General features: G+C 41.7%; 1 protein-coding gene across 2 annotated transcripts; it reads left to right on the top strand.

Moving 5' to 3' along the window:
- Positions 1-19071: 19071 nt before the first annotated feature.
- On the top strand, positions 19072-83627 carry Smad4 (SMAD family member 4). Of its 2 annotated transcripts, XR_009375201.1 has the most exons (13): positions 19072-19144; positions 37861-38236; positions 39950-40124; positions 40720-40749; positions 55844-56056; positions 60024-60143; positions 60236-60352; positions 61728-61778; positions 67317-67500; positions 68390-68558; positions 80399-80537; positions 81004-81116; positions 81890-81995. XR_009375201.1 is itself a non-coding variant. In XM_059245969.1 (12 exons), exons 2-12 carry the CDS (start codon positions 37988-37990, stop codon positions 82099-82101), a joined length of 1659 nt encoding a protein of 552 aa, XP_059101952.1. In that variant the 5' UTR covers positions 19072-19144; positions 37861-37987; the 3' UTR covers positions 82102-83627. The 2 variants fall into 2 exon arrangements, 1 of the variants encoding a protein (XP_059101952.1); XM_059245969.1 differs by lacking the exon at positions 81004-81116 and having other exon boundaries at positions 81890-83627.
- The last annotated feature ends 22112 nt before the right edge of the window (positions 83628-105739 follow it).

Here is a 105739-nt window from a genome sequence, read left to right as displayed (position 1 = left end):
TCTCTTTCATCTATATCTTCAAATAATAAGAATCCAGTTTTTAGTATATTAAAAATGGAAATTTTGTCTATAAATGTTTTCTTCCTTTTACTTCGTGCTCTGTTTACTTGTATGGCTTCCTACCTTTCTTTATCTTCTAGACACTACAAATATTTTAGTACTTTGTTCATTAGATCTTTGATTTTGTTCTTATTTATTGGTTTTTCTCTAACCTCATCTTTATTATTTACTTTCTAATTTTTTCTTCCAGGTTTTTGTGCTGAATATCTTATCATTTGATTTTTAATATTTCTTGTTAAGTAAATAAAACTATAAAAGAAATATGAGACGATAAATCTTACAATACTACTTTAAACACACAGAGTTTTCATGGTAAGATTGCTTTCTTATGGTAATTCATTGATTACCATCACCACCACCATCACCACCAACAAAGTCTTGTTATGTAGTCGACTGACTTCAACCTTTGGATGCTCCAGCCTCAGCTCTCTGAGAGTTGAGATTACACCTGTGTACCACCATGGCCAACCACAATTTCTTCAATTCCTTCCTTCCTCTCTTTCTCTTTCCCCCAGTGCTGGGGATTGAACTTATGGTCTCACACACATGCTAAGCAAGTACTCTACCACTGAGCTATGTCCTCAGCTCACAACTTATTTCAAAACTAAATAGTAGGACTATAAAGATGGCTCAGCACAGTTTTTTTGTTAAGAGAATTTACTGCTCCTGCAGGGAACTTGCTTCCCAGCCCCCAGTGGGGCTATTCACAACCGCCTGTAACTCCAGCTCTAGAGGATCTGACAGTCTCTTCTGGCCTCCACAGGCAGCCATATTCATATGTGCATGCGCGCGCGTGCGCGCACACACACACACACACACACACACACACACACATGAATAAAAAGAAAACCTAAAAAAAAAATTCTTTACATTCCTAAACTTCAAGGAAATTTAAGCTATCCTTTTTTATTGGTTTTTAAATTTTTTGCATTGTGGTCAGTGAATATAGACTATATGATATACATACTTTGAAATTTATTGAGGTAAATGACTAAATGTGACTGGCTGAGCATTGTGGTTGGTCCATGTGTTCTTTGTTTGTTTGTTTGTTTATTTGTTTGTTTTGAGACAGGGTTTCTCTGTGTAGCCTTGGCTGTTCTGGAACTCTCTCTGTAGACCAGGCTGGCCTCAGACTCGCAGAGATCTGCCTGCCTCTGCCTCCCGAGTGCTGGGATTAACGCCACCACTGCCTGGAGGTCCATGTGTTCTTTCTTGTGTGCTTGTTTGCTTGTTTTTGAGCCTCTTATGTTCCAGCTCACTATCAGACTGAAATTAGTTATTCTTATCTATATTTAAAAAGACTGTTGGGTGACATGTATCTGTAATCCTAGCTCTTGGGGGGACTGAGGCAGAATGGTTGAGTTTAAAGCCAGCCTCTGCTACATAATGAGGCTACATCTTGAAAAATGTCTACACAATCCCACACCAAATTGTTTGCCTATTAGATTCTGTGTAACTGCCACACTCGATTGTGCCAACAGAGCTACTAGTTTACCAGTTTTCCAAGAGATTAAACTAATGACAATCCACTCTTCCACCCACCGCTGGTGTCTATTTCAGAGCTATATTATTATTAAGCGATAGTTTGCATTCTCTAAACCTTTTGGACCAATGTTGTATAATCAGGTTTTCTCTATCAGGTGTTTTCTATGTCGCGCTCCGTTCTAAATAATGCTGAAATGCATTCCCTGGGGTCCCTTAGGTCTGCATTTACCCCGAGTACTCCTTTCTTTTCTCAGTGCTGTGGCAAATTATCTGACAAAAGCAAATTATCTGAAGAAAGGCTTTATGTGGCTCATATAGTTCAGGACAGCCAGAGAGAAGAGGCGGTGTGAGCGGCTCACTGCGCAGGTGCGCCCGAGGGCCGCTGGCATTGTGTCTGTAATCCGGAAGCACGGAGACAGGCACTGGTGCTCACCCCTGTAGATGTAATTGTTTTATTAAATAAGAAACACAGAGCCAAATACAGAGTTAAAAGCCCAAGAGGTCAGAGCAGTAGCTGAGAGCTGAGACTAAAACCGCCTTTCTTACCCTTCACTGCCGCTGCCGTCCTTCCCCTCAGAAAGAGACCTACTTCCTGTGCATCTGTCTTTTTATTGACTTTCTGTTCTGCCTTCTCATTGGTTGTAAACCCAACCACATTACCTCCTCGTCACTGCCTGTCTATACAGACCTCCAGGTCTTCTAAGGTTGGTATTGAGATTAAAGGCGTGTGTCTCCATGCTGGCTATGTCCTTGAACACACAGAGATCTGCCTGTCATGTGATCGGGATTAAAGGTGTATGCCACCACCACCTGGCTTCTGCTATGGCTTGCTATTAGCTCTGACCCCCAGGCAACTTTATTTATTAACATACGAATAAAATCACATTTCAGTACAAATAAAATATCACCATACACCCCCTTTCTCCTTCCTTTTTATTCAGATTGGGGACTATGGCCCATAGGATGGCACCACCCATATTCAGGGTGGGGTTCCCTCCGACTCAGTTAACCTCTCTGGAGACAGCCTCCCAGAGAAGCCCCGAGGTGTGTCTCTTAGCTGATTCCAGATCCAGTCAAGCTGACTCTGAAGATTCACCTTCACAACCTGCTTGTCAATCTTCCGTCTCCTAACGTCCAAGCAATGACTCATGGGGCACGTTTGGAAGTAGTGCTGTGCTATAGAGTGGCAAGTGCCGGGGTGCCACAAGGTCCAGTTTTATAAAGTTGCAACAGGTGGCCTTAGCAGTCTCCAATCATGTCACCTCACCCTACCCAACTTCTTCTCTCACATCCATGTTATTCACTGCGACATATTTATCTGGTAGCATCAGGCCCAGCACCTGGCGGCACTCAGTACATATTTGCTCAATAAATGAATGTACTCAGAGAACACTCGGTCAGTCCCAGTGGTGTGTGAGTGTGTGTGTGTGTGTGTGTGTGTGTGTGTGTGTGTGTGTGTGTAATCCCAGCTGCTTGGGAGGCTGTGGCAGGAGGATCATAAGAGTTCAAGGCCTATGTAGGCAACAAAGGAGACATCTTCTCAAAACAAACAAACAAACAAACAAACAAACAAACAAACAAACAAACAAACCAAGGGCATGAAGCTTCAGTAGGAAAAGGGAAACCCTTTCAGAGTTGTTATTTCGGGTACACTTACTGCATTCCAAGCCTCTCCAAAGACCGTCTCTCCGGTTTCATTTGAAGATTCCCAGCTTTCTTGCCTTGCCCTGGGTTGACCTTATGACTGTTTTGTGAACACACTGAGCTTCCTTCTGCTTCAGGATCTTTATGGCTAGTCTTCTCATATTTGCACATCGCTCACTTCTTGTTTTAGTATTACTATTATTTGCTGGGTTTTTGTTTCGTTTTGTTTTGAGACAAGGTCTCACTATATAGCCTTGCCTAGCCTGGAACTTGATGTAGCTTAAAGTTTTTCTGTATCCCAGCCTGCCAGCCGTCGGGACAAATCTCTCCCACTCACATCCCCCAAGTAAACACACAGAAGCTTCTATTAACTATAACTGCATGGCCATGGCTCAAGCTCTTATATCTTAAATTTTCTATTAATTATAACTGCATGGCCATGGCTCAAGCTCTTATATCTTAAATTCGGCCCATTTCTGTTAATCTATATGTCGCCACGTCTTCTGTGGCTTTACCTGTGTGCCATTACATGTTGCTCCTTGGGTGGCTGTCTCTCTCTTTGAATTTCCTGTCTGCCTCTAAGCTGCCTTGCCATAGGCCAAATGGCTTTATTAATCAACCAATCAGAGCAACACAAATTCACGGCATACAGGAAGACATTCTCCCATCATACAGGCCAAACTAGCCTTGAACTCCCATAGATCTGCCTCTCTATGTCCACTAAGTGCTGGGAATAAAGGCGTGCACCACCATGCCCAATTCATAGCTAACTTATTAACATCACTCAGGTCCCTGCTCAAATGCCAGCTCCTCAGAGAACTTCCTGATGGTCTCATGTAAAACTGTACTTGACCTCTCCCAGTCTCAATATACACAGTGATCTTTCGAAGAAAAAAAAAAATTAGCAGCTTAATTAAATGCCCTGTCAGCTATGTGTTTATCATGTGTATCACCCACTAAAATGTAAGTTCTTTAAGGGCAAGGAATTTGCCTTGTATACCATGTTCCCATCCAGGGCAGTGCCTGACAAATGGTGGACTCTGGGTAAATTGTGATTGGATTAAGCTTTCATTTAATTCTCGGGAGAAAAGATTAAACAGTGTTACAATATTACTTGTGTGGATGATTTATCTGAGGTTCCGGATATGTCTAGAAACTTGCCCAGGAGCAAAGAGCTATATAGAGCCAGGATTTTTAATGCCATGTCCATTTGAAAGATCATTTATAACCCAGAGATGTTGTGCTACTGTCTCCTAATTAAGTAGAATGTAAACACACAAGACAGTAACAGTCATGGGCAGAGGAGTGGCTTGTGGCTGCTGGATGAGGTCAGTGGAGATGGAGTCATTGGGAGGAGGCAGGTCGGGCCTTGTGGACAAATGATGTTTGGAAAGATGGGGAAGGGAGGGAGGGAGGCACACTCTCTCATCCCAGACCCTCGTAGGCTAGAGACTCCAATGGGTTCTTGGCCTTGGCTGGAGAATCCTGTTTGAATTTTCCCTTCCCAGGACAGCCGTGAGGAAGGAACGTTTTCCAAAGAGCTTTAGTGGACTGTGGTGTAGTCTTGACCACATTCTAACTAACTGGTAGAGCTTTGGACAAGTTCAAGCAAGTTCAAATGAACTTCACAATTCTCGGGCAATGCTACTTGGCTGACTGCTGAGCCAGGAGGGCCAGGCCTCAGAGAAGAATTTGCCTCGAGCATCTTTTTTCTAAAAAAAAAAGGGGGGGGGGTATGTGTGTTGTATGTACGTTTTCATGAGTCGGGGCACATGTGTCACAGTGATTGCAGAGACAGTACAATTGCAGGGGTCTCACCTTCTATCCTGTTTAAGACAGGGTCTCTTTATCACTTTATAGTTAGGCTAAATGGCCCATGAGCTTCCCTGGAGATTCTCCCATCTCACTGTAGGAGTGCTGGGATTACAGAGGGGTATTACTGTGTCTAGCATTACACGGTACTTATGCTCAAGTGATTTATCCACTAAGCTATCCCCGCAGACCCCAAGGGCATCTTTTTAAAAGAGGATCAATGATACTGTTGAACCGGATAGGAGTTGACTGGGAACCAGCCTAAAAAGGCTGCCGCAGGAGGGTGTCTGGAGATGTCCTCTTACTTCTTTGTTGAAGATGTGTACCCTGCCCTCAAAGCTGCCTAGATGGTGAGAGCAGTAGCAACCAGAGGCAAGAAAGTAAAGGGGTCATTCCCAGGCAGCAGCTGGATGAAACTTGTTGGGGGTACCAGGGAAACCAAAGTCAGTCACAGAAAAGACGGAGAAGAGATAAAGGCAGACAGTCAACGGCCAGCACTTGCAAAGATAAAGGGACCGGAAAATCTCAGGGTGGTGGTGGTTATGTCCAGGAGGCCTCAGGGAGGTGAGGGTTCTGCAGGTCACCCCTTTGAAGGAGGCTGAGTCCGAGACCCATTCATCTTCCCTCCAAATCTTTCATGAGGAGTTGAAGGCACCATCTGCTCAAATGCGCTTAACATCCTCCTCTCCAGCACCTGTCTGCTGAGCCAAATTCCCACCTCTTCGAGTGACATTACATTAACCCGGGACCTTTAACAACAGTAACCGATTTGGGTCCTATGTAAAACTGATGATTTTCCTCAAGTACATGTTCCAAGAATAATGTTTGGAAAATAGGCTGGGAAGATGGTTAAGCCGATAAGGACGTGTACTGCTCTTGGAGAGGACCCAAGTTAGAATCCCAGCACCCATGTCAGGGTTCATAACCACCTGCAACTCTAGCTCCAGTGGTATTTAGTGCCTCCCACACATGTTCTCACATGCACACACACCCATACAGTTAATTAAAAATGAAAATGTTAACTACAAAAAGAATTTGGCATTGTTTAGGTAGTACAGTTACCCCCTCAAGATGGAAAGCTAAAAATATACAACACAAATATTAATTAGAAGAGACTTTGATCACAAAAATGATGCCACAGTATCACTGCCAACTCTTGTTTTATTTTTTCCCTGCTTTTGATAAACTTGTCATTTCTGGCACTCCTTTCCTGCAATATCCTCTCCTGTGCCTGTGACATTGAGACTTAGATGCCAAGTGTACCTGTTGGACTTAACACTGTTTAGATTTAAGGCTGATTTTGGCATCTCCTGGGGAAACGGACTTGATGAAGAGGAACTGTTTCAGTGATTAATGGTCACCCTATCCAGCTCTGAATTCTAAAATGAAGCAGCCAGTAGGTACATTCTTCATGTTCTATGAATAAAAGCACGGTTGAAAAACAACCAGCTCGATTTACCAGACAGCTTTTGGAGTGGATAGATTGATGACTGTGGATGACTTCCTAGATCTTTTCATGTTTCTTTCCCTTCTGCTGTTCCCCTAATGAAGTTTGTGTTTGAATCCCTGAAGGATCTGAGTAATCCAGTATGGGACTTTTGCTTCTTGTCTACATGATCCAGGGGCTAGCAGTACCAACTTCAATAGAGTTTGCTAGGAAGGTCTTCATCCAGCTGGGCCTCAGTCACTGACTCACGCCCTTCCTAAGATTCTCAAACTGTGTGGGCTTAGGCTAAAAGTGCAGAAATGTTTCTTAAGACCCCTTCCAATTCCTCGAAGGCTCTGGCTTCAGGCTACAGCCATTAGTAGTGAAGAGTAGCACCCCTCAAAACACACACACACACACACACACACACACACACACACACACACACACTGTAGAAGGCTGGGGCTATAGAGGGTTCAGATCATAGGTCTAGGGTTGGGGGTGTATGTAGAACTGTGATACTGTGGGTGTTCAGTATATATTGAAGTCCTGAGTCCAATCCTGAGCAACACACACACACACACACACACACACACACACACACCACAAAATAAAATCTGTTCAATTATTTAATCTCTATTCCATAATATCCTCTGAGAAAAAAAAGGGGGCATGTCTGCTACCCTCCTTGATCTGGAAGTACAGGAGCCTTTTCTTTGGTCTTTGTGTTTCACGATATTGGTATTTTTGAAAAAAGAATCAGTCAGAATGTCCCTCAATAAGGGGACAAGTTATTTTAACTTTTTTTTTTTTTTTTTTACAGTACTGAAGATTGAACTGAGGAGGCCTTTGTCCAGATAGGTTTGTCTTTGAGGTGGGGCTATGTAGCCCTGGCTGACCTAGAACTTGCTATATAGACCAAGCTGAGTTCAGACTCAATATGTAGATGGGGCTAGCCTCAAATTCACACTAACACTCCTGTCTCTGTCTCCCAAGTGCTGTGATTACAAGTGAGTGCCACTGGGCCAGGCCCTAGCCTTTATTTTTCATTTTGATATAATTAATGTCTTGATATGCTGCTCAATAAATCTATGATAGGCTTATATTAGACTTATTCTGTAGCCAAAGGCGGCCTCAAATCTGTGGTCTTCCTGCCTCAGCTTCGCAAGTAGCTGGGATTAGAAGCCTGTACCTCCAGGCCTGGCCTACCTCTTAACTCTTGTTCAGCCTCATCACTTGCCAATGGACTACAGTGCTCGCTTCATGTCTATCAAGTGACAGCATGGTATGGCGCAGGTGTGGGTAGTTGAACAAGGAGCCAACCCTGACTAGGCCCTTGTTAGTCAGTCCAGTCAAGAGCCTTACCTGAATTCCAGCTCTCGGGGGTTTTTAGCACAGCTCTGTGAGATGGATTTCAGAAGGAATTGCGACAGACTCCTTTGTCTGAGTTCTTGAGGCTAGTCTGGAATAAAATTCCAGCTTGGATCCAGGCCAGCTGGCCTCCAAAGATGATTTGCTTAGTCAGTACTCTTGCAGTGCTTGCTTAAAATGTCATGTTCAGATAAGACTTATGTAACACAGAATTCACCACTTTAACCCGTTTAGAGTATTCAATTCAGTGTCTTAGTATATCTGCAATGTTGTACAATCATCAGCATTATCTAATTCTAGAACATTTCTATCATCTCCGCAAGAGACCCTATGCTTCTCGACTCCCTCTCTCCCATTACCTGATGACCACTAGCCTATTAACCGACTTCAGTATCTGGATTTGTACAGTCATATGATGGAGTATACTGAACAGTGAAAAGGACCTGATTGTTCATTCACATACCTAGTAATACTTTGGATCTCAAAACATGTTGAGTGAAAAAAAATCCAGATATAAAAGGCTGCATGCATAAGATTCTACCTATGTGAACTTCTAGAAAAACCCATAACTTATCAAAAGGGCCCGAGGGTAAGGATGGCATGAGGGACCTTTTGGAGGGATTTGGTGTTTTAAAACTTGATTGTGGTGGGGGCAGCTGTATGACACATACATTTACAGAAATGCATTAAATTGTCTACTGAAAAAAGATTTCAATATCTAAATTATATTTTAATAAAACTATAAAAAGTCAAACATATGTGGCCCCAGGAGTTTAGTTCACGAACACACCTTTTTTCATGTTCTGCTCCAAATCCATTTTCCTAGGTGCATCTCCTATCTTTCCCCTCTCTTTGCTCAAACAAATACTGTGGGGCACTTCTGTATTCAGGCTGGTATTAGGACCTGAGAAAGTGGAGCCTCACAGGCTTTGCAGTTTGGTCTGTCTGCGGCAGGGGGAATACCAGTGTGGTCCTAGAGACTCAGCAAAGCACAGGATTGAGATGAGTCCCAGAGAGTCTAGGTTCCAACCATGTTGAATTTCAAGTTTGAATCAAGTTTAAATCTAAGTTTTCAACCACACTTACATAGTTTCAAAAGAAATTAAACAGTGAAAGATGTCCTCCCAGCCATCAGCTTACATCGGCTCTGCTCTTACCCGGTGTGGTACCACCATAGTGTGGTAAACTTATCATTTCTCCTCCTTTAAAGCATAACTGCCAGCATAATATTCTCATTATCACCACCGCTTCAGTGAGTATCACACCTCTGGGACATAGAGCCTGACATTTTCCGTTGTATGGATGTACCATAATTTATTCACATCGTTTCTTTTTGATAAACATTAGTATCTATTTACCATAACAAATAATCCACTGTGTAATCTTTTATAAATAGTTTTCTGTCTGTTTTCACATGGGCAAGTATATGTCACTACATATTGATCTTTAAAAACCATTCCACATAAACATGCCAACAAATTTCATGTTTCTAAGTCTGTTCCCTTTGCTTTGAAACCCCGCCCCCTTTCCTGCCAGCCAATGACTACTTCACAAAACTCAGCTGAAGAATGGATTTTTCTGAAGTCTTCTTTCTAGACTTCTCTCCCGTCCCTCCTCTCAGTATTCCACTCCTACACCTTCAGAATCATCCCAGCATTCCATGGTCACCACAAGACTGGGAGCTGGCAGGGCGGTGGTGGCGCATGCCTTTAATCCCAGCACTCGGGAGGCAGAGGTAGGCAGATGTCTGTGAGTTCGAGGCCAGCCTGGTCTACAAAGTGAGTTCCAGGAAAGGCGCAAAGCTACACAGAGAAACCCTGTCTCAAAAAACAAAAACAAAAACAAACAAACAAACAAACAAAAGACTGGGAGCTGTTCCAGAAGGCTGGTTGGGAGATTCATCTCTGAATCTCTCAATATTTGACACACAATGGGCACCAAGTATGATATTCAATGCACTAGTGAAGGGACTGGGGCCCCCAACTCAATGCTGTGCTGACATCTCTGCCCGTCAGTGCCGACAGTGGCCCTCCTGGGAATTTGGAGGGTTGCTGCCAGACAAAGATGGATTGTGGGTTTTTCCCATCCCCTCCTAATTCCTTCCTTCCTTCCTGCGCTACCTCTTTCCCCCGCTTGGGATTCCGAGCGCAGCTGCCTATGAAGTTCCTGCTGGATCCAGCTTGGGCAGCGGCTGTTACAGACTTTTATAAAGAAACAGTAAAGATGGAACCTTCACTCCACCCATTGCTCAGTTTCTTGTCTCCTCTCAAATTAAAAAAAGAACAAACGGCTTGGTGTTCAAATGCGTATCCAAGTCACCCTCAGAAATCACTTCCTGGACATGAAGCCAAAGATTACTAAAACGCTTGCCGTTTAGGCTAATTGCTGTTAAATCGCCAAAGGGTTCTGGGGGTTCTTTTTTAAAAAAGACTTCGGGTTAAAGGGTTAGGCACGGTAGTTCAGGCTCACCCTCCCCGCACGTGTGAGGGTGAGACAGGACGATCTTAAGCTCAGTGCTAGCCTGGGCTACATGAATGACCCTGTCTCAAAAATAAAATAAAATAAAATAAAATTGGGCTAACATTAAAACATGTCAGTGATGTGCTTGAAGCTGGCAGTTGTTTAGGCTGTTTCCAGGGCAGATTTCCCTTCGGTTCCCTTCCCTGCCGGGTGGCATTACTGGGGCTCTGTCTCAGCCCTCACGGAGGGCCTGGAGGTCTGTAGTCCTCTCTCCTGGGAAAGCCGCTGCTCCTAGGAGGTGGAGGACCCCTTAAGTGACCGCAGAAATAGAACACTTTGGAGCCTCAGTCTGCACAGATCAGAGGCCAGTGGGAATAGAGATGGCCCACTCAGGAGAGCCCTGCAAAGTGCTGGCTGAGCTCCCCGTGAGCGCTTTGGGACAGTGGTCTTCAAAATTACTTCCTTGCTTGACTCATAAAAGAAATTTGAGAAACTGTGTTTCTTATACTTTTAAAGGTCATATCTAAAGTGTTTCATCATAACTTTAAATGATGGTAAGCTTTATTATTTCTGTCATATTATAAGTATTGGCATTTTAAAATAAGATTGTTACATCATTCCTTAAGTAGATCCAGGGGAAATCTACATATCATAACGCATCTCTCATCCATCAAAAAATACATGAACAAGCTTTTCTTTAAAAGAAATTGTATATCACTCTTTAGTCTCTGATCTTGAATTTCCATTACACTTTTTTTCTGAGCATTTTAATGTAATATTTTAGGCAGGAAAATCTTTCATTGATCCACCTATAATATTCCTCTATAATTTAAAAAAGAAAATCTTTATAAAATGGAGTCTCAGAGTCTCTTAAGGTTAAGAAACCCATCATTTTGTTGTTGTTTCTTTCTTGAGACAGGGTCTCAAGAACTTGTGTAGATCAGGTTGGCCTGATCTACCACCTGCCTCTGCCTTCCAAGTGCTGGGATCAAAGGCGTGCACCTCCACGCCCAGCAAGAAACCTATCTTGGTTGTATTGCAGCAACTTACGGAAGGAAGTTTTGGGGGGTGGGTTACAGTTCCAGAGAGAGTGTTCCTAATGGTGGGGTAGGCATGGCAGCAAGTGCCAGAGCAGGAAGCTGAGAGATCACATCTTTAACCACACAGGAAGCGGAGTGAACTGGAACTGGGATGAGGCTAAAAACTCTCAAAGCTTGCCCACTGTGATGTACTTCCTCCAGCAAGGCTGTACCAGCTAAAACACTGTCACAAGACAGCACCACCAACCCCAGGCTGCTTCTCCAAATATATCAGTCTTGGGGGGACATTCATCATTCATTCACCACTAGTATCTAGGTAAAATACTGCTTAAAAACAAAACAACAGAGTCTCTCTGTGTAATCTGGAACTAGCTTTGTAGCTCAAGATGGCCTTCAACGTACAATACTCTCGAGTCAGCCTCCCCAAGTCTAGGATTACAGGCATTTGTTACCATGCATGGTGAACAAATTTTGACATACTCTTAAAAGTCAAGTGTAGAGTTGCCGGAGAGATTGCTTAGTGAGTCAGGACACCTGTCACCAAGCCCCAGATCCTGAGCTGTCTTTGACCTCTATACTCACGCAGTGGTAGGAGCATGCATGTCCCTGAAACAAGCATGACACTTGGGAACATTAGCAAGTTCCACAGCTAAGTCTCCGCCATGATGAAGGAGCTTCTCCTCTAGTGTGCAGGGATGACAGACAACATCCAACAAACAAGGTAAATGCTACGAGAAGAGAGAGAGCCTGGGGACAGCAGGGCTAAGGTTAGGGATACAGGCCAGTGATAAGGTGATCACCTCGCATTTGCAAAGCCTTGGGTCTGACCCCCAGCTTGCCAGAAAAAAAAAAAAAAAGGAAAAGAATGGGCTGTGATTTTTAGAAAGGTCATGGTGGGCCCCACTGAAAAGGTGACTTTTGACGAAGGAGGTAAGGAGTTAGAAACATAGGTCTCTGGGGGAAATGTGTACCAGGCAGAGGACACAGCCTGTTCGGAGGGAACAAGTGTGGCCTCTTCTACCAGGCAGGTCGGAGCGTACTGCTGCTGGATGAATGAAAGGTGAGAGATGGAGACAATGATCGGGGGTGGCCGTGTTAATCTCAGGGAACTCCGTTAGAAGGAAGTAGTAGATTTTTACTTTGAACCAGCTGAGGCGTATTAATGGAGAAATAAGTTGAGGTTTTGTTATTTATTTTGGTACTGAGCATCAAACTTACGGCCTGTGTATGGTATGGTAGGCAAGCGCTTCGCCACAGAGCTGAGCTCATAAAAGCAGCTCCTACTCTCTTTGTGAATGTCTCACTATTTGGCTCCGGCTGGATTTACGCTCTCGAGCCTCCTGATGGGTGGGATTATGGGGGGCAGGGTGCCACTATGTGTGGCCGGCAGGGATGTATGCCAAGAAGGGGAAAGAGCAGACCAGAGACTACTTCAGGTATGAGGTCACGGTGTGAGGGAGAACCGTGTTCACCCTGTGACAGGACGTTTGAGATGTGGCAGATAACTGCAATTTGGAACTCAGATAAAAGAGTGAGCCGGTGACAGAAATTTGACACTTGGCATCATAGGATGACATCATACAGCTGCAATGGTATTGAAAGTCAAGAGACTGGATGAGATCACTGAGAAAATAAGTAGAGATTAAAAAAAAAAATGATGACATTTAAGGAGTGAGCCTGGGGCCACTCCGTGCAAGGCTGAATCGTTTGAGAGAAGAGGTAGAATAAGCAAAATGACAGACAGGAAAAGAGGGACCAGAGAGACCAATAGGTTGGAAAAACAAAAACAAACAAACAACCCAAAACAGGTCTCCCAACACAGTGATTAGCTGCGTCAGCTGTCCTAAGAAAGGTATGTCAAGATGGGACTTCACCATTGGATTTGGGCCAAATGAAGCTCATTACTAACCTTGCCAAAAGTCGTTTTGGTAAGGAGTAAAGCATGATGGGATGAGCTGAAGGGGGAGGGTGGGAGACTGCTACTTCAGCTGACAAACGAAAATAAGGCACATCTATGACTTACTTCACGGGTGCAGCCTTGTGTGTGTGTTTGTGTTTGCAGATGTATGTGGATATAGCTGAGCGTGCACATTTGTGAACATGTATTTGGAGGCCAGAGGTCCATCTTGGTAACTTTCCTCATTTTTGGAGAAAGGGTCTCTCATTGAGACTGGGGCTCAACAATTAGGCTGGTTTGACTGCTCAGTGAGCCCTAGGGGTATTTTTGTCTGCCCCTTCCAGTGATGGATTGCAAGGAGATACAACCATGGCTGGCTTTTTATGTGGGTGCTGGGTTCTCAGGCGTCTCCCCAGCCCATGTGTGTTAGTCTTAGCACATTATATTAGTTGTTCTTGGACTTTATAGGAACAGTATTATATTCTATGTATGCCACTGCAAATGGGAGAACTAGGAACATACTATCATTATGTGGAATACTCTGGTAGGAGTTATGTTGCAAATGAAGCAGAGAAATGGTAGTTGATAGTACAAATGGGGTAAAGAGGAGGCTTTGTAGGAGCAGGAAAATAATGGCTGCCTGTAGGCATATGGAATGACCAGTAGAGAAGGAAACACTGATAATACAGGAGAGAGGGAATGGTCTGAGCGAAGGTGATGGAAGACATGGATTAGGTAAGAAGGGACTGGGACCCGCCATCTTCAGTGAAGAGCTAGCTTCAGCTAGTATGTACGGCAGCTTCCTCTGAACTTACACATTTCCTCTAGGAGGGAGGAGGACGCTCACAAGACTCAGATGGTAAAATAAAGGGCACATGTCTGGGAGAGTAGAAACTTGGAAATTTTTTTATTTGTTTTTTAAAAAATTAAAATATAATTACATCATTTCCCCCTTCTCTTTTCTCCTTCCAACCATTCCCACATGCCCTTTCTCGTTCCCTCTTGATTCATGGCATCTTTTTCATTATTATATATATAAGCTCAAATAATTAAGAATAACTTGGTCAGTCCATTTAGTGTTACTTGAATGTTGTGATTTCAGGGCTGACCACTTGGTACTGGATAACCAATTAAGAGACTCATCCCTGGGGAAGACTACTTCCTTGCTTTCAACATTCATTAGTTCCCTGTAGTTCTTTCTTCAGGGGTGGGGTCCAGTGAGATGTTCCCCTTCCATGTGAGCATGTTTATTGGTGGTGTGCTTGTCCAGGTCTTGTTTAGGCAGCCATATTTTTGAGTATCATTGGTGAAGCTTCCCTGCCATTTCTAGGGTAGGTAATCTCACAGCAGACTTTCTGGTCCTCTGGCTCTTGCAATCTTTCTGCCCCATCTTTCCCGATGTTCCCTGAGCCTTAGGTTCAGGAGTTGTGTTGTAGATATGTCAAATGGGGCTAGTATTCTATGATCACTTGTTTTCTGCATTTTGACTGGTTGTGGTTGTCTGTAATGGTCTTTGTCTGTTGCAAAGAAAAGGTTTTTGTTTGTTTGTTTTTGATGAGGGGTGGGAGCTACACTTACTTTTGGGTAGAAGAATAAATATTTAGAATGTGGGTAGGGGTTATGCTGGTTTGGTAAAGTGTTGGTAGAGGTTTTCCTCTAAGATCTATGATCTCACTGGCCCTGGGTAACTGGCTGGGTTTCCAGTACCAGGAATGATTTCCCTCCTGTTGATCAGGCTTTAGGGACAATTAGACAGCTATTACTTACATCCAAGACACGAATACCACTATTGCACTCTTATGGTTATTGTGCCATGATGGTTGATGTTGTGGTTCATAGGAGTCACAGCTGGGTAGAACTATTGGTTGCTTCCTACACTTGGAAGCTCACACAGAATCTTCTGGTACTATGAAAGCTAGACCTCAGGGAAGATGCTTTCAGATCAGATCCAGTTCAGATCCTCTGGGTTTGTGCCTGAAGTGTGTGATATCTTCTGTTCAGGAGACTAGCTCTGACCTGTCCAAGGGTTCTTGGGGGGGTGGGGAGAGGAAGGAGGAAGTACTAGATAGAAATATAGATAGAGACAATGAGAAAGACAGAGACACAGGACAGCTACGGGAGGGCCTTGGGTCAATACCCAGTCACCTTGAGCTTTATTGTAATGGGCTTTTTATACACTATCAAGGGGAGAGGCAAAATACCTCCCCCTTTCAAGATCAAAGCATGACGTACAGCCAAGTGTAGACCTTTCAAAATATCCGGTAACCACATCCCTGGCTAAATCATCCTATTATGCAGCCCTGCTGGGTAAAGCAAGCTCAGATTCTCCGACCTTGAGTAAGGCCTTACTAGGGAGCCTCTGTGGGCCCCCACACTTCTGCAATAAGGACTTACCTTCAACCTCTGGGAGGTAACCAAGGGCAGCAGCAATAGCCTATATTGTTTTGGGAGTCTCTTGGATCAACAACTTGAGAGAAGGTTTCACATGCCTCGCATTAAGAGTTTTTGTTAGTTCAAGATTCTTGGTGGTGGTGGGGGGAGCACTGTCAACTCAAATGGGGGAACTTCACTAAATTATATATGTACACACATAAGCTTCCATGTATATTTATGTTTAGATAAAAATTAATGATCCCTTGTGGCTTCTTCAGACACCCTTAGCGCTATTTTACTCTCCTTCCTTCCTTTCTTTCTGTATTGACCTTCTTCCTGATTGGAATATTCTAGAAGGCCCCTTCCCAGCTCTATGGAAGGTGACTGAAAGTACTGGAGGAGGCGACTCTGACCAGTTGAGCTGCAGAGGGGAAGTTTTGGGGAGTTGTTGAGCTGCCTGCAAGCCATGCAGAGTTCAGGGGTTGTAGCTTTTGTGAGTCATCACCGGTGTTGGGGGTGGACTTTTCCAGAAGCAGTAGCTGTATGAGTCATCCCTGCTCCTGTAAGTAACCTCTCATTCATACTTTAGTTAGTAACCAATACAAATTCATCGGTTCACCATGTTGGATTGTGTGCAATAGTTACTTTGGCCATTCCTGGGTTCCCTTTCGGAGTGAGTAGATACGTATGTCAGGAAAAGCCAGGCCCATGGAAATCGAATTGTTGTAATGAGGAGCAAGGTAGAGGCAGTGCTGGTATGGAGATAAGGGTAGATGTGATATCACACTGTTTCAATGTCCTCAATGGAGTAGAAAGCAAGGTTATTCCTTGAAGAGGAAGATGTATAGGTTGGAAGACAGAAGAGTATAAAATCTAGAAAGAATGAAGGGGGGAGGTAGGAACCTGAGACTCACAATGATAAGATGAAAATAAGTACAGTATTTTTCTATAGTTGTATTCAGATGCTTGGGTCCTGATGTCCAGTATGGACAGCCAGCTTGAATCAGGATTGTGCTTTTGCTGTACTCAACAAAAGAGGGAGAAAAACAAGGGGCTGAGGGTCTGGGCAAGAGTGATTATAATGGCGGCCAGAAGCTAGAGCTAGGCAAGGGTTTGAGAGGGCAGAGGCAAGAGTTGAAGAATCCTTAAGAGCTTGGAGTGGTCCACAGAGTGAGTGATTTGAGGCAAGAGCTGAAGAATCCTTAAGAGCTTGGAGTGGTCCACAGAGTGAGTGATTTGGAAACAGGAGGTAGTGATCTGAGTGTCATCTGTTTGAAACTATGAAGGTGTAGCGTTTGATAAGATTCCCATAAGTAACACCACAGAATGCGTGGTTGAGTTAGGGCAAAGGTCAAGGAACCAAGAGGCTGGGGTGTAGGGAGCCTTGCTTTGTAGAGGACCTAGTGAGCTGAGCCTGAACTCAGGAGCAGAAGTAAGTGTGTACTGCTTCAGCCTTCTAAACTTGTGGTAACATATTAGACAGCCATAGTTACCTGACACAAAAGTTTGATGGTAGCAATGATATTCCTTAACATACTTCTTTCAGAAGCATATTCCCAAGGATTCACGGATTGATCTACAACCAATCAGTTTTAATGATCTGCCAGCTGGCAGATCTTCCTTCCATCTTTCAATTGTATTCTTTGGGAGTTTCATACATGTTTACACTGTATATAGAACATATCCACCCACAGCCTTCCCTACAGTAGCTCCTGAACTCCCCCAACCCTCATATCCCTCTCCCAACTTCATCTCTTCCTCTTCTTTTTATAACCTACAGAGTCCAATTTATGTCGCACCCTTCAATTTTGATGACAACAAAGTATTTGATTTGCAAGGAATTTAATATCGATTCACTTAAGTAATATATTTTCTCATCACAGACACCAATTTTTGAATCCCTTTGGATTCAAATCCCAAGTCACTTTGGCTTGCCCTGGGGGTTTTACATATCGGGTCACCTTCAGAGTGGGAGAAAACTTTGACTTCTCTTTTGTAAGGTGTGAAGGCAGTTTTGAAAGGAAATACTGCCCTCAACTGCCTTGTCAAGATGAGGAACTTTAGAAAACAGTACACATGGCAAGGCAGGATCTGGAAATGAATTCTCTGAATGGTCCTGAAAAGCCTTCTTACACCTCAGGTGTAAGTGAAGACCGGTTTCAGATGGCAGCCTCGGGGCTTTCTTGTTGAAGAGGTTTAGACCAGGCTGGGACGGTACAGACCTTGGAAGGGAGGGGAGGGGCGTACAGTGTGAACCGCAGGGTGTGTGTAGGTAGACCTTCCAGGCTGGCAATCCCGATGCCCCTGCCTCTGCCTCCCAAGTGCTAGGATTACATGCATGTGTTATGAATCAAAGCCAGGGTGCATATGGTAGGCCTGTGTTCCAGCCAGTGAGTACAGAATTCATAAAATTAGAAAAGAAAGTAATTACAAACTTAAAACCAAGAGACGGGCCTTTGGCTACCAAATGGCCACTCTTTTGAGTTTTGAGGTGTGATGCTGGGACGGAATTTACACAAAGACACCAAATTTTGAACTGTCCCTTTAGGCTGCCCTGAAGGTTTTAGATATCCAGCCACTTAGGTGATGGGAGAGAATTTTGACTTTGTTTTGTAAGGTGTGAAGTTCTAAAACGGAGCTAGCTGTACGTCCCAGCTTGCACAACCTACTCATCAGCAGGTGGACAGTAGGTCTTGAAGGTCGCCTCCAACTCGAAATTCCGCCTCTTTTCCCACTGCTCACTTTGGCAACACTGGCCCCGGCCCCGGCCATGTGTGATTCCTGGACTGTCCTGGGCGCCTCCAAGTTTAACCTTTTGTCGATTCCGGGCCGGTGGGATGAAAGGGACAGACGCGTCCCCCCCATCCCCACCTCCAAAGTGAACGAACACCTGCAGCAGTTAGTGCGGCTGTGTCCACCAGGGTCTTCGAAAGCCCAACCCAACCCGGCAGCCCTGCCCCTCGCTCATCCCGAGCTGTCCCACGCTGCTCGGATACTCTTTAAAAACAGTCCCCGCGCAACAGCAACTCCCCCGCCACGGACGCCGCCGGGCGCACTCAGCCTGGGCCGGCCCTGCGGGGACTATAGGGCAGCGCGCAGACCGCTGCTGCCCGCGGGCGCCTGCGCACTGGGACCCTCCCTGATCTGGGCGGGAGGCGGGGGCAGCCGGGAGAAAGGAGCGCTGCGGGGGGGAAAAGGGCCAAACCCTGAAATTACCCGGATGTGGTCTCCGCGCGCGCATGCTCAGTGTCCTTCCGACAAGTTGGCAGCAACAACACGGCCCTGGTCGTCGTCGCCGCTGCGGTAACGGAGCGGCTCGGGTGGCGGAGCCCGTGTTTGCGCCCGCCCGCCGTCCTCGGGAGGCCCTTCCCGCGTCGCGCTCGGCTCCGCGGCCGTCCCCGGGGCGGGAGCGCGTGACGGGAGCCGGCGCCCGCGAGCGAAGGCCCCCCGTGGCGGGGCGGCTCCGGAGCTCCAGCGGCCCGGCCCGCGCGGTCCGCGGCGCGGCGGGGAGAAGGGCCGCCTGGGCCGGACGCCGCGGGCGGGACCCGGGAAGCGACGGCGCGGCGCGGAGCCCAGGTAACGCGCGGTCCTCCCCTGCCCGGGCCTCGGCGCCCGCGCTTCTTCCCCGCCCCGGGGCGGGCTCCCGCGGCGGCCGGCGCGAGCGCGGGCCCGGCGAGGCTCGGGTGGGTCGCCCCCGCGGGCCCCAGCTCCGCGTGCTCGCCCGTGGGTCCCGGGGCCCCAACTCCGCTCGCAGTTAGGCGCGCCGTTCCCGGGAACTCGAGCGCCGTTCGCGCCGCCGCTCTTTGTTGTTCGGGAGGAGTTTGGCCGCGGCCCGGGCCGTCGCGTCGGGCCGCCGGGAGTGCGTTGTGTCCCGGGTGCCCCGGGTCCGTCCGTCCTCGTGCCTTCCCCCCCAGCAAGTGTTTGTTTTCTCTTTGTCCCCACTTTCTCTTCCTGGTTGTGTCCTTTCAGTTTACGTTTGTAGCTTTGATTTGTTTACTTTTTGGGTATTGTGGGTGATGGCGGCATGCGGGAAACATTCTTAGCGCCTAACTGCACCAACTCCCTCCCCTAATAAAACGTGTCTCCTAATAAAAGGCGTAGTTTATTTTATTGTTAGGGCTACATGCACAGAGCGTGAAATTGGTGGAGGGTGGAGGGCGTTGGCTTCAGCACCCCAAACTGCTGTTATGATTTCTCAAGCCAGATTTTCAAAGACATGGGCGTGTTTAGTTAACTTGAAAGGTTCCTTTGCGAGTTGGGAGGCTTTAAAAAGCCCCGTTGATTGATAGCTCCGCCCCACTGCCCCCACGAAAGCCCGAGTAAACTTTACATTTTTAAAAGTTTTTTTTTCAGGTAATTCATTTTAAAATTACTTTTTTAATGCCATCAGATTTTGATAATTTAAGGTGGATTTGTCACTTACTTAGAAATAAAGTAACAAGATAAAAGAACGAGTTATTTAAAGCATCCTGAATTCGTGTTCTGCAGGCTTGTAATCTCGGTTAATTTTTTAACAATCTTTGACTTTTGCCAGATTTAGCATCCTTTTCCTCGCAGTAGCAGCTTGATTATTTGAACGTTTTAAGAATTAGATTCAGGACTTTATGCTGAAAGGCGAAAACCGTGTAGAATCTTAATCGATAGTACAGAAATGTATAAATTCCACAAAGTAATTAGATTTTAAACACTGCATTGAATAATTTTTATTATAGATTTCATGAATTTACCTTGTATTTAGGACCTAAAGTATATGCAGTTGAAACGTAGCATAGGATGTTTAAAGTAACTTTTCCCTACTGTTGTAGACTCTTGTCTCTGTTGGTAAGATCTGATAGGATTAGCACATGCTATTTCGAAGTGTAAATTGTTGGTATAATATTTTAAAAAATACAAATTCTCCCTAATGCTTCGTCCATAATACTGTCGTGAGTCTCTATGGCGTCGCACTCCTCTCTTCTTGGACTCCTAACTATACTTTCTCAATCTCTTAAATGCTGGAATACAAGATTGGGACAAGGTGCTCACATGCTCGTGAGTTTGATTTCTTCAGTAAACTGGTTGGTTACCAACATGCACAGAGGCAGACTAATTAATACCCATGACTCGAAGTAGCTTCAGATCTTGATGTGATGAATTATATAGGCTTAAATTGTTGGAATTAAAACCTTTCTGAAGAGAATTGACATAACATTGTAGTAATACAAGTGACTTTTTTTCGTTGCTTTCTAGGCTTTTGAGTGAGTTTGCCTTAAAGAGATATTACACACACACACACACACACACACACACATTTTTAAAAAGTAGTTCATAATTTGATTAACTGCTTCCATTGTAAATCTTAAGTTGAGGGAAAGAATTAAAATCGTGTTTACAGAATTAATGAAAATTTATGCTAAGCAAGTCCATGAGAGGAATTTGGAATATGTTTTATATGGACCTGAACTTTCCTGATGGCTTTGCTCTTGAAATAGTTCTGCTTATACTGGTTACAGATCTCATTTTTCCTAAAACCACTGTTTTATTTAAGCTTTGTTAGTTGAAGTATTTCTGTTTGTGATTTTTTTTTTTTGTCTCTGGATTCCCCTTCACTTACACACACACACACACACACACACACACACACACACACACACACACAGACACACAGACACACAGAGAATTATGAAGTATTAAACTAATATATGCAGACCAATCACACCCCAGCGCAATTAGAACCCATTTTTTTTCCCCGATTGAGCCAGAGTTAATAGTAACACTGGTACACACTATTCTAATTGAGCTGTTCATGGCTGGGGTCTCTACTAGGGCAATTAACTCTGTAGAGTCTTCAGAGTTGGTTAAATTTAAAATGCGTATTTGGGCTTGTTTAAAATTTTACCTCTTTTGGTGAGAACATTCTTTTCTGGTGTTAAAAATCTTACCTATTTCAGTTCTGTTTTGTTCCCACCCAGCTGATGCCTAGTTTGTTTTCCTTTCCTTTTTCATTCATCCAGAGTGAATGTCTCTTTAAACATCCTTAATAGCCTTTTCAGTACTTCATTGTATAGTTGGACACCTCCCACCCTCCACTGTATTTCCTTAAAGCCATGAGGAACAGTGACTCAGGTGAACCGAACCCTTCATCGTGTATAAAACTAACCTGACGGGGGCTGGAGAGATGGCTCAGAGGTTAAGAGCACTGACTGCTCTTCCAGAGGTCCTGAGTTCAATTCCCAGCAACCACATGGTGGCTCACAACCATCTATAATGAGATCTGGTGCCCTCTTCTGGCCTGCAGTCATATATGCTGTATACATAATAAATAAATAAATCTTTAAAAAAAAAAAAAAAAAAAAAAAAAAAAAACTAACCTGACTAAATGGTCTCATTGTTTTCTGTGCTAAATGAAAGTTAAAGGAGTTAGACCCGAATGTCACATTCAGTATAGTTTTCTCAAATTATTTAGAGGTTTGTTTTGTTTTGTTTTTTCCCATCAGTTGATGATGATTCACTTGCTTAAGGTGAGACATTGAGATAACTGATAGATAAGTGTAGATAGCATTCATTTGAGCTACTTTTGTTATGATGCTGTGGGCATCTTAATATCCTCAGCTTATGCTAATGAGTCACATTTAGAATTGTTGGATTTTTTTTTCCCTTGTATTTTAGAATGTGTAATTTTGGTAATGGAAGTTTTGGCTGAATACCAGTTTCTCAGAAACAAGATATTTCAGACTGTCACCTTGACACTGTTCCATGGTGTGATTGGCATCCAGGAAGATTTATTTGAATATGAAAGTGAATGAGGACTAGGATGGTTAAGGACTAGGTGGTGCTTATTTATGTAAAACTAAAATGGTAGTGATCAGATGCTTGATTATATTTGAACCTCAAATTGATAAAGTTTATAAGGTTAGACAGTTACTAGAGATGATTGTATTTACTTGTATTAATTAATTTGAAGTTGATTCTAAGTCTCTTTCAATACAAGGACTGCATTTTATTATTCATACCTTAAATAGGATTTTTTTTCCCCAGTTTGGAAAACTTGTTGCCTTTTTTTTTTTTTTTAAATATTGCTCTAGGCCTCCACTGTTGCTAGGGATAGAGCTTAGGCCTCATGAATGTTGGGCAAGTGTCCTGCTACTGAGCTATGCCCTCTCAGCTCTCTTTACTGATTTTTTTTTTTTTTTAATTCCAAAGTTTGGGGCAGTGATTTTTCAATCTTACTTGAACATTGAAATTTCTTGGAGAGCTTTACAAACAAACAGTGATGCTCACAGAAATTTTGATTGGGTTGCACTGGGCTGTGTAGCCAGCTTAGAAAAACCACAGTAGTTGAGCCTGAGGGTCCTTTTAACCTGTTTGTTTCATTGTTAATTTTACAGTCCTTTCTCTTTTTTGTTTGTTTTGTGGACAGGGTCTCACTATGTAGATGTGGCTGGTCTTGAACTTGGGGTGATGCTGCTGCCTCTGCCTACTGAGTAATGTGATTACAGGCCTGTGAGCACATGCTCAGTTCGGCTTTACATTCTTTTTAATGCAATAATACATTCATGCAGAAGGTAACCATTGCAGATTTACTTTAGTGATCTTTTGAAGGTATTGCCATCTTTATTTTGCTTTTAAATCTCCGCCTTCCTCCTCTTCCCAACCTCTTCTTGCTCCACCCTCTTTTCCTTATTTTTCAACTTATTTGTATTGTTTAGTAACAAGTTTTAGGAAGCTGCATTTTTTTTTTTTTTTTTTTGGTTTTTTGAGACAGGGTTTCTCTGTGTAGCTTTGCGCCTTTTCCTGGATCTTGCTCTGTAGACCAGGCTGGCCTTGAACTCACAAAGATCCACCTGCCTCTGCCTCCCGAGTGCTGGGATTAAAGGCGTGCCCTACCACCGCCTGGCCTGTTTATACCTTTTTATCATCAATACTTTGGAGTGTTTTATTTAGAACATATCAAATTCTAATTTACATGTTTTGAATGGAGCTCTTATGATTAAACAGGACTACTGATAAGTAATTGCTCTCCTAGTAAGGTATGATTTCTATACATGTGGATGAAGGGCTTTCTCAGGTTAAATGTATATATATGTGTGCTAGTGTGTTTGTGAGCATGTGTATGTTTTCAGACAAGGTCTTACCACTTAGCCTTGAATTTCAGGTCATTCTCAGCCTCTTGAGTACTGGGATTACACACTCGTGCCTCACACCTGGCTTCAAAATATATTCATAAATTTGGAACTGAATTAAGGCTATTCATTAGTGGTACCTGGCTGACTAGTTAATTCTAGAGAAGTTAATGTGGTGGACAGTAGTTGTATCAGTTGAATCATTTGGTGAAAGGCTGACAGAACTAGTGTTTAATGAGCTGACTGAAGCCAGGAATTGTTAGGACACTAAATGCATCTAATGTTACAGACACTGTTAAGATCAGTTGAAGACTTCGCATGGTGGTATAGTCTTTAACCTCAGCATTTGAAAAGCAGAGGCGGGAGTTTCATGCCAGCCAAGGCTGCATCGTGAAATCCTTTTTCAAAACAAAAAACCAAAAAAGATAAACAGTTGAAAGAATAATTTTATGTGTGTAGGTATTGAAACGATGCTGATAATTATATAAAACAACCCCACTTTGTCATTAGACTTTCCAGGTAGGTGTATTTATGGTGTTGTAATTTGCTTGACTATAGTTTTGGTAATCTGTCAGTTAGACCAGTGCTTTGTAGAACCGACAGCACCGACTTTGACTTTTAAAGGGAGGCCTTTACCTGCTGGAGCTCCCTTGAGCTCCTGTGGCATCCCCATGCAGTCCACTTCCCAGTTGCCAGGTATTAAAATTCAGCTTCCTTTCCAATTTTTTGAAGCAGTGGTTCCCAAAATAATGCTCTGTGGACTTCTGGGAAGCCCCACGATCCTTTTATTAAAGAGGTCATGAGCTCAAAATAATTTTCATAATAGGGCGGTGGCATTATTTGGTCTTTCCCCATGTCCGGCTGTACTGTGGTACAGAAATGGTACTGGGTAGACTGGTGGCTTCTTGGCATGAATTAATTAAGACAATTCCTTTGTGTTTCTCACATCCAGATATATGTTCAGCATTTGAAAGAAAATTGCAGTTTCACTTAGGAATGCCCTTGGTGAAGAAGTAAATAGTTTTAACTTTTAAGTAGTCTTTATTTTGTGTGATTAAATAGGAAGTGTGTATGGAGCATTTTATTTTTACATGTTCAAGTACACTACTCATGTTTAGGAAAGCCACTTTTTTGACTGAGCTGGATGCTGCCTTTGAAATGTATCATTTTTATTTTTATTTCACAGAGTGCCCGTAGCTACACTCTCGTCATTTAGCCCCAGGTGTTTGGTGAAAGTGGATGAAAAGAGCCCACCACTTTAAGGAAAGTAACTTAGTTGTCAGCAATAAAGTGGACTCTTTCAAATGGAAATTCGAGTTTTAGAAAACCTGGGTCTGTCAGCATGAGTTTACCAGTTTCCTAATACTTTGTTCTAGTGAGATTGTTGGTGATTTTTGAGGAATGAATGTGTTTTTTAAAAACACATGTATTCTTCTACGCTAACATTGTTGTTGTGCCTGTAATCCTAGCATGTCAGAGACCGAGGCAAGGAGATCATGGTGGGTTTGAAGCCACTCTGGTTACACAGTGAGTTCTATGACAGCCTGGATTATGGTTTGACCATGTGTCAAAACAACAGACAAACAAACAAATAATTAAATATTCTGTCAGGAAATGGAAAATCTGAATAACTCACTGAGCCAGTGTTTTCCTAGATGACCAATTCTTAATGTTATAAAATCTTTCTAGAGTAAGATGTAGATAGATTGATGTGTGGGTATGCAGGTGCTCCTGTGTACTCTGTGTGTGTGTGTGTGTGTGTGTGTGTGTGTGTGTGTATTGTGTGTGTGCGCGCCCGTGCGCATGAGCAGGTACTTCTGTGAGTTGTATAGAGGCTCATGGGGAAGCAGATGATTGTCTTGACTGTTGCTTATTAGGAGTGGTCCACTTTGGTTTTTGTTTTCTTGAGTTTGTTTTCTTACTTGGCTCCAGAGAGCTGTCTGTTTTTACTTCCCAACATTGGTATCAGAAGCATGGCTACCATGCCCAGTTTTTTTTTTTTTTTTTTTAATTTTTGTTTTTGTTTTTGTTTTTTTGGTATGAGTTTGGGGTTCAAACTCAGGTCCTTATGCTTGTTCACTGGCTGAGCTACCTCCCCAGCTCCAACCCAGTGGGTTTTTATACAACAAACCTAGAATCTCAGAGTTCAGATTCCCCATAATAACCTTAAGCAATCTCCATTTGTTGCATTTTGGCATTGAATAAAAGATGAATATCCATTATTATCCGAGAAGGCTTATTAAAGTATTTTTTCCAATTATATATATTTGTGTCACATTTTCTTCCTGCACTTTAAAATCTACAGCAGATTGAGTACTAAGGAAGGCAGGAAAATCCAGCTGGCTTCTGTTAATCTAGACAGTAAAGAAATTTGCATGGATGTAAAATAGTGTCACTCTTACTACTGACTTTGTGTTCTAGAAAAGATTGTTTTTTATAAAAGTTATTTAGGTTAACATTAGTGGGCCTGTTGAAAACTAATTAAAATTTACTTAAAATTTTACTTGTTTTAATTTGTAATATGGTAAATATTGATATAACCCATGTTAAGAATTAATTAGTGTCAGAAAATAGTCAAATATATAAACAAAGGGAATCAGAAAACAGTTTGACAGGTGCAGTTTTAAAGTAACTAGTTCTGCATTTTTACCAGGTAACCAATGGGATATATTATTCGTATGTTTTGGCTTATGTTGATATTTTTGAGATGGTTACTAATGTAAATTTTGTTCAGTTCTTGTATATTCAGGAACATGTAACAGTCAAATAAAGATAAGAAGGGATTTCATTGGCTGGATTTAGGATCTCAATCAGTATTGCCAACATTGCCTTTTAGATTTAACTTTCTGTTCTTTTCTGTTAAATCCCCAGGTTAACTATTCTCAGCATTAGGTCCAGCATAACAGGGACTGCCCTCCCCCCTCCGCTTTTTAGAGAGGGTCTCATGGATTTCAGGTTTGTAGCCTGTCTCCAGCTCTCCACTGTTAGGATTTTAGGCATATGCTACAATACCTGGCTTATGTGGTCCTGGGATCAAGCCAGGGATCTGGCTAGGCAGACAGTCTAATCAGACAGTCAGTTGACAAAGCTCATTCCTAGCCTTCAGAAGGGTTTGTTTTCTTTTCTAACATCTCTCATCATTTTCCTTCAGAAGTTATGTCACTGGCTTGGACTCTTTCCATCCCTTGGGTGACAGTGTGGCCAGGATTTGGTTCTGTATACTCTGGCTGGGAATGGTCTCACCTGCCTAAATAAGATTTTTTCCTGGAAGATCAGGTTATCATTGCAAAAGAAGAATGTATGCTGGCACATGAAATAGCTGCCACCTATAGTATTTATTGATGCTTTTTAAACAGGGTATTTAATCAGGTTCTCTCTGTGTAGCCCAGGTTAGTTGTGAACTTGCACTGCTTCTACCTTAAACTCCTGAGGCTTGGGATTACAGCTGTGTGCCCCATGTTTAACTACAGCTTTAACTTACTAAACAGAAGCGGTTGAATTTTTTTTTTCCCCGAGACAAGAGCTTATTTTGTAGCCCAGACTGGCTTTGAATTTATGGCAATCCTTCTGCCTCAGCTTCCCAAGTGCTGAGATTACATATATGCATGATCCATCATGCCTACCTTCAGAACATGCTAATTTTAAAATAAGATTATTTAATTTAAAGTTGGTGTCATGAAAAACATTTATATCTAAGACTTTGAGTAAGCAAAAGCACATGTCCCTATCTCTCACATAGTTCACCCTAGAAGTTACTGTATAAATGCTTTTTGTTGTATTCTTAATACTTCATGCTTTTAGACGTTCTCTAGCTACCCTCAGAGGAATCTCAGCCATCAGTGTAACATCTAGGCTGTAACTTGTTACAGGGAGTTGAGTTAAGCCTGAACAATTGTTTCACTTGCTTATGAAGCTTATGTTTAGAATTTCTTCCTAGTTACATTTCACTAAGCCAGCACCACCCCCTCTGCAAAAAAGCAAACCTTGATCTTTTTAAAAAACACTTCCATACTTCCATAATCACTTACCAAACACACAGCTTCTAGAAAATTATATGCTTGATGTATGTACTACAGTTCTCTTTGTCCGTTCTCACCTCTCCCCGAACTTGGTGCTGATGCTTCCATGGAATTACATACTCAGCTCTCGAAGTCCCTTTTCTACAATCTGCTGCTGTTATTCCTCCTCTTTCCTAATATAAGCCTGCTGTAGACAAAATATTTGACTCTTATTGCTCTGCCTTTTTTTCCTGTTCCCCCCATTCCCATTTAGTCTGGCAGTTCCATTTTGATGTGCGCAGACAGTGCTATTTTACCAAGTATTCTGATGTATCCTGGCATGTGATAGAATTAGCTTCTTTTTCCCTTTTAGAACTCCCTCTCCTTGAAATTTATGATAGCCTAGCTTCCTTAGCCCAGAAACTTGTCATTTTGGACTGGGTGGTTTTGTTTTATTCTTTTGAAGGATGTTTAGCAATGGCCTACCCTTTACTATTAGACAATCACTAGTACTCTACATTTCACCTTCTTTCATCTGTGACCATCAAAAATTACTCCCAACTAATACTAACCAGGCCTGACCCTGCTTGTCTTCTTATATCAGATATCAGGTGCGTTCGGGGTGTTATGACCGGAGACCAAACATTTCTCTAGACATTGCCAGACATCCCTTATGAGACTAATTTTCTGTTGGGAATCACTGGTATGGCCATGTGACTTTGGGCAATCAAAGGCAAGGATAAGTAATAACTTTTAAAAGATAACGTGTGAGTTGTCCTTTCTCTTTTCCAGCTTCTTACATGGAAAGATAGTGCTGCTATCAGTCTCTAAAATATTTGGTCAGTAGGTAGTACCACCACATAATCTGTGAAGAATGAAGAGCTTCAACAAAATAAATCTGTAAACTGTAGGTATTTGGGGAGTTGGATATAAATGTAACACAGCCCGTTCTAACTTGACTTCTGCATTATATCAAGATAGGAACTTTCTTTGTTGCTCCATTCACTTTCATACCTCTTTTTTAAAAGTTCTTATTCGTTTGGTACTATGCTTGGGTTTTCTAGATGTGTTGTGCACACACACGTGCTCTAGGGGATGAACCCAGTACTTCATACAACATAGGTACATGTTCCACCACTACCTCAAACCCTAGATCCAGCACCGAGGAGGCAGAGGCAGGCAAGTCTCTGAGTTTGAGGCCAGCCTGGTCTACAGAGTGAGTTCCAGGATAGCTAAGAGAAATTTGTCTCAAAAAACAAAACCAAAAAAAAAAAATAAAAAAAAAATAGCCTTTTTAAAAAAATTTTTTTCTGAGTTGAAATCTTGCTCTGTTGCCCAGGTCAGGCTTTTTAAACTTCTTCATATTCATGACATTTTTATTTGACTTGGATATATAAGCACATAAAATAGGTATACAAGTCAAACATTTACTGATGAAGTATAATTTATTTAAAAAGTCTTTGCTATACATAAATTTTTATCATTCATTGAAGGTCAAAGTAAATGCATACTGATAGGATGAATGTGTTTGTTGATTTTTTTACATAAAGAAATCTGTGCCTGGTGGTGGTGGCACACGCCTTTAATCCCAGCACTTGGGAGGCAGAGCCAGGTGGATCTTTGTGAGTTCGAGGCCAGCCTGGTCTACAGAGCGAGATCCAGGAAAGATGCAAAGCTACACAGAGAAATCCTGTCTCAAAAAACCACAAAAAAAAAAAAAAAAAAAAAAAAGAATTAAATCTTTGCTGAATATTTGATGCTGCCAGACTTAGAACATCTTCAGTATTTTCCAGAATTGGTCAGTATTTTAATTTTGTGAACATCAGTGCTGAGAATACTTCACATGCATACACAGTACAAGGTGGAAGAAGTATGTTTAGGGCCATTTCAGAATTGTTGGAACTTTAGTCCTAATCCCAAACCCAAATTCATTAAGCAAGTAAGAGAAAATGAAACTCAGGCCAGCCACTCAAATGACAGTTTTTAAAATCTAACATTCTAATATAACATAATCCAAAGTCACACTAACTTGATACATGCTGAAGAATGCTGGTAGGAAAATCTTAAGTTTTTGTCTTCTGTAATTCAACCATTTAGTAAGAGCCGGGGACTGCAGTAAGAATACCGCAGGCAGTTTGTAACCAAATAGTCTGGAATCTGGCTGCAGTGAAGTCACACACTGAGTGTGGGGAAGCACCACCAGAAACACCTTGGGGTTAGTACTTGTTTTTTGTGAGTTCAGAAACGTCCTACTTGTGTGTGTGACCTCCACATTTAATTACAGGCCCCCCAGATGGGATCATAACTTACAGTTTGAGAAACTGTGGTCAGGTGGTTTTCTGTCTTTGCTGGGGCCACTGGTGTGCACCACTGCATCCAACCAGAGTCAGTAGCTCTTACCGAGTTAGCAATGCTCTTTAAGGGTGTTGTAGAGGTTTTTGTGAGAGTCCTTGGAGGTGGGCTCTAAGAGATAGCATTCTAAAAGAGGCAGTGAAGAGTTATCTTGCATCTCACAAGAATTGAAAATGTCCTAAAAATTCACATAATTAGTGTATAGTCCAATTCTAGCAATTAAATGTCTTGTAATTGAAGCTTTTTCTTTGGAGCTTTATCTCTTGGTCATTTGAAAAAAATCAGTGTTACCAGCATTTCAGCATAATGTTGTCTTAAAAAGTCTGGATATGTAACCGTCGTGTTTATGAGACCACATAAAGTACAAGCATCTTAACTCCTTTAAAAAAAAAAATTATGTTCCAGAGTTTAACCCATGCTAAAAGTATATTCTGCTGAGCTACATTCTGAGCCCTTAACTTCTTTATTTACACTTTCTGATTGGTATGCCATACATTGAAACACAAATTTTACTATATGAGTCTTTTCCTCCTTTATCTAAAGTTAGGACATAGTTGAATTTCTTAAAATGTATACGTTGCATTTTAAATTTCAAGATATCAATGAGGTGCCCTAGGTTGTTACAGAAATGGGATTTGGGTCTTAGAGAGTACTTTCTGATACATGCCTGCTAGTTTGTATCTAGAGCTTTGTAAGTGTAGATATGCTGCTTTACTCAATTATGACTCCTACTTTGCCTTTATATACATTGTTGCCTTTTATTACTCAGGTTGTCTATAGGGTGGGCAGGACAGATACTGTGCCCATTTTATAGATGGGACCATTTAAAGAGACCATTTATGTTGCTGGAACTTTAATTGGAACATACAGCTTTATTTATGTCTGTATTTGCCCACCTCTTATAACATTTCTATAATCCAAAGCCATATAATGTAGGAATATATTTATATATCCCTGCTGATTTTATTTTCTTGTAAGAAACTTCTAAGTTATATTTAAGATCTTTATGATCCAGGGAATACAACAAAATCCAAGATATGAGAAGGCTGTTTTTAAGAAAACTTAAGTTATTTTTGTATTCAAAGAAACTTAAAATTAAAACAGCCTTTGCAATACTGTCAGGTTCCAAACAGCCTAAGTTTAATAAAGAATGACCTTCAATATTGACACTGTGGGGAAATAGATACAAATACTTAAATTATACATTGGTACAAATTTACACTAATTGTGGAATACAAATAAGCTTATTTGCAAGCGTAAATTTGTCCTAAGACAGTTGCACAGAATAAAAATTGTATAGTCAGTCTACAGATGCTGGGTGGATGTTGGTGTCTTAGTTATTTTTTTACTGCTGTGCCAAAGCACCATGACCAAGGCAGCTTAGAAAAGAAAGCATTTAATTGGGGGCTTGCTTACAGTTCAGAGGGTGAGTCCAGAACCATCACGGTGAGGAGTATGTAGGCAGGCAGACAGGCAAAGCACTCAAGCAATAGCTGAAAACTTACATGTTGAGACAACCACCACAAGGCAGGGGCAGGGAGGGGGGAGTTGTGGGGGAGCTAGAGAGCACTGAGTGGAAACCTGATGGCCCATCCCCAGTGACACACCTCCTCCAACAAGTTCATACCTCCTGGTCCTTACCAAACAGTTCTACCAGTTGGGGACCAAGTATTCAAACATAAGAGTCTACTGGGTCATTCTTATTCAAACCACCCTAGTCAGGAACTGCATAATGTTGGGAATTTCTAAGGTGAGACACTGGCTTTTTTCTTGACCTTCTAAATTTGTGTTGTTATTGCTAATGAACTCTTAGGACTGAGAGACAAATACAGTGAAATTACTGTAATTTGATGTGTAAAGTATAATAAAGGTGTGCCTTAAATTTGAGGGAGGGGAGTCAAGTAACACAGTAAAAACCACAAACGTTAGGGAAGTAATTCTCTGGAATTGAGAGGCAAGGTGACAACTTAGTAGGGGAAACTCTGGGGGGCAATTAAAATATTTAAGCTATAATTTGAAAGGAAGCCTAGGGCTTAATTATTGAGTGGTTAAAATGGTGGTGAATGTTTTAGGCCAAAGAAATACTATGAGTTAAGCATATGAAACACAGAATTGCACTTGTTGGGAAATATGTGGGACTTAACCTGTTTTAGGAATGGGTATATAATGGTGAGGATGACTAGTTCAGTCTCAGTCCACAGGTGTCTCATTCAGTTCTGTTGCTGTGAAGAGACACCATGACCTGGCAATTCTTTTTTTTTTTTAATTTAAAAACATTTTGTTTATTCATTTTACATAGCAACCACAGATCCCCTTCTCATTACCCCTCCCCCACCTTCCCCTCTCCTGGCACACCTCCTATCCCCTCCTCCAAAAGGGCAAAGTCCTCCCTCCCATGGGAGGACAGCAAAGCCTGGTATATTCAGTTGAGGCAGGACCAAGCCCCTCCCCCCTGCATCAAGGGTGAGCAAGGTGTCCAACCATAGGTAATGGGATCCAGAAAGCCAGCTCATGTACCAGGGTTAGATCCTGATCCCACTGTCAGGGCCCCTCAAACAGACCAAGCTACACAACTGTCTCCTGAATGCAGAGGGCCTAGTCCAGTCCCATGCATGCTCCACAGCTGTTGGGCTAAAGTTCATCCCACGAACTTCATTCAGTTGTCGCTGTAGATTTCCCCATCATGATCTTGATCCTCCCTTGCTTATATAATCCCTCTTCCCTCTCTTCGACTCTTATAAAGGAAAAGGTTTGATTGGGTTTGACTTACTAGGTCCCACCTGGCACGTAGCAGCTTGTAAAATAATCACTCAAAGGCTTAATAGTAATTACAAACTGGTCTATGGCTCAGGCTTCTTGCTAGCTAGCTCTTTCCTCTTAAATTATCCCATTTCTATTAATCTATGTTTTGCCACGTGGCTTTGTGGCATTACCTGTGTTCCATTACATCTTGCTCCCCCAGCAGTGCTCAACATCTCCTCTGACTCTCTTCCTTCTCCTTGTCTCTCTGCCTGGAATCCCCACCTGGCTCTGTTCTGCCTTCCCATAGGCCATAGGGGCTTCTTTATTAACCAATGGTAGCAACACATATTCATAACATACAGAAAGACCATTCTACAGTGCTTCTCCCTTTCTGTCTTATCAAAAAGGAAGGTTTTCATTTTAACATAGTAAAATTATATAAAACAATTATCAACCAAAAATTACAGTTACAATATCTATTTGTATGTGGTACAGTTAAAACACTCTATCCTATCTTTGTGAGTCTAAAGTTTCACATCTAATTTATCTTTTATCACAGCTAAGGAAAACTATAACTATCTAGTCTCCAACTCCATCAAAGACCCCAGAAGGATATAATTTTACCTGAGTAAACAGGTAGTGCATTGCAAGCAACTTCTAAAATTCTAGAAATGACAGAGACATCTGACTGCCTGAACAGTCACCCAAAGTTCCTCTGTAACATCGGGGCATCCATCTTCAGCCGACAGGTCTAGAGTCTCTGGCATATTTTTCAGTGAAGCAGGAAATTTGGAGGACCGTTTTGCATATTTTGGCAAAGTTCATCAGTCACTTTTCTTTGTGTCCTGCAGAATGTCTGGCAATTTCTTCTGTGAAGCAGGAACCTGAAGGACCATCTCACTTGTTTTGGCAAAGTTCAGTGGTCACTTTCCTATGGGTCCTGCATGTCCAGGTTACATAACATATTGTCAAGCAGTCCAGGCAAGAGCAGCTTCTTGCCCAAATGGCTAGCCCTTTTCACATTGTAAGCAAACTCCGAAACAAGTTTCTTCAATGCTCATCATGCTCTTTGAAGCAATTGGTACTGCCAGGAGCAGACATGTCTCATTGTCCAGAAAAGTCTTAAGTTCTTAAAACATTTTAAGTGCCATATTCTGTGGGTCTTTGAAGTTTTTGAAGATTACCTACTTAATTGAAATATATCTTTGTATATCTAGAAAACATAATGATACATTATAATTTTAAATGAGTTTCATAAATATAATTCCTTAGACAAGAGTAGAAATATACATACAGTATAACAAAATTGACCTTAAATTTGTATCAATAAACCAAAATCCATACCAATGTAAACTATGTAAGACTAATAGTTGTGTTTTTTAAGTAGATTCAATCTACCCTTTTATCCTATCATTTCTGTATTATACCCCCCTTTTTTCTCTTAGAAAGAGATTGACTAAGACCAATAACAGTTTGTAACCAAACCCCCTAAACAAAGACAAATATCCATAATCCATTTTTTGGGACTGTAGGTGTAGTTTTCTAGGCTACTTCCTGCTGATTGGGTGTACTGCCAATCCTATGGGGACCCTGAGAAAATCTAGGACCATGGTCAAGTCCTGACTGGAGTAGTCTGTGAGGCTGGATCATCTCAGCCAGCAGCCTTGAAGCCTTTCTGGATGCATAACTCAGAGGAAACTGCAACAGAGGTACTCTGGAATGTTGGATCATCTGGGCCATCTGTTCCCATTGGAGATTTTTCAGGGGGGCTTGCTTGATCAAACCATATTAGTCTGGAAGCAGTCCGCAGGTTCTCATTTTCTGCGGAAACAGTAACAGAACCTCTTTTCCAAAGCAACATACCCTTAGACCCAAATTTTGAAGTCAAGATACCTTTAAAATACATATGTTGGTTTAACTTAGTAGCCTTTACAATCAAATATCTCTCTGCAATTAAAAATCCTAAAGACAACACAATAGTATTCAGTATCCAGACTCTTTGTGTGTTTTCCATCTTTACATGGCTTATTTTTAAGACTTCATTTTTAAGACTTTATTTTTATGACTATCTATATCCTTTCTCTTCTCTCTCAAGCCTTTGTATCTTTTTTTTAAAACAGATTGTGCCTGTTTAGAGGTTTTTTCCGCATCTGAATCTGTATTTATTTTGTATCTTTAATCCTTTTCTGACCAGGAAAGTTTTAAACTGTTAAGCTTTGCAGCTTCGGCGCCTGGCTCTGCCCCGTTTGGCTTTTCAACATGGCAGAGGTACATTAACAGCCAGCTCTGGGAGCCATGCTCACTGCCCCAACTCTGGGAAGCAGCAGCTTCATGCGCCACCAAGCAGCTTGCAGCACATTGCCCACAAACCCCATTTCAATGCTGTGTAGCAGGACCTCTTGAAAGAGCCATCAGTGCTGCCAGCATGAGCCAGGAAGCCCGTCTCTTAAAGGAGCGGCACATCTCTTAGCTGCCAGCAACAGAGCCTATCTGAAAAAATGCGATTACCAAGAAGCTGCGGTTAACTCACGTTTTTGTGGGTCTAGAATCCCCCCCCTTTTTTTTTATTAAGTTTTTTTAGACTTTATGTGGGTGTATGTATACCACATGGGTGCTAAATATAGACAGGTTTTTCTCTGTCCCATAGCCACTTGGTCTTAAGTAAACACACAGAGGCTTATATTAATTACAAACTGTTTGGTCTATGGCTCAGGCTTCTTGCTAGCTATCTCTTTTGTCTTAAATTAACCCATTTCTATTAATCTGTGTTTTGTCACATGGCTTCATGGCATACCTGTGTTCCATTACATCTTGCTTCTCAGTAGTCCTCAGCATCTCCTCTGACTGCCCTCTTCTCCCTGTCTCCTTGGATTCTGTACCTGGCTCTATTCTGCCTTCCCATAGGCCATAGCAGCTTCTTTATTAACCAATGGTAGCAACACATATTCATAGCATACAGAAAGACCATCTCACAGTAATCATCATGGTGGATGCATGGTGCGGTACTACTCATAGAGCTGGAGCAGTAGCTGAGATCTCCATCCTGTTCTGCAGGCAGACAGAGACTCTGCGTGTGGTGTGGGCTTTTGAAACCTCAGAGCCCACCCCCAGTGACATACTTCCTCCATTGAGGTTACAACTCCTAATCCACTCACCTGGTGATGAAGCATTCAAATATTTGAGCCTATGGGGGCATATTTATCAAATCACCACAACAGGTGCATGTAATATAGGAATTAAACTTGTGGCAGTGAGAGATATCAGACAGTTGGAAGGTTTCCCCTTCCTCCATTCTGAAGATTGACTCTTGGTCTTCAGCATGCTAAGCAGGCACCTTATTACTCAGCCATTTCCTAGCCTTAAGAAAGAGGGGTGTGTGTGCGTGTGCTTGGGTAGATAATCTCTCACTGAATTGTCCAGTCTGGCATTGAATTTATGGTCTTCCTGTCTCAGTCTTCCAAGTAGCTAGGATTGCAGATATTCACTACTATGCTTAGCCAAGATTTATGTTTACCGTTTTGTTTTCCTTTTCTTTTTTCACCATACAGTGATTTTTTTTTATTTCTCCCTTCTTCCTTTTCTCCATGAATAAATCACCATTACTTAAAAGTAAGACTTTGCACACTTAGTACATGGCCATTTTTCATTGTTAAGTTCACAATCTAATAGCAAGTGCCACTTCTGGAAGTTAATGATAGTTTTCCAAATTCAAATGGGTGTGAGCTGTCTGTCCTTTTACCTAACCTTCTGTATGCCTTTGAAGTGTGAGTGGCATACCTCTGTCGTTGCCTTCTTATATTTCTATGGCATGTTTTTTTAAAGTAATTTGTGTATTTTTATTTTATGTACATTGGTGTTTTGCCTGTATGTATGTTTGTGTGAGGGTGTCAGATCTTGGAGTTACAGACAGTTGTAAGCTGCCATGTGGGTGCTGGGAATTGAACCTGGGTCTTCTGGAAGAGCAGTCAGTGCTCTTAACCACTGAGCCTTCTCTCCAGCCTCTCTATGGTATGTTTTATTAGGAGAAAATGTAAACAAATGTATAATGTGTTTTGGAATAATATCCTTTAAAAACAAATGCTTTAGGATTCAGACAGTAAGTACTTCATACCAAGTACTATGTGCAGCATACTTCATACTGATTTTTCTCCTTTGAATTCTCCTTTTGTTTCCAGATTCAGAGTTTAAGTAACTCTTTGCCCAACTTCTTAGTGTAACTGGAATCCTAGTTCGATCTCTGATTCCATTCACCCATGTGCAAATACTCTTATCTGGAAAGTGTCTCTTCAGTGACTATTTATTAGCTGGGTATAATCTCAGCACTTGGGAGGCTGATGTAGGGGTATTGCTGTGGGTTCCAGGCCAGCCTGGGTTACAGAGTGAAACCTTGTTTCAAAAACAAACCTTTCCCCAACTTTTTATTTGTATTTATATATATATGAATAAGTGATTCCTATTGACAGACATGAAAATTGACTTCTTTATGTGGGGATATAATAAGTTGAAAGAGACATTTAAGAAATAGCTCCTGAGAGTGGTTCTCAACTTGTGGGTCACGACCCCCATGGAGGTTGAATGACCCTTTCATGGGGGTCACATATCAGATATCCTGCGTATCAGATATTTATGTTACAATTCATAACAGTAGCACAGTTACAATTATGAAGTAGCAATGAGAATAATATTATTGGGGTCACCCCAACATGAGAAACTTATTAAAGGGTCTCAGCACTAACTTAGAGGAAGTGAATGTTAACTACCAATGATTAGAATTCCAAGAAGACTCAGAATTGCAACCGTGGCATAGAAAATAGAAATAACTAAGTAAAGGTTCAGGATAACGGTATGTTTGCTAAGACTTGATTTAGTGTGCCTCGTCATTAATGAGAAGGCCTGTTTTTTCTGTTTTTTTTTTTTTTTTTTTTTTAATGATTTTGGAATATCAAAACTAGCTATATTTTATAGTTACGCTGTTTTAGACTTAAACATTTTAAAACTATGAGCATTGAGTCCTTTGACTTAAGTGGAACAGTTTTTCTTTGCCCAAATAATTGCATCTACCTTGTGAAATGCATTCTCCTCTCTCTTTCTTTCTTAGATTACCCTGCTCACCAGATGTCTGACAGCTCTTCTTGCAACATTGGCCATTGGTTTTCACTGCCTTCACAAGATCAGAATTACTCCAGAACTTGGAGAGTTTGATTTAAAAGAAAAAACTTGAACAAATGGACAATATGTCTATAACAAATACACCAACAAGTAATGACGCCTGTCTGAGCATTGTGCATAGTTTGATGTGTCATAGACAAGGTGGAGAAAGTGAAACGTTTGCAAAAAGAGCAATTGAAAGTTTGGTAAAGAAGCTGAAAGAGAAAAAAGATGAATTGGATTCTTTAATAACAGCTATAACTACAAATGGAGCTCACCCTAGCAAATGTGTCACCATACAGAGAACACTGGATGGACGGCTTCAGGTCAGTCTTCGAGTTTTGTATGTCTTCTGTGGTGGTGGAGTGATAGATATTTCTAAATTTTCTCTCCATAGTTACTACTAATTTAATGTGAGCTACATCTCTTTATATATTTATTTCATATATTTAAAGATTTCTTTTTATTATTTACGTGTGTATATGCGCATGTGTATGTACAGATACTAGAAGAGGCCAGAAGAGAACATTCCCAGATGCTGAGATCCAACTCTGCTCCTCATAATAGAGCACAAGGTATTCTTAATGCTGGGCTGTCTCTTGAGCTCCATCGCTCTGTCTCTTGACATACTGTGCATCTGTTGCCAGTGTGTGTGATGAGAGTATGTGGAAGAATACACAAAAGATGGATCTTAAGTTTTTCTTATTATTCAAAAATAGTTCATTGAAGAAAATTTGAAAAATAAATGAGAAGCCCTATATCTTGAGAACTACCTTTAGCACTTTGGTATTCATCATTATAGTTTACATTCCCCCTATCTGCCAACCTTTTTTAGTATTGTAAATGCCCAAACTGATAGACTGGACTCCTATAATTTTGGTGTGTTACTGAAACATTCACTGGTCACATTTTTTTTTCATGTTAAGCAATATCATTTTTTGAAGAAGTGTAGAAATGTGATATTGTTAGATATTTAAAATTTTATTTCTAAATTTTCTGCATAGTTTATGACAAATTCATACTTTTTGCATTTTAAAAACCTAGTGCAAACCTTGAAATTGAACTCTGGTTCAAATTCTCGCTCTGCTGTGTGATCCTGGCTAGGTTATTTATTGTCTGGAACTTGAGATTATTTTTCCCACTTCAGCTTCCTGAGCACTGAGGTTACAGGTGTGTACTCCTCTGCTGTAGATATTCTGAGCTCTGGATTCTCAGGAAAGGATGGTTATAATCTGACTTTGGCAGTGGAGGTGTGGTAGAGAGTGGACTCTCAAACCAGTTTTTCTTACTATATGCTCAAGACATATCTCTTGTGATTTTAAAAGGTGTGAAGGTTTCTTTTATCTTGGTAAATAAGCAGGTCTGCAGGTAATGCACCTGAGCATCCTCTAATTCAATTCAGTTCTGACCTGGTCTACTTGGAGATGCCAATCATAATCGTCTGGTTGTTTTACCTGTGCTTCTCTCTGTCGTCTATAAAGGGTTCCCACAGTCCCACCCACGGTTCAGTTAATTTACTCAAGCATCTCCCATAATTGAGGAAACCTTGTTTACCATTATGAAGGGTATTGCAAAGGCCACAGATTGACAGCTGCGTAGGCAAGGTAAACCTCCATGCCCCCTTCAGATATACCAACCTCCAGGGACCTCCACATGCTCAGCCATTGCAAAGTTTCTAAACCCTGTTCTTTGTTTCTTTGTTTCTTTCCTTTTTCCTCTCCAGGTTTCATTACCTAGATACAATTTTAAGTCATTGTTATCAACTCTACATAGTAGCCCCTTTCCCTTCCACAGATGTTGGGGCTAAAGTTCCTGTTCTGCCCCAGTCTTTCCTGTGATTGGCCCCCATACCTCAGAAGAAAGAAGTCTAAGATTTTAGTTGTATGAAAGGAAATATGAGCAAAACTATGTGTGTGTTTTGCAGTATCACAGATGCTGACTTTGTAGAATTTGATGATTAAATGAGAACACATATTAAGTCCGTTGTCTAATGTATGATACAAAACTGATACTGAATAAATAATTGTTTCTTTTCCCAGGTGGCTGGTCGGAAAGGATTTCCTCATGTGATCTATGCCCGTCTGTGGAGGTGGCCTGATCTACACAAGAACGAACTAAAACATGTTAAATATTGTCAGTATGCATTTGACTTAAAATGTGATAGTGTCTGTGTGAATCCATATCACTATGAACGAGTTGTTTCACCTGGAATTGGTAAGTTCCTGACTGTCTGACTGTCATTGCAGAACCTTCATAGATGTATAAAGGGAAAAGACCCTAATAATATTTTTATTTTCCTAATTTGAAGCTTGTATTTGGAGACTAGTTAAGACTTCAAATAAAGTTAAAGAATCAGAAGTAAAATTTTATTTTAGACAAGGTCTCATATCCTAGGCTGGCCAAGAGCTGGCTATGTAGCCAAAGATGACTCTTGATCTTCCCCCTTCAACCTCTTGAGTAGTGGAGTTAGAGGTGTGCACCACTGTGCCTGGTTCAAGATTCAGATAATGTCAATGAAATGTAAATACTTAACTCTGAACAAATTTGGGAACAGATTTGTTGATTTCTAGAACTGAGTATATAAAATGGATACTTTTAAAAGTGTACTCTGTACATTGTTGTTGAAAATAAGATAGGAAGCATTATAAATTTAAACAATATATATAGCTAGGATTTTTATGCTATTTTTAAATTGAAATGACTCATAAAGTTTTATAATCTGTGGCTTAAATTGATGTTGTTTATGTAATGAAAGATATGTTTATAGTAATGATTTATATTTCATTTTCTTTCCCTTAAAAAAAAAAAGATCTCTCAGGATTAACACTGCAGAGTAATGGTAAGTAGCCGATTTCTTTTAACTTTTTCTGTTTTTTGTATCATGTCTTGTTTATATTTTGTTCACAAACAAGTGATTTGTGTAGGAGCTAGTAACATTAACAAGGAAAAAATTGCTTCTCTGAACATGTAGATTTTGTAGGGAGGTATACATTAACATTTAAAATTGGGCTTATTAAACTTATTTATTTTATGCAGTGTTTTGTCTACATGTATTTCTGTCTACTATGTCTGTGTCTTGTGCCTGTGGAGGCCAGAAGGGACAGCAAATCCCCTGAAATTAGAGTTATAGATAGTTGTGAGCTACTCCTGTGGGTGCTGGGAATTGAACCTGGGTTATCTAAAAGAGCAGCAAGTGCTCTTAACTGCTGAACCATCTCTGGAGCCCCCAAATACTAGATTTAGATTGGTTTTGGTTCTCTGAGTTTGAACTGCCACTCATGAGCTAAAATTCTCGAAGTGTGTGATAAATGAATGCACCAGGACACAAGTCTAATTAATGTTCAGTTTTAACAGGTTTTTAATTGACAAACAGCTGTTTGTAAGAAAATTAAACAACCAGTGTAAATGGTATCAGTAACTATAGTGTGTGATAATTTGGAATTGTGTGTACCATATCTTACAAAAATATCTATTCCAGTTTTTCTTCATTTCACCCTAATTTACATTCATGAATGATAATAGTGATGCTATTTTAAAATTATACATATTAATATTTTGAAAACGTATTTCCATGAAACTAAAGGTTAAAATGTTTTGAGGTGTGAAAATCCACTTGGTTTTAATTTAGGGTTTTGGTATATGTGAAAATGGAATTCTTTAAATCTTTAGCTCTAATAACTTAGAACCTATTAAACTAAAATCTCTGAAAAACAACCCTTATTTTTGGAGATTGTCTGATACAGAGCCATCGTCATCTTAAAAGAGTGAGCTCTTGTTCTGCAGGCAGGCAGTAGTTTAGCATTTCATTCTTTAGAATCCTAGAGTTGGGTCAGAAATACCACATGACTTTAGAGTTTTGGAAAAGGCTGTTTGGCTTTAGTTTCCGTGTTTTTCCATGGGCCTGGTAATAGAGGCGTGCTGATACTGTGGCTTACAGTTTTCTGAGGACTGTGGGTGGTGCTAGTGGGAGCTATGGTGGTCTGGGAATGGCCACTTAGGTTTGCTGAATGCTCTGCCTCTGCCAACACAGGATATCTTGTAAACAAACATATTTCAGGTTGTCACCGTTCTCCATCCATAGTTTTTGGGTTTACTCAGTGGAAATTAGGGTTTAGGAAATTGTAGTGATAATTTCAGAATCTCAAAATGGGGTGGTTGTGAGGTTCCACATAGGGGTTGTGTGGGTTGGTATTCTTTCCTCAGGGACACTAAGGCCATAGTCAGCCTTGTGGATCCCCCTAGTGGTAGTTTTGTAGACAGTCTTGCCTGATTTACTTGCTTGGAAAACATTTTTCACATTTCATTTTTGAACTGGACAAAAAAATAATAATAGGCCAGGTGGTAATGAAAAGTTGAGAAAAATGAAATACTTCCTTTACTTGTCACTTGGGATCTTGTGGTTGTTATTTCTAGCATAGCTCATCTCCTTCATGAAACTCTGTGACCACATTGTCCCATGTATTCATTTTACAAATATTTAGTGAGTTTGTTATTGCCTGGCACTGTGCTAAGTTTAGGGATATTAAGAAAAATGTGGCATATTTCTTCCATTCCGAGTTCAGAGTCTTTTGGAGGGAAGAAAAAGCAGGAGAGTGGCATGCTATCGGGTGAGTGGCTTACCTGTGGCAGTACAGAATGCCCAGTGACTTAAGCTTATTCTTTGTCACCTCTGGAGAATTCATTCTTTACCTCTCATATAAAACTTTGTAATCTTATAACTACTCTAAAAATATGCTTTAGAATAGCTAGCAGTTATTGAATGCTCATTTTGTGTAAGGTGCTGAGCTAAGTGATTTATGAGTGTCTTAGTCAGTGTTCTATTGCTGTGAGGAGAAACCATGACCAAGGCAACTCTTATGAAAGAAAGCATTTAATTGGGGCTTGCTTGTAGTTTCAGAGGTTTAGTCCATTATCCTCATGGTGAGGAACATAGCACCATGCAGGCATTCATGGTAGCTTAGATTCCTACATCCAGATCCAAAAGCAGCAGAAAGAGAGAGGGACACTAGGCCTATCTTGAGCTTTTGAAACCCCAAAGCCCACCCCCAGTGACACACTCAACAAAGCCACATCTACTGACAAGGCCATACTTCCTAATCCCTCTCAAGTAGTACCACTCCCTAATGACCAAGTATTCAAATGTATGAGCCTATGGGGGCCATTCCTATTTCAACTACCACAAAGAGTATTGTGCCGTTGTTCACCTAACGCATTACCTTACCTTCTCTAGATTAGGAGACATGTACCTAGAGATCCAGGAATTTGCTCAGCTGGGAGTTAGAGTAATGTTGGTTTGCTATGATATATTAAACAACAGAAAAGAGTTATAAAAAAAAAACTGAGGCTCCATGAAGTTAGTCGTATTTGTTTTTATTGATATATCTATCTCATTTGTTAAAACAATATGTAGAACATGGATACTCAATACATATTTTTTTTCAGTGAGTAAATTTGTTGAATATGAACCCAGAAAGAGAAATATTTTATAATTTGGTACTTGTGATGGCTATTTTTAGTTGCCAGCTTTTCTACATTTATAATTAACTAAAAACCCAAGCAGCCGGGCACACCTGTGGGTCTTTTAGTTAACTGACTCCTTTGAGGTGGGAAGATCCACCTTAAATCCAGATCACTTGAAGTTGGAAGACTCAGCTTAAATCTGGGCCACAGATTTATAAAAAAACGTGGAAGAAGGAAGCTTTTGCTCTGCTTGCCCTCACTCTTGCTGGCAAGTTCATTCCTTCACTGGTATTAGAGCCGACTTCTTCAGGATTCCAGTCATGTATATTGAGGAACAGCTAAATCATCGAGCCTCATGGACTGAGCACCTACTAGATGCTTGGATTTTCCTTTTGAAGACGGCCATTGTTGGACTAGCTTGACCGTAGCCTGTAAGCTACTCTCATAAAGTCATGTGTGTGTGTGTGTGTGTGTGTGTATAAATATATAATATATATATATATATATTCCCCTTTTTTCCAGTCATTCTGTTAGTTCTGTTCTTCTAGAGAACTCTCACTCATAACAGTTTGTGGGGCTAGGGAAACTAAATTGTAAGGATGAGTTAAGTATCTTGAACAAGCTTGGCAATTTGCCAACACTTACAATTACTGAAGTTGCCCCTGGTAGTATTGAGAACTCTCAAAACCCATGGTTAGAAATATTTAAAAGGTTTGCTACATGGAATAGGGAATTTAGTGATTCTATATATAAAACTTTTAACAATTAATAATAAGAAAAATAGCCGGGCGGTGGTGGCACACGCCTTTAATCCCAGCACTCGGGAGGCAGAGCCAGGAGGATCTCTGTGAGTTTGAGGCCAGCCTGGACTACCAAGCGAGTTCCAGGAAAGGCGCAAAGCTACACAGAGAAACCCTGTCTCAAAAAACCAAAAAAAAAAAAAAAAAAAAAAAAGAAAAAGAAAAATAATGACGCTAGCTGGTGGCTTCTAGCATTTCTGCATAAATTGACAATGACAAAAAAAATGAGCTTATGGATAAAATTAACCAACTTCTATCTCAAGATACAGTGGCAAAAGAAAAGAATGAAGTTAATGGAACCAGCTCCAGATGTGCATAGTCTAAAGATTTCTAAATGTGATCTTACTTGCAACCTTTTGGAGAGCCTGCTCCAAGACCACCTCTAGGGTATGCAAAACCATGAATACAGCAAGAGCTAGACTTTTTCTATCTGAGGGCTAATCAGGAAATAACACGCTTTCTGATAGTAACTTTCTCTTTTATTTCATCTTGAAAAATCCTCCCTGAAAAATCTACATAGTTCCATACATTCTCCACACAGCCACATACCCCTTTTACACAGTTACATCTCTTTTTTTACATAGCTCCATATCTTTCTGTGCACACATCCCTCTTGTGTATACATTTACCCTCTCTACTCTGCTACATTTCTTCACACACTACTACATCATTCACTCACTCTTTACTCATTCACTCTTTCGCTCTCCTCATCTTTCTACCCTTAATACACATCTCTGTCTCCACAGCAAAAACTCTGGACAAATAGGAATTACATTTTCAGGTCACAAAGCATTTCTTGATTAAACAATAAAAAACAGAGCCATTCTGATCACACAGTTTCTCTTAGGTTAGGGAGGTTGTGCTGACTGGGTATGGTGAGTAAAGTAAATGTAGCTGTGAGTGGTTAGCGTTTCCAGACAGAGAGTGACATTGAAATTCAAGACTTAAACAATAAACAATTAGTTGGCTGGACCTTGAGGCTAAGAGTATGTGCAGAAACTCAGTTGCTGAGAAAATTATGTCTACTAAAGTTGCTCTGTGCCTGACCTTGGTTCAACAGACATTTGGGAACTTACCCTTGTGTATTCTCTGCAGGGGCAACTAGTCTGTTTTGGATTTGTTCTGAGGTCTCAGCTAAATGTGAAAAGCTGTCTTTGTAGTTGAGAATACAGTTATTTTCCTATGTCAGTCTGAGTATGAAAAATATTCTAGTTTTATTCCTATTTATCAGAAGTATACACCTTAAGCAGAAATCATCTTCCTGACCATCCACAGCTATATTTGTGCCCAATAGATGGAATATATACATGAGATAAACACACAAGTGAGAAAACACCCATAGCTATTTTTAGGGAAGAAAAAAGTGGCACGTGAGAGAAATTACAGACAGAAGCAACCGGTTTTCAGAGTCTGTGGTCCCATAAGCCTTGCTGATTCCATCAGAGGATTACTCCTCTGGTGGGTCAACACCTGAATTATTAATTGCCATCTGTTGTATACTCCCATGGCCTCCAGCATGCCCTGGAAGGGGATTTCCTCTCCAGCAGCCATAGAGCTCATGTTGCAGAAAAATCAAACCAAAGCCTTCCTAAGATTGGATTTGAAAGATGCAAGGGTGTTAGTTCACACTACATTTCCCTTTAACTCTCCAATTTGGTCTGTGCAGAAGACAGATGGATTGTAGAGAATGAGAGTTGACTATTGAAAACTTAACCAAGTAGTGACTCTGATTGCAGCTGCTGTACCAGATGTGGTGTTCTTACTTGAACAGATTAACACATCTCCTGGTATATGGTATACCCTTATTGAATCTAGCAAATGGCTTTTTCACGGTACCTGTTTCACAGTACCTGTCCATAAGGACCACTAGAAGCAATTTGCTTTTACTTGTTAAGGCCAACAATATACCTTGACAGTTTTAACTCAAAGATATATTAGCCCTCCAGCCCTGTGTCATAACTTTGAAGGGATCTTGATCATCTGTGTCTTCTATAAAATGTCACACTAGTCTGTTACATTGATGGCATTATGATGATTGGACCAAGTGAGCAGGAGGTAACTTTGGACTCATTGGTAACATAAATGCACATCAGAGGATGGGAAATAAATATAGTCATAATTTAAGGACCTACTACTTCAGTGAAATTTCTAGGAGTTCAGTGGTATGGGGCAAGTAGAGATACTCCTTTTAAGATAAAGAAAGAAGCAAAATGTTTGGTAGACCCATTTGGATTCTGGAGACAGCGCATTCCTCCCTTGAGTGTGTTACTTCTGCCAATATACCAAAAGACTTGGAAAGCTGCTAGCTTTGAGTAGGGCCTAAAATAGGAGAAGGCTCTTCAACAGGCCCAGGCTGCTCTACCACTTGGATCACATGATCCATCAGACCTGATGGTACTTGAGGTGTCAATGGCAGATGAGGATGCTGTTTGGAGGCTTTGGCAGGCCCATCTAGGTGATTCACAGAGAAGACCCTTAGGATTTTAGAGCAAGTTTACCATTATCTTCAGACAACTATTCTCTTTGAGAGATAGCTCTTTGCCTTAGTGGAAACTAAATATTTGACAATGGGCCGTAGTATTACCATGTGACCAGAGCTGCCCGTCATGAGCTGGGTGTTACCTGATCCACCAAGTCCTAAAATAGGATGTGCACAGTAGCAATCTATTATCAAATTGAAGTGAGAAGGTCCTGAGGGTACAAAGAAGTTTAACAAGGAAGTTGCCCAAATGCCTATGGTTTCTACTCCTGTTAAAATGTTTTCAGTTCTCAAGCATCTCCCTGTAGGCCATGGGGTGTGCCTTATGAATGGTTAACTGAGAAAGAGAAGACTAGGGTATGGTTTTCTGATAGTTTGGTATGTTATGCAGGCACCAACTCAGGACAACCCCAAAAGATGCCAGTGAAAGAAAATCCTCACAGTGGGCAGAACCTGAGACAGTACACATGGTTATAGTTTTGCTTTGAAGGAGAAATGGTCAGATATGCAGTTGTTTACTGATTCATTGGTTGTAGCCAATGGTTTGATGGATGGCATAGTTAGGGAGTTAGAAACAGCATGGTTAGAAAATGGGTGAGAAAGACATTTGGGGAAGATATGAATCAGTCTCTTGGAATGGGCAATGGATTTGAAGATACTTGGATACTTGTGTCCCATGTAACTGCTCATCAAAAGGTGACTTCAGCAGAAGAGTTCAGTAATCTGAACTCCTGTTCTGTGGATAGCCAGCCTCCTTCATCAGCCCTTCCTGTCATTGCCCATTGGTCCAAAGTGGCCAAAGTGGCACAGATGGAGGTTATGTGTGGTTGAGACAACATGGACTTTCATTCACCAAGGCTGACCTGGCTATAGCTGCTGTAGAACCTCAGATATGGTACCATTCATTCCCTGGGGTGACCAGCCAATAGCATGGTGGCAGGTTGACTACATTTGGACCATTTGCTTCATGGAAAGGGCAATACTTTTTCTTTACTTGTAGGAGTCCAGCTCCTACCTTTTGAAGGGTTCTTAGGAGAAGGAGAGAGGGATAAGAAAATACTAGGTAGACCTAGACAACGAGAAGAAAGAAAGAAACACAGGATAGCTTCAGGAGGGCCCGGATCAGTACCCAACAGCCCAGAAATTTATTGAAAAGGGCTTTTTATAATATTCCAAGGAGAGAGGCAAAAGACCTCCCCATTGCAAAATCAAAGTACCCTGTACAGCCAAGTGTAGACCCTTCCAAACACCTGGTAAACATGCCCATGACCAAATCATCCCATTATGCAGCCCTGCTGGGTAAAGCAAGCTCAGATTCTCTGACCCTGAGTAAGTTCTCAGTAGGAAACCTCTGTGGCTCCCACATTTACTGGAATGGATACTTATTCTCGTTATGGATTTATGTTTCCAGCATGTAATGCTTCTGCCAACACTACCATTCATGGATTTACAGAATGCCTTATCTACCATCATGTTATTCCACACAGTATTACTTCTGACCAAGGAACTCATTTCACAGCCAGAGAAGTGTGACAGTGGGCCCATGGTCATGGAATCTACTTGTCTTACCTTGTTCTCCAACATACTGAAGCAACTAGCCTGATAGAAAGCATGGATCAACCTTCTGAAGACACAGTTACAGTGCCAGTTAGGTAGCAGTAGCCTGGATAGCTGGGGTAGGATTCTCCAAGAAGTTAGCAATATGCCTTGAATTGGCGTCAAATATATGGTATAGTTTTTCCCATAGCCAGGATTCATGGTCCAGGACTTAAGGGGTAGGAACGGGAATAGTTCCATTATCCTGTAGTGATCCACTAGGAAAAGTTTTGCTTCCTGTCCTGGGACCTTAATCTGGCTTAGAAGTTTTGGTTCTAGAGTGGAGAGTGCTCCTGCCAGGAGATACAACAAACATTCCACTGAACTGTAAGCTCGGACTGTCGCCTGGCCACTTTGGGCTTCTGTTCCCTTAAGCCAACAGTCTAAGAAAGGAATAACAGTGTTAGGAGGGGTGATTGATCCAGATTACCAAAGAGGAATTGGATTGCTTCTCCACAATGGAGGAAGCAAGATTATGTCTGGAGTGCAGGAGATCCTTTAGGGCATCTCTTGGTGCTACCATGTCCTGTGATTAAAGTCAACGGGAAACCACAACAACCCAATCCAGGCAGGCTGACAAAGGGCACAGACCCTTTCAGGAATGAAGAAGGTATGGGTCACTTCTCCAGGAAAAGAGCCAAAACTTGCTGAGGTGCTTGCTGAGGGTGGAGGAAATACAGAATGGGTAGTAGAGGAAGGTAGTTATACATACCAGCTAAGGCCACATGACCAGTTGCAGAAATAAGGTTTATAATTGAGTGTTTCTGTCATATTTTGTTAAGAATGTGTTTATTTAGTTATGTTTTCTTTCCTCTTATTTCTTTTTCCTATAGTGTATCTTGTAGTAGAGGATAATTATAGTCTCCTCAATTGAGATATTAGCAGTACTTAATCATATTTGACATACTACAAGAATATCCTTCAAAAAAACATTGTCACCTTTTCTAAAATATATAATGTGGGATAGTATATCATGTAATTATTACCTGGTTATTGTTTTTATTTGGAACTCAAGCATACATAATAAGGAGATGTGAGTGTGTATCAGGTTGACAAGGGGTAGGCTTGTGTTAGTTCTTGATTTTCAACTTGATTATATTTGGAATTATCCAAAAACCCAAGCAGCTAGGCACACCTGTGAGGGATTTTTTAGTTAATTGGATCATTTGAGATAGGAAGACCCATTTTAAATCCAGATCACTTGAATTTGGAAGACCCACCTTAAATCTTGGCTGCACCTTGTGGCAGCCTATACAAAAGACATGAAAAAGGCTTTGTTTTTTGCCTTCTTGTCCTCATTCTCACTGGCAAGTTCATGTCTTGCTGCTGAGGCATTCCTTCACTGGCATTAGAGTCTTCTTCAGGATTCTGATGCATGCTGAGGACCACATGAGACATTGAGCGTCATGGACTGAACAACTGCTGGACAGACAGCCACTGTTGGGCTAGCTTGGCCACAACCTGTAAGCTACTGTAGTAAATCCCCTTTATCAATTCTGTTCCTCTAGAGAACTATGACTAATAACAGTATCTTTTTTCATGGACTTTAAAAAGTGTACATCAAATTTTTTACTTTAAGTTTTTGAATAAACAATATATATGGTCCATAAATCAAAACAACATAAAAAGGTGTCCAGTATAAAGCATTAAGTGTTCCCATTGCCTCCATCCCCCTGCCTTTGTAATCACTTGTATTAGTTCCTGGTCTTTAATTCCAGAGCTTCTTTATTCTTTATGTAAAAGTACATACATGATTCCCTTCTTGAATATACTTTTATGTAGAGCTCTCAAGCTGTGGACACTCTTCTGGGCCTTGGTGGGTTGTGTTTTTTTTTTTTTTTTTTTTTTTTTAAGTGTGTGTGTGTGTGTGTGTGTGTTAACTTGGAGACAGTTCTCTTCTTCCTCCACTATGTGAACTTTTGGGACCAAGCTCAGGTTTCTAGCCTTGGTGGCAAGACGTCTTATCAGCTCCCAAATCATGCTTGTCACCATAGTATACAATAATGTTTTATGACTTGATTTTTTTATCTTGTCAAAAACCGTTCTAGATTTCTACCCTTATGAAGTCTTCAGTTTTACCTAAGAAATATACATTTAAAGTTAAATTGAAAAAAAGAAATACTCCCTTCCCTCCCTCCCTCCCTCCCTCCCTCCTTTCTGTTTTGAAATTGATGACAATTTTATTTCTTATGCATAAAAGTTGATGGAAAGCCATTACTAGCTCTATTAAAGAAAACTGAGCATTTTATTGAAAAACATATTAACTATACTTAATATACCATATTCTAAAATACAGCTTGAATACATCTAGCATGCAGTTTAATTTTAGTACAGTGGATTGAGGACCAAGTATATATATGTTTCATGTATCATGGCTGGATTATAATTTGTCACAGTCATCATTTCTTTGTTGTGCAAAACCTAATCTTGCACAGGAAGAGAAGTGAAAAGATTGGTCAGCATGACACTGTATTGCCAGTTCACATCTGCATCAATAGTATCTTTCTTACATGGATTGAATACATTTTAGCGTCATCTACAACTGTGGTCACATATCGGAAAGCAAACTTCAGCATCTGATTTATAGCTCCTGGCTCATATTCTATAATCGCCATTTCCTCCAGGAGTTGTGCATCATCTACATCTTTCGGCATGCTCTTGGGAGAAGCCATCTTGTCAGACTCTATGATAGAAAGTGATCAGGCTTTTTGAACTAAATCATCCGCATTAATTTACTTAGTTCTGTTCTTTGTTTGTTTGTGGTTTTTGTTTTTTGGGGTTTTTTTTGGTTTTTCGAGACAGGGTTTCTCTGTGTAGCTTTGCGTCTTTCCTGGAACTCACTCTGTAGACCAGGCTGGCCTTGAACTCACAGAGATCCGCCTGCCTGTGCCTCCCAAGTGCTGGGATTAAAGGTGTGCACCACCACCGCCCGGCATTAGTTCTGTTCTTGATGCAAGTTCTTTCCAGAGTGTGGGTTTTCCAACTCATCATGTACCATTGAGCAGTCTTCTCTCACATGGCTAAAGTATGTTTGTTTTCTTTGTCATATTAGTGAAAGGATAAAATGACTATTTAATAATATGGGGTGACAACCCAACACAGCTGATGAAAAGATCCAAAGCATAACTGGCTTTCTCTTAGATTTCTAACCCTATCATACCTTTTGGGGTTCCATAGATAAGACCTGCCCTTTCTATCATGTGGTGTCACCTTTGCGCACAGTCCTCAGACTTGCATGACAGGCTTGGGGTATTTCTCCCTTGAACTGAGTGTCTTGACTGGAGCAGGACTGTTTCAGAAACAATGAATTCTTCTGGTTATAAACATTATGGCAGCCTCTGCTGAGGACCCTTTGCCAGCCTTTGATTGGGTTCATCCAGTGCCTCTTGAAGACTGCTGGAGCTCCTGTTCACCTCTGGAATGGCACTCACCAACTCATGGAAAGCCCTGTGGTTCCTACTCAAGTGGCTTAGAAGAAGCCACTGAAAAAGCCCTGGATTAGTATCATTTTGGGGAAAATGGTCTCCTGTTACCCAATGAGGGCATGGAATTTCCTATTCAGCCTCTGTAGCCTCTGCATAGCTGGGAATAGAAAAAACAGGACTATTGTAGTGCATAACCTCATGCTGTTCTAATGTACTCAAAATAGGTCTTGGATGTGGATCTTTATGCTTTTGGAAATGAGTCTCTGCAGCATCTAGTGTTGATGTTGCAGGTCCTGTGATGACCCTTATATGCTCATATTTGACAGGCAACATCCGAGACAGGTTGATTAATCCTCCTGTCATAGTTCTGATATTTTGGATGAGGAGTCCCTTGGGAAGTTGGCTCTTAAGTTCAGCTAACCCAGTGGTTAACATGAAGACAATGGCTCTGCTTGCTTATATCTTACCACAAGGATTGCACCGTTGCTTTAAGTGAGTCAAGCCTGTGGGCAATTGAGGAGAGTCGTTGGTTGACCACATTAGACTGGGTGACTGAGTGTGTGCGCATAGACTGACTTGGTATCTTTAGCATGGTGATCACGGGAGACTCCTGAGGTGTGTGATTTGAAGTGCATTGTCTCCTGTTAGTCTGACTGCAGTGTTGTCTCCAAGAGTGTTGAACATGAGAACTCAAAGTTTGCCTATGAAGAGGTCCTCAGTGATGTGCGCCCACCCAGTGAAGGGGATAGAGCTGGACTAACCACTGGGAACTCCTTACATCCTTTTCCTGGAGAGTTGTTGTCCTCAGAAGAAATCCCAAGACAAGGTCCCCCAAAGGACAGTCTGGGTGTCTTGATGAGGTCCTTTTTCTCTGCCAGCTAAAGAATTAGGGTAGGACAAATCAAGTGCAGCAGATGGCAGGGGAAAGTCTCTCAACACTGCAGACATCAGCAGACAGACTCGGCAGGGAACGGTGTTTACTGGGGTGAGGAGCCCACATGCAGCAGACAAACAGAGAAAGCCTATTGCAAAGAGGCGGGGCCTTGGGAAGCTGAAAAATTCAAATTCCAAACTTCTATTGAGCAAAGGTGAGTGGACATGAAGGGAAGAAACTTTAGGAGGCTAACTATTTAAAGCAGACAGCAGTTGATTCTTCTGGATGTCACAGTCGCCCATGCAGCTGTTTCCTTTGTATTGGTAATGCCAGCAGGTAAAAAGATCTCAGTCACTTCAACAACAGAACCCTAAATGTCCATTAAATTCCATAGAGATGCCATTAGTTAAAAGGTCTATTAAATTCAATAAAGAATTAAATAGATATACCAAGATCTTTATGAAGAAAAATCTAGAATTTTGTTAAGTATAATTAAAAAAAAAAAAACTAAAAAAGCTTAGCTATCCATACCCAGCTTATGCTATGAACAGGTTTTTATTTTATTATTATAATTTGTCCAACATTAGTATTTAGGATCAACTTTTTTATTTAACATTCTTTTTTACATACAGTATATTTTGTTCATATTCCTTCTGTAACTCCTCCTCCATCCTACCCACCTACTACCTCATATTTGTGCATGTTCTGTTGTCCCCTTCCATAAAACAAAAAAAGGTCTAAATAAACAACCATCAAGGCAAAGGATAACAAAACGAAAAACACACACAAAAATATGGAATCAGTTTTGTGTTGGCCAGATGCTCGTGGGCATGGGGCCTGCCCTGGAGTGTGGTTGATATACTCAGAGATACTCCATTGGAGAATTTTGTGTCTGCTCCCCCTCTGTGCTGGGGTTTTTGTGTGGTTTGAACTCGTGCAGATCTTGTGTGCATTGCCAGTCTCTGAGTTATTATGTATGTTGTCCTGTTGTGTCTGGAAGACACTTTCCTTAGAGTTATCTACCACCTCTCGCTCTTAAAATCTTTCAGCCTCCACTTCAGTTCCTCAAGCATTGAGGGGAAGGGTTTGATGACGACAGCTCATTTAGGATGCTCATTTAGATAGCTCATTTGGGTGCTCCAGGGTCTCTCACCCTCTGCACATTGTCCAGTTGTGAGTCTCTGTTAAGTCCCACCTGCTGCAAGGGAAGCTTCTCTGATAAGGGCTGAGTGATGTACTGATCTGTGAGTATGCCATTAGTATGCCATTAGGAGTATTTTGTTACTTTGTTCTTTCAGCAGAATAATGGTACTGAGTTTTCCTCTAGAACCTATGAGCTATAGTCTCAGGTTTTTGGCCACCTTAACAATGTCAGATATGGATTCCATTTCATGGAGTGGACCTTAAATCCAATTAAAAAATGGTTAGTTACTCTCAAAACATTTGTGCCACTATTACACTAGTTATATCTTGCAAGCATGATAATGTGTTAAGCATCTTTTTATTATTATATTGGTTCCCATAGAAGTTACTTTATTTTTTCATTGTGTATATATTTTTGTCTCTGTGTGGGTTTGTGCACTTGTGTGCTGGTACTCTTGAGGTCAAAAGTGTATTGGGTCCCCTGGAGATGGAGTAATAGAAGGTTATGAGCCTTTTGACATGGGGTACTGGACCCAAACTAGGTAAAGCAAGCTGCTCTCTTAACTACTGAGCCATCTCTCCACTCCCTACTGGAACATACGAGTTTTACAAATATCGACGTTTTCATGTTTCAAAAGTCAAAAAAGAGGCTGTATACAGAAGCTTGAACAAATATGGAATAATATTTCTTGTGCAATATTATTTTAAAGTGTGCTGCATTTTCCTTACTGATTTTGTTAACAGTTCAAAGATGTGTTTGATTAAATAAAATTAACCTGTGAGCAGGAGGCTGAGTCAGCAAGTAGCTGACAGGAAGTGGTAGGGAGGAACCAGGTGTAGCAAGGGTTTTTAAGTGGGGACTGAGAGAAGGACGCTGGGTTATTTGGAAGACACCAGCAAAGGGAGAAGGTTAGCTACTTGCTATTCAGCTCTCTGAGAGAGCAGAATTCCTCTTCAGCCTTTGAATTGTGAGTTCTTTAGAGGGATAGAGATCTAGATAAAGTTTCCCTTAGTAGCGTTGAAAGAGACAGTGCCTGCGGGAACAGAATCCCCTGTGGCCCTCGCAGCCGAACTGCTGCTGGTAGCAGGACAGTTGCAGTCTCTGATTAGGACAGTTGTTGCTTAAGGGGCAGCCACAGTAAATAGTACAATCAGTTAACAACAATTTCTACTGTTAGAAGTCACAATTTAGTAAAAAACTGGATAAGGAAAGTGGCACACTAACTTTTCAGTTGAAGAAAATGTCTTTGTGACCTTTACTTGTTAGCTTTAAGAAGATGCGTAATACTAGATTCAGGTGATTGTAAAACTTTAGAGTAGTTACCTGAAAGTATTAATTCATAAAAGTAGAGGATGAGTTTATTAAAAATGGACAGCACAACCCAAAATAGTGGGTCAAGACTACATGAGAAGGTTCTAAACAGAGAACTGGCAGGAATACAGTTCAATTTCATTTAAAAAAATAGAGCAGAGCAAATCGACCTTAAGTTTATTAAAGATACTACTTTACATGACCTAGACTCTATATTTGCTCCTTATACTGTGAAAGATTTCAATTATTGAGTGTTCTCATCAAACGTTTGTATGTAGATTGGGATTCCAAAAAGAAAATTTCATTTTGATGACTTGTGATCTTCCTGGCCTGCCTCCTGAATGCTGAATTATAGACAAACACCCTACATTTGGGTTCAATTTGACTTTTTAAAGGGACATTTCAGGACAGCAATTTCAAATAATAAGTTAAATAATTCCAGGTCTTGGCACTGAGTACCTTTCAGATCCCACTTCTATCTCTACATTGTGAAGTTCAGAAAGGCAGAGCTAAGTATCCATTCTCAGTTTGCCTTGAGTAAGTGGTCTTCACAACTGAGTGAACATTTTGCTAGGCATTTGGTTTTTAACTGTGTAGATGATTATGTACTTCTGGGTTTGTCAGAAACTGAAGAATATCTCTTCAAGTTTCAGTGAGTCAAATTGATTAAAAAACTCTCAAGTAGCTATAGCTAATAAAATGTATGTTTTTCTATATGAAAAATTTCTGAATTTAAATTATTTATTGTTGATTTTAGATGCTGTCATATTATTTGTATATAGTTTTTATGGAAATGGAAGAGTATAAAAATATAAATGTGTTTTTTTTTTCTTTAAATACATAGCTCCACCAAGTATGTTAGTGAAGGATGAATATGTTCATGACTTTGAGGGGCAGCCATCCTTACCCACTGAAGGACACTCAATTCAAACCATCCAACATCCACCAAGTAATCGTGCATCAACGGAGACATACAGCGCCCCAGCTCTGTTAGCCCCATCTGAGTCAAATGCTACCAGTACCACCAACTTCCCCAACATTCCTGTGGCTTCCACAAGTGAGTTATGCAGTCCAATGTAGTCGTAAGTTTTCCTAACTATTGAATATTTATGTGTAGTCACTTGGAGAAACCTCAAATAAGTAAAAATTTAAGCTGCTGTGGTCTTTCTGGTGCTGGGTATGCTATCGGGGCCAGGTGCATACTAGGTGAACTCTCACTTCTGAGCCATACCACTCAGCCCGTAGGAAAAAAGATGTTAAATTGGTGTTTGAGTTCATTCTGGAGAAAATGGTGTTTGTAATTTCTTTAAAGTTTCTAATGTTGATAGGCAGTCAAATGTTATGACTCTGATTATAGTCTTAAATTGAAGTATGTTATTTACTATTACATGCATAAGTAAGAAGATTCCTGTATTTTTCAGATAGATTTTAAAGAAATATTTAAGTAGTTAACAAGTAATTTTTTTAATTATCATATGTGTGAGTGTGTAATTGTGTAATTGTATGTGTGCGTATATGTGTGTGTGCACATGTGGGCGTGGTATGTTTGTTGAGGTCAGAGGACAGCTTTGTGGAGTCTTTTCTCTCCTTCCATCTTTACATGGGTTCTAGGTATCAAACTCAGGTCACTTTCCCTATTGAGTAAGCCATCTCACTGGCCCAGCACACAGCCTTGAACCAAGATGTTTTTAAAAGTTTGTGCAATTGAAACCTTCCTTTTTTTTATTTTTGGTTTTTTGAGACAGGGTTTCTCTGTGTAGTTTTGGTGCCTGTCCTGGATCTCACTCTGTAGACCAGGCTGGCCTTGAACTCACAGAGATCCGCCTGGCTCTGCCTCCTGAGTGCTGGGATTAAAGCTGTGTGCCATCGCCGCCCTGTGAAACCTTTCTTTTAGTCCCATTATTTTGTCTGAGAGGGTAACTTTATAGTAGTCTTCTCAATCTCCTGTTGTGACTACTAGGAAAAAGGGCTTTTAAACAGACTTTTAATATTTATTTTAATATTTATTTATTATAAATAAATATTAATATTTATTTAAAATATTAATGACTTTAAATATTCTTGCCCCAGGTAGGCATCAAGTATTTTAACCAGTTTAACCAATATAAAGCTAACACATCTTTGAAAAGGATTCTTGTGGTAAAGACTTTTCTACCATGTCATAGGCGGTTCTCAGTCTGTGTTCTGTTCTGTTTTCTTCCTTCTTTTCCTGTCTCTGTTTCTTGATCATATCAATGGAAACTAGGATCTCTCCTGTGTCAGGTGAACCCTGGACCACTGAGCTACATCCCCAGCCCAGGCTCAGCTTTTCTGGGAGCCTAATAAAGATAGTGTGATCGGGTTTTGTTTGTATTGTGTTGTTCAAAAGTTGAACAACGTCCTGCTTTGCAAAGTAGAGTAATTTCTTTGTTTAATTAAAAAAAAAAAAAACAACAAAAAACAAAAAGGAGTGTTTGTGTGTGTGTGTGTGTGTGTGTGTGTGTGTGTGTGAGACGGGGTGTGTGCTGTGGTATAATGAAGAAGTCAGGACAGCCGCTGGTGTTGGTCCTTTCTGTCCAGCTTGTTGGTCAGTCGGATTGCTTGCAGCTGTGTATGCCGTATGCCGGGCTAGCTGGCTGGTGGGCTCGGGCTCTTGTCTACCTCCATCTCATAGGAGGAGTTACAGGGTCACACTGTTGTGTCTGTCCAGCTTTATGTGGGTTCAGGGGATAGAACTGAGCTCTGCATGTTTGCAGGGCAAGTGCATTACCCACTGAGACATCTTCCTAGCCCCTAATTATTATTATTATTTTTAAATTTAAATGTTACAGAGCATGTGAATATTGTTAATTCATTTGATTACTAAGGAGCATTGTTTTTAAACCTATATTGTCAAGAGATTGTTGACTGATATAGATTGATATTTGTTACTACCTAACAATGTAGTATCTGTTAGTATCAGTTTAAACTCAGCATTGAAATTTGGGATAAAGAGGAGATTTATGTCTGAAATTTTTTTTGCTTCCACCCCTGACCCTTCCTCTAGTGCTGGGTATCCAAGCCAGTGTGTCACCCATGACAGGCAAGCACTTTACCACTGAACTGTGTGCCTGGCCCCAGTAATTGTTTTCAGAATTTCTCAGTCCATTTTACCACTTGCAAGCGGTCTTTTTCAGTGGTCATAATCTTAGCACAGATAAATTGTGCACATTTGACAGAGATGTGTATGTATACAGCTTTTGGGGGTGGGGTTGAGACAAGATTTCACTCCATAAGCCAGGCTGGCTTTGGCCCTGATTTCCTTGTTTGAGCCTCTGAAATGCTGGGATTGCATGTGTGCAGCATGACACCCAGCTTCCATCTCTGGCTTCCCGTCTTTTTATTTGCTCCTTTGGAGTACGGTTGACAGAAATGATGGAAATGGAAAATAAAATAGATACTCCACTTAGATGTAGATTACTGCTGGGCCCAGGCACGCATTTCAGTTTTACATTCTCTGGAGAGTGAGCTTTGTTCAGTGATTTCCAAAGTGACTTCATTTTGACTTTTTCCTCCCCTCCCTGCAGGAAGAGTGTGCTTGAAGGCCAGAAAAAGATGTGAATGAAATATATCCAATTCTGTCTTAATACTTTTTAAAGTACATTTTTATAATTGAAATATAAATACTGTAGATTTTAGAACTTGTGAAATTTTTCCTTATTTCTAAAAAGATATATTGATAGAGTTAAAGGAAAGAAAACAAATTAGATTAAAATAGAGGAATGGGAAGGCTATTTTACATGAACTGGTTTTACATTGTTAACATCTCGGACACTTGAGTCTGTGGTGGTTTTAAGGAATTGTGTTATGTAGGGAGGAGAAATGTTCTTTGTTTTTGTTTTTGTTGAGACAAGAGTCTTATAGCCCAGCTGGCCTTGAGTTCCTCTTGCTTAGGCTTCCTCCTGTTCGGATTGTAGCCATACCACTGTGCCTGCAATTCCTTCTCTTGTTATTTAGATTGTGGTGACTTTTAGTTTCTTCATCTGATTGCACTCCATTTATGAGAAAAGAAAAACAGCAAATGGGATAAACATGACCTCATGCTTGCTTTAAGAAATAGCCTTTTTCCACTTACAAAATAAAACCTATAAATGGCAGATAATAAAACATAATGGGATATATATTGAGCAGGATAGGAGCCAAATGAAACCATTTTCTTGGCATATTACAGAGGGAGCAACTGAACTGATTTAATGCAAATCTGGACATACAGTGACATTCTTGACATGATTTTGATTTTTTAAAAAGGACATGAAAGGTTTCAAAACTGATAACAGTTTCTTGTTTTACCAAATGCTGGTTTGGTTGGCAGTGAAGGTGGTTCTGTTTCACATGAACTCTCTCACCCTCGCCATCCTCTTCCATTGACAACCCTTGCCTCCTGTGTTTGTTGTTGTTGTTAACCGCCATTGTCCTGCGTCACCAACACCAGTGCCCTGCTAATTAACATTCTGTTGGTCCAGAGTGGTCGGGGTGAAGTGCCTGGGGGTCAAACTGGTGCTTCTAAAGCTGTTGTGAAACCTAGACCTGTAGAGTGTTTCTTAGCATTTGAAGAGGTCTGGGAAGAAATAGGCCACTAATGTTAGGAAACTTTTTTTTATTTTATTTTATTTTATTTCATTTCATGTGCATTGGTGTTTTACCTGTATGTATGTATGTATGCCTGTGTGAGGGCATCAGATTCCCTGAAACTGGAGTATAGATGGTTGTGAGCTGCCATGTGGGTGATGGGAATCAAACCCGGGTCCTCTGGAACAGCAGCCAGTGCTCTTTAACCACTGAGCTACTCTCCAGCTCCTGGAAAACATTTCTTAAGAAAGGACATTTTGGATAATTTCCTTTATAAATGCTTTTAGCTTTTTTATTTGATAGGCAATGGGTGAGTTCCACTTTTGGCCCACCTTTATAATTGTGGATTACCAGACATAATTAGACCATCATTTTTGTATAAAAGCATAAAATTGCATCTATACATGTGCCGTGTTAATGTCTTCTTGTTTCTCTAGGTCAGCCGGCCAGTATTCTGGCAGGCAGCCATAGTGAAGGACTGTTGCAGATAGCTTCAGGGCCTCAGCCAGGACAGCAGCAGAATGGATTTACTGGTCAGCCAGCTACTTACCATCATAGTATGTACACGCTTTTTAAAATCTTAAGTAGTTGAGAAAAACCAGGCAGCCTTTATAAAAGCAAATTAATGTATATGGGCCTTAATTTTTAGACAGCACTACCACCTGGACTGGAAGTAGGACTGCACCATACACACCTAATTTGCCTCACCACCAAAACGGCCATCTTCAGCACCACCCGCCTATGCCGCCCCATCCTGGACATTACTGTAAGCTCTCGTTTTCATTGTAAGCAGGGCCTTTTTCTTTTCTAGCCAGGACTTTGATTTCTGTTTTCATAATAAATGATTTTGCATCTTTTATTCATCTTACAATTTAATTTCAGTAAATAATTAGTGCTTTTTACTTTTCAGTATTTTTTTTTTGTAAACAGTTCCTTTCAATAGTTATCATACCTTTGTTCTGCACTGATGTTCACTAAGTACATTCATTTCTCTGTTGCTGATGGTTCATCAACACCACATTGATTTCCATTCCTTTGTTTGCTTTATATGTGTTTTTAGGTTTTGTGTGTTATCCACCCACAGTCGACTGAAGCCCTTGAGTACTATGATCTCAAGGTTTCCCTCACCATAGAATCAATGCAATAGATACTATACTTAGGTGTTAAATCTATTAATACTCCATATAGGTGTGATTGGGAAGGGTACCCTACAGACAGTCCAGTTTCAGATAGAATAGGAACATTGTTCATTTGATTTTAAAATCATGAGTATAGGGATGAAGAAAAAAATCAGAAATACATATTTTCCATAAATACAAAATCCCTTTTCCTTTCATTTTAAGATTAATAGTACCAAAGATACTGGAAAAATACAAAAGACATAAATAATAAAACTACTTAAAATCTTTAGTAACCCAGACATACTCACTCCTAGTAGTATTTCCTTCCAGTCATTTAATGGGTGTGTGTGTGTTTGTGTGTGTGATAGGTATATATGGGGGAGGGCCTTGCTATATGCATATTGTTATGCATCAGTTACCTTACTATCTTTCCAGGTGTTCAGAGAATGTGATTTCTAATAGCTACCTGGACCAGTGTGTAGGGTATTGGGTTTGCTCTATGATCACTGGTCACTTATTTAAACTTACTAAGCCTCAAGGGTTGTAATTTTATCTGCCTGTAACAACATTGTAAAAAGTGAATGTGGTAATTCTGTGAGGGTTTTAGCACAATGTGTTAACAAATAAGCTTTCAATTATGAGTTATTGGTCCATTATATAAATGTCCCTAATTTAATAAATATAAGCACTTATTTTTAGAAAAGATTGGCAATTTAAGTCATTATACATTGCATTATAAATTATACTAATATGTTACATGAATAATTAATTTATAATTTGCATTAAGTATTGCATGTATAACTTTATAAACTGAAATAGCATTTGTCAGATAACACTTAAAAGTTAGCTATTCGTATCACAAAAAATTCAGGAAATAAGCTTTTAAATTCTTGGACATGGCATAAACTTGATCTAAACAAGTCTTAAGGCTTATGATATTTATATTTTAAGTTTATTAAAAGTTTTGGTGCTGGAAAACTTTTAATAAGTAAAATGGGATTTTTATTATATTTTCTTTAGGGCCAGTTCACAATGAGCTTGCATTCCAGCCTCCTATTTCCAATCATCCTGGTAAGTATATTCCAATATTGATTCCCTGTGTATAGAGTTTTATTAAGATAAATGATACATGTATGCCCGTGGATTATATTACAGGCTAACTAACGTAGACAATGCAGTATTCATTATGACAGTTTCAGGGTAGCTGATAGTCACACATAGACTATATTTAATTCATTTTTAACTGGAAGAAAAGTAAAAACTGTTTTAAAATCAGCATCTAAGTACAGAATTGCCGGTTTTTAGCATTGAACACATAAATATGCAGCAGAATGAAGCTAAGCTTAGGTAGAACAGCTTCAAACCTGTCGCTAAAAAAGCCAAAGACTTCTTCTATGTCCACCGTTTGTGGACATAGGACAACTCTGTTTTTCAATAGAGAGTTAAAAAATATAGCTATAGTCACCCTTAACTATAAGTGGAAGGATAACTTAGAGTTCTAGAGAGTTGTGTAAGTGGGGTTTTGTTATGTACGCTGATTTCAAGTTTTTTTCTACCTGCTTAAAAGTAATTGAATAGACAATCTTTGTGCTTACAGCTCTTCTCATATTTTAGTTTAGAGAGTAACATAATTCCTAGATCAAGAGACAAAAAGACTTTATTGACACCAGAGTGAAGCACCAGTCTTAAGATGCTCATTAGTGTAGATGTAATTCTTAATGAATGTCTTGCTGCAATACATTTCATATTTGGAAACATTGTACCAAGATCTTAATTTATGTTTGGATAAATATATTGTAAGGGGGAAATGAAGAGTTGCAAGAATAAGAACTTTTGCTGACTGAGTCAGCATTCTTGAGAGTCAGTGCTGATTTAAATTCCTTTAGTGTTTTGTGTAGCTTAGTAGAGATGGTCTGCAGGAATAAGGATGGCCTTGTTCTAAAGAAAGGCTTAGCTGGGTGTTGGTGGCACACACCTTTAATCCCAGCACTTAGGAGGCAGAGGCAGGCAGAGTTCGAGGCCGGCTTGGTCTACTGAGTGAGCTCCAGGACTACACAGAGAAATCCTGTCTTGAGGAAAAAAAAGAAGGAAGGAAGGATGGATGTTATACTGAACAGAATGTACAGTGGGAATAGATATGGTGGTTAACTATTATCTGGACTTGATTTAGGTTCAGCGATTGCCTTTCGCCTCTTGATAAATTTGCTTCATACTTCTCACAATAGAATTGATGATGAGGCTGAGTTGCCCCTGGTGTTTAGAGAATAGTATTGATTACATGAACATGTATCTGTAGCAGCCTGTATTGATATTGATACCTGTCTTTCAATAGAATACAGAAGTGGCTTAATAATGATCAATGCATCCTAAAAGAGTTTTTGGTCCAGCTGGTTGCAGGAAAGGATTAGTTCTGCAATTTTACTACTATTGACATCAGTAGGTTAGAACTCAGGTCTTGCTTGATGATTGATATGGAAGGGCCCAGCTCACTGTGGACAGTGCCACCCTTGGTTTGGTGGTCCTGGGTGCTATAAGAGGAGCAAGCCAGTTAGCAGTGTTCCTCTATGGGCTCTGCTTCAGTTCCTGACTTAAGTTTCGCCTTGACTTCCCTCAGTGATGGATTGTGACTTGACACTTATAGCATGAAATAAACCCTTTTCTCCCCAGGTTGTTTCTAGTTGTGTGTAGCACAATAGAAACCCCAAGACAAAGAAATAAAGGTGTTAGTTATCAGGAGACAAGAAACATTTGAATTCTAGAATCGTACACCTTACTCTCCCCTCCTAAATGCTGTTTAAGTATACCAATGGCTGTGCCCTTGATACCTAATGCTAGCCATGCTCAAATCCAGTAACCAGCTTACACATCTGCTTTCTTTATTGAGCAAATAGAAAAGACATCAGTTAAATATTATTTTCCCCTCTAGCTCTGGCTGTCTAGGAACTTACTATTTAGATCAGGCTGGCCTCAAACTCACAGAGATCCACCTGCCTCTGACTGTGGAGTGCTAGGATCAAAGGTATGTGCCATCACTGCCCAACCTAAATATTAAAAAGGTCAGTTGCTCTATTTCTTCTTCACAGAGTTACACCTTTTTTTTTTCTTCTTGAAGCCGATATTCTTCTGTCATACTATTGTTTTCTTCAATGTCTTTAGGTTGTGTTCAAACACAAATGGATTTGAACTTCACCAACTTCAGGTGTTTCAGGAGTACTTTCATATGCTCATAACAGACTTATAGGGCATTACATTCAGATCTGAGTAAGAAAGGAATAATTCAGTGGATACGGGTATCCATCCAGATTTGTATTACTTTATTTTTATTTCAGAAATTAAAGACAGTACTTTGGAGAGACACATTTTCCATTACAACTGAACAATATTTCTAAAACCTGTGCTTTACAATCCATTCCCCCTTTGCAATCTAAGCTCTTACATTGTAAAATAAAATCAAACCTCCAAATCAGGTAATATATTTTTTTTTTTTTTTTTTTTGGCTAATGTGATAAGTAGCCCCTGGACTTCATGGGGTTGGCTTCACTAACTTAGGAGCAGAAACCCTTTAGATACCAGGTCTGTGCCCAGCCTTGGTGCCTTTCAACTGGGCTGGCATTACAGAAGTGCTCTCCCAGCTTTTTGTTGTGCTGGCCCCAAGAAGCTGCAGAGTTGTCGTTTATGTGTTACTTGGTCCTTGAGGTAAAATAGCAAAGACATGCAGAAAGGCTTAAGGGATATTTTCTATTAGCTTTCTATATTTTTAAAATAAAGCCTTTCCTCTGACTATTGAGACTGAAAAAGCTTTCGTGCAGTAGATTGTAGCCCAACACTGTCAGATTCTCTCTCACGTCAATTACCTTTTGGCCTGTGTCTTCACAAATAAAGACTCCCTTCTTGCACCTTCTTAGGTCTTGATTTTCTATCGCTGGTCTATGATGTAACCCAGTACAACTTCCTCTTCATTCTTAGCCATTTAGAACTCTTGCGACTATCAGCAGGCCAGTGAGTGTCACCTGCGTAAGAGCTGCAGCTTCCACAAGCATCGCTGCCCTGTGGAGTCTAGATTATTAGGCAAACGGGGAATTGTGACGGGGCAGTAATGAAAGGTTTAGTGCATTGGCATCTGGCAAGGTCGGCAGACATTTCATTTGATAATGATAAAAGTATATTTTTCTTAAACATGAAGGCTACAAAACTGTTTTTCTTCTTTGAGTTGACTTGCTTATAATGAAGATTTAGTCTTCGGTAGAAACTGGGAAATACATTGTACTTGGAAACACCACCCCCAGCATTATATTCACTTTGTAACCGAGTTTTCATGTTTATACTATCTACTCAAAGATCTTGTAAGTGGTACTAGTTTTGATTACTGTCAGAAAATTAGATAAGTTTTAAATTGTTTCAATTTTAGTTTTAGTCACTATACCTACTGCTTATTTGCTGGTTATTATTGTTCATAACATGATGTGATATCTTCATTAAAGATTTTTATTTATGGCGGCTGGAGAGATGGTCCAGTACTTGAGAGCAGTGGCTGCTCTTCCAGACAGTCTGGTTTGACTCCCAGGACCCATGTAGCAGCGCTTAAGCATCTATAACTACAATGCCAGGGAGTCTGGCACTCTGTTTTGGCCTCTTTGGGCTCTGCACACGTGATAAACATATGTACGTGCAGACAGACATACATGCATGCAGACATACTCACGAAATGCAAATAAATCTAAAAAAAAAGATTTTTACTATAGAAAATAACTTCACAGCTGGATGGCGGTGGCACATGCCTTTAATTCCAGCGTAAAGAGGCAGAGGCAGCAGATCTCTGAGAAACTGTCTCGAAAAACCAAAAGAAAATTCACAAATATTTCAAAACTGGCGGTTAAGCAATCACTTAGGTGTATTTTTGTTGTTGTTGTTTCAGTAGCGCCTGCACTACCACCACCCATTCACCATGTCCGAGCGAGCGAGGGGCAGTGGATTAAAAAATAGAGACAAGAGACAGCAGGTCATTCGCCCCAGCAGAATGCCGAATGCAGTTTATTGAAGGAGGGAGGAAACCTTAAATACAGGCTTACAGCACAATGGGAGAACCCCAGAGGGCAGAAGTTCGCTATCGATGTTTTATAATCTTGTATCTAAGCTGTTAACGCCCAATATGCAGGATACACAAACAAAGAACCTCCGTGAGCCTTCAGGAAGGAGGAAACCATCAGGGAATCAGCATAGGGAGGACATCTGGTCAAGGTCGGCAAGCAAGGCAACAGCTACCCAAAATGGGGGGCTTTCATTCAGGTCTTGAGTTTTCAGACAGAATGTCCCTCAGCTTTCTGGGCTGCAGCAGTCTTCCAGTCGCCTTCTGTTCCATAATGTTCTCCTCCACCCCACCCCCCACTCCCTCTCCCCCTCCTCCTCCTCCTCCTCCTCCTCCTCCTCCTCCTCCTCCTCCTCCTCCTCCTCCTCCTACTCTAAGTGTCTTGGCAGTGTTGCTCATGACCTGTGTTCCATGGTCGTTTGCTCATTTGCCCGCCCCGTACCTGCCCGAGGTTACCTCTGCGAGGGACTGTCAGTGGTTTTGTTTGCCGCATGTTCTGTGTATATCTGTTCAATGAGTTACGAAGGGAAAACCAAGCAAATTACACATATGCGAACCTTAATAATGCAAACAAAATCAAATAATTTACTGTCTTTGCAATCCACACCAAGTATTCTCTCCTCCCCACCCCACCCCCTACTAGTCATTTCAAATAATTGTTATTCAAATGAATACGTTGTACTATGTACTAGTTCTCTAAAATGACTTCTAAAAATATGCCTTACTGTATATGGGATATATGTACATTGGGCAAATGACCTTTGATTTTTGAGAGACAATTAAACAACTGCATAAACAACTGTGTAAAACAACTGCATAATTAATTGTTAAGTATAAGCAGGAATGTGTTGGCTGATTTAGGTACTTTTTCCTAATTAGGGGTCTGTAAAAACATATCATAGACTATGTCTTGGTGTAAGTGTACTTTTAAAAACGGAAATTCAGAAAACAGAACAGATGTTCAATCAAATGAACTATCATGATAGAACAGTTTAGAGTGATTTCTTTATTTCTTTTCTTTCTTTCTCTCTCTCTCTCTCTCTCTGTCTGTGTCTCTCTCTCTCTCTCTGTCTGTGTCTCTCTCTCTCTCTCTCTCTCTCTCTCTCTTTCTTTCTTTTTTTCTGAGACAGGGTTTCACTATATAGTCCTGGCTGTCCTGAAACTCACTCAGTAGACAGGCTGTCCTCAGACTTACAGAGAGATCCACCTGCCTCTGCCTCCCAAGTGCTGGGATTAAAAGCCATCACCTCTGCCCGGCTAGAGTCTGATTTCTTGTGTTCTTTAATTTCTCGGTTGCTTTGGTCCTTGGAGTGTCAAGGTGGAAGTACTGGCTGCAAATAGATACGAAATCACTATTTTCAAGTGTATTACATTATTTTAATCCAGTTCTTTTAATGTGTTTCACTAACTCATCATTTCTTCATCTTTGTCTAGGTTTGTTTCATGGGTGAAATTACCTCCCTGCCTCCCTCCCTGATACCTTTGCTACATGGATAAGTGTTCTTTTCATTTATTTTCTGTAGCTCCTGAGTATTGGTGTTCCATTGCTTACTTTGAAATGGATGTTCAGGTAGGAGAGACATTTAAGGTTCCTTCAAGCTGCCCTATTGTAACTGTGGATGGATACGTGGATCCTTCTGGAGGGGATCGCTTTTGCTTGGGTCAACTCTCCAATGTCCACAGGACAGAAGCTATTGAGAGAGCAAGGTATGTTTGAATAGTCCATTATCTTTTCTTCAAGATTATTATTTTTCTATGTTATGAGTCTTAAATATAAAGCAGCAAAGGTCATCTTAAATATTCTGAGCCTTTAAGCATCCCATTTTAATTGTAGGTATTTACTAAATATAAAATTGTAAAAAAACAGCAAGTTTGCTGTATTTTTATGATTTCTGTGTGTGCTAGCCCATTCAGTAACTATTAGCCACATGTGGCTTTTGGACATTTAAAATATTGTTCATGTGATTGAATAGCTGAATTTAAAGTGCATTTTAAATAGCTGTGTGTTGTTAGTGGCTCTTGATTTGGGCAGTGTAGCTTATAAGCCTTGGTTTCCTTATACAAAAGAGAAATTATATGAGGCTGGAGAGATGGCTCAGTTAAAAGCATTTATTATTCTTCCAGAGGACTGGAGTTCAGTTCCCAGCACCCACAACTGCCTGTAACTAGCTCAGAGGGATCTGACGCTGACTTCTGAGCTTCATGGATACCTCTCCCTAACACACATACGCGCACACACACACACAAATAAAGATAAAATCTTTTTTAAAGCATTTACCTCATTGAGTTATGACCATTAAATGAAATTTATGTTAAGTGCTTCTAATATAGTAAGTACTGTATCTGTTTTTATATGTATGTATATATATATATATACACATACATACACACACACACAGAGAGAGAGAGAGAGAGAGAGAGAGACGAGAGAGAGAGAGAGAGAGAGAGAGATTTGTTATATAGAAAAAGGAAATATAAAAGATGCCAACAATGGCTATCTTGCAGATACTGTATTAGATTTTTTATTCTTGCCGTGTACCTGAACTAAAACTTAGTATAACTTAGATGAAATGTAATTCTGTCTTTTCTTCCTAAGGTTGCACATAGGCAAAGGTGTGCAGTTGGAATGTAAAGGTGAAGGTGATGTTTGGGTCAGGTGCCTTAGTGACCATGCAGTCTTTGTGCAGAGTTACTACCTAGACCGAGAAGCTGGACGAGCACCTGGCGACGCTGTTCATAAGATCTACCCAAGTGCATATATAAAGGTCAGTTGTACATATAGTTGAGTATTTTAGACTTAAAACCCTCTTTGTTGCTTGAAGCCTGGAAATGGAGGTGAGAGGAGTGGAAACCTGTCTTATGTTGGTATGTTTGGTCAGAGGTGGTGAGACAGTCTTGCAATGGGAGCATTCAGCAGCAGGAGGCAGGAGGATTGTGAGTTCAAAGCCATTCTGGGCTGTATACATGGTGAGTTTTAGATCAGCCTTGGCTGCATAATGATACCGTCTCAACAAACAAAAGCACCACTACAGCAAAATATGCATATGTTTGAGTATAAAACACATTCTGGAGAGTCGTTTATTATTGTAAGCAGCTGTCTAGCTTTGTGGTTGCTTTTATGTCCTAATGTTTTCAGATCTGTGACGCTGATTAGAATGATACGTAGATTCCTAAAAACATTGAATGAAACCTCCAAACTTGGATTCTTCAACACGAAATTGATAAAAATCAAGCTCTAGAACTTTATTTTAGCAGATGTTTAGAGTTTTATGGAAGACAGTTCTAAAGTTAATAGTTTTTCAAGGGATGGAATCTTTTCTCTCAGTGCCTAGCACTAAGCTGTCCTCAACCCTTCATAAAATCGCAAATTAAGATGTCAAGAAGCCAGAGATAACTTTTACTGATTATTACATATTCAACACATTTCAATTTTATTTTTATATATACTCTTTTGGGAAGACAAAAATAGGAGCAATGAGCTTAAGTATATTTTCAATTTTAGATTTTCCAGTCCCCTGAGCACCTTCCTATCAGCTGTCATACACGGTAGAACTGAGTGAATCTCACCGCTTCCTTCTGAAGTGCTTCGTAGTGGCAAACCCACGATATCATTTCACTTATAGATCAAAGAATGCCCAGTGTGGGGGTGGTTTGGAGACAGTGTTTCACTGTGTAGCCCTGACTGGCCTTGACACGTGGGAACCACCACCTGGCTCTCTTTGTGAAGCTTAGAAACATACCACGTACAGAGAAAATGATGATTCCTGTGTACTTGCAGACCTTGACAGCTGTGATGTTTTACCAGTCTTTGGCATGGGATAATTTCACAACAGTTGCATCATTGTGTAGTTTGCTCATAGACTACTCCGTTAGAAATTTATTTGTATTTTGTAACTTTTCTACAAGGAATTTTCATATTTTGTCATTTGTATTACTGTTTGTTTTGAGGCAGTGTCTCATGTAGCCCAGGCTGGCTTTATACTTGTTAAGTAGCCAAGGTTTGTTTTGAACTGTTTTTTTCTACCCTCTGCTCTGCCCTGGCCTGAGTCCTGGGATTACAAGCATAAGTCACTACATCTAGTTTAATGGGATGCTCGAATCACACCAGGGTTTTGTCTGATCTGTTAGTGGCATTGGATTTTTATGATTTTGTGCTTCATTGTTTGGTTGGCAAATTTGTTTTGAAAGAATCACTGTTGCTTTTAGTTTAGTTTTTTTTTTTTGGTCTTGGTTTGGGTTTCTATTGCTGTGACAATGACCATGGCAACACTTACAAAGGAAAACATTTAATTGGGCTGGCTTACGGTTCAGAGGTTCAGTCCAGTGTCATCATGGTGGGGGGCATGCAGGCAGACATGATGCTGGAGAAGGAGCTGAGAGTTCTGTATCTTGATCCTCAGGCAGCAGGAAGGAGTCTCTGTTGATATGAAGTATCTTTGATCATAGGAGACCTTAAAGCCCACCCCCACAGTGACACACTTCCTCTAACAAAGCCACACCTCCTAATAGTGCCACTCCCTATGAGCTTATAGGGGCCAGTTACATTCAAACCACTATATTTCCTGTCATTACTTTTCCCTATAGGGCAATTTTGCCTGCTACTGGAATCCACATTTTAGAACCAAATTTTATAATTAGGAGGTAGGGAGACTTTGTCTTTTGGGATAATTGGGTTCCTATCTCCAGGTATGCATAGGATTAAGTTCCTTTGACTTCATTTCTTTGATACTTCTGCTGTGGGCAATATTTGCCTCCTGGGGGCACATCTGAACTGACTTTTGTTAGTACTTGATTCGTTGGTAGATGCCTGGTTATAGCCCCGAGAGTTTGACTCTTGTCTGTAGCTAGAGTTTTCCTGCCTGGCCCAAAGTCAGGACAAATCTCTCTCATCCGCCAATCCCACAGCTGCTCAGACCCACCCAAGTAAACACACAGAGACTTATATTGCTTACAAATTGTATGGCCGTGGCAGGCTTCTTGCTAACTGTTCTTCTATCTTAAATTAACCCATTTCTACTAATCTATAAGTTGCCACATGGCTTGTGGCTTACCGGTATCTTTACATGTTACTTGTCATGGCGGCGGCTGGCAGTGTCTCTCTGCCTCAGTCTCTCACTTTCCAGAATTCTCTTCTCTCTTTGTCCCGCCTATACTTCCTGCCTGGCTATTGGCCAATCAGTGTTTTATTTATCAACCAATCAGAGCAACACATTTGACATACAGACCATCCCACAGCACCTGTCCTTTTCAGATGCAGACAGTTGGATCCTATCTCTTACCCTCTTTCCGTCTTGGCAGTTGTGATTTTGTCTTCAGTCTCAGCTGTCTGCTGTGAGGTTTGTCTGTCCGTCTGCCTGCCTGCCTGCCTGCTTGCCTGCCTTACTGTATTACTGGTTGATAGTTTTGTTCTTTTGGCTAGTCTGAATCACTCATTGAACAGTTGTGTTTACATTTTGGTAAGTCATTTTAATACTTCACTGTAGTGAAGAGATTTTTATGGCATATTTTTGCAATGAACTATAGATAATACTTGTGGGATAGAATATTTGACATTACAACAATGTCCTACTTTTTCCTATTAGCTGTCTAAGATTTAAAGTCATTTACTTATTATTATTATTATTATTATATTTTGAAACAATGTTTCACCTGCATTGTTCCCTGAACACTGGAGAAGGTCGTACAGATTTCCTACTTATGAGTAGCGTCCAGTAGTCACTTAGTTCTTAGCACTTTGGTCAGTTTTGTGTCTCTGTGGTTACCACTGATTACTGCAAAAAGTTTTTCTGAATGAAGTTGATGGCAACACTAATGGGTGGGCACAAATGTAGGTATTTAGAAGGTAATTTGATGAGCATGTTATGTCCACTTAGCAAAACAGCAGTAATTTCCGTACTAGGGCCTCTGACCAAGCTTCTGGATTTGGGTCAGGTTTATAGTATGCAACATGAGTTTCCCCTGTGGAGCTTGTCTCAAACATAACGAGAAAGTGGTTGGTTACTTCCAAACAGACTTGCTACTGTTGCTCCAGTAGGCACATCTTGCCTGTCTGGTCAGTCGGTTGTATTGTGCTCAGAGTAACAGTGTTGAGGACAGTTCTGGAGTTGCCTGCCAGGCATCTCTAACACTGTGAGAGCTTCTAGCCCAGTTTCCGCTTTGTTTATGTGTTCTTTGACCAAGGCATGTGTTGTCTCTAGGATAGGTCTTACTATCTAAAGACTGCCAAATTTTAAAGTAACTTTTACTTTTGGAAGATTTGTGTGCTGGCTAGTTTTATGTCAACATGATACAAGCTAAAGTCAGCTTTTCAGTTGAGGGAGCCTCCGTTGAGAAAATGTCTCCATAACATCTAGTTTCAGGCAAGCCTATAGGGCATTTTCTTAATTAGTGATTGATGGGGGGTGGGGGGCATTATTGGGTGGTACCATCTCTGGGCTGGTAGTCCTGGGTTCTCTAAGAAAGCAGGCTAAGCAAGCCATGAGGAGCAAGCTGATAAGCTGCATTTCTCCATGGCCTCTGCATCAGCTCCTGTCTCCAGGTTCCTGCACTGCTTGAGTTCCTGCTCCCATTGTTTTTGATAATGAACTGTGATATGGAACTGTGAGTGAAATAAACCCTTGTCTCCCAAGTTGCTTTGGTCATGGTCTTTCATCACAGTAACAGTAACCCTAACTAGGACAGTCTGCTGGACCATTCCACAAAAAGCCATTTTACAAAAATAGATTCCCACTAGCATGTGTGAAGGTTCCAATTTATCTGTTTTTCATCAGCACTAGTGGGTATGAAGTGGAATCCCCTTGACAGTTTCAGTAGCATTTCTGATACGGAATCAGGTTTGTTTTTGAACATATACATATTGGGGCAAAGAAGCAGGAGATGCTTTTACAACTAAAAGCTGTTTATGTGTAACTAGGTTGAAAAGTGTTATGAACCGATTAAGTTTAATTTACTCCCAACATCTGCATATTGTTTTTTATTATTTTTTCTTTATTTTTATATGTATCAGTGTTTTGCCAGCATATGTATGTGTGATGCATGTATGCCTAGTACTTGCAGAGGTCAGAAGAGGGTGTCGAGTCTCCTGGAAATGGGATTACAGATGGTTGTAAGCTACCATGTGGGTACTGGGAATCACACCTTGGTCCTCTGCAAGAATAACAAGTGTTCGTAAGCACTGCATCACTTTCTAGCTCCATGTTATGATCTCTGTCTTTAGGTTAGGTAACTTAGTAAATCCTTTTTGCAGTCTTAATACTCAGGTGTTGTACATACTACACCACTGTGTGTTTCTCCTTTCAGGCTGATGTTAACTCAAGCTGATGCAGAATTATAATTGAGCCTTAGGAAAAAATTCAAATTTTGGCTTTTGTTTGAAAGATAATATACTGAAGATGTTGTACTCACATATATTATGTAATGAGTTTGTAATAAACTCGCATGAGAGTAACTGCAGGAAACATGATCATAAATAAATGAAAGCATAATTAAGTTGTTCATTAGTGTAGGAGTGATTGGTCCGAAATATGTTTTTGAATCTATGCTAAAAAGAGTATTTACAACCTTTGGTTCCTTTGAATTGCTTCTATCAACAACTTAGATGATTCGTTATAGAAGTTGGTACCATTTCCGTGGTTGCACTTATTTTACCATTCACTAAGAAAGATCTGTGTGCATAGACAACCGCTTCCTATGATAAGCCAGTAAGCAACACAGGTCTTAATGTTATATAGCTTGACTGAAGGTTTTGTTTTCCAGTTTTAGTATTGTATGATCTATAGGAAAAGGTTTGCTGAGGTATCTGGTGCATCGTACTTATTTATCTTCAGATTCAAGTCATCAGTTTTAGTTTTGTGGTTTCTCGACATATGCATTCAGTTGTGTACGTGATATTTTACAACATAATTCTACTGTCCCCATATGTGAAGATTATTTGGTTGATTTTAATGATTCATGGTGGGCAGGGAGGAGTGTTAAGCATTTTTAAAAGCCTATGTTTAGATAATAAGATTACATATGGGCTAGGCATGGTGGTATCCATGCACCTTTAGTCCAGCACTTGGGAGGCGGAGGCTGGAAGATCTCTGAATTCCTGGCCAGTCTGATCTACATAGTGAGTTCCAGGCTAGCCAGGACTACATAGTGAGACCTCCCCTCAAGCACCCTCCCCCAAAAGAATTGTGTATTTTATACTTGATTAGTGATGGGTTTAAAAAAGTAATTGTATATAGGTAATGTAAAACACACAAAACTATGAAATTCATATAAGGTATAAGGATTAGACCTAGATAACTTTAGATAAACATCAAAGGCTTGATTTGTAAAACCAGTTGGTAATATGGATTTCATTAAAACTAGTTTGTAGGGTAAGGGTTAGAGAAGTGGCTCAGTTGGCAGAGTACTTTCTCCACAGGCCTTAGGATCCCAGTTCAGATCCAGCACCCAAATAAAAGCCAGGTGGCAGTGTGGCTCTGTAACCCTAACACTGTTAGAGTTACAGAAATAGGTGGTTCTCTAGAATCCAGTCAGTCTGACTGAATTAGTGAACTCCAGGCTCACTGAGAGACACTGTTTCAAAATACAAGGTAGAGAGCTTGGTGTGGTGGCACATGCCTTTAATCCCAGCATTCAGGAGGCGGGGGCAGGCAGATCTCCATGAGTTGGAGGCCAGGCTGCCCGGTCTACAAAGTGAGTTCCAGGACAGCCAAGGCTGTTACACCAGAGAAACCCTGTCTCAAAAAACAAACAAAAAAACAAAAAAGAGAACACTTGAGGAAGACATCCAATGTTGAGCTTTCCACATGTTACACACTCACCTACTACACACATACGTGCATACACACAAACATAATAACGAACATGTACACATGCAACACACACAAACACAAACTAGCCTCTGTTCTGTGAAAAGCAGTGTGAAGGAAGTAGGAAGACAAACCACAGATGGGGAAAGAGACTTCACTGATATCACTGATAGGACTTTTAACAAAATAGAGACTTGAGTCCAACAGCTAGAGAACAAATGATGCTGCAGGGAAGGTGTTTCCATGGCAGCCTGAGTGCAGTTCCCAGACCTTTACACTCACACATTACACACATACACAAATAATAATTCTTTAAAAGATGCACATTGTAATTGGGCATCACAAACATGTCATTGCTGCCACAAAATTGTTAGTATAGTTTAATGTGATACATCCATGGGGAGTCTGCTAAGGAGTACTAGGGAAATTTGTTAGGTTAAATTGAGGAAATACACTCACAAATACAGAGTGGAGTAGACAGTTGAAGTCGTCCTCTGATCTGATGGGGAGCAAATCCACCTGGCAGTTTTATTGCACCAGGAAGCAGGCAGTAGGGAGAAGGGGCTCATGACCCTTCTCCCTCTCCTTTTAGAGGTCACATACAACAACGAATGGCAAGAAGCACCATAGCCCAAGGTCATGCATGGGTGGAGCAAATACTAGTACATTTCCCCTTTTTGTCTAAATAAGAAGGTTCTAAACTTAATGTAAACTATATACAATAAGAATGATTATCAAGTATTGTCCAGGAAAAACAAAGGGTAATAACATAAATAAAAATGGAACTACAACAACATCAAACAAGAAGGACATGCTAAATGTCCAGATCATAGGTAAGTGGCCAATTACTGAGATTACTCCAATAGCTGTCCTATCTTGAAGATTCTAACTCCAGTACTTAATATGTTCTAGCTAAGATACGAGAAGATTGTAACTGTAACTATCTAGTCTTCAACACCATCAAAGACCTGAGAAGGAACACAATAATACCTGAGAAAAAAGAAAATGCAAAAGCAGTATCTGAAATTCTTGTAAGACTAGACAGAGACAGCTGGCAGCCTGGACAGTCACCTAAAGTTTCTCAGCATCGTTGGAGCATCCATTTTGGCTACAGGCCTAGAATATCTGACATATCATTTTCAGAAGGAATTTTGAAAGACCATCTTACCCTGTCTTGGCAAGGTTCAGTAGTCGCTTTTCCTTGTGTCCTGCTCATCTGGAAAGGACGGCATTCATGCTGTCAGCAATCAAGGCAAGGGCAGTTCTTTGCCCAGCAGGCCATTTTGTGCCAAGAAGACAAACTTCCAAACAGAAACGTCTTAGAAGCCCAACGTTCTCTCGGGATCAGATAGGTGCTGCCAGGAGCAGTCATGTCTCAGGTCAACAGAATTCTAAGTTATCACAACATTTCAATGCCACATTCTCTAGGTCTATCAAGTGTTTGAAGATTGCCTATCCATCTGACATATGTTTCTGTAAATCTGGAGAACCTAACTAACATAACTATAGAAATGACAAGCATGGGTGATTATTAATCTGTAAGTCTTATCAACCTAAATAACCTAAGGACTAAGGCTACAGATTAACAAGGTAACTGTCTATAAGCAGATGTATCATATAAGGACAATGATCTCAAAATTGTGACATATACAAAGTATCTTAAACAGAGGTGGAAACATGTAGTGCAGTATGATAACAATATCCTTAATATGTATCAGTATACAAAATATCCTAAACAGAGGTAGAACATATATATAGTATGACAAATATAATTTTACATTTGTATCAATATACAAAATATTTCAAATAGGAGTAGAAATATATGTACAATACAACAAATATAGTTTTGTATTTGTATCAATATACAAATTATCTTAAATAGGAATATAAAAATAGTTTACATTTGTATCAAATATATAAGAATCCATATCAGTGCAATTATCCAAGGCTGATAGTTTGCTAAATTAGTTTACTGGTAGATACAGTAATCTACCTTAATATACTATACATATCCATTCCCCTTTTTCTTTTCTAAATTTTATTGTGCCACCCCAACCCTATAACCATCCATCCATAACTCTGAGAAAAATGAAACCTGTGGGAGAGGAGTGTTGTTTTATTAATTTGTTTTTATTAATCAGTTTAAGGTGTAAAATTATTGAGTAATTTTACCTCAGATAATCCTTGAGAGCTGGTCCTAACAGTCCTAGGTGTTCCAGATGTTCCAGTTCTCGGGATGGTTTTTGGGTGTAGTAGCGATGTTTGGCCAGCAGGTGTCTCAGGTATAGCGTACAAGGCAGGTCTGGTGGGACTCAAACACCAACCCAGGCAACCCCTACCCGTGACTACTGGGCAGAGCTGCAGGGATCACAACAAATGAAGCGATCCACTGAACAATGGCGGCGGTGGTGGCGGCAAGGGAGAAGGGCTGCTGAGCGGGGGCGCTCTTGAGGGCGACACTGCAGGATGTCCCAGAATTGGCAGCCGCCGCACTGAACCGATTTAAAAGAGAAGGGACAGTCTGCTGGTTGTCTCTCACCAGGTGAGGGGCTGTGACCCGATCAGGTTGCTACAAGCACAGAACTGGAAAGGCGCCTAGCATAGGCACCTTCCTCTGACGCGGTGCTCTGTCCACTGCAGAACGCAGCAGTGGTTGCAGGAACTGCTGCTGCGTGAGCTGCCAGGCCTACAGGCTCCTTGCACAGCGGCTGTATGCAAGCGGTCACCTGAGCAGTTCCTGAGGGGTTTGGGCTATGCGTGGGCTCTGCAGGATGAAGAAACTCACCAGCAATCTCCCGAGGGAATTAGGGTTTGGTCATGAGAGTAGCCCCTGTAAGGGCGAGTGGGGCTCAGATCCACATGGTTGGGTGCCAGAAAACGCGATATATCCGTGAGAGTCTGCTTAAGGAGTATTAGGGAAATTTATTAGGGTAAGTTGAGGAAATACACTCATGAATACAGAACAGAATAGACAGCTGACGTCGTCTTCTAATCTGACTGGGAGGGAATCTGCCTGGCAGTTGATCACACCAGGAAGCAGGGAAAAGGAGCTCCTGATCTTTCTCCCATTCCTTTTAAGAGGTCACGTAACAAGGGCAGGAAGCACTGTGCCCTTTGAACCCAAGGTCATGGGCGGAGCAAACACCACTACAGTAGTCAGAATTCTAAATATTGATAGTATCAAATCTGGGGAGATAAGAAACTCATTCATTGCTGGTGACAATAGGAAATGGAATAGCTTGTGTTAATAGAGAGTTTGTAAGTTTCTTATAAAACAAAACATTCTTCCCATTCAATCATATTCAGCAATCATGCTTAGTCATTTACCGAAGTAAAGTGAAAATTTAAGTCTACACATACACACATAGAAACACCTTTCACACTTGTTGATAATGGTAAGTTAGGGTAGAATTGATGGATTATAACAAATGAGGCTCATTTCAGAAATTCTGAACTTCTTGTTCAGTTTTGCTGTGAACACAAAACTGCTCTAAAAAGTGAAATATATCAGTTCCTTTCTTCAAAATACAAGTTGTGTGGCACGGTGGTGGCGCATGCCTTTAATCCCAGCACTCGGGAGGCAGAGGCAGGAGGATCTCTGTGAGTTCAAGGCCAGTCTGGTCTACAGACTGAGTTCCAGGACAGGCTCCAAAGCTACACAGAAAAACCCTGTCTCGAAAAGCCAAAAATAAATAAATAAATAAAAATTGTGTAGAACTATTCAGATGTAAAAGGGTTTGAACACGCTTTGTGCTGGGCTAGATAATGCCTTCTAAAGGTAAAACCCAGTGGAAAAGTTAAGAGTCCCAGAAACTGTTGGGAACTGCAGAAAGTAGCATTTCTGTCTTAGGCATCGAGGAATTTCTGATCCCCAGTACTTGGCTTTGTCAGGTTCATCTTTGAAAGTCTTTGGGGACTTTTTAGTTGGCTAGTCATCCTATTTATCACTTCTAAGAGAAGGGTGCTCTTGGGTTTGTTTTCAAATGTGCCAGTTAAGAAAGGTTTTGTTTCTTGATTTTTAGAAAATGGACACTGAGTTAAGGAATAAGTAAATAAGATTATGGTTTGTTATTTGGAGAGATTGTGTTATTGTATGAATTTATAATTCATGTTTAAATACTGTGGTTAAGACAGTTTAAGCATCAGAACCTTTATGAATTTGGTTCCAAACCTATTATTACTAAGTAGAAAGTTATGTACACTCTGATTTCCCTCATTTTCAGTGATAGGGTAGCGTGTCCTTGGGTTATCTGCATTCCAAACTTCAAGAATGAGTTATGTTTTAAATAGGAGTCAAGTTCCACAGTTCAGAAGCTAAAGTGACCCAGTGCACAGCCTTGCTTCTGCCTCTCCTGGCCTCTCTCACAGCCTAGTACTCTTTCTGTGGACTCTTCCACTCTTATTAAAATGGTAAGAGTATTATTTTGGGAAGTAAAATTTAAAATGCAAATGTTTTTCTCAGGTAAGGAGATGATTTGTTACTCATAAGTTGTTGATTATTGAAATAACGTTCCAGTACTTGTAAAGTGCCATTAGCCCTTTTTTATTATGTCAGTCTTTGTCTTCTTGATGAGAAATGCCTTATTGAGTCTTCCTTAATTCACCTTGAAAGAAAAATGACCACTAGGAAAGCCTAAAGCAAAACAATAACATCTATTAACAAGAAGCTGTATAGTTACCCTATGGAAGTATGTGTATTTAATATTCCTACTTTATGGATAAGCTCTGAGGAGGTTAAAAAACTTAGCACATGTAACTTGTTGGTGATCAAAACTGGCCATTTTAAAAATTATAAACGTTTTCAAACTTGAAAATAGAAACAATTTTCATGAAATTCCATTTAACCATCACTTAAATAAAATAGTTATGTTCTTATAATTGTTTGGTTTACTCTTTAAAAAACGTCCTTCTCTGGAATATTTGAAAGGAGGCCTTTGTTTTGTTACTGTATTCTAGGTACTAATGTATGATTCTTACAAAGATGTGGGTGCGGGGCTTGGAGAGATGGCTCCGTGGTTAAGAGTACTTGTTGATCTTCCAGAGGACCAAGTTGGGTTCTGAGCACACCCACATGAGGTGTCTCCAGCTACATGTAACTCTAGGCCCAGGGGATCAGACACCCTCTCCTCGTTGTCTTGGGCATCTGCATACACTCAAACAGACACACCCAGAAACACATGTGCACACACAAACAAAAGTCAGTCTTGTACATGTAGTAACTAATACAGATGTTTCTTAGACAGTGACAGGGCAGTCTGCTATACTTTTTCACGTTGCAGGCCTTGTCAGAGACGTTAGCCAGCTATACAAAGCTAGCCCTCGATAAGCTAAAGAACGCTCTGAAAGGATGGCTAGTTTCTTACTTGTTTGTGTGACACAGATAGGTGGCTCTTCACACAGCTAGGGACAGCTGGCTCACACAGGTCCTTCTAGACAGTGACATTTACCTCTTGCTGATCTCTGAACTATACAGTATGCATAAACATTTAAAAAACTTCTTTTGAAAAATTATTTTATGTGTCAGGTACTTTGCCTTCATGTATGTCTGTGTGCCACATGAGTATTTGGAGCCCTTGGAAGCTGGAAGAGGATATCAGATCCCCTGGGACTGGAGCTGTCGTGTGGGTGCTGAGGATCAAACCTGAGTACTTTGAGAAAGTCCTGAAATTTAAAAGCTTCGTGATTTGCTCACTTCTTGTGAGAGGCCAAAGGAAGGGAGTTGTTGGTGTGTTGTGTGTTAGCTCTTGAGGAGTGCTGTGTCTGGTGGTGGACTCCCTGTTAAGCTCACACTCTGCTTTCCAAAGGTCTTTGATCTGCGGCAGTGTCACCGGCAGATGCAGCAGCAGGCGGCCACTGCACAAGCTGCAGCTGCTGCCCAGGCCGCAGCCGTGGCGGGAAACATCCCTGGTCCTGGCTCCGTAGGTGGAATAGCTCCAGCAATCAGTAAGTGTAGTTTTGATTTTTCTGTTCAAAGTGTAATAGTGGCTTTTAATCTTGACTCGCTCGGTTGATCAGTTGTTTTAAGTAATAGTAGAAATTAATTTTTTTACTGGGTTATAACATTTGCATTTGTGCAAACCTTTCTTCTGTGGTAGTTTCACTGTGCCTGGGATACGATCCTGTTAGCATTAGGTGATAAAGAGGGTTGTCATACTTCGGTCTACCCTCTTGGCCGATGCTTATTATAGTTACTGCGTCACCAGCCAAGGGGTTATAAATCACTGAGTGTGTGGCTTTGTGCTGATTGGAACAGCTACTGCAGGTTCAGAACTGGACACCTCCATTTAGAAACAGTATGCTGAACCCAGAGAACTAAGTGAGGGTGGCATTTGATAACTTGTAGAGTCTTTAATTTAGGGTAAGTTGAATTGTGCCAGGTTTCACACTGATGGGGAATTTTTTACTGCAGAGTTAAACTCCTGACTATAGACTTTTATGATGGAAACACGTGGCACCCATCTTCCACGTCTGAAGGCATAACTAGTGATTCATTCAACCCCTGTTCTTAACTTCTTCAGTGTGGTAAGCACGTCACACTGGCTAAGAAAGCTGCAATGGGCCTGCAGGTTTCACCACAGCACATTGCAGATTCCTCCCGTTAGTTTCATGGTAATACTGATAAATGTGGACTGACTATATGACTGTATGTTCTGACTGGAAAATTAGATACAGAGTCTGCTGTGACTTATGTTCAGGAGTTTACAGTTCAGGATTACATAAGACATAATCACTAATTCAATTAAAAAAGACTGGGGATCTAAATATTTGCTAGTTTTAATGTTACAGACAGACATGGCTCTGTTAAGAATTCAGACTAGTATTGAATTTCTTATTTTTATCTATTTCCCCCCTTGTGTGTTATCTCAAAACTGAGGGACAGACACAAGTCAACTGAGAGGTCACAGTGGGGCCCGGTCCATGACTGTCTGATTATCAGTCATGTCTTACTCTTGTGTGGCAGTTAGACACTGAGGTTCTTAGAACCATGACGTGCCCTGACTTTGACAAAAGAAGTCAATTCTTCCTCCTCTATCCCTACTTCTAAAGAGGAAAATGGGTGAAATATTGGTGGATTGAGGGAATTTAGTTGGTCTCTGGTAGTTAAAATAAATATGTGGAACGTAAATTGTCTTAACCAAGTTTTCAGTCTCCGTTGTTAAGGTTTAGACCTGCAGTGACTTTTGACACTGAGAGAGAATTTGTATGCTGAGAAAAACATGTAAAGAAGGCAGAGTGTGGGGAGGATGGGAAGAGGTGACCCTGCTTCCTGATACCCTCCACACTTCTTCCGCTAGGTCTGTCTGCTGCTGCCGGCATCGGTGTGGATGACCTCCGTCGCTTGTGCATACTCAGGATGAGCTTTGTGAAAGGCTGGGGCCCGGATTACCCGAGACAGAGCATCAAGGAAACACCGTGCTGGATCGAGATTCACCTCCACCGAGCTCTCCAGCTCCTTGACGAAGTGCTTCACACCATGCCCATTGCAGACCCACAGCCTTTAGACTGAGAGCCCTCACCGTGGACGCCCTAACCATTTTCAGGATGGTGGACTATGAAATATAATCCTGTTTATAATCTGAAGACCTATTGCATTTTTGTTCTGCTCTGTCTTTTCATAAAGGGTTGAAAGATGTGTTTGCTGCCTTGCTCTTAGCAGACTGAAACTGAATTAAAACTTTTTTTCTATTTTAGAACTTTTCAGGCATGGCTCAGAGCTTGAAGATCAGGAAGAACCAATTCTTACTAAATCTTCACTGGTTGTTATGTATGAAGGAGTCATTCCAGTGCTGGGAACTCAGCCCTTTAAGTGTGCGAGCTGCTTACACGCAGGACACTGGTGTGCTCTTCTGCAGAGTACATTCAGTGTTGCTGATTTTAAGGCTGAGAAATTTTCAAAGGTAGCTCACCTGTTACTCAGTGAGCATGTTATTGTTGAACACACTGTGTTCAAGTGCTATGTGGGTGAGTCAGTTTTACCGAAAGCAACTTCACTCTGTTTTGAAAACCTTTTATCCAGAATGTTTTTTGCAAGTTAAGCAGTGAAGGTGAATTAAATTCATACTGTCTTACAGACTTCAGGGTTTTTTCCCCGAGACAAAACACTAATCTGTGTGCATAGTGACAATTCCTTACAATTACCAGTCAAAGAAATGCCATTTAAAATTACATTTTTTTTTAGCCCTAATAGATGACCATTATCAAGATGTGTACTTTTGCCCTGTTAAACAGTAGATGAATTCTTCTATATTTCTAGGCATACGGTTGGTTATAAAAGAGCCTAGGGGGATTTCTTGCCCTTCCTTCACAGGGAGAAGGTTTTGTATTTATAAGACACTAAAAGCAGTGTTGCTCTGCCGATGCCTCACTGTTCTGCAAGGCGGCAGTGCTTCACGAAAATAATGATGACTATTTTGGAAACTGCTAAATTCTATGTTAAATACTGTGCAGAATAATGGAAACATTGCAGTTCGTAATAGGTAGTTTGAATATTTTTGTACTTGATTTGATGTGTGACTTTTTTTCATATACTGTTTAAATCATGTATGTTTTGACATTGTTTAAAATTCAGTTTTTGTATCTTGGGGCAAGACTGCAAACTTTTTTATACCTTTTGGTTATTCGAAGCCCTTTGTTTGACATCATCGATCAGTCAGTGGTGACTTTGTAGAGAGACTGAAAGAGAAGAGTTGCAGATGCGTTGACTGTACCACAGACACAACATGTATACTTTTTACCTAGTTAGTAGCGTAAATAAAACCGAGTCTCAATATACAAGGTTGAATTCTAGGTTTTGTTTTTAAAATGCTTTCCTTTTGCACTTTTGAGTCCAATCTCAGTGGCAAGACACCTTCTACTAAATGACAGGCAACAGCCAGTTGGATTGTACAGCTCTGGTTCCCCTCACACTCTACCAGGACTTTCCCATGTACATTATGTATCATGTGTAGAGTTGGTTATTTTTTGAACTTTTATTTTACTGTAGCAAGAAATAGACTTGGGATGAATAGTGTGAATAAAATCAAGATCATCGTCGAGATGCTTTTATTCTTTGCTCTGAGAGTTTTCTGTGAATTTTACAGTGCATAGGCATTTGAGCTCTGGAAACATGTGCATAGCAGTGTGTGTGTGTGTGTGTGTGTGTGTGTGTGTGTGTGTGTGTGTGTGTATGCACATGCGTGCTGACAGTAATCAGCAAGTCCTGGAGCCTGCTTCCAAAGGCTCCAGAAACCACTGAAGGCTGCTGTGACCGAAGTGGAAAGCTCAGTCCAACTTACACACCTTGTTTTTTTAAAAAGCTTCTTGACCAGTTCATTTCTACTCTTAAGTACTTATAAATACTTTTGTTACCTAATTATTATCTGTAGAAGTTTAAGGTAATTTTAAAAAAATGTTGTGTTGGCAGAATTATAAAAAGATACCTTCTCTAGAAATGTTTGTCTTTAGATCCATTTTACTCTGAACGGGGAATAAGAGTGAGAGGGAAGAGTTTTAGTATAACGGACTTTTAAAACTCCAGGTTTTCTGACTAGAACATTGTCCATGCGGTGGTACAACTTGATTTTCTACTTTATGGAAAGTTTTCCATGTTTAAGCATCTTCATAAAGTATGTGGGAAATATTTGCTAAGAAGTATCTCTTCAGAGCCAAGCCACCTATCTTGGTTTTCTTACTAAGAGCCATAGAATTTACTTCTAGTTATTGATGATCCTTGTAATTTGACTGTCCTATCTTTTTATAAAGTCTGTTTGATTTTTGGTTTTTTTTTTTTTTTGTTCCCTGGAAATTGCCATCTTTGATGAATAAGACTTTAAAAAACTTCCTTAAGCTTAAAAATTTTGTGTCCATTTTAGGATAAGATAGTTTGTGTAGTTCTTAGAGTCTGATTACAGTGTGGGTATGGTTCTGGGTGATGGTCTCTGATTCATAGCTCGAGTCTCCTAAGATAAGGTTTCACTGGAAGCCGAGTGAGAGAGGAAGTAGGCCCACCCAGTTTGGAACCCATTCTACTTTGGTCTTGTGCCTTTCTGTGCATGATTAAAGGGAGTCCTTAGTGGTATTGCCTTTATTTGCTTGGGAGTAGATTCTTTTGTGGGATAGAGTCTGTCTTAATTGTTCTGCTGTACAAAGATGAGGATAAGCTACTGCCATGCACTTGCTTTTCCACAAACACCATCTTCTTATGTTGTCCTAACCCACTGTTCCTGTAAGCAGTGCAGGGTCACAGATCGGATGAGCTGCCGTCGGGGACACACCTGCAAAGCCCAGCAACACGTGATCAGCTCTGCTGTATTTCAAAGTGAAAAATTCAGTTCTGTGGGGAGTGGTGTGGTCCATATTAGTAACTTTGAAGGCAGAGTCAACTTGGAGGTTTTACAGACTGGAGAAGGGAATCTTCCTGAAATGCTTGTGAGGTGTCTGTGGAGGTGAAAAGTATTTGTTCCTGGTCTGCTAGTAACTGGCTAATTGTCACTCTTCAGTTTGTTCTTGTTGTTGTTGTTACTTGTTTGTTTTTTATTTTAATTTGTTGTCCCATTAGTTGAGACCCCTTGGAAGGAACAGTTTTACTTGGAGTTGGCCAGAGTTCTTTTTGGTAGTTTCTATGGTCTTCATCGCTGTCCGTTTATTTAATGATAGGGTGGTAAAGAGGTGAGTGAGTTAGATTATCGCAGTGAATTCGAACATGAACCTTGTCAAGGAACAACTCATTGGTGGGGCCTGGTGGAGACTAGCAGGCTGCACCCAGTGTGAAAAAAAATGCCCCTCCCCCAGACGAACTCCTCTTGCTGCACATAGTGATCTGTAAATAGCCCCTGAAGTCCTCCTTTGCATGATCATAAAGAAAAGGCTGTGAGACCCCTGCTCAAGCCTTTCCAGTTTTCCCTTCTGATAACCAAGCAGTTTCTTCTCTTGGGATACATTAGAAGTGTGTGAAAAGCCAGTGGCCTTATCCACAGCAGCATCCTTGGCAGAACCTCTGACCTAGACTTTGGGTGCAGTGAGGTGGTTTATCTGGTGTTATTGAAAAATGAAATTTTTCATCATCTTGCCTTATTAAGCAGTAAAACTTTTGAAAAATTAGCCATTTATTGGTGGGAGCTATTTAACAAATCAGAATATACTGGGTATACAATTTCTTCTTCTTTTTTTCCCTGTGCTGTCTCTGTGGACTCTGGGCCTCTGAGATAGACAGCACTATGTAGCCTTTCCTAAATGCCCAAGACTGCTGTAGTTTTGATGTTTTTGTTTTGAATGCTCCTAATCTTCCTTTCTGACAGCTACCACTTCTTGAGTGGTTTGTTAGTGTGCCTCTCCTTAATGTGCTCATTTTTTTTCTAATTCATCTTTCCTAACTGCTTAGCTGAGGGAACCAGATGAGGGAAATTATTAGCATTCACCTAGGACACTTTCCTGTTGGGTTTGAAAAAGACTTTGATGCATTGCTATTGCGCATTGATTTGATTGCTTCCAGTGGTCTCTGATTCTTGATGAGTTTTATATGGTTGATGTGGAGAGACTTACGTTGTTGTCATAGCCCCATAGCCTTTCCCCTAGTGCTTTGAAAGATGTAGTTTCCACTTAATTCACTCATAAAAGCTGTACTGTTTGCTAGAGATCCCAGCAAACCACACACACCCTCTTTAGAAAACATCCTTGCTTGTTTTGTCTCCTGGTAACCCTGCTCTCTGGCCGCCTTCCTCTCTAGATACTTCTAACCTATAGGTGCCTTTATGAGAATTGAGGGTCTGATATCATGCCCCAAGGAGTAGCTAATGTAATGACTAATGTTTTCAGGGATTTTAGCATCAAACTTAAAATGAATGAATGAAGCTTTTTATTCCTTTTTTAATGTGGGAAGGACTGAGGAGAATTTTGGTGAAGACAATCATTTCTCTGTGTTCACACAGTTTAAGGTGTTTTTTCAGTAGGTCCAGAGTTCATGTTCCTGTTCAACCAAAAACATGTGGCTCTGGATTCAGACAGTAGCACTTTGAGTTCATGATTTGTGTGTCCTTGGCAAGTCGTTTCCCTCCCTGGGCCTCAGCTGCCTCACCTGTGAAATGAGGGGTTGGACTGTTGTGCCAGCTCTGGCTTCTAAGTGCCCTTGCCCACCTTGCAGCAGTGTGGCATTTGCTCTTTCCCCTGGGTCTGCTGTCTGAAGGGGGTTCTTGCTTATTTCTTTGTTACTCAGTGAGACTAGGCTTGATCTTTGAGTATTTGTTCTTCCGTGGACTAGTAGTTACATACGTCCTTACGACTTACTTTTAACCAAAGGCCAAGCACCACCTTGGGGGCTGCAGCAAGTACAAGGGGAAACACACACCTGGGGTGGGAGGGGGCCTTTATTTCATTTGCCATCATCTATGTTCAGAGCCTGTCGAAAGGCTCTTCTGAGTCATGCATTCTGACTTTCAGGTTGGTATGTGTGTGACACTGTCTTCCTAAGTGCTGGCAATTCTTCACCTAAAATGGATTCAAATCCTGTTGTTAATGCCTAGTAATATTAGAGGTCCTTTGTTAGGGTCTTTAGTTGCTTAACTCTTCTATACTCCAAACAGGAAGTTCTTCAGAATTATATCAATATTTTAATTGATGCTATGAAAAACAGTATCAGTGAATGATTATTCACTTTATTTTTGCCTCTTTTATATCCATTTTGATTAAACAACTTTTGGCTGGATCATTCCTTTCAGAGAGTTCTCTTCCAGCCTGCTTGGATGAGTATAATAACTGAGTTTGTTATTTTTAAGGACCTGGGAACCTTTCTAGGGGGTGGGCTAGGGGTGGGTTAGGGGTTGGGGAGTCCTGGTAGAGGCCAGCTCTATGGGAGCTGGTGGGGAAGGGATGGAACCAGTTGCTCCTGCTAAGGTTGCTTGTCATTGGTGGAAGGACTCATGGGCTTGGATTGATTAAAAGGCCAATGTGGAGTTGGCAAACCTCCTCCAGATGGAGGGTTTTTTGTTCAATGCATCAGACATGTGACTTAAACAGAAAAGCATGATTGCCTATAGTGATGAAAACTGGTGTGCTGCGGAGTCCAGTGTGGAAGAAGTGACGGGGGTGTTGGGGACAGATTGGTGGTGGACTCCCAACTCTGTCTCCTCATCTGGGTCACTTGTAGCTTGTGCTTTTAGGAAAACCTGGTCAGCTGAAGCACCAGTCACTTCCTTTCTATATACTTTTGCCTGGTTGAAGTCTGTGGCTTAAAAAAAAATAGTTGAAACTTTCTTGAGAACTCTGTAACAAAGTATGTTTTTGATTAAAAGAGAAAGCCAACTAAATCATTATGTGCTCATTCTTTTCCTTAAGTTCATGGACGTCTTGGATCTCGAAAGAGTTCCTGATTGCTTTAAGAGTTTTCACACTTGAGATGGACGTTTTCTTTCCTGGTGTCTTTGAGATGGGAAATAATGGCATCCCAGAAATAACCCTGGAATAGCGGTCTCAGTCATGTCTCTCTCTAGAGGGCTGGGGTGATAGTGACCAGAGAGTAGTGGGTGCTGAGGCAGGGGAGCCATGGAGTGGAGACAGAGGGCTGGGGAAGCTGCTGGCCTCTCGGTTTCCAGCTCGAGGAGAGGAGAAGGCTGGATAGCAGGTAAGTGTTTCTACAGTAATGCCTGGTACGACCACATCAGCTTTCTCATCTTGATAATAGAATGTTAGAGATGCTCATCAGGCCAAGAGACTTGTTCTTTCTTGTGTGCTAACCTGAAGTTTGCAGTAGTTTAGGCAAGAACTTGAGGGGAGTAGATTGACAGTCTTACCGAGAAAAAACAAACCTTGTGGAACACATTTCAGGAGAAAGGGAAGTTGTATATTTTTATCTTTCTGCCCTTTGCTCTTTTTTCTTTCTTTTGAGATGAGATCTCACTGCATAATTTTGGCTGACTTTTGAACTTGCCATCTTCCTGTGTCAGCCTCTTGAGTACCAGAATTGCAGGCACACATAGCATCTCACATGGGGGTTGGAGGCAATCCATTAAGGGGACAGGAATCCTAGACAGAGGGCACCAAAGAGTGGACCTGCAAAAGGGGCCGAGAGACGTAAGCAACCCTGTACTTAAAGACCCCAGAGAACAGCACCACCTGCAGCTGGCAGGGCCTGATTGACACTTGTAGGGTAAGTCACACTTGTCTTAGCTTTCTGCTGCTGTGAAAAAGACTGTGGCCAAAAGCAACTTGGAGAGGAAAGGGTTTATTCCAGCTTACAGCTCCCAGTCCTTTATGAAGGGAAGTCAGGGCAGGAACAGAAGCGGAGGCCTTGAATGGACACTCTTAGTGGCTTGCTTCCCATGGCTTTGACTTGTTTTCTTAACACAGCTCAGGACTATCTGCCCTGACACCACCCTCAGTGAGCTGGACCCTCCCACATCAATCAGTAATCAAGAAAGTGCACTATATATTTCCCTACAGGCCAGTCTGATGGGGTCGTTTTCCCAACTATGGTTCCCTCTTCACTGATGACTCTAACTTTGTGTCACATCGACAGAAAACTAGCCATCATAACATGCAATAGCAATATATATACTTTTCTGAGAATGGAGAAAATTCAAGTCATGGGTGTAGTTGGGTAAAAGGGCTAACCTCTAGTGATATAGTAGAACTACTTAGAAAAAAAAATGACTGTAAAAGTAACGGTTAGGATTTTGAATATTCATAGAAGAAACAAAAGTAAAGTCTGATGTAATAGTGTTGCCAGTGACCCTGTTTGATCACAGAAGTTTCTACGGTTGTGCCCCCCCCCCCCAGTTAGGATGAATCTCTCCTACCTGCGGTCCTGCAGCCGCTTATAAATTAATCACTCAGAGGCTTAATGTTAATTACCAACTGTATGGCCTATGGCTATGGCAGACTTCTTGCTAGCTCTTTCATCTTAAATTAACCCATTTCTGTTCATCTGTGTACTGCCATGGCGTTACCTGCTCTCACATCTCACATCTTGCTTCTCTCCTGGTGGCGGCTCGCAGCGTCTCTCCTGGCCCTGCCTTTCTCTGTCCCTCTTGGATTTCCCGCCTGAAGACTGACCTTGGTTTCTGCCCTGCCATAGGCAAATGCAGCTTTATTTATTAACCAATTGGAGCAACACATATTCACAGCCTACAGAAAGACATCCCCCAGCAGACAAGTCAACTGTATCCCTTTCCATGTACAGGTACTGTGCCAAGTTTTTGGGATTTTTTTTTTTCTTTTGTTTCGTGAGGAGGTTTCACTATGTGGCCCAAACTGTCCTGTGTCCCACTATATTGACCAGGCTAACCTTGAACTTGGAGCAGTCCTCTTGTATCTGCCTCAAGTGCCAGGATTACAGGCATGTGCCACCATGCTCAGGTTAAGAAAAATACATTTTAAAGTTCTTCAAGGCTAGCATCAACTTGATACCAGAACCAGATAAGGATAACAAAATTAAGATGATAGATTGATTTCTTTTTATGATGAACATTGATGCAAAAGTTCTCAATAACATTTTTATAGTTTGAATTCAAGAGCATGGTAAGGGCTGGGGGTATAGCTCAGTCAGTACAGTGCTTGCTTTGCAAGCCTAAAGACTGACCTTGGTTTCCAGAACCCACATGAAAAACGGTGGTACATACATGTTTATAATCGAGGGCTTGGAGTTAGACACAGGTAGGTTCCTGGCCAGCCAGCCTACCTACTTGGCAAACTCCAGGCCAGTAAGAGACCCTGTCTCAAACAAGGTGTATTACACCAAAGGAACACCTTAGGTTGACCTTTGTCCTTACCCCGCACGTGCATCTACACACACACACACACACACACACACACACACACACACAAACACACACACACCCTAAAAGGATGCATCGTTGGCTCAAAACTAACTTAAGGGCAGAAATCACAAGGCCATCTCAGTCTATAAAGAAAAGCTCATTGGCAAAATTCAATATTCCTTTATGACAAAATTAGGGTTGGGGATGGAGAAATGGCTGAGCATTTAAGAGCATTTGTTGACTCTGTAGGGGACATAGGTTCAGTTCCTAGCACCCACATGATGGTTCACAATCATCTCTGACTCCAGTTCTAGAGGATTTGATGCCTTCTTCTGAACTCCACAGGCACCAGGCATGCACACTGTGCACATCTATGCAGGCAAACCACTCATACACACAAAATTTTGAAAGTCCTGAAGAAACTAGGATTTACTCCAAGAAGAAACAGTTCAGCCTAACAAATGCTGTATATTTGATAGTTTTGTAGCCAGCCTTATGCCAAGTAAGATGCAACAGCGTTTCCCTAAAATCCAGAACAACACACTCTGTTGTTGCTTTGATTGACTGATTTGACACATAACCGTGGCTGTCCTGGAACTGAACATGTAGCCCAGGCTGGCCTGGTACTCACAGATATCTGCCTGCCTCTGCCTTCTGACTGCTGGGATTAAAGGCATGTGCTGCCACACCCAGCAAGATACTCTTATACAATATAGAACTTGAAGTTTTAGAGCATTAAAATATGAAAGAGGACAAATAGGGAAGGAAGAAATCAAATTACACTTATTTGCAGTTGACATGATCCTGTTTTATAAAAGAGCTAGACCTTATAAACACCTGCATAGTAGTAGGATCCAAAATCAAGAGAAAAAACCTAGTAGCTTTTCTACATAGTGGTAGTGAATTCACTGAAAGAATCTTGGGATAGGAGGTTGGTAATACTCAAAATAACTTCAAAAATCCCAAATAAGTGAGGAATAAACCTAACCAGCAAGGTGAAAGACCTCTATAACAAAAACTTCATGACACTGAAGGAAAAAAGTGAAGATACTAAAAAATGGAAGGTTTCTTATGCTTATGGATAAGAAGAGTAAGTATGAAAATGGCAAGTACTGCCTCGGGTGCAAGAGTGGCACTCCATCTCGACAATAACCAAACACTGTCTAATTGAACTTAAGACCTCAAGAGGAGAGAAGTCATGCCTGGTACGGTGAACCTAGCCAACCTCCTGCAGCTCCTGAGGTCATGAATGTTGCTGTCACTTTCCTAAAGCAGTATAGTCCCAACTGTGTTCGGAATAGTTACACCTACAGATGAATGTAGCTCTCAATTGTGTGAAAGAAGCCTCTTTTGCAGGAGACCATTACAGAAAGCCTCAACTGGTCAAAATTCAGAAAACAACTGACAGGTATGCAACCTCAATTAATACATCTACAACACAATCCCTACACCCAAGACGTAGCAAACATGGAGGAAGGGAGCAGAAAGATCTTAAGAGCCAGGGAGGAAGGCTGCTGCAGCAATTGTTTTCTAGATATGACAGGAAAATTTCAAGATAGGACAGGAAGTCCCCACCCATGAAATCTCAACACTATGGTTGCCAAAACAAGATGTGAACAATGTCAACACCAGTTGATATGCCAGTGTGATTGGGGCCAATCTCATGGGGCGCTGACCCTAGATGAAGAGCTGTAGGCAATGAACAACTGCTGAGGAAGAGAGAATTAAGTCTTTCCCAGGATGAGCACCCTAACTGGTTATCTAGTACCAAGTAATATTAAACAGGCTCAGCAGAGTGTATGTATATATGTATTACATATGTATATATATACATGAATATGAATGTTACATATACACATATATGTTACAATTACTAAAGACTAGGAGACTGAATTTAAGGGAGCAGGGGGCCATGGGAGAGGTCAAAGGGAAGAGAGGTGAAGAGATAACTATATTTTAATTAAAAGTGAAAGAAAGTGGACGTGTTACCCAAAGCAATTTACAGGTTTATTTCAGTTCTCTTTAAAATTACATTCTTCACAGAGCTGCAAGAAACCATCCTAAAATTCATATAGAAGCACAAAATGGTCCAAATTGTGAAAGCAGCCCTTAGCAGAAAAGACAATGCTAGAGCTATAATAATAGCTGATCTCAAATTATATTACTGAGCCATAGTGACAAGACATACCAGTGTGAAACAGACATGTAGATCAGTAGAGTAGGATCGAAGACCCAGAGATACATAGTTTGGGGCAAAACTGTCAAAAATATACATTGTTGAAAAGATAACCTTCTAATCAAATTGTGCTAGGAAAATTGCATTTCCATATTTAGGAAAATGGAACTGAAGCCACACCTCTCACCTTGAAAATGAATTCAAAATGGATCATAGACCTTAATACAAGATTGAAAACTTTGAAACGGCTGGAGGAAATCTTATAAAATGCTTCAAGAGGCAGTCATAACAAGGATTTTCTGAGCAGGACTTCGCTAGCACAGAGAACAGTACTAAGAGTTGACAAATGGGATTATATGAAATGAAGTTTTTGTCTGACAAAGCAATCACCAGAATGAAGAGATAGCCTACAGAATGAGAAAAATAAAATATTTGCCAACATCAGACAGGGAATTGATAATCAAGATATAAATTAGACACCAACCCCCTCCAAATTATTGGATCAATAAATAAACTAGTTAATAGACAGTTTCAAAAGAAGAAATACAAATGACTAACAATTACTCAGGTAGGTGTTTAATATCCTTAGCCATCAGGGAAAAGTAAAAATTGTCTTCAGTTTCCAGAGTGGGTACTATCAAAACCAGCCAGTGGTAACAAATGCTGGCAGAGTTGTGGGGGATTAGAGGAACCCTAATTCACTGCTGGTGGGAGTGCGAACTTGTGTAGCCTCTACAGAAATCAGTTCTCCCAACCTAAAGCTAGAACAACTGTATGACTCTGTCGCAGTACTGGGAATGTACCTGCAGGAGTGTAGTTCAACATTCCAGATATATGGGCACATCAAGTGGAACCACTGCTAATGGCCATCTACAGATGAATGAATAAAGAAAATGCGCCACACATACACAGTGGAAGTGTGGGCAGCCAAAAAGAAAAACCATATCATGAGGTTCACAAGGAAATGCAGAGGCCATGGAGGTTGAGTAGCTTAGACAAAAACACTATGTTTTCTTTTATGCAGGAACTATACTTAAAATTATATAAATGTGCTTTTATATGTGTACATTTGTAAGTCATGAAACTAGAAAGGGAGGGGGAAGGAAAGATCTTAAGGGAGTGAGAAATAGGGTCATGGGGTACATGTAGTAGGAGAGTAGGAGAAGAGATTAGCTGAGAGAAGAGAGCGAGCCGGAAGGCCAGAGGGGATGGAGTGAGAACAAGGACAATGATATATGCATGAAGGTGCCATGTTGGAATCATTACTTTGTATGCTGTGGTGGTTTGAAAGAAAATGGCCCCCAAAGGGAGTGGCACTATTAGGCAATGTGGCCTTTGGAGTAGGTGTGGTCTTGTTGGAGGAAGTGTGCCACTGTGGAGGTTGTTTTGAGGTCTCATATATGCTCAAGCCACGCCCAGGGAGACAGACCACTTCCTGTTGCCTGCAAATCAAAATGTAGGACCCTTGACTACTTCTCCAGCACCGTGTCTGCCTACATGTCACCATGTCCCACCATGATGATAATGGACAACCTATCAACTGTAAGTGAGCCACCACAATTAAATGTTTTTCTTTACAAGAGTTGCTGTGGTCATGGTGTCCCCTAACTAAGACATAAGTTAACCTAAAAATGTCACCAACAATAAAAAGTAGCAGGATCTAAACTGGGCAGAGTGATGTACACTTGCAGTCCCAGCATTTAGGTGACTGAGGCAGAAGGATCATGAATTGAAGCTAGGCTGTGCTACGTAGCTTGATCCCATTTCACAATTTAAAAATGAATTTTCTTATAGAACAAATTTATCAGTATTCAAAGCTGCACACATGTTTGATTACTTCTGCCTTTTAAATCTATACACAATTCAAAAGACTATTCAAATATTCTCAAAATGCTAAAAAAATACTTAAGATGCACATGTTCTTCCAGTGGTAACACAGTATATACCGTGATAGACGATGTGGGTTATAAAATGGACACATTTTGAAGAATTGAGACCATGTAAGGTGTTCTGTGAACACACTATAACCGAAGCAGCAGGAACAGACAGACACAGGAGGCTGTCCATACACCGGAAGCAACTTCAGATAGGGAACAAAACCTGAGCTAAATCTCTGGCTAAACTGGTTACGGTTTCCATTGCTGTGATGAAACACCATGACCAAAAAGCAAGTTGGAGAGAACAGGGTTTACCTGGCTTATACTTTCACATCACTGTTCATCATCAAAGGAAGTCAGGGCAGGATCCTGGAGGCAGGAGCTGATGCAGAGGCCATGGAGGGGTGCTGCTTACTGGCTTGCACCCCATGGCTTGCTCAGCCTGCTTTCTTATAGAACCCAGGATCACCAGCCCAGGGATGGCACCACCCACCATGGGCTGAGCCCTCTCCCATCAGTTATAATTAAGAAAATGCTCTCCAAGCTGGCCCACAGCCTGATCTTACGGAGGCATTTTCTCAATCAGTGTCCCCTCCTCTCAGATAACTATGGCTTGTGTCAAGTTGACATACATCTAACCAGCACAGCAGGGCTGCATTAGCTTTCTCTCCAGATGACAAAACCCCTGACAACTTGAAGGAGACGACCTCTGGTTCATGGTTTCAGAGTTTTGAGAGAGAGGAGCTCCCTCTTTTCCCCCCAGGGTACTCTTGAGGAAGGAGAAGCAAGAAATTTGTAGATAGAAGTATATATAGAGAGAGACAGTTAGAAAACACAGGATAGCTCAGGAGGGCCTGGATCCTAATCCTCCAGCCCCTTCTGTCTCTACTAAAGAGCTTTTTAAAGGAATGCCAAGGGGTGGAGCAAAAGACCTCCCCCAGCACAGCCGAGTGTAGACCATCTCAAACACCTGGTGACCGTGCACATGGTCCAGCCATCCCCTAACGCAGCCCTGCTGTGTAAAGCAAGCTCAACGCTAACTAGGAAACATCTGTGGGTTCCCACAGAGTTTATTCAGGGTCAGCCATCTCCACCTTTCTAAGGCTGTTCTGAGTTAGACAATCACAGCAGTGAATGTACAACAGGGCAGCTGTTTAGCTCATGATGGACAGGAAGCAGAGTATGATGGGAAGGTGTCAGGGACCTATACTATTTTTTTTTTAAGATTTATTTATTTATTATGTATACAGCATGTATGACTGCAGGCCAGAAGAGGGCACCAAGATCTCATTACAGATGGTTGTGAGCCACCATGTGGTTGCTGGGAATTGAACTCAGGACCTCTGAAAGAGCAATCAGTGCTCTTATCCTCTGAGCCATCTCTCCAGCCCCCAGGGACCTATACTTAAGGGCCTGTCTGCCTTCAGTGACCTGTTGACACTAGCTAGGTCCCACCTCCTAAGTTCCCACAATTTCCCAAGCAGCAGCACAGGCTGGAGACCAGGCATTCAGTATGAGCTCCTGGGCTCCTTTCATATTCATATTCATAGTCATACTCACATTCATTCTAACCATACGGGTGCAGGAAGGGAAATCCACAGTACGAAGTTAAAAACTGGAAGTTTCAAGCCAACACACTGCTCCCGCTTCCAGGACTTGGAATAGCAAAATAAACCAAAAGCCACCAGAAAGAAGTAAATAAACAGGTGTTAGTAAAGTTGACATGGAAGAAAACAGTGCCACAGTGACATGGTTCTTAGCGAACCACAATCCACTGTCTGACTAGATGGATAATGAGGAAGATTTATAAATTACTAATTAGGGAATGAAATGAAATGTCCTTGCAGACTCACAGGACAAAGATGATGATGGTACACCGCAAACACCCGTGTGAATTTGAGAATCAAAAGGAAACAGGCTGATTTCTTGGGGTGAGGGGATGCACTACAGTTCATCCAGTATGAAAGAAATTGAAACAGGTTGATAGCTATTAAGAAAATCAGGCTGGCATGGAGGTGCATGCCTTTAATCCCTGAGACTCATGAGGCTGAGTTGGGCAGATCTCTGAGTTTGAGGCCAGCCTGGTCTACAGAGAGAGTTCCAGGACAGCCAGGGCTACACAGAGAAACCCTATCTCAAAAAACAAAACAAAACAAAAAACAGAAAGAAAGAAAGAAAGAAAGAAAGAGAGAGAGAGAGAGAGAGGAAAGAAAGAAAGAAAGAAACAAAGAAAGAGAGAGAGAAAGAAAGGGAAAGAAAAAAAGAAAGAAAGTCAGGTTTGCAGTTCTTAAATCTTCCCTAAATCCACATACTGGGTGGTTTCGCTGAAGAATTCTTTTAGGTATTTAAAGATTGTTTTAATTTTGTGTGTGTGTACATGCAAAGGTGCCTCAGTATGTATGTGGAGATTAGGACAACTTTCAAGCATCCTTTCTCTCCTTCTACAATGCGTTCTCAGGATCAAACTGAGGTCATAAACTTGTCAGCAAAGGCCCTTACTGACTGAGCCATCTGGCCGGCCCAAGGGATGTGTTTTTTCAAACTCCTAGGGTGAACGAGTCCAGCAAAAGTCACTGCATGCAAACTCTCTGTCTACTAAAATTGTTTTGGTATTGGCAATGAACATATGGACATGAACTAAAAATACATTATCACTTATAATCACTTCAGGTGCGTGGGTAGCAAAGCAACAAGACTTTCATGCTGAGAAATGTGAAAGCTGCACAGTGCTGAGAAATCAAAGATCTCATAAAAGGACAAGCACCCATGGTCAACATTGGAGCACTAATAATAATGATATCACCTCTCTATACGATTTATTAAAGTTTACCAACTTAATACAATTTCTAGCAAAATCTCAACAATTTTGAATATGTAGATAAGATCATACTAAAATGTATTTATAAAGACAAACTAGAACAGCTAGTGCAATTTGGAAAAATGAATGAAGTGACAGATATCCGTCTTCATGATTTCAAAATTCTAGAGAGCTACAGTGACCAACACATAGCATTGGTGGAGGGCAGACCCACAGATCAATGGCCTCCCTCTGGGATATTGGTGAGACTAACTTAATGTCAAAATAAGTCATGCTAGCCGGTGGTGGTGGCTCACGCCTTTAATCCCAGCACTCGGGAGGCAGAGACGGGCAGATCTCTGAGTTCGAGGCCAGCCTGGGCTACAGAATGAGTTCCAGGAAAAGGCGCCAAAGCTACACAGAGAAATTCTGTCTCGAAAAAACAAAACAAAACAAAATGTAAAGATTCACTTCTCTCCCTTTATTTTTAAGCCGGGCAGTGGTGGCTCATGCCTTTAATCCCGGCACTCAGGAGGCAGAAACGGGCGGATCTCTGTGAGTTCGAGGCCAGCTTGGTCTACAAAGTGAGTTCCAGGACAGGCACCAAAGCTACACAGAGAAACCCTGTCTCGAAAAACCAAAAAAAAAAAAAAAAAAGTCATGCTGACCTTGCCCCAGCTCCCCTGACATGCTTATACTAGTTCCACAGCCAGGAATGCCCTACACCTCTGATGGTCTCTGGACAATCTGGATCTCTCAAGCATCTGCTGAGAGACAGCTAAGAGGAGCATTTTCTGACACCTCAGACACAGACCCACTCAGATACGCACAACTCCAACAAAGGTGCAAAAGTAATTCAGCAGGGGGTGGGGAGGTGGGGGGGGGGAGCTAACTCTTCATCAAAGGATGAGGGAACTGGAGACAGAGAAGGAAAAGGAAGGGTCATCCAAATAAAATAAAATTAGCATAGGTATGTGCGAGTGTGCCGCAGCTCCTGTGTGGAGGTCAGAGGGCCTGTGTCAGGAGTCAGTTCTTCACCATTTGGGGCCTGGGGACTGAACTCCCGCTGCCAGTCTTGACAGCAAGCGCCTCTACCTCAGTGTCCCTTAATCCTCATCTCATACAAAGATTAATGATCCAACCCCCGGGCCTTGCCATTCCTTGACCCCCTTCTGATCAATTTCCACCCCACTACCACGTAACAACAACCCATTCCTACTAGTTAGTATATCTTGATCCTGTCACTGGTACCCAAAGTTCTGTGTGTGTCTTCAACTTTATTGTCCATGTTTCTCTCATTCCCGGGCCAGACGTGTTTTGATTTCGTGAAGTACTCCATACATCTCCTGCTTGTCACTCTCCATCCCTTTCATTTTTCCTCATTTAACTGATACTGCACTTTATATATTTAATAACACTTAACTCTTTTTCTTCTACCGAACTCCCCACTCCCACACGAAACCGATTGTCTAACTCTAAGCAAGTGTCTCCTCTCCCACGCAGCTGAACAAACCTCGAGGAAAAAGAGGCGTTTCTGACTGATCCCAGGTCCCACTTAGGACCACAATGCTGTGTGTTCAAGTCTGCGTTCTCTACACGAAACGTTCACTTCCTACTCCCCCACCTGAGACTAGGCCACAGTGTTCATAAACCTCACACTGCCACCCTCCAAGGTCCCCCTCGCTCGCTGTGGCCTCAACCCTCTTTCCGTCATGAGAAATGACTCGCCCAGTGTCTATCAAAGCCGCCACGTGGGTGCACACTCTGGAAGCGATGCCCCTCTTGAGGACAACCCCCGGGGAGACTGCTCCTGTGCCTCGGGGCTTCCCCTCTCCCTGGCAGCATTCCCGCTGTTGTGAGCACATCCTTTGAACCCCGCCCCCCCCGCCCCCCTTCCATCCCTTTGCTAAGCTTCCTTTGGGAGAGAACTTTTTAAAACTCTCACTATGTTGCTTTCCCCCTCCATTTCTGTCTTCCCCCCACACCACTCCATTCGCTGTTTCCGTCTACCCTTCTGCAGCTGTGCACTGTCCGTCAGCGATAACCCATTTCCCATCAGATTTAGTGGTCGCGATGATAACCCATTTCCTCTCAGATTTAGGGGTCGCGATGATTACCCATTTCCTCTCAGATTTAGTGGTCGCGATGATAACCCATTTCCCGTCAGATTTAGTGGTCACTTCGCTGTCCTTGTCAGATTTCCCATAGGCGGATGACATAGTTAATTGTTCCCCTTTGTACAAACACTTCATACTAGTGATTTTTCTCCTTCTTCGCTGGTCACTTCTCCTTTCCTGGCTCGTTCTCCTCCGCTCAGTCTCCAGCTGACCCTGGAAACCATGCTTGTCTGATGCCCAGCTGGGAATGCCCTGTCCTTTCATTTTGCTGCACAAGCTCTGTGTCTTCTAAGGCTAAACTGAAATACACCCTCTAAGATGCATTTCCTGATACCCCGGGCTCCCAGAAACACTTCGAGATCACCTTATTTTATCGTCATTATAGTTTCAAATGTCTTCATATTGGTTTAGAATATAAATATGACAAAAGGAAAGTTATTTCTTCTAGGTTGTAGGCAATTTCAAATTCTCTCCCTTTTTTCCAATTTTATACATATGATGTATGTGCTTTGATTATTTTCACCCCTCCATTATCCTTTCTTATTCCGTAATTTCAGATATTTCTGTGAATGAGAAGATGAAAGTTTCCACAGCAACGAGCATCATTTACTAACAACTGTGTCTTCGTTGTATTTTCTATCAAAAGACTGGATGAAATGGATAAGATTTCTCCACGCATTCACAAAGTAAGATTAGTTTTTCTTTTCAATTTTAACAAGGAGTATCTGGAATTTAATACAGCTTTAGAAACCACTAAACGAAGACAAAAGCTATGGGCATCAAGCTTGATTAGCAGTTCAGGGATTCCTGGGGCACCAGGAGTTTGAGAACGAAGGAGCAGCCAGAAGCAGAAGCTGGGGCCTGACCCTGATGAGGCTTGAAGAACAGGCAGAGGAGGGTGAGCTCCCCCAGCAAGGCAAGGTCGGCTTGACTTATTCTGACATTAATGGCCTCACCACTGCCCAAGAGGGAGAGGTCATATTCCAAGTTAATATTCCATTTTACACCTAATATGAGAGCGAGAAACACAGGCACTTAAGCCTGGAGTAAACACAGTCATTACTGTGACCACAAAGCATCACCGATGGACCAATAAAAAGGAGGAATCATGGGAGAAGAAAGCCCATCTCTGCAGTGACTGAAGTATCCGCACTCGTAAACCTGCTGCCCTTTCCCGTGACCATCTGAGCCCTGCTCACTAACCGTTTGCCCTTTGTTATTGTTCTGAGTTCAGCTCTGTCTCCACAAGGAACATGTCAGTGTCGTATCCCCCGGCACCTGTGAACGTGACACTGTTCCTGGAGAGAGACTTTGCAGATGAAATTGTGGGAAGATGAGGTCAGTACGATGAGTGTCCTTACAGGAAAAGAGAAAGACAGACGGACACTCAAGAAGACTGTGTTAAAGATGGAGACAGAGATTGGAGGCAATTACAAGACCCCAACACCAGAGGCAAGGAAGGCACCCCCATCCCGGTGTCCACACCTTGATTCGGGACCTCTAGCCTCTACAGAGTGAGAGCATAAATTCCATTATTTAGGCTATCTAGGTTGGGGTACTTTGTTATGGCCCCACAGATAATTAGTTCAATCCATGTCCCTTTGTTCATTCATTCCTCACACCACTCTGTGGCCAGTCTGAACCAGGCCCTGTGCTGGGGACTTTGAGTGACTTTGCTGAGGGAGTCACTGGCTGAACAAGAGGACCGGAAGATGGCCAGACTGAGGACCACTACTGGTGGGATGCAGGGCCTCAGGCTGAGAAGGTCAAGGCTGGAGAACTTGTGACATGGGTTCAGGGCATGTTTTTTTTTTTTTTTTTTATATTTTTGGTTGTGAGCCTAGCCTTTCAGGGCTGAGCCCTCTCTCCAGGCCCAGGGCATGTTTTTTAAACACCCAGGGCAAAGTTAGGGCAGGACTGTGCTTGTTACAACTGAGGACCAATCAAGGACTGCTCAGAACAGGGAGTAGAGAGACAAAGGATCAGGGGACACGGGGATGGGATGGGATGGGGTGGGGGTGACAGGCTACAGCGGTGGGGCACACCAACAATGACACCACCACTGCTATAGCGTGTAATTTCCCCGAGATCAGTAACTGGCAGACACCCGAAGGGGTCCTTGACCTGGTTAGAGGCTCTTGTCATCTGCCAGACACTGGTCAGTTCACCTGGTTAGAGGGTCTTGTCATCTGCCAGACACTGGTCGGTTCACCTGGTTAGAGGGTCCTGTCATCCTCCAGACACTGGTCAGTTCACCTGGTTAGAGGGTCTTATCATCTGCCAGACACTGGTCGGTTCACCTGGTTAGAGGGTCTTGTCATCTGCCAGACACTGGTCGGTTCACCTGGTTAGAGGGTCTTGTCATCTGCCAGACACTGGTCAGTTCACCTGGTTAGAGGGTCTTGTCATCTGCCAGACACTGGTCGGTTCACCTGGTTAGAGGGTCCTGTCATCCTCCAGACACTGGTCGGTTCACCTGGTTAGAGGGTCTTGTCATCTGCCAGACACTGGTCGGTTCACCTGGTTAGAGGGTCTTGTCATCTGCCAGACACTGGTCGGTTCACCTGGTTAGAGGGTCCTGTCATCCTCCAGACACTGGTCAGTTCACCTGGTTAGAGGGTCTTGTCATCGCTCAGACACTGGTTGGTTCACCTGGTTAGAGGGTCTTGTCATCTGTCAGACACTGGTCAGTTCACCTGGTTAGAGGGTCTTGTCATCAGTCAGACACTGGTCAGTTCACCTGGTTAGAGGGTCTTGTCATCTCCAGACACTGGTCACTTCACCTGGTTAGAGGGTCTTGTCATCCTCCAGACACTGGTCAGTTCACCTGGTTAGAGGGTCTTATCATCTGCCAGACACTGGTCGGTTCACCTGGTTAGAGGGTCTTGTCATCTGCCAGACACTGGTCGGTTCACCTGGTTAGAGGGTCCTGTCATACTCCAGACACTGGTCGGTTCACCTGGTTAGAGGGTCTTGTCATCGCTCAGACACTGGTTGGTTCACCTGGTTAGAGGGTCTTGTCATCTGTCAGACACTGGTCAGTTCACCTGGTTAGAGGGTCTTGTCATCAGTCAGACACTGGTCAGTTCACCTGGTTAGAGGGTCTTGTCATCTCCAGACACTGGTCACTTCACCTGGTTAGAGGGTCTTGTCATCCTCCAGACACTGGTCAGTTCACCTGGTTGGAGGGTCTTCTCATCTGTCAGACACTGGTCAGTTCACCTGGTTAGAGGGTCTTGTCATCTCCAGACACTGGTCAGTTCACCTGGTTAGAGGGTCTTGTCATCTGCCAGACACTGGTCAGTTCACCTGATTAGAGGGTCTTGTCATCTGTCAGACACTGGTCAGTTCATGGCTGTGTTGGATCTTGGGCAATTAACTTCTTATAGAAGAGTGTATGTAAACTCAACAATGAGCTTAGTGTCTAGAAAGGTGCACTAAACCCCAGCTGACACCTTCATTAGGTGACCTTAATGCAAAGCCAGAACATGTTTGGAATGTTGCCCGGTGTTTTAAAGAGGTAAGCCTAATCATGCACTTAAGGAGGGATGTGGTCTGGACTCTGGGGCTCCCACTTTGGCACAGGCAGGCAGATTGTAGGTATGAGGCAAACTTGTGCTGAGAGACCAGGAAGAGGTTGCCATGATTGTGTGGAAGACGCTTCTGCACGCACAGCTGCCCAGGGACTACCAGGAAAAAGGGCCAGCAGGAGTGATGCTCATGCAGAGAACCAGGTTATCAAGGGCCAGGTATCCCAGGGCCTCGAAGGTGTACGACACTGGGTATCACACTCCGGGATCCTTGAAATCAGTGCATGGCTGCTTATCAATTCCTCCAGGTCTTGGTATTCTGGGCCACCTAAGAACCCCTGGACAGTGGGACCTCAGGAAGGAGCTGCAGCCTTTCCCTGGAAGGGTTTGCTCAGAAGGAGGGCGAGGCTGAGAGCTCACTTGGAGCTCAGCGGGTTCCTGCGGCCACCACTGGATGTCGCCATTGTCCCGCGAAGGGCCCAGGAGCGTCAGTTGATGGCGTCTCCTTCACCCTCTGCTACCCAGACAGGGTCCTGGCCCAGGGCCCTTGAGGAAGCACAGCGGGTCCGCCACTCATCGCCCATGCTCCCTGCAGCCCACGTCCAGGGGCGGAGGCCGAGGTCTGCCGGAGCATGTCTGTCCGATTCTGCAGAAAAGAAGGCTGCTGCGGGACCTCTGGGGAGATCGCTCTCAGAAATGTCGTTTTTAGGTCTACAAGAACCCCATTCTTGCAGAGCTAGCAAGCCAGGCCCTCCTGCTCCCAGAATCTGGTCAAGCAGTCAGACTCTGGGGGCATCAGGCCCATCGCACTCTGAGGTCTCAGGTCCCTGGGTGCCCAGTGTCAGCACACCTTTACACCTCACAACGGGTGGCTAATGAAAAGTCCTGGCCAGGCCAGGACTGCCATGCTCACTTGGGGAGGCCCTTCAGTGGGCGAGCCCAGGGACCTCGGTTTTGCAGAGAACCCTTAGACAGGCATCCTGTGGACGCACTTAGCTGTGGCAGGATTTACACAACCCGGGAGAGAGGAGCCTGGGGTGACAGCAGAAATGGTCAGAAGTTTGGACTGTTTCCTGTTCTTTGTTTAACTCAAACTGTGTCCTTTGGGGGTGACTAGCTGTGCTGACTTTGTCTCTGCGGGGTGTGTTAATTGTCCTTGATGCAGAAGCACCCAGATCCCTGGCTAGACAAAACCTGAAGACCCGGCCCTGCATGTGAGAAAACCCAAAGAATGTCCATGGCTCAGGAGCCTTGGGGTATCATGCTCCAAGAAGCTCCTTGTAATCAGTGCATGTGGCTGCTTATCACTGCCTCAGTTTCCTCGCGGGGAAATTAGAACATCTTCTTTTGGGTAATGGGACGCAGCGGAAAGCATTTAGATCAGGGGCTTTCAGCAAGCCGACAGCAGAACAGGAGGACTAAAAAAATAGCCCCTTTCTTTTTTTACTCCTAGAAAGTGAGGCTTTGGGGTGTGTGTGTGTGTGTGTGTGTGTGTGTGTGTGTGTGAATGAGTGTGAGCGAATGAGTGTGAGTGTGTGAATATGTGTGTGTGTGGAAGAGAATGTGTGTATGTGTCTGTGTGAATCTGAGTGTGTATGTGTGTCTGTGTGTATGTGTGTGTGAGTGTGTGTGTGTGAGAGAGAGAGAGAGAGAGAGAGAGAGAGAGAGGGAAGGAGGGAGGGGGAGAGAGAGAGAGAGAGAGAGAGAGATCAGAGGGCAGCCTCCACTGTCACTGCTTTCAAATACCATCCATCCACCATTTTTTTTTTTTTTTTTTTTTTTGGAACAGGGTCCCTTACTTTCCTGGAACTTACCAAATAGGCTAGAGTAGATGGCCATTGAACCCCAGGGATCTGCCTGTGTCCACCTCCCTAGCACTGGAATTACAAGCGTGTGCCACCTCCTTCCTCACCCCCCCCCCCCCGCCACCCCCCGCCACCCCCCCCCCCCCCGCCACCCCCCCCCCCCCGCCACCCACCACCACCCACCACACCCCCCCACACCCCCACCCCCACCCCCCACCCCCACCCCCCACCCACCCCCCCCCCCCCCCCCCCCCCCCCCGCCTGCCCTTGGCTGTTGAGGTTTGAACACATGTCCTCTGGCTTGAGAGGCAAGCCGTTTAAGGACTGCGCACTCTCCAGGGGCATCTGAGCCTTTCCTTTTGAGACAGTCTCTTGTATGTATCAGGCCTGCCTCCAGCTTGGTATATAGCTGGGGATGACATTGAACTTTAGCTCCTCCTGCCTGCGTGTCCTGAGTCCTGGTTATAGATGTACGGCACCACATGTATCCAGTGTATGCAGTGCTGGGGACCCAGTTCAGGCTGCTTGCTTGCTAAGCAACCACTCTACTACCTGAGTTATACCCCTAGACCATGAAAATTCTTTCGACTCAGTCTTGTAGCTTTTTGGTACAGACTGGCAGATATTAAAAGTAGATTTCTTTCCAACAGTGTTGTAAGAGAGCTGGTTATAGTTACGGTTGTCCGCTGCTCCAGGGGGTCCTGTGAGGAGCCGACCAGCAGATGGCCTGTGGGGAAGAGAGAGGGATGCCTCAGCCAGAAGATGGCAGACGGAGCAGAGGCAGCCAAGGAGCCCGGCAGGCCACTGCCAGGAGGGAAAACAAATCTCGTGCCACTAGATCTACGATTTCAAGGCAAACCGGAAATCTGTATTTTTATTGCTGTTTCCCAATGTTTAAATGTTGGCAAATGATTCAAATGATTTGTCCAACACTGAAAGCCCAATCCAAACAGGTCTAAGGGCCAGATTACCGGCTCAGGCTGCCAGTTAGTTGACCTGAGATCCAGACCTCTACAGGACCTTGAACTGCCTGCTGCCTCACGACCAGCCATCTCTTCAGGCAGTGGGGAAATACCCCAAGACTTGCCCTCGGCCTTCCCAGCTCTTACGCAGCT

The sequence above is a fragment of the Peromyscus eremicus genome, chromosome 19 (assembly GCF_949786415.1).
Source record: "Peromyscus eremicus chromosome 19, PerEre_H2_v1, whole genome shotgun sequence".
Taxonomy (NCBI): domain Eukaryota; kingdom Metazoa; phylum Chordata; class Mammalia; order Rodentia; family Cricetidae; genus Peromyscus; species Peromyscus eremicus.
The sequence above is the reverse complement of the archived record's forward strand: the minus strand, read 5'-3'. Positions and strand labels throughout refer to the sequence as shown.

What these genes read in the sequence shown, in the direction of transcription:
- Smad4 (XM_059245969.1), top strand. Translation starts at nt 37,988, where the DNA reads ATGGACAATATGTCTATAACAAATACACCAACAAGTAATGACGCCTGT. An exon ending in AGTTGTTTCACCTGGAATTG is followed by an intron (nt 40,125 to 40,719) that starts GTAAGTTCCTGA and finishes AAAAAAAAAAAG; the next exon opens with ATCTCTCAGGATTAACACTG. An exon ending in GCCAGCTACTTACCATCATA is followed by an intron (nt 60,144 to 60,235) that starts GTATGTACACGC and finishes CTTAATTTTTAG; the next exon opens with ACAGCACTACCACCTGGACT.